The sequence below is a fragment of the Trichosurus vulpecula genome, chromosome 1, assembly GCF_011100635.1.
Source record: "Trichosurus vulpecula isolate mTriVul1 chromosome 1, mTriVul1.pri, whole genome shotgun sequence".
Taxonomy (NCBI): Eukaryota; Metazoa; Chordata; class Mammalia; order Diprotodontia; family Phalangeridae; genus Trichosurus; species Trichosurus vulpecula.
This window is the reverse complement of record NC_050573.1, coordinates 23,906,077-24,046,104: the sequence shown is the minus strand read 5'-3', so window position 1 is coordinate 24,046,104 and position 140,028 is coordinate 23,906,077. Positions and strand designations below refer to the sequence as shown.

At 45.7% G+C, this 140,028-nt stretch overlaps 3 protein-coding genes and 2 non-coding genes across 6 annotated transcripts; 1 reads left to right on the top strand and 4 right to left on the bottom strand.

Annotated features, from left to right (window-relative positions):
* Window positions 1-30,872: 30,872 nt before the first annotated feature.
* Window positions 30,873-31,013, bottom strand: LOC118835132. Its single transcript, XR_005009469.1, has one exon. It is a non-coding gene; the product is annotated as a U4 spliceosomal RNA (small nuclear RNA).
* Window positions 31,014-32,254: 1,241 nt separating this feature from the next.
* LOC118835133 lies at window positions 32,255-32,395 on the bottom strand. Its single transcript, XR_005009470.1, has one exon. It is a non-coding gene; the product is annotated as a U4 spliceosomal RNA (small nuclear RNA).
* Window positions 32,396-34,088: 1,693 nt separating this feature from the next.
* On the top strand, window positions 34,089-46,939 carry SIRT4 (sirtuin 4). Its single transcript, XM_036750115.1, has 5 exons — window positions 34,089-34,105; window positions 39,109-39,588; window positions 41,888-42,182; window positions 42,449-42,660; window positions 45,380-46,939. Exons 2-4 carry the CDS (start codon window positions 39,110-39,112, stop codon window positions 42,599-42,601), a joined length of 927 nt encoding a protein of 308 aa, XP_036606010.1. The 5' UTR covers window positions 34,089-34,105; window position 39,109; the 3' UTR covers window positions 42,602-42,660; window positions 45,380-46,939.
* Window positions 46,940-54,761: 7,822 nt separating this feature from the next.
* Window positions 54,762-61,107, bottom strand: PLA2G1B (phospholipase A2 group IB). Its single transcript, XM_036761388.1, has 4 exons — window positions 61,029-61,107; window positions 56,162-56,321; window positions 55,227-55,354; window positions 54,762-54,895 (listed from the first exon to the last, which is right to left on the bottom strand). The coding sequence occupies exons 1-4, from the start codon at window positions 61,105-61,107 to the stop codon at window positions 54,762-54,764; spliced, it is 501 nt and encodes a 166-aa protein (XP_036617283.1).
* Window positions 61,108-68,533: 7,426 nt separating this feature from the next.
* Window positions 68,534-99,171, bottom strand: MSI1 (musashi RNA binding protein 1). Of its 2 annotated transcripts, none has more exons than XM_036766092.1 (14): window positions 99,135-99,171; window positions 98,167-98,248; window positions 97,948-98,032; window positions 94,178-94,219; window positions 91,658-91,750; window positions 85,983-86,031; window positions 84,541-84,623; window positions 84,075-84,192; window positions 80,250-80,330; window positions 79,471-79,527; window positions 72,410-72,478; window positions 71,890-72,077; window positions 71,386-71,451; window positions 68,534-70,127 (listed from the first exon to the last, which is right to left on the bottom strand). In XM_036766092.1, the coding sequence occupies exons 1-13, from the start codon at window positions 99,169-99,171 to the stop codon at window positions 71,410-71,412; spliced, it is 1,026 nt and encodes a 341-aa protein (XP_036621987.1). In that variant the 3' UTR covers window positions 68,534-70,127; window positions 71,386-71,409. The 2 variants fall into 2 exon arrangements, with proteins under 2 accessions (XP_036621987.1, XP_036621995.1); XM_036766100.1 differs by having other exon boundaries at window positions 71,890-72,044.
* Window positions 99,172-140,028: the final 40,857 nt, after the last annotated feature.

Sequence of the window (140,028 nt, the reverse complement as noted above, 5' to 3'; positions counted from 1 at the left end):
ATCACGGGGTACCCCCACCCCACGGAGAGTGTCCCCCTGCTCCGCACACGCCTCGTTAGGTCTCTCTAGATGCCCTCCCCAGGTCACCACGCAAGCCTTGGGACCCCAGGCTTCCCCAAGCACACCCATCACATGGCCCCCCAGATATCTCCCCCAGGCACTTTTCCCCCACCTCCCAGTCATTCCACCTGGAGGCCCACCAAGACACCCCATGCGTGTTCCTACAGACCCCTGTGAGAGCCCAGCCCACTCACTGACAGGCATGGGGGAGGTCCCCTAGATATCTCACATGTTCCCCCACACAGCAACACCCTGCACGTGTCCCCATCCAAACCACAGGGGCCGCCCAGATACCGCAGGGGCATCCCTCCGTCTACACCACAGGGGAGCACCCCCGGCTTCCAGCACGCATACCCACACACACGGCCCGCCTCTATCCCACTCATACAATGCAGGAGCCACCCCAATGACCCCACCCGTGCACGTGCCCACACCCAGCCGTGGGGAAACCACTTCAGAAACACCACACGTCCCTTCCACGGACGTCCCATCCCCTTTCCACAATGTAGGCGCCCCTGGGTGACACCCCCTATGCCCATTGTATGGGAGCCCCAATCTCTGCCTCCAAAAGTGTAGACACCCTACCTGAGTCCTCTCACCCCCCTACATAGCATGGAGGAGTCCACATGGTCTGGGCTGGGGGAGCCTAGAAGGACGCCCACCTGGGTACCCCAAACCCTCAGCCTCAAGCAGAGATGCTTTGTCTCCGGGCCCAGAGTCTGTGCGTGTTTTCTCAAAGACTTTATCTTCCAACAGGTGAGACATATACGTGTCTATCTGTATCTATAGACAGCCAGGCAGATAACAGCTAGAGATAGATACAAGGCAACCTTGGGAGTAAGGGGCACCTCGGGGGTGAGGTGGATAGAGTGCAGGGCCTGGAGTTAGGAAGACGTGAGTTCAAATCCACCCTCAGACCCTCATTAGCTGTGTGACCCTGAGCAAGTCACTGAAACCTATTTTCTCCCAAAATGAAAAAGAAGAGCAAACATAATTCCAACACAGTTTACTCACTCCGTTTCCATCTCTCTATAGCATCCTTCTAACTGCCCTAATAATGGTAAGATTCTTAGGAGTTACATGTATCATCTTCCCAGACAGGAATGCATACAACAGTATAATTAGACCGTTGAGTATAAATAGAAAGTGTAAGAAGGCTGGAGGGGGCTAGGGTCTGAAGGGCTTTGAATGCCACACGAGGAATTTTGTATTTGATCCTGGAGGCCACAGGCAGCCACTGGAGTTTACTGAGTAGTGAAGTGATCTGGTGGGACCTGTGCGTTAGGAAAATCCCTTTGGTGACTGAATGGAGGATGGGCTGGAGTGGGGAGAGACTGAGGAGGCAGACTCCCACCCCCACCCCCAGCAGCCACTGCAGTAATCCTGGTGTAAGGGGGTGAGTTGGAGCAAGGCTCCTGGCTCCCAGAAGAACTTGCATCTGCCAAGGGACGGAAGACATGACTTTTAATTTTTAGACAAGCATATACGTGGTAATTTGAGGATCATAAATGGCAAGAGCTGTCAGAGGCCGTCTAATCAAGCCCCTCTATTTTGCAGACGTGCTGTGACTAGATGAACTCTAAAGTTGGTTCCGGTTCTGAATCCTGCATTTTATTTTTTTCAGTCATGTCCTACTCTTCGTGACCCCATTTAGGCTTTCCTTGGCAAAAATACCAGAGTGGTTTGCCATTTCCTTCTCCAACTCTTTTTACAGATGAGGAAACTGAGGCAAACAGGGTTAAGTGACTTACCCAGGGTCACACAGCTAGTAAACGTCTAAGGCCGAACTTGAACTCGGGTCTTCCTAACTCCAGGCCCTACATTCCATCCACGCTATCCAAATCTTGTATACAGCAAATTAATTCTCCTGAGAGCAATTCAGTGTAGTGGTTACAATATCATTATCTGCATTTTAAGTGTAGGGAGACCAGGGAGAAGCGTTGTACTGTCCAGAATGGCTGGGGCCTCTTGCTGGTCCATTTGTGTAATGAAGGCAGAAGTGTGGACCTGTCAACTTTCCCTGGCTTTATTTGCAGGTCATTCAAAGAGGCTCTTGGGAGAGTGGCTCGTCTCTGGACTGCCTTGAATCCCTACAATCCCTGTTATGTATTTTTTGGGTAGAATCCCCATAATGGCTTTGGGGAAGCAGGATCACAATTAAGGGCAGAAGATACAACTACAGGAAATAAAAGGCAGCCCCTGCCCTCAAGGAGCTAATGGTCTAACAGGAGGACAACAACACACAAAAGGAAGCTCACTTCTGGGACCCTCCTTCCTGCCTTACTCTCCAGCCTCCCCACCCCCCACCACCCCACCGCTTGACCTAGAAATCTGCACTGGTTTAATATAATCCAGGCAATTTCATGACTTTTTTACATGACTCTACAGACAGGGCTGGAGGCCAAAAAAGTGACCTCAGGGTCCCAGAAGTTAGGTACCGGCCTGAAGAAAAGCAGTCCTCACTCAGGGCCAAACTATGGTCAGACGTACAGAGACAACACCAGTCACCAGCCCCCCAAGCATAGGGGGAGGGGGGACAGGGAGACTCCCAAGGTCTCCTACTGAAAGCCCTTCCTTTAAAAATCACTAAAATAGGTCCTATTGATTGCTTTTCTTTTTACACCTCTTACATCTCCCTTTCCTCCTCCCAGAGAGCCATTATCCCTTATAATAAATATTCAAGAAGACTCCAGGTAGAATGGTGGGGAAATGAGCTGGCTTTGGAGTCAGAAGACTTGGGTTCAAATCCTGTGTCTGTACCGGCCTCATGCTAGGCACCTGACACTTATCAAGACTGATTCCTTCTTTTCTTTGTATTCCATGTGCCTAACACTGTGCCTTGAATATAGACACTTTTAATAAATGCTTGTTGAATTCAGTTGGATTTGATGATCTTAGAGGATATGGGGGTGGGGAGAAGGGATGAATGAAAGGGCAGTTTCAGCCTTAGCTGGGCATTGTGCCCATAGAACCAACTAGAATGGACCTTGTTTCCTCCAGGAGAGAGAGAGAGAGAGGAAAAGGGAGAGGGGGAGGGAAAGAAAGGAGAGGAGGGGAAAGGAGAGAGAGACAGAGGGAGGGAGGGAGAGAGGGAGAGATATGAGAAAGAGAGACAGAGAGGAAGAGAGACAGAAAGAGAGATGGGGGAGAGAGACAGGAAAGAGAGAGAGGAGAGGGAGACGGAGAGAGAGAGGGAGGGAGGGAGGGAGGGAGAGATATGAGAAAGAGAGACAGAGAGGAAGAGAGACAGAAAGAGAGATGGGGGAGAGAGACGGAGAGAGTGAGGGAGGGAGGGAGGGAGAGATATGAGAAAGAGAGACAGAGAGGAAGAGAGATAGGAAGAGAGAGAGAGATTGGGGAGAGAGATAGGAAAGAGAGGGAGGAGAGAGAGATGGAGGGAAAGAGAAGAAGAATACCTGTTGACTAGATAACCCAAGGATTAATTAAAACTGTGGACCTGAAAAGAACCAGGCTTATCTGTTAAATAATATTTAAAATTGTACACTTAATAATTGTGGAATAAAGGGCAGAATCTTACCCAGTCTCTGAAGCTTTAAAGAGAGACCCAATGAACAAAGAAAGAAAATGCTTTCATTCCAGGCCTACTGAAGACTCCCCATGTCTCTTCTCCACCTTTGCTGAGCTGGACTCTGGGACCATGCAGTTGGTCCTGAGGTTGTCCCCATTTTTGTGAAGTCGTTTCTGGTACCCTAAAACCAAGCCTGTGACCTTTTGGGTGGTTCACTGTGGAGCAGGGCCTAAAGAGAGGCCCTTGACTGGGGGGTGAGGGAAGAGAGAAGGGATTCTTAATAGCTAGGGCCATGCTGGATTCCTCTCACTTGGTATGTGTGTAACTCTTCTAGGCTTCGGTTGCCTAAGTTGTCAAATGAACGTTTTGGAGCAGACGGACTCAGGGATCCCTCAGAGCTTGAAAGCTCAGATCCAGCCCTCTCTGGTGACCCAGGCCTTTGAAGGATACAGAAGTATGGCACAAAGCCCTCGCGCTTTTCCTGTAAGACACAGACATGAAAAGCAAAATTCTACACAGGAGCAGACAAACTTCCCAAGACTGTGTATCAGAGTGGGTTGAGAGCTGGACTTGGGGGTCAAGCAGAGGAGTAAGAACCTGTGATTTCACTGATCTAGGGCACTTCCAGATGAGGAAACTCCCTCCACCAACGCAAGTCTTAGAGAGTTACCAAAAAACTGAGAAGTTAAGGCTTGCCTAGGGTCACAGAGCCAGAACCTGTCAGAGGAAGGGCTTGCTCTCTATCTACTCTATAACCCTCTTAAACCAAGAAAACCCGAGATTAAGTCCTACTTCTGGTGCATACTGACTGAGTGATTGTGGATAAATCATTTCCAAATATTCCTAAAAATTAGGAAGTTAGACTAGGTACCTTTTGAGTGTTCTTCCTGCTCTAAATCTGGCCTCAGTTTCCTTATCTGTAACATAGGAAGCATAATGAGAACAGATTTGTTACAAAGATCACCCAAGACAATGGCTGTAAAGCATTCTGCCAGCATTAAGGCCCCATGTAAATGTGAGTTATTGCCATCTGAACTAGGAATCCATGGGAAAGAGAGGTCACTATGCTGTCAGAGTAGCCAGGGAGGGCATATGACCAGTGGGACCATTAAAGTATAGGACTAGAAGGGACCTCAGAGGCCATCAAGTCCAACCCAGAGAAAACTGAGGCACAGAGGAGGGAAGAGATTTCCTCAAGATCTCCCAGGTAGTCAGTTATATCTGGGACAAGTATATCCATCTGTTGCCTATATGTGGAAGGCACTCCCTAGTCGCCTCTGCATCTTAGAATGCCATGTTTCCAAGCTCAGCTCAAGTACCACCTTCTGTGTGAAGCCTTTTCTGATCTGCCTCAGGAGTTAATGCTCTCCCCCAAAAGTTACTTTATATCTATTCTCAATATATCTATTACAGTATATATACTACACACTACAGAGGGAGGCCACTACTCTCAGATTCTAGGGTATCCTGTGGGTCTGCATGCCTAAAACTAGAGCCCAATAGCCCCTACTGGTGATCTCACCTTTAATAGTCAGCCACTAGATACAATCAGCTCAAAACAAGGGCACTTATGAAGATAGCATAGTGAGATCAAGAGTTGCAAAATATTACCCCCATGAATCTGGAGTGTGTTACCTACAAATACACACAGCACCCACAGGAAAAGTAACACAATTGTAGAGTACACCGGTTGTAGGGAACAAGGCAGCTCACGCCCCTGGTACTTCAGTGACCCAGTGTGTTTCTCACCTCCTGAACACAACTGAGGCTCAGCTGTGCTCCCAGGGAGAACTCAATAGCCGGGACTAATTTTCACTTGAGTCTATTATCAATGCTCTTCTTTGCTGCCAGAGATTCTGTTCTTTGAAGCTGCTTCCTTCCTTGAGTGATTTGACTCCCCTCTGTGTGTCTCTGTCTATATGAAGAGTGTGTCTCCCTGCTGGATGCTGCCCTGGCTGGTGGGGGAGATGGTGTGGAAGACAGGAGAAGATTCCCCACCATCCCCCATAGAGGTATCAGGGTTATCAAATTCCACAAAGCTGTTGCCTCCAGTTGGCAAGCTAGTCTTTAAAAAAAAAAAAAGCTTTCATTGATATATTTTTTTACATAAGAATAGTTTCCCCCAGTGTCTTTCTCCCACCCACTCCCCAGAGTATAACAAATATATAGTATTTTTAGAGACCAAAAAAAAAAGAGAGAAAAAATCAGCATAACTGATAAAAAAAAATTGAAAAAGTCTGAAAATATGTGCAATGTGGGGGCTGCAAAGGGGTGAGTGGGAGTGTCTTCTCATCTTTTCTTTCAAAACATTCTTGTTCTTTGTAATTCTACAACATTCGCTTTTGATTTTTTAGGATGACTCTTCCCATTGACATTGTAGTCGCTACATACATTGTTTCTTATTTCTCTCTGCATCTTTTCACATAGACCCTGCCATGTTTCTCTGTATCTCTCACATTCGTCACTTCTCATGGCACCTTCATCATTCCATTACATTCATGTACAGCAGTTTACTAAGCCATTCCCCAATTGATGGGCATCCATTTTGTTTCCATTCTTTGCTATCGCAAAAAGAGCTGCTATAAGTATTTTGGGGTGCATGGGGACTTGCCTCTTAACAGTGACCTCCTAGGGGTACAAGTCTAGTAACAGATTGGCAATCCAGCTTCTTCAGGGCAATGAGGGGCATGGGAAATCTTCAACCAGCCAGAGGTGGTTACCCCTTCAAATTCAATCAAGGCACTTTATCACACTTCCTAAGGGGAGGCATGGAATGTATAAGACTTCACACACTTAAACACCTCCTTATCTGCCTTTTACTTTCTGTGGGCTGGGGGTGGAGGGTTGGGATGGGAGTTGAGGGTGTTGCTCAGATACCATTTCTCTCTCTCTCTCTCTCTCTCTCTCTCTCTCTCTCTCTCTCTCCCTCCCTCCCTCCCTCTCCCTCTCCCTCTCCCTCCCCCCTTTCTTTTTCTGTCTCTGTCTCTTTCTCTGTGTCTGTGTGTGTATCTCTCTCTCTTTTCTCTCTCTCTCTTCTCTCTTTCATAGACACATACATACACATGTACATGTTGTCTAGATTGTAAATTCCATTACAACAAGGACCAATTTTCTTTCTTTCTTTGAGTCCTGGTGCCTGGCACGGTGCTGGGCACATAAAAGCTTATTCATTTAATGATACACAGGTCCTTGAGTTTCCATTTCCGGCCTCTTTCCATTAACAGCTTACAAAGCAACATGTAAGGGGCTGCAAATGAATGCAATCTGGACTCAAGACTAAAGAAATGAAAAGTCATCAGAGCAGGGAGTAGGGAATGTTTCTTGGAAAAGGTGAGCTTGGAACCAGCTTCTGGAAAGAAGGAGAGCTCCGCATCAGGGGAGAGGCTAGGAGTGAGACCGGCATTCCGGGAGGGAATGGTATGTGCAAAGGAATGCAGGCAAGAACAAACTTGTTGTGTGCCCCTTGAATTAAGGAAGGTGGAGGATAGAAATGGTTCCAGCTGCTTCCTACCCCAACAAGGAGCTAATTTGGGGAACCACAGAATCCTAGGACTTCAGAGGATCATCCATTGAGAGTTGGAAAGGACCATATAGGTTATCTAGAAGCAGAGGAAGATCAGGAAGAGGAAGGATCACTGACTTTGGAGTCAGAGGACCTGGGTTCAAATTCTGACTCTACCAATTACTAGCTTTGTGGCCTTGAGCAGATTATTTTGCCTTGTGCCTCATTTTCCTCACTTGTAAAATGAAAGAGTTGGACTAGATGACCTCTAAGTCTCCTTCCAAGTCTATGATCTTATGACCTTGGTCATATGACCTCTCTGGGCCTTCGTTTCCTTATCAGTAAAATGAAAGGTTCTTTTCCATCCAGGATCTGTCATCCTATTAAGAGTAGTAAATTGTCAGACCCAAGATATGAGCCAAAGTCCTCCACCCAGACTCCAAACACCCACTCTTGCCACGCCATGACGACTCATTTTATCCTACTCCTCATTTTTCAAAGGCTGAGAAGGGCTAGGTGAATCGCAAGGTTAACTGGCCAGTCAGTGTCAGACTCAGAGCTTGCACCCGAGTATCCTGATTCGAGGTTCTGCCTTCTCTCTTCCACATCCTACCAGGCCAGGGCCTCTCTAGCTCTGTGGATTCTAGAAGAATCCCAGGACTTCCACAGCCTAGGCCCCGGAGGCAAGGGCACCATTCAGTCCTTTTTGGTCATGGCTGACTCTCCGTGACCCCGTTTGGAGTCTTCTTGGCAGAGATCTTGGAGGGGTTGGCTATTTCCTTCTCTGGCTCATTTTACAGATGAGGAAACTGAGGCAAACAGTTAGATGACTTGCCCAGGGTCACCCAGCTAATAAGTGTCTGAGGCCAGATTTGAACTCAGGAAGATGAGCCTTCCTGATGCCAGGGCTGGCACTCTATCCACACAAATGAGGTTTAGTAAAAGAGGTGGGTTTGGAATGGGGGAACCTGGTTCCAAATCGGGGCTCTGCTTATTCTTAAAATAGTAGGCAAGTCACTCCCCTTTCTGGGCCTCAGTTTTCTCTTCTGTTAAGTGACTGGCTCAGACTAGTTGGTATCTAAAATTCCTTCCAACTCGATCTCCCTGGCCCCAGGATAGACCACTAGGAAACGACAGCTGTTAGCAAACATTTAGGTGGCTTAGTGAGTAATGGGCTGAGCCTGGAGTCAGGAAGACCCGAGTTCAAATCCCGCCTCAGATGTTGTGAAAGTCATTTAACTGCCCTTCGCCTCAGTTTCCCTAGCTGTAAAATGATAAGCACCTAGGTCCCAGACTTGTGAGGACCAAATGAGATAATACATGTGAAATGTCTCCAACATAATAAGCATTCTACTTAAATGGTAGCTGCTATTATTCATCGGTGCCTTTTCTCTTGACATTACAATAACCTCCCCCCCCCAAAAAAACTCTGAACCAGCTCCAATTATAAATAAAAGCAACTAAATTAAAACATTTGATCCAGATACTGTCTAACAATGGTTTCATCTCCTAACTCTCTGGTTTAAGGAAGAAAAATTTAAGAACTCCCCTTTTCTCTCCTTTGGCTAGACGGAGATCAAAGGCCTCAGTTACAGATAGTTATCTAACTAAGAATTAGCTACTCTCTGATGCTCCCGAGATCCTCTCTGGTTGTGAATGCAAATAAATTTGAGCCAGAATAAAAGCATGCTAGAGAGGAACATCCTAACCCCACCCTCCCAAACCCCCATGCTTGTCTTTTTTTTTTAAATGCATATCTGCCCCTGGCAAAATATGATTACTTTGCAATGGGGTGGGGAGAGGGCTCTTAGTGAATAAAAATAAATGAATGCAAAAAAGCATTTATTAAGAGCATATTTGCTTTGTAAGGAGGGGGAAAGGGAGGGAGGGAGGGAATTTTGAACTCAAGATTTTTAAAAAACTAATTAAAAATGTTTGTTTACATGTAATTGAGAAAAAATAAAAATTAAATTAACAAAAAACATTTAATGCGAGGTTGGGAGGGAGGGACTCTGAACTCAAAATGTAATAAAATTGAAAAACAAACTCAAAAAGAGACCATACTTAACATCTCCCAACAGTTTCATTATCTCTTCTCAGGAAGCTTCAATGGTTTTTCCATTAGTCAGAGTTCAACTTTCATAGACATTGTTACGGTCATTGTGTTCTCCCCATTCTGCTGGTTTCCTCTTTCCCCTCACTCCAGCCCTGGACTGGGAAGTGCTGTACTCTCTCCCCCTCCAGCCCCTCCCTCTGACTGGCTGCTTCCTCTCCGAAGCTCCATTTGAAGGCGCACATTCAGGCACTCAGACTCCTCTCCAGGCTCTGCTCCGGACTGTCCTCCAGGACTTTCTCAGTGAGGGCCGCTCACCAGATGCCTTCATCTTCACTCCGCCCCGCCCCTCCAAGTTTCCTTGTTTCTGTTGTCTTCTCCCATTAAACTTAAGCCCCTTGAGAACTATCAGGGATTGTCTTCGTATTCAGATCAGCTTTGCAAGGTGCCTGGCACACAGCAAACACTTAATAAATGCTTTGTCCTAATCTTCCCTTATGGAAACGCTAGCTTCTCCAAGGGGAGAAGAATGGATCATGGAGGCCAGTCCTTCTTCACAGGCTCCAGTCGAGAGCTGGAAAGGATCCTAGTGGACACTTAGTCCAACCCTCTTATTTTACACATGAAGAAACCAAGGCCCAGAAGTGGAAGTGACTTGCCCAAGTTTTGTTGCTGTTCAGTGGTGTCAGTCATATCTGACTCTTGGTGACCCCATTTGGGGCTTTCTTGGCAGAGATACTAGAGTGGTTTGCCATTTCCTTCTCCAGCTCATTTAACAGATGAGGAAACTGAGGCAAACAGATTGAAGTGACTTGCCCAGGGTCACACAGCTAGTAAGTATCTGAGGCTGGATTTGAATTCAGGTCTTTCTGACTCCAAGCCTGGTGATCTATCCACTTTACCACCCTAGCTCTTCATTCATTCAACACAAAGTCTTTCTGCCCCTGTTCAGGGTGCTGGGTCTACAAGGATATTTAAAGTGGCACAGGTCCTCCCTTCTAGGAGTGTACAATCTGGGCTGGGGAGAGAGCATAGCAGAAGTGTAGAGAAAGGGCTAATACAGGGTAAGGAGGGGCCAAAAGGCCTCTAGGAAAGAGGGAAGAACATTCTGGTTTTCCATCTAGAAAATGAGGGAGTTGGAGAAAGGTCTCTAGAGACTTTCCTGAAGTCCCTTCCATCCCTAGGAGTCAATGAGTTTATGAGTCTGTGATTCATCTTCCTCCCCAGGAGCTCAAACCACATTAAGTCTCATTTGAGCTTCATCAGGTACACACCCTAACGAGGTTAGGAGAGCGCCTGGATGCTGCCCGGCTGGCTGCTCAGACTAGGCTTCATGAGCATCTGTAACTTGGCCAGCAGTGCCGCCCATTCAACCCTTCTCTAAGGAAACCTGGATTTGGTTGTCAATATGAAGGTGTGAGGAATATAGAACAAAGGACCTAGGGAGCAGGTCTCTGCTCAGCCCACTTCCTTCAGTCCCCTCAACCCCCCAGGTTTATTCGCCAGCCCTCCATCACCCTTCCATCAGGCCCTACTTCCTCCATTCCACATGGTTGCCATTGTGCCAAGGGGAGCTCACGGAGTTAGCTGAAGGCCTGCAGATTGACAACCAGAGATATGACAGGAACTGAAAAGAATCTTCTACCCCCAAGCCGGTAGTCCACTGGGGTCAGGAAGTCTGAAGCTGGCAAGTTGCTGAAAAGGACAGATTTAAACTTGTTTTAGACTTTCTTGTGGTCAGTTTCTGAGGTATGGTTAACTGAGTTCTGCATCGTAAGAGGGTTAAAGATACCTTGAACCGACAGACCACGGAAAGTTTACAGTTTCTTTCTCCCCTTGTTGAGAAAGACACCATGGAGAGAACTACATGAGCTGAGAGTATCTTGTGTGGTGATCCTGCCACAAAACGTTAGTAGCATTGGTTTTCTTGGTCATATGTGTACTCTTTTTGCATATGTTCTCTGGTTACACATGTTCCTCATTGGTGGTGTGGTAACCTGTGGGAGGAGACCTCTGTGGAAGAGAAATCTTGGGATTTATTTTTGCCATGCTTTTTTATTATAAGCATCTTTTTGAGGTTGCTTTTTCTCTTTAGCCTATTAAAATAAACACATCAGTGGGGACTCACGAACTGTGGTTTTGCATGGATGTTGACACGGTTGAAGTATTGCAAACCTGGGAAGGTGGGAGGCCTAGGTGTGAGGAGCGGCCCTACTTTATTCTTTTTTTTTAAGTTTTTTAAAATTTATTTTTAGTTTTCAGTATTCACTTTTTTAAGATTTTGAGTTCAAAACTTTTTTCTCCCTCCCTTCCCCCTCCCCAACATGGTAAGCAATCTGATGTAGGTTATACATGTTACAATCATATTAAACATATTTCTATGTTAGTCATGTTGTACAAGAAGAATCAGAACAAAAGGGAAAAACCATAAGTAAGAAAAAAAAAAGAGGAAATAGACTGCTTCGATCTGCATTCAGACTCCAGAGTTCTTTCTCTGGATGTGGATAGTATTTTTCACTGTAAGTCTTTTGGAGTTGCGTTAGATCATTGCATTGCTGAGAAGAGCTAAGTCTATCAAAATTGGTCATCACGCAATGTTGCTGTTACTGTGTACAGCCTTCTCTTGGCTCTGCTCACTTCACTCAGCTGAAGTCTGTTCCTCATTTCTTACAGCGCAATAGTATTCCATTACATTCATATGCTACAACTCATTCAGTCATTCCCCAGTTGATGGGCATCCCCTCCATTTCCAATTCTTGGCTACCACTAAAAGAGTTTCTATACATATTTTTGTACCTGTGGGTCCTTTTCCCTTTGCCCACTTTAATCTTTAATTTGATATTGATTAGGTCTCGCTCTCTGCACTGATTTCCATCTCTGCATATTCATTGGCTGAACTATGGATATTCACTTCACATAGGGAAGCATCATAAAGGACAATGGATCTGGGTTTGAATACTTACTCTGCTGTATCTTAGCTGTAGGACCTTGGACAAATCACTTTGCTGGGTCTTATCATCCTCATTTCTAAAATGAAGAGTTGGACAAGACAATCTCTAAGTTTGATTTCCAGCTCCAAATTCTATGAACAGAATTTAGAGGCTGATTCTCACTAATCAGATTCACCAGAGACTGACTGGGAAGAGGAAGAAGTCTGTGATTTTATTAATTTTCACTGAGGAAATACAACTCAGGTTGGCTTCTCAGCACGTTTTTGTTCCCTGGAGGAAAGCCTACTTAAGAAAACAAAATAGCCTCATCATTGTAACTCATTCTCTGGTACCATAGACTGGGTTTTGTCTTGGGGGTGGTCCTCCAAATCATAACTTTTTACCTCTATCCAAACTTGACTTTCAGTAATCTCAGAATGCAACTAAAATATAACATGTTATATTTTACTCTACAGAAGTGGGTAAAAGGGTCCTGGGATCCTATACAAGCCCTCGTTGTAACAATGAACATATCTGGTATAGGACAGCTTATAGTCTACCCCACAGAAAATGCAGAAAACATATACAGACCTCAGAGTTAACCACCTGCCTTTGCCTCTGCTGCTGCCCCTGCCCCTGCCACTGGCTGAAATCTGCCTCCTTAACTCCAGGTTTACTGGCTAGATTTCTTTCTCAAAAACCAAGCCTTAAACCCAATTCACTCTGGAGTTCATAGATCGGACAATACATCCCTGCCCTCCAAGCACAGAGTGAATATTAATAGCAAATAGTAACTGTTTCTCTTTTGGCCAGGAACCCTGAGGATCTTCCCCTCCCAGTTTGATTTTTTTTTTTTGAGTTTTGATTAAAGGGGCCATCCCTTGATTAACTTCTTCACTGGATGGGTGTTACCTCACTCAAAGTGAGAACCTGAAAAGACCTTAGCCTGAAAGGGCCAGGGTCTTACAATGCATCCTGGGCCGTCTCCAGTCATCCTAGTGAATATCTGGCCACCGGACCCAGATGGCTCTGGAGGAGAAAGTGAGGCTGGTGACCTTGCACAGCCCTCCCTCACTCAAATCAAAGTCAACTGCAAATCATGTCATCATCTCCCTGCTGTCATGGTCCTCTTCCAGAGCAAAGGATAAACACGATCAATGAAATCATTATGAAATTATACTCATTTAGATACTCTCTGGTTTCTTGCAGCCCCAAAAGTCTGTGAGTTGGTAGCTTTGCTATTTGCTTAACTGCAACACTCTATGACTCAGTTTCCTCATTTGTAAAATGAAGAGACTGAACAAGATCCTCCTAGTACTGAAATCTATGGTCCTAAATTGCTTACTCTGTCTGGCCCTCCTCTGTAAAAACCAGATGGCCTCTGAATACTCACCTTAGCTTTAAAATTCAGATTCTGGAAAACCATATCTCATGCTAGATGACATCTGCAAATGGTTAATCGCTCTGTGGCTCAGTTCCCTCCCCTGTAAAATGGAGATCATAGGTGTTACTTTCCCTAGCTCAAAGGGTCTCTAGGCTGCCTTGAGAACCTTTCAGTCTCCACTTTTGACTGACTTTAATCAATATACAAATGGGAGCTGAGCCCTGAGTTGGGTGCCTCATCCATTTTATGTGGTTTCTTCTCAGTTTCTATTTCAGAGGAGGCATTTTTCTGATCAAATTTGGGTTGGGAAGGGGTGGAGCATCTGAATGGGAGCCTGCAGACCCCTAGACAGTTGCTGTATTCCTTGCATTCCCGGAGGGAGAAATGCAGGGCTGCAGTATCCATCCATCCCCTGCAAGCCGCGAACAGTGCAGCTGGGAATGAAATCCAGATGTCCCCCTGACCTCCCAGCCTGCCTCTGAAGCAGCGAGGTTAAGCCACCCTCACAGCCAGAGGTTGTGGTTGATGCCACAGAAATGCCCTTGTTTCCAGGGCAGAGTCTACAAGCTGCCTCTTACTCAGAGGCTGGTCTCCAGTGATCCTCAGCCAGCTTAGGGCAGAGTAGCTGGCTTCTGAGGAGGACCGAAGCTTCAGGTTTTGGTTGTTTTATTTGTTTAAGAGGGGAGCAAAGCTCCTGGACCCTTTGGTTCAGTGGTTCAGACATTTCACCTCCAGGCTGCATTTTGGAACTCCCAGCTCCCTTCCAGGCTCAGCTCTGTTGCCCTGGTCCTTCCAGGTGGTGGTGATTTCCTTCCACCTTTCTCCCCTCAAAGTTACTCTAGGTGACAGGCATCATAGCTAGTGGTCTGTCCTCAGTACCTGGAAGACTTGGGCCCCAGCCCAGTCTCTGGCCTATTACCCACTATGTGAGTCACATATGGTCATATAAGTCACATAAGGTATATATGCCTTATATTTACTTCCTGGTGGACTTAGGATCCTAGTTCCAGAGCTGGAAAGGACCTCAGAGGACTCTCATTTCATACAAGGAAACTGAGACCCAGAGAGGTTAAAATAACAGACTGAAAGTCACACAGATTACTATACCCCACTAGACCATGGTGTAAGAAATGGGAGGAGGAGTTTTGTTTCCACAGAAGTAAAGGTGTGCTTCCCTGCCCCCCCCACCCCAGCTTTAGCAGAGACCAGGCCTCAAGGTCGGTCAGGTGAGAGGTCAGAGGCTTGTACTCATGTGCATACTTTTTGAGAAGGCAGTCTGGGGGATTAGAGAGGCCAAACCCACTTGAACCTGTTCAAGCTTATCTAGGGTCTGGTCTTGGTCAAGAATCCAGGCCTACTGATTTGCATCATTTGCATATGTTAAAGAGGGAAAGTAGGGGAAGTAAAAGAATATAGTTTAATCCTAAACTAAGACAAGGAAAATCTAATTAACTTCACTTTTGCTTCTGTATCCTTATTATCCTATTTATATAAACTGTATAACCTAGGAAAACTACGTAAAAAAACAAAGATTGTAAACTAACCATGACTCTAGCAGGAGTGGAGGGAATGGTTACCCTTGCTCCTGGAGCTGTATCTGTGTGAGTGTTCCCTCAAGCACTATACCCGCTCTCCCAGGGAGTGTAATAAAATGCCTCCCTCTGCCCACTCTGGTCCTGAATTCTTTGGGTGTGAATGGGCAAATCACATGGATTTTCCTAAGGTCAAGTGAAGGGAAGCACCAGGCAGCAGAAGCTCACCAGACTTACTCCTGGATCTTGTCTTGGGGTGTCCTGTGATCCCCACTGCAGTGTTAAGAGGGCTACCACTCTGGATTCCCTTAGGGAACCCTGTGGTCTGCACGGCCTTCTTAAGGGGACATCACATGGGACTTCTGGCCCTGTCTCGGGAGATCTTACTGCCATCCTAAGGGGCTATCACTTGGGTCTTCCTTAGGGTCTGACTCCTAGGAGGCCCTGTGATCCCCACAGATTAAGGGATGGCTACCACTTGGTCTTCCTCTGGAGTCCTGTGGTCTGTACAGCCTTCCCTAGGGATTATCACAGGGTTCTTCTTCAGGACTTTGGCCCTGCCTAGGAAGTCCAGTGATCGCCAAAACCACGTTTCTCACAATGGCCACCTTTTCTGTTTCTCTCCCCACCCCAGTTGAATGTATTCTCCTGAAGGACAGTGAGTGTTTCCTTCTTGTCTTCATATCAGGAAGACTGGACTCCCTCTGAGCCTCCCTTCCAGCTCTATGATCCTCTGAGGCTTGGGTACGAATCCTGCCTTTGATACATCCTGGCTCTTGACCCTGTATAAATCACTCAACTTCTTACTGACTCAAACAACTCTCTGAGATATAAACTGGGTGTGGAGCAACATTAATAGGCAGAATGCTGGGCCAGGTGTAGGAAAGCCCTGACTTCAAATCTTCACTCAGACACTCTGGCTGTGTGACCCTGGGCAAGTCACTTAAAGTCAGTTTCCTTAACTCAGGATAATAATAGCCCCCTACCTCCCAAGGTGGTTGTTAACATCAAATGAGATAATTCTTTTTTTTTTTTTTGAGGAGGGAAGGCAGGGCAGTTGGGGATAGGTGACTTGCCCAAGGTCACACAGCTAGTAAGTGTGTCAAGTGTCTGATGCTACATTTGAACTCTGGTCCTCCGGACTCCAGGGCCAGTGCTGTACTCACTGCGCCACCTAGCTGCCCCAAGTGAGATAATTCTCACAATGTACCTGACACCAAGTAGGCCCTATATAAATGATTTATTATTACTGATAGGAGTCCCCTGCACTATAAAATCAGGCAAAGACCCCTCCCCATCCCCCCAAGTATCCCGAGTGCCTACCAGAGTACTCTCTGTATATTAAGCATTTAATGCTTGTTGGACTGAATTGACTTCACTCGACTCAAATCGAATTAAACTGAATTGAACTGACTTTCCACTGGCTTCCTCAAGTTTAATTCTCTTGGCCAGGGGAGAATTTCATCAAACTAAACTCTTGGGAAAAGTTACTGAGAGCGAAGACGCCCAGGCCCTTGGCAGCGCTGGATAACCCAGCTCGGTCCAGAGACAGACACCTACCTAGGCCCCCAGGCAAGGCATATTTTTAATCCAAAGAAAGCCTGCATTGACTCCAGATAATGAGCGGATTGTTATGTGGCCGGCCCCTCCTCCTCTCCCTCCCTGGGAAAGGTCACATCTAAAGGCAGATCTCACTTTCTCCAGGGCCACTGGGTTCACCCTGGCTCCCCGGATGGGGGTTCTAGGGGAGTTGGCTGATGCTTTCAAGTAAAGAGAGGGGGAGGATGGAGAATGGGGAGCGCGGCCCAGCCCTGGAGGCCCATGATCTAAGAGATGGATTATCTCACTCTGATCCCCTGACCCAGCCCAGAGCCAGCCCCCCACCCCCACCACCCTGCTGCCTCAGCCAGAAAACAAGGAGGGAAGAAGAGTCGGCCAGTTGTCTGGAAGAAATCATTTCCAAGACAAGAGGCTGAGGCCAGCTCAGCCCAGCATCTACAGAGAAAGACAGTGGAGGCAGCCGGGGTCTCCTGATCCCAACATTTCCATTAAATTACAAAAATTGACCTTTGAACTAGTCCTCTGAATATTAAACATTAAAGGATAGCGGGAGAGGGACTTATGCTGGGACCACATCTCTGTTGAACATTTTTAAAAAGCCGATTGGAATGCCAGCTCTTTGAACCACTTGAACCACTCATGTGACCTCTGCTGTGCCTCTGTTTCCTCATCTGTAAAATGAGTGAGTCCTTCCAGCTCTAAATCTAGGATACTGTGATCCCCAGTCATTTAATATTCCTAGGAGGGCCTCAGTTTCTCCATCTGTAAAATCAGGAGACTGGACTGGATGGCTTCTAAGAGGTCCCTCTCAGCTCTCCATCTGGGATCTTATGAATTCTCCTTCTCTACCATCTTCTAGAAGAAGAAAAAGTAAATGGGATAATAGACGGAAAGCATGTTTGCAAAATTCAGAGTTCTATATCAATTTTATTGTTCCATCATTTCAGTTGTGTCTGACTCTTCCTGACCCCATTTGGGGTCTTCTTGGCAGAGATACTGGAGCGGTTTGTTATTTCCTTCTCCAGCTCATTTTACAGATGAGGAAACTGAGGCAAACAAGGCAAAGTGACTTGCCCAGGGTCACACAGCTAGTAAGTGTCTGAGGCCAAATTTGAACTCAGGTCTTCCTAACTCCTGGCCCAGCACTCCGTCCTAGCTTCCTCTATACAAATGCTAATTATTGTTAATTATTATTATCATTATTATTACTAATTAACCACTGAAAAACTCTAAAACTCCTTGGGAGGCACCTAAGACTCAGACTACCCACAGCTGGGACATGTGCCAATGAAAACAAGCACTGACACTCCCACACACCAGACAAGAATGAACTGAAAATAATAATTACTGATTAATGTAGATTGTGCAAGGAATTGTTAGATATTGTGCAATACACGACTGCAGGCTTCAAAGGTGACTCAGTGGATAGAGCTGGGTCTGGGGTCAGGAAGACCTGAGTTCAAAACCTGTCTCACTTACTAGCTGTGTGACCCTGGGTGAGTCACTTACTCATCTGCCTCAGTTTCCTTATCTGTAAAATGGAGCCAGTAATTCACTTCCACCTCTCAGTATCAAATGAGAGAATATAATACCCTAACTCATAAGATATGACCTCCTAGCTAGAATTACACATCAGAAACTCATTTTCGTAAGATAAGAAAATACAAATCACCATCCCACAAATACAAATCAGATTATATTGGAGAACTCAAACAATAAACTCTACTGGAACTGGACCATTATCACAGACAGAACTATGCCTTTGACCACATAAACATAGATAACGTGACCTATGACAACTCTATTGTTGTTGATGGGCTGATAGGGGGTGCCATAGTGCATGGAGCACTGGGCTTGGTGTCAAGAAGACATCTGAGTTCAAATCTGGCCTCAGATACTTACTAGCTGGGTGACCCAGGGCAAGTTGCTTAACCCTGTTGGCCTCAGTTTCCTCATTTGTAAGATGAGCTGGAGAGGAAAATGGCAAACCGTTTCAGTATCTCTGCCAAGGAAACCCCAAATGGAGTCACGAAGAGTTGGACATAACTTAAAACGACTGAACAAATAAACAATTATAGAACCTTTTTAATAGATGTCATCATACTAAAATACTCAACCTTTAAGTGTCAAGGAAAATAATATTTTCAAAACAGAGATATCTAGCAGAAGAAACCCAAAGTCACATGGGAACAGGATTATGTCCATATCAATCCCGTCATCCTATCTGTAACTAGAGATATACAGTGATTTGACACCCAGCTCTGTCCAACTCTTCGTGAGGCAGCCACCAACCTAAGCCCCCAGATAGGGCATATTTTTAATCCAAGGAAAGCCTGATAATGACCAGATGCTTGTAGGGCTGGCTGTGTGGGACCTCTTTTGTTTGAATACCTGCTCTGCTTCTGTGTGACCTAAGGTAAGTCAGTTAGTTTCCTAGGGACTCAGTTTCCTCAACTGCAAAATGAGTGGGTTAGACCAGATGGCTTCTGAGGCTCCTTCCAGCATTGGTGTTATGATCCTATGAATTCACCCTCTCCTCCATGTGTGGAAACCTCTTGGGAAAAGAGAAAGAGCTATGGAAATGTGATTTATAAAAATTCTAATCCCCTCAGGAGGCACCTGGGATTCAGACTGCCCACAGCCAGGATACATGCCAGGGAATACTCCTACCACGCTCCCACACACCAGGCCCCTAATGCTTCCTGTTATCAGACTCTTGCTCCTTCAGACTGTGCCCTTTCCCTTCCATCAGCCTGCAGCACCAGCCAAATACCACAGGGCACCAGCTCTTCCTTCCGCAATTAATGGATACCCACCTACACACACACACACACACACACACACACACACACCCATAGATTTATTCCCCACCTGTGAACCAAGAGCTGGAACATTGTACTCCACCAAGCCCAGCAATTCACTGGCCACCTCTCCAAAATTTCCCTTTCTAGGTCTGAGTTTCCTCAACAATAAAAATAGAGATTAGATGGTCTCTAAGGTTGCTTCCATCTTTAAATCTGTGACATAATAATAAATAGTAATAATAATAATACATTTTATCGAACTATGCAGTAGCCTACAGAACATTAACACTGATACCAGCAGGGCAGCGGCGGGTCCTGAATGGTTTCTACTTGACCGCCATTGAATAAGAGAATCTAAGTCAAGTCAGTAAGCATTTATTAAGTAATCACTATGAGCCAGGCATTGTGCTGGGAATACAAATATAAGCAGAAGAAAAGATAGTCCTGTAAGCCCCGAGACGCTTACATTCTAACAGAAAAAGACAACGTATAAAAGGAAGTTGAGTGGAGAAAAGGAGCGGAGAACTGATGAAGGTGCCCTCCCCAGAGGCATGGCAGAGAAGGTCCCGTGGACGTGAATCAGGAGGAAGGAAGACATGGTGGCCTGGGCAGACTCCTCAGCATGGAGCTTCTGGGAAGAACCTGCCAAACAGAGGGAGAAGCCATAGGGCGGAGGATGCTTCCCAATGTGAGAAGTGGTCTAGGTATGGAGTGAGCTTCAAGGGGGAAGAGGTTTCTATGGCCTGATAGACAAAGATGCGGGTAGATGAGTCAACATTACAGCCTGGAGAAGAATGGAGACATGAAGTTATTATTAATTAATATTTAATTATCAATTATATAATAATTAATTAATGATGATGATGATGATGACTGACCTTTATGTTCTGTTTTGAGATTTGCAAAACAACTTACATTATCTCATTTGATCCTATGATCGATTCTAGCTCTGTGACCCCGAGCAATGAACTTAACTGTCTCCCTCTCATCTGTAACATGGGAATAATAATGGCACCTACCTCCCAGGATTGTCGTGAGGATCAAATGGGGTATTTATAAAATGCTTTGTAAACCTTGGAGTGCTACATAAATACTAATTATAAGCGTTTCCATAATCAATTTGCTAAGTGTCTGCTGTTCAGCATTTGCTCTAGATTTTGGGCAGGATAAATGAATGAATGAATGGGTAGTTGAATAAAGAATGAACAAAAAAGCATTTATTAATCACTTACTGTGTGTCAGGGGCTGAGTAGCTGAGTATACAAAGACAAGAACAGGACAGTCTCTGCCCTAAAAGATTTTACATTCTTGTGGGGTGAAGGAACATGTGGGCCTATGAAGGTTCTATGTGTCCAAATGGGTCTAGATGTGGTAGGAAAGGCGGCATGAATAGATCTCGCGAATATTTTCACTCACCTTCCTCCAAGGAAGACTTTTGAGTCCTGGCAGGAAGGGAGTGGAAGGTTGGGGCCATCGACTGGTCACTCAGGCCTCCTCAGAGAGAAGGGGTACTGGATTAGAGTTACAGTTATCTCTTCTACATTACGACTTTCCCCATCGTGATTTCCATATACCATGCGTATATGGTTGGCATAAGAAAATTAAAGGGGAATTTTTAGGCAGTTTTGCAGATGCCGCAGACATGCAAAGGCCAGCAGATGATACAGAGCCTATGACCATATGACTATTACTTAATAAATTTTACAATAAGGTACCATAAACAACCCATGAAAGAAAAAGAAAAAATTCAAACTTCTCTATACGAAGAGAGGCCCAGAAAATTTTATGCAGATTTTCCAGATCATAGGGTGCACCTTTAAACCCGGAGACATGGAAGGGATATTTGTACATCTCCTTGTACATCCCTTAAATATTGTTGATCTACGGGAAATAATTTTTAGGTTGAAGCTGAACTCCTGATTGCTATTCATTAATAGGGAAGCAGTGCCCCAAACTAGCGAAAAATCTGAACCTTGGCTCCCTTCTCACCAAAATCCAGTTTCACAATGAACACAGGCAGCACATAGCAAATAAAACCATTTATCCAAGCTGAAAGCAAAAGAAGTCAGAGAAAGTGTACAGATGAGAATATACCAGAAAATACACAGAGTGAATAAGCTTTCCCATTGGGAGGGAGATATCTCAGCTAAGCGGGTGGCAGTGGGGAGAGGGAGAGAGAGAGAGAGAGAGAGAGAGAGAGAGAGAGAGAGAGAGATGGAGAGAGAGGAGAGGGAGAGGAGAGGGAGAGAGAGGGAGAGATGGAGAGAGAGAGATGGAGAGAGAGAAGGAGAGGGAGAGAGAGGGAGAGAATCCTAGATCTCACTCAAGAGGAAATTCTCTGAAGTCTCTAGAGTAATAAGCTGGAGATAAATTCTGTAACTGGAGGCAGCCAGGGTGGTTCAGTGAACAGAATAACAGGTCAGGAGTCAGGATGACCTGAGCTCAAATCTAGCCTCAGTTACTTCCTAGCTTTGAGACCTTGGGCAAGTCACTTAACTTCTATTCATTTTAATCCACTGGAGAAGGAAATGGCAAACCACTCCAGTGTCTTTTCCAAGAAAACCACATAGCCATTATCGGTGTGAAGAGTCGGATACAACAGAATGAGGAAGCCAACTGAGGTGCCAGCTTCTCTACATATTGGCTTCTTCCCAGTCTTTCCTCTTGCTTCAGGGGCCTGAAGAAAGTCTATAACCTTTCAAATTATCTCTTGAAATTGGAAGCCAAAAGAGCAGGATCTCTCCACAACTCTGCTCTTCACATGTTGAGGGAGCACTGAATGATCAATCTTTCCCTATTAGGAAAATATCGTGCAAATATGCTTAGAGATTTACATAGACAGGTGGCCAGGAAGGGGTATCTTGGTTTGAAAAGCTCCTGGGAGGGTAAGTGGAGTCATAGGGAATAGATTGACACACTCTTTCCTTAGTAACAGATTTATTGAATTGATTTTGGTTGCAGAGCTGGCAGGGGTGGGGTAGACAAGGTATCCACCTGGCCACAGGCCAGCGGCAAGAAGATGGCCCCAGTGAAACTGAAAGCGTGGCTGGAACCAGATGGAGAAAGTGTGTCGTATGAGGCCCTCACAGAATCTCCCAAGTTGGAAGGGACCCCACGGACCACCTAGTCCAGCTCAGAGGCAGCCAAGAATTCCCTCCACAACATATCTAACAAATGTTGTCCATCTGAAGACCTCCAGAGAGGAGAAACCTGCTCCCTTTGGGAGATTATTCACTGTTAAACCACTTTCCATTGCATTCAGCCTAAATCTACCTCTTTGCAGCTTCCCCCCCATTGGTACAGGTTCTGCCTTCTGGGGCCAAGCTGAAATAATGAAAGACATTATATTATATTCATTATTCCATTAATCACATTATATTCATTATTCCAGTTCTGGAATCATCCTACTCCTTCTGAAAGACCTTCAGTTGCTCCCCTCATTTCCCCCACCTTTTCCACCATTCCCAAATACCTACTTTTCTCTAAACTAAACATCCCTACTTCCTTCAACCAGTCTCTCACATGGCATGATTGGAGGTCCTTAAGACAAGGCCCCTGCCTTTATGGGCCTTCTTTCTCAGGAATGACTAAAACACCAGAAACAGTCAGAGGACCATATAAGACAAGAGATATATGTGTTTGTTGTTGCTCAGTTGTTTCAGTCGCATCTGACTCTTTGTGACCTCATTTGGGGTTTTCTTGGCAGAGATACTAGAGTGGTTTTGCCACTTCCTTCTGCTGCTTATTTTAACAGGTGAGGAAAATGAGGCAAGCAGGGTCCAGGGTCACATAGCTAGTGTCTGAGGCCAGATTTCAACTTAGGAAGATGAGTCTTCTTGACTCCAGGCCCGGTGCTCTGTGCACTATGGCACCACCTAGCTGCCCCTATGTATGTATGTATGTACAGTCAGTGTGTACACACACACACACTGCTGCCTGTAGGCTTCCACCCTTGCTAACCACCCCTAAAGTACCTCTTAGGTATTGTCTTACCCTTTTAGAACATAAGTTTCTTGAGGGTAGGGACGGTCTTATTTTTTGTTGTTCATTCTTTGTTCTTTTTTTTTTTCATTTTATAGTATTTTATTTTTTTCCAATTACATGTAAAGAAAGTTTTCAACATACACTTTTAAAAAAATTTTTACCAAGGATTGGCCTCTTCAGCATTCACTTTTATAAGATTTTGAGTTCCCAACTTTTTTCTCCCTCCCCCCTCCCCAAGACAACAAGCAATCTGATATAGGTTATATACGTACAATCATATTAAATATATTTCCACATTAGTCAGGTGAGACACAGTTGTGGGGATCACAAGAACTCCATAGACAACACCGTTAGACCCTGAGGGACACCCAAGTGTTGATCCTTTAGTTGTGGTGATTACAGGGTACAGGGTTCCTTAATCAGGGTTAGACCCTGAGGAAGACCCAACTAATGACACCTTAATGCAGTTTCAGAGATCAGACCAAGTGGCCTCCTTAACACTATCATGGAGATCACAGGATTCCCCAAGAAAGAGTTAAAAAATAACCCCAAGATTCTATGGCTTACTGTTTTCTTGGTTATACAACCTTGGGAAACATCTAAATGAAATCCTTACTCTCACCCAAGATACCCAAAACCAAAACAAGAAAAAGTGTTTGTGGCAACCTTCATAAAATAACTAGCATAATTTAATAGAAACACTCAAAATGAAACCAATCCGGAAGTGAGAGTAACCAGTTCCTCCATGCTTGTTTGAGTTAGGGTTAGTTTACATTCTTTCCTTTTCTACATACTTTTCTTAACTTACACAGTTTACATAGGTAGGATAGTAAGGATACAAAGCCAAAATGAAGTTAATTAGTTCTGTCTTCCTCATCTGAGTTAGGATTAGTCTGCATTCTTTATTTCCCGACCTTCTCTCTTTAACATATGCAAATTATGCAGATTAGTAGACCTGGATGCTTGACCAGGACCTGACCCTCAAACAGACTAGATAAGCTTGAACTGGTTCAACTGGTTTAGGCTCTCTAGCCTCCCTGACACCAGGATGGCCATTGTCTTGGAAAGTAAACTTTAACTCAGCTATATGGATAGCTTCTGTGGGAGCAAAACCAGATACCATGCTATCTTTTCTTACAGTCATGCTGTAAAAGAAGAAACAGAACGAAAAGTGAAAATAGGTGAAACAAAAAAGGTGAAAATAGTCTGCTTCACCCTGCATTCAGATTTCAAAGTTCTTTCTCTGGATGTGGATCACGTTTTCCATCATGGGTCTTTTGGAATTGTCTTGGATCACTGTATTGCTGAGAAGAGCTAAGTCTATCAAAGTTGGTCATCACACAATGTTGCTGTTACTGTGTACAATGTTTTCCTCGTTCTGCTCACTTCACTCAGCATCAGTTCATATAAGTCTTTCCAGGTTTTTCTGAAGCCCACCTGCTAAACATTTCTTATAGCACAATAGTATTCCATTATATTCATATACCACGACTTGTTCAGCCATTCCCCAATTGATGGGCATCCCCTCAATTTCCAGTTCTTGGCCACCAAAAAGAGGTGCTCTAAATATTTTTTGTATATGTGGGTTCTTTTCCCTTTTCTTTGATCTCTTTGGGATACAACCCTAGAAGTGGTATTGCTGGGTCAAAGAGTATGCAGAGTTTTAGAGTTTTATAGCCCTTTGGGCACAAGAACGGTCTTTTTTTTTTTGTTTGTTTGCTGTCATTTGTATTTCCCAGTGTTTAGCACACAGTAGGCACTATATAAATAAGCTAGGTATTTATGGTCATAATTTTCCCTGTTCCCCTTGGAGACATTTTCTCTTTTTTTTGAACAAGATATTGGGATAGTAAAATAATAATAATCCTAATTAACAACGGCCGCGACAGTAACAGACATTCAAAAAGAGCTTTACACACTTCACTTCCTCTGAGTCTCAGCCCAGAAGGCAGATACCACAGTTATTATAATTTCCATCTTACAGATGAGGAACCTGAGTTCTTTGCTTCAAGTCAAGTTCAATTCAGCATCTATTATGAATCTACTCTCTGCTGAGTACTGTGGATACAGAGAGAAAAACAAAATTGACTCTGTCCTCAAGGAGCTTACCTCCTTCTAGGGAAGGGATGACTCATGACATATACATAAATAAATAAGCACAAGGTACATACAAAAGAGTACAGATTAATTTCTTTTTTTTAATTGAATTTTATTTTACCAGAACAAGATTACAAAATAAAGAAAAGAAACATAAACTTAGATATTGAAACTTAAATATAAAGTAAAGAAGAAAAAAAGCACATTATGTGTGTAGTAGAACATAGGAGAGGATTCAAAATATTTAACAATAAATTTTCATTTCAAGAAAGCCCGTATGATAAATAATACACCTTGTGTTGAGAATTGTCCATCTTTTCTTTGCTTCCTTCTGTTTTCTTTTGTTCTCTGCTGTGCACTTTTTAACTTTGTTCTTTTTTTTCCTCCCCCCTTGAAGACATTTTCTGCTTGGCCCCAGAGTGTAGAACCAGGGCCGTTCGTAAAAGTTACAGGGTAACCACAGAGAAACTTTTAAGTATACGGGACACAGTCAAGAAAGAACTTTTGGGGTTTTCTCTAGTTTCTTGATTGGAGACAATGGGGCCTAGTGGATAGGAGTCTAGATTTAGAGCTGGAAGGGAACTCTTTATTTTACAGAGGAGGAAACCAAGGTCCATTAAAGTTAAATGATGTGAGGCAAGATTTAAATCCAGGTCCTGTTACTCCAAATCCAGCTGTCTTTCCACTGTGACAACCGACCCTCCTAGTACAACCTGGAATCAAGAGGTAGATTCCAGCCCTACCTAAGGCAGGAGTATATCATCTATCTATCTGTCTGTCCGTCCGTCTGTTTATGTCTATCTATCCTTTTGCCCACATGGACAGATCTCCTGGTATGATAATAATCCACACTTTGCAAAGAGGTAAACTGAGGTTCAGAGTTTAAAGTGAGTTGCTCACGGTCACACAGATAGTGAGAATCACAGGGTGTCTGAGTTGGAAGGAACTCAGTGGCCACCCAGTCCAACCTGTACCTGAAAAGGCATCTCTCCTATGACGAATCTGACAAAGAACCATCTAGCCCTTGGCTTGAAGGCTCCCAAGGAAGGGGACCACCATGGTGGGCAGCACCCAAGCCAGGCATCCATGCCGCCATCTCTCCAGGCTCTGCTTCTGACTCTCCAGGCTTTCCCACCATGCCCGTGAGCTTGCTACCCACTCTGCCTCCACTGCGCTTTGGCTACTGTCTTCCCCCTTTAGGATAGAAGAGCTTTAGATGCCAAATAAAGGTGTTTCCATTGGATCCTGGGGTCAAGAGGGACCCACTGGAGTGACAGGGTTGAGGAAAGTCACTCGGGTGAGTTGAGGAGAGAACTGATTCGCAAAAGGGAGATTGGAGGAAGGTACACCAAGCAGGAGGCAAGTGCAGCGGTCTGGGTGAGAGGTGATAAAGGCCTGGACCAGAGTGGAGGCTGTGGCTGCTGAAAAGGGGACAGATGAGAGGTTGTAGCAGCAAAAAGAGCATGATTTGGTAACTGGGTATGCCAGGTGAGGGAGAGAAAAAAGGAGGCAAGTTTAGGGAGGCGACCAGGTGGCACAGTGGATAGAGCATTGGGCCTGGTGTTAGGAAGACCTGAGTTCAAATCCAGTCTCAGACACTTCCTAGCTGTGCAACCCTGGGCAAGTCACTTAACCTTTAACACTTAACCTTTGTCTGCTTCAGTTTCCTCAGCTGTAAAATGCCAGCATCTACCTTCCTGATTTTTTGTCCGGATTAAATGAAATGATGCTCATAAAGTGCTTTGCAAACATGGAAATGCTATATAAATGCTAGCTGTTATTATCTGGGTTCTGACTAACTGATTCCCTCCCTAACTGATATGGTCATAAATGAGTCTATGGAATGAATCTCTTTCCTAAATGTGAAAAAGTTGTTTTGATAGGATTGAAAGCACCAGTTGCCATTGGCTACATGCTAATTACAACTAGGTGGTCTCATAGTACATGGAGAGCCCTGGGCCTGGAGTCAGGAAGAGCTGAGTTTAAATCTGGCCACAGACACTAGCTGTGTGATGCTGGGCAAGCCACTTAACTCTGTTTGCCTCAGTTTCCTCATCTACAAGATGAACTGGAGAAGGAAATAGCAAACCACTGTAGTATCTTTGCCAAGAAACCTCGAATGGGGTCAGGAAGAGTTGGACACACACAACTGAAAAACTGGAACAACCAACCACAGGTGATAACTGATCACACCCCTGGTGGCCTCTTAAAAGGGTTGGTCGGTCAGTGGGAGGGAGCCAAGGCTCTGAGCAGATCTGCAGTGTGATCCTGACCCCCTGGAAGCAGAGAAGGCAGCTGCTCTGTGGGGCCCCAACCCACAGGGACCAGGGTGAGCTGGGTAGGAAGGGGGAGGATCTCAGGGGCTCTGTTAACAGGAAGGTGATTTTTTTTTGGAGTGAGGAAGGCAGGGCAATTGAGGTTAAGTGACTTGCCCAAGGTCACACAGCTCGTGCGTCAAGTGTCTGAGGCAGGATTTGAACTCAGGTCCTCCTGACTCCAGGGCCTGTGCTCCACCCACTGCACCACCTAGCTGCCCCAGGAAGGTGATTTCTAAGGTGATTCCAGCCTAAATCCAATCGCCTCCCTCTGGGGTTACTTTCCATCGATCCTGCCTCTGTCTTGCATGGACACAGCAGTATGTTTTCCCCTTAGAATGCGAGCTCTAGGAGGGCAAGGATCATCATTTGCCATTTTATACCCAGCGATTATTACAGTGCCTGGTACATGAAAAGTGCTTAGTAAATAATGTTGACCGACTGACCTTCCTTTGGGCTGAGGATGCAGGGTTCCCCAGCGTCCCCAGCCTCCAGGGAGGTCCTACTTACACTCCAGACTGTCTCCCTCTTTTCCCAGTCTGGGTTGTGCCAGTGAGGGCTGGCGACAAGGATGGGGAGAGGGGAAGGGAAGGGAGCTCCTGGGAAGCAGATCTCTCCAGTTAAAAGCCCCATTCTCCTATTTACTAACTTAAGCAATGATAATCTTCTTTCTAAGCCTCAGTTTCCTCATCGGTAAAACGTGGAGGCTACACAAGATGACTTCTAATTGTCCTTCCAGCAACGTCTTTCTCACTCCCTCCCCCTGCAATCTAATCACACCACGTCCATCTTGGTTTGATCTAGACAATTGCAACAGCCTCCTAAGTGGTCCAGGGGAATGGTGAGGGAGGCTGCAAACTCACCTAGCTCACTACCGGTATCTAACCACCAGGGTCATATCTCCACCAATTGTCCACCAGGAAAAATTTGGCCCTACCAGGCGTCTGACAGCCTGCCCTGTCCCCACTCACCATTCCCTTCCTTGCCCCCACCCCTTTCCCCTCTTCTTCTAGCGGCAATATTCAAATCAACATGCCACTTCCTAGTAGAAACTGCCCTGTGCCACCATTCTCAAGCCCTGCAGCTCTGCAGACCAAAATTCCTTTTAGGGACCACCACTACCTATATGTGCTGTTTCAACCTCTTAAAAATATAAGCCTTTTGAGGGCAGGGATGATCTCACTTTTGTATCTCCAGCACTTAGCACACAGTAGATGCTTAATACATGCTTTTCTTTTCTTTTTATAATTTAAAATTTTTTTTTACTTATTTCTGACTACATGTAAAAACAATTTTAGCACTTTTTCAAATTTTGAGTTCCAAATTCTCTTCCTCCTTCCCTTCCCCCATCATTGAGAAGGCAAGCAATTTGACATAGATTATACAAATACATGCTTTTAAAAATTCATTCATTCGTTTACTTATTCAGTTCTTCAATCTATCTTCTTCCAGACTGTCAGAATGATGGCCCTAAAGCACAGATATGACTTGTTCATGGTCACATGCTTCCAGAAGGTTTAGAGGTTGCCATGACCCTTAGATTAAAATACAAATGCTTTCACAATCTGACCCTCACCTTTCTTTCCAGGCTGACTGCTCACTATAGCCACTAACTCTAACATCCGGTCAAACCAGTCTGTTTGCTCTTCCCCATACTCGACATTCCTACCTTTCCTGTGCAAAGGCACAGGGTGGCCCCAATGCTTGGAATAGTCTCCTTTTTTTCTGCCTTTTGAAACTCCTGACTCCCTTTAATGCCCAGACAATCAAGATATTAGTGTCTTCCGTAAGACTCATCTTCCTGAGTTCAAATCCAGCCTCAGACACTTACTAGCTGCGTGACCTTGGGCAAGTTACTTCATCCTGTTTGCCTCAGTTTCCTCATCTGTCAAATGAGCTGGAAAAGGAAATGGCAAACTACTCCAGTATTCTCTGCCAAGAATGGGGTCACAAAGAGTCAGACACGACTGAAATAACTCAACAACAAAATCACTGCATTTTTTGGGAGGAGGGGAAAGGGGGAAGCTGTATTTACTTATCTGCCAACATGCCCTATCCCCCTTCCTTCAGTTCACCTCACAAGAAGGCAAAGACTGTCTCATAGCCCTGATACCTAGCACAGTGCCTGATATTCAAGAAATGCTTAATAAAAAAACTTTAAGAACTCTGTTCAGCAAAATAACCAACCATAAACCCAGAAGACCCATAATGAAGCATGTTACCCATCCTGAACAGAGAGGTGATGGACTCTGTGCTTAGAATGCGATTTATTTTTCTAGATATGGCCAACGTGGGAATTTCTTTTGCTCAGTTTTAGTTGCCTTTTCTCTCGTTTCAACAGAGAGGGAGAGAAAACATTTTTGTTCATCAAAAAAATCAAAACATAAATGCATGTGGATTGCTCGATCCCGACATCAACAGCCCCCGATCTGCGCTTGCGCAGTTCCAAAGCTACCTTGCGGATCGATGGTATTGATAAGAACCCGGGACAACTCCACACTCTGTCTTAGTGAACCAGCAGTCAGTGCCCCACCCCCACACCTGGAACGCACCCCCTCCTTATCGAACACTCCAACACTCACTTCTGCAGGAAGCCTTTCCTGTTTCCTCAGACCCTAGTTTTTCTCTCTTCCATTTTTTCTGTAGGTATTTCGTATACATCTGTACAAGTATAAATTGCTTCTCCAGATCGGATAAAATATTTGAGGTCAGGAATTAGTTCATTTATGTCTTTGTGACTGGAACTTAACAGGTGCTAAATAATTGAGGAAACAGGGACTTAATTTAGACAAAATCACATAGGTGATCACATAGCCTTTGAGGCTTCAAGACTTTCTGACTTCAATTCAGGTGTCTCCTTCTTCCCAAAGCCCTGAATCTTGTTCTTCCCAGGTCGCTTGACCACGGTTGCCAGAAGGTGGCGCCCAGAACCCACAAAAACATGAAAACAAGCCCAAACTGTGTCTTTTCTACTTGTAGCCCCAAAGAAGACTTTTGGAAACTTACTTTTCTGCACGTTTTCTTTTTTACATAAAAATAGAAATCCAAGAAAACCCTAAACCCGCATATCTTCGTAATTAAAAAGTTTGTAAATCTTTTTTTTTCAAACAAGAATAAATCAGTCTCCGTAGAGACTGTCAAAAATTGCCAATGCCGACTATATTTCAAGTCGTCATGGCGGGGTATTGGGAAAAGTTTTCAATTAGCAATAATCGCGCCTCGGATAAACCTCATTGGCTACGATACTGCCACTGCGCAAAGCTAGCGAAAACCGGCACGGGCTCCGGTCCCCCATGGCTGCTGACTATCTTTACAACGAGGGTAAGAAGCGGACTGATACTGACTAGCTCCTGCCGGCTCTTTTTTTTGGGTCCAGCCGAACTGTATCGCTACAGGTTCAGGGGCTTTCCGGTCACTCGCACGTGTACGTTTGAAAATAGAATTTTTGGGGAAAACGCGCAAACGGGCGCCGAGGATTCTGGGGATTCCTATGCAAATGAGGGTGACGCGATAGACCTGCCCGCGCAGCTTGAGTTTAGAAAGCTTAACTCGTGCTGAGAGATGAGCGTTGAGTTGGCTGTGGGGCAGGAAGTGAGTGAGCAGCAAAGGCGGAGGATGGTTTAGGAGTAGTTGTTTGTCCTTCTGGGAGGTGATGCCGTGACGTGCAAGTGTGAGGGAGAGCTGTGCAAACTCGCCAGCCTCACTTCCTCCTCCGGAGCCATCTGGGTCCGGTGGGGAGATATGAACCTGGACGTTTAGGAGTGATTGAAAGAGGGGGCACAATGAACTGCAATTATCTAGTAGGATTCGGGGAACAGAGAGGATGTGGGAAAGCCGGCCCATTGCAGACAGCGGAGTGGAGGTGGGGATAAGCAAACATCCTGGGTAAGAGCTCTCGTTCCTCGTCAGTTAGTCCAGCTTCCTTCCGCCCTCCACGGCGCTGAAAGAAATTCACTTCACCCAGCCCCAGCAATCGAAGCTTTTCCTCCATTCCACAAATAGCCTTAGCCCCACAAAACTCCTGAAAAAGAAGCAAAGCAGCTTTACCTTCCCACCCACTCCAAAAGTGCAGGGGTTTTGCAAGAAGCTCAGAACTTGTCCAAGTGTTTCAAAAAATGCATTCACAGAATCACAAGTTATGACTTTAGAAGGAAGTGAGCTTTGGTTTTTTATGCAAGCCACCCGCTAATTTTTTTTGCGTCTGGTTTTACCTTAGTATTCAGCATCATGATCGAAGAAAATAGTGAACGGAGCGTTTTCTCATTCAAGCGCTGGGACCCTTAAAAAAATCTCTGATTTCTAATCACATCAGTTTTCATACAAGTCAGCATACTCTTTGAAAGCTGTTTTCGACAACTTTTCTTTTTTGACAGCAAAAATTAAAGACGTTTCCATTTTTCTTTGTAGGAAAGAAGAACTGTACACTGAAGTCTGTTCAAGCGAACTGAAAAAAACTCTAAAAAAGTTAACACCGTATCTTTTCTTTTTAACCGCAAATATCTAGTCTCCGTAGAGACTGTCAAAAATTGCCAATGCCGACTATATTTCAAGTCGTCATGGCGGGGTATTGGGAAAAGTTTTCAATTAGCAATAATCGCGCCTCGGTTAAACCTCATTGGCTACGATACTGCCACTGCGCAAAGCTAACTATTTCGTGCTCGAACCCGAGCCCACTAAAAGGTCGATAGCTGTACAATGTAGGCTGATTTTATTCTTTGGAAAACACACCCCCAAATAAATTATTTTATCTCAAAATGCACCCATCTGCTATAGTTTTCACTGAAAGTTGGAAACTACAGTTGACATTTGCATTCTTTTAACTTCTTTTTAAACCTTGCGATAATGAAGCAAAGCCTTATGGGGGAGGTAGCATGCTAATCAAGTTCCCAGCGAGAAGGCACTCGGGGAAATGGGCCCATTGGAAGCTCAGAGGGAGGGGCTCGATGCTGCCAGAGTAGAGAAAGTAGAGGGAGGGAGCTTTTGGTCGGGCCCTGCAGTTAGTTCTTATTGAGTTTCTTCCCTTCTTATGGGTCCTGATTCGCAACCTGAAGGGGACCTTAGAGAGGTCACTGAGCTCAACCCCTCCTTCTACAGACGAGGAAACTGAGTCCCAGGCAGGTTTAGGGGACACAGTGAGAAGACATGAGAGCTGGGATTTCAACCCAGGTCTCTTGACTCCCAGTTTTTCCACTCTACCGCCGTCCCACATTCTTAGGGACAATCTGAGGTGGCCCCGAAGTGTTAGTATAAATTTGGGCTTTAAGAACTTAAAACTCTCCTAAAACTTTTGGCCCACTCGGTATAAGGCCGTTGCATAGTAAATTTTTAGTGAATTTTGGCATTAGAAGCTGTAGTATCACGTGGTGAACAGAAGAGTGGACCTGGAGTCAGGAAAGCCGGGGTCCCATCCTACGTCGTGTGACCGGGGCAGCGTTCCATAACGGCTTTCTCAGTTTCCTCATCGGTGACATTTGGACAGAGGGCTGTGAAAACCTCAGAGGACTGACCTTGCTGGGCTTCATCTCAGCGATCTGTACATAGGGATGATAATATTTACTTTATAAGGTTAGCACGAGGAAGGTGGTTTACAACCCTGAAAGGAGCGCTAGAGCAGTGTGAAATAGAGACACTGATACACTTCGCTCCGTCCTTCCCGAGGGTTTGAGGATGGAAACAACCCCTGATGATGAGGATCAAAAGAGCAACCCTGGGAGGCAGGCGCTGTGTTATTATCCTCGTTTGTACAGATAAGGAAACCAAAGCATGGAGAGGTCGCGTGATTCGCCCAGGGTCACACAGCTAATACATATGAGTTCACATTTGAACTCAGCTCTTCCGACTCTAGACCCAACGCTGTACCCGATGTTTCACATCTGGTTTGATCTGATTGCTAGACTCACCCTAAAGAACAGCAGTTCCATATAATATAATAGGATATGATATAATATGTAACGTAATATATGATATATACAAGTAACATCATACATCACATAACAATATAACATAATATGATATGCATGATGCTATGATATGAAATGATGTGGTATAATATAATTTAATATAATTAGATCCAACATAATTCAATATGATACAATATAACAGAATTCAATATATTGAACACCAGAAACACCCGGAGTGCATACACCACATCACAAACCTAAACCCAAACACTAGAAAAATTACGGTAGCAGAGAGGCGGGGTACTGAGCGTGAAGGCCCACTGGCTTCTGGGAATTGTAGTTTTCCTGCCCCCTCCCCTGTGCGCCTCGTGGTTGCGCGGTTGACTACAACTCCCAGTAGGAAGTGGTGAGCGACTGTACGGTCCCTGTTGCTGGTGATCCCGGCTCAGTAGAAGGTGAGTGTGATTGTTGCAGCGAGGCGTGGAAGCGCCATAGTTGCATTCTGAAAGGTGCTGATTTTCCCTAAGCAAGTGAGGCTCCGGGCGTTTGCCTGCGGGTGGGGGGCGACCTGCATCTCCTTCAGATACGGAGGGGTCACCAAGTTGGGGGCTCTGTCCCTGAAGTTGGAGCCGCCGGGACCTTGAGCTCGGCTCTAGCAATCAGAGCGCGTGGGGCTGAGCTCTGCCCGCTCCACGCCGCCCCCCTCCCCCCCACCCCCGGCTCCAGTCTGCCCAGTCTCTATCTTGCTTGGCCGTACATAGTGCTTGACATGTCCACCCCTTTAGATTAGAAGCTCCTGGAGGGCAGGGGCTGCCCTTTACCATCTTTTATCCCTACTACTCATCAGTGCCTGGTACACAGTAGGCGCTTAATAAGTGCTAGTTGAAGTTATCACGTAGGATTCATAGAATCATGCTTTTAGAGTCAGAAAGGTCATCTGGTCCAGCTCTTTCATTTTATGGATGATGAAATGGAGGCTTGGAAGGAAGGTCCAAGGTCAGATAACCGTAAGTGGAAAGAGCCAGGATTCAAATGACTACAAAGTCTGCGCGCCCCCCCCCTTTTTTTTCTTTTCGAAATATTTTTATTTTTTCTCAATTACATGTAAAAAATATTTTTAATAATTTTTTGAGTTCTAAATTCTCTCTCATTTTCTTCTCTTCCCCCCTCCCCCCATGAGAAGGCAGGAAGTTTGATATAGGTTATATACGTGCAGTCATGTAAAACATAATTCTATATTAGTTATGTTGTGAAAGAAATCACAGACCAAAACAACAAGAAAAATTTTTTAAAGTTTTAAAAAGTGTGCTTTGCTCTTCATTCACACTCCAGTTCTTTCCCTGGAAGTGGATAGTATTTTTCATCACGAGTCTTTGGAATTGCTGTGGATCATTGTATTGCTGAGAATAGCTGAGTCATTCACCCTTGATCAGCACACAACCTTGCTGTTACCCTATACAGTGTTCTCCTGGTTCTGCTCATTTCACTTTGCATCAGTTCATACAAGTCTTTCCAGGTTTTTCTGAGAGCATCCTGCTCCTCATTTCATATGGCACAATAGTATTCCATCAAAATCATATACTGCAACTTGCTCAGCCATTCCTCGATGCGCATCCCCTCAGTTTCCAATTCTTTGCCTCCACAAAAAGAACTGCTGTAAGTATTTTGTACATATAGCCTTTTTCTCTGTACTCTTTTCAGGAAAAAAAGTTCCACCTCCAAAATATACGGAGTAATACATGGAATGTAATCTTGAAGGCAGGGATGATTTCACAATTAACACCTAGCACAGATTTGCCCACATACTGGTCACTAGGGTTAATTGCTGTTGACCTATTTGATTATTGATAGGTTCAAAGGTTTAAGTCAGAGGCTCTTAACCTGGGTTTTTTGAACTTGAGTTTTTTTCGATATTTTGATAACTATATTTTAATATAACTGGTTTCCTTTGGAATTCTGTGTATCTTTTATGCATTTAAAACATTATGTTTGTATAGCTTATATCAGATTGCATGCCATCTTGGGGAAAGGGGAGGGGGGAGAAGGAGAAAAAAATTTGGAACTCAAAATCTTAGAGAAGTGAATGTTGAAAACTATATATGTAATTGGAAAAAATAAAATACTACTAAATGGGAAAAAATTATGCTTGAAATGTCCATAGATTTCACCAGTATTCCAGAGGGGTCCAGGACACGAAAACTTTTGAGAACCCCTGCCTAAATAGATACAAGGTGTCCCAAAAATCTTGGTTCGTTGTTGAGCTGTTAAAGCTTAAGACTGCACGAAGACTTTTGGGACACCTTCTATATCTGAATCTACACACATAACATTATAGTATAATTTTTATATATTATATAATTATCTATTACAGTGTAATTTTGTAAATATTATATGGGTATGTATGTGTGTTTTAGATCAAGTGGTCAGTTGATCAGCCAAGAAGCATTCATTAAGCCCCTATTGTGTGCCAGGGACACAAAGAAAGGCAAAAGGCAGGCCCTGTTCTCAAGGAGCTCACAGTCCAATTGTAGAGACATCATGCACACAGTTATGCATAAGAAGCTGTATACAGAATAAAATTGAGATACTCACTGGAGGGAAAGCTTTCTTTAATCTCAGCTCCAGTGACAGAATCCTTTCCTATTTGTCCTGCACTTTAAAAGGAACAGATAGCTATAAAGTAATGAAAACTTGACAAGATGGGCCAAACCCTTAAAAAAAAAAAAAGTCCAGAATGAGAGGAATTGTCCACCTTCCCTCCTGCCACTTTGAGGCCTAGAATATTATAGAAAGCTACACGTGTTAGGAGTACCCAACCTCTACCCTGCTGACCATGGATGTAAGCTAGGAGAAGAAAGCAGGTGGTTTTCTTTTTGTTTTTTGCCTTTCTTCTTGTCCCCAGTACTTAGCACAGGGCCTGGCACATAATAAATGCTTACTGATTGATTTCTTCAGAACATTTTAAGTGTGTAAAACTCTAGTAGGGGTGGGGAACCTGCGGTCTCGAGGTCACATGTAGCCTTCTATGTCCTTGGGTGTGGCCTTTTGACTGAGTCCAAGTTTTACAGAACAAATCTTTTTATTAAGGGGATTTGTTCTGTGAAGTTTGGATTCAAAGGGCCACACTTGAGAACCTAGAGGGTCACATGTGGCCTCGGGGCCACAGGCTCCCTACCCTGGCAGAGGGTTTCTCTAGGATGAATGAGCCCTTGGGCATTGAGGCCTGCCATAGCGAGACTCCAAGTGACTGAAATTCATGTCTGTTCTTTAGGATACCCTTCACAATAGTGAGAACACTGAGAAAGCCACCAATTCGTCTCCTCCCATTAATTATGCTAGGGCTTTTCTATCTGCTCTGCTGCTGAACTTTCTTTATGTACTCTCTCTCCCAATAAGACTGTTAGCTCCTTCAGGGCAGGGCTTTTTCTATTTGTTTCCCTACCTGTTAACACAGTGCTTGGGGCCCAGTAAGTACTTAATAAATGCTTTTTCATTCATCCAGACATTCATCATATGTCATTTTAGCCAAAATTTATAACTTGTGTCAAGTTCTGAGTCAATAGGTAAGTTTTTCCCATGGATCCCCTTTGCATTGCCTTGGTAGGCATCTGGATTCTGTTAGTAAACGGTCTCTCAGTCTCTGAGGAAGGTGGTTTCCTTCTGGGAAGTTTTCCCCTGGATGGATAGCAAAGAAGTCTCCTCCTAGTCGGGATGCCTCAGTCTCTTCCTTACCCCTACTCACTCTGGTGACCCAAACTTTTGGGTCCCCCTCGCTTCAGGCCTTGTTTACATTTATTTTTTGTTCTTAGGAGTGAAGAGTTAGAAGGGACCTTAATCCAACCCTCTCCACTTATAGAGGAAGTGGAGATCTCTAAGGCTCCATGACTGTTCCAGGGTCCCACAAGGAGCAAGTAACAGAGCTGGCATTTGAACCTGCCAACCAACAGTCATGACTCCAAAAGACACAAGTAGTGACTTGTTTTATTACAAGAGAAAGCAGAAAGGCGTGCATGCTGGGTCCTCTCTTGTGCAGGGTACAAAGGAGGCCAGTGATGCAGGCAAGGCCTTGGGTCTTAAGGGTTACATCGAGGAGGGTAATCCCCTCCCAAATGGGAATGTCAGGGAGGGGAAAGGGATCAGTAGGGGGAGGGGGCTATGGCAGATCCTGTCTCCAAATCCAATGGTTTTGCAATTATATCAGAAATTCCCAGTCTAGAGACACACATCCTCCAAGGGCAGGAGAAGCTTATCAAGGGAGTGTGGACAATTTATGAGCAGTTAATTAGTCCCTATTTTGTGATGTGTATGGACATGGTAAACAGGAATTTATTTCCTTTCATATTGGATTAGGATTAATAATAACTAACATTTATAATGCGCCTACTATGTGCCAGGTACTATGTGCAGTGTTTTATAGATATTATCTCATTTGATCCCTACTACACACCAGGAGGGAGGTACTATTATTATCCCCATTTTACAGTTGAGGAGACTGAGGCAAGGCGACTTGCCCAAGGTCACACAGCTAATAAATTTCTAAGACTAGATTTGAACTCAGGTCTTCCTGACTCCAGGCTCAGCCCTCTAACCACTGAACCACCTAGCTGCCTCAGGTTACAGGAAGGTTTACTGAAATCCAAGGGGCATGAGAACCAGAAGACATTGAGACCCCCTCCACTGCGCCATGCTGTCATTTTCTGTAGCAGGATTTTTGATGTCATGGTCCTCTTCGAGAATGAAGGACAAACAACAATTTCACTTTTGCCATGAGAGGGTTTTTTTAGCTGTCTACTGCTTTTCCATTGGGTTCAATTTCACCCATATTTTAAATGTAAAATACATCTTTACAAATGCTTTATGAATGAGAACACAGAAAGCAGTTTGATTTTCCTTTTTTTAAAAAAGTGTGTATATATTTGTCTTTATGTCACCTAATTTTCCAATATATCTCTCCCCCAATACATTGTGCCATTCCTTATAGTAAAGGATAAAAAAAAAAAAGGAAAAAAACAGTTCAGCCAAAACTAATCAGTACATGAACCAACAGAAGAGGCAGCGTTCCACACCTGTGTTCCCCCACCCTAGCAGAGAATGTTGGAGGCTGAATCCTCATCTCTCTTGTTCAGGGACAAATTTGGTCATTGTCATTACACAGCTTTTGGTTCCAATTTTTTCTTTTTTTTTCTTTCCAATGACGCTTTCAAAGTCTCTGTATATATTGTTTCATTTTTCTTCCAAGCAAATCATCCAACACATTTTACCTTCTCCCTATATTTCTCTCAATTCTTTCCTTCCTTTTCCCCTCCATTGTAAGCTCCTTGAGGGCAGGTATTGTCTTTTGCTTCTTTTTGTATCCTCAGTACCTGGCTATTCGTTGATTTCTTTGTTAAATTTATTATTTTTAACATTCATTTGTATTTCAACAACTGTGTCTCCTGTGTTCTTTCTCTTTCCCTAGAATGAGAATGAGCCCTCTGTGTATCTTCAGCCCTCGTGTCCTTCACCCCCGAGGCTCCCACACAGCAGCGGTCACCTTTGTACCACCTTGTCCTCCCCTGGACCAGGAGAAAGTCAAGGAGTTACAGCGATTCATCTCCCTTTCCAAGAGACTCCTGGTAATGACTGGAGCTGGAATCTCCACCGAGTCAGGCATCCCAGATTACAGATCAGAAAAGGTGGGGCTCTATGCCCGGACAGACCGCCGCCCCATCCAACATGTGGATTTTGTCCGAAGTGCTAAAATCCGCCAGCGCTACTGGGCAAGAAATTTTGTTGGGTGGCCTCAGTTCTCCTCTCACCAGCCTAACGCCGCACATTTGGCCTTGAGCAGCTGGGAGAGACTTGGAAAACTCTATTGGTTGGTGACGCAAAATGTGGATGCTTTGCATACCAAGGCAGGGAGTCTGCGTCTGACTGAACTCCATGGATGCATGCATAGGTGAGCACAGGATGGGCACAGGCCTGGGGATGATACTGTGGCTGTGAGAGTCCGCTTGTGACTACTCATCTGTGGACCCTTTTGGACAAATATAATCTAGTTATCCAGTCAAGCAAAAAGCACTTAAAATTTTGGTCCCTTGTTTGGGGCCCAGTCAATCAGTATCCCACCTTCCTCCACCCCCTGGCCCTGGAGTCAGGAGGACCTGAGTTCAAATATGGCCTCAAAGACTTGACACACTTACTAGCTTGGGCAAGTCACTTAAGCCTAATTGCCCTGCCTTCCCCCCTCCAAAAAAAAAAAGTGATTTAGGAGTGCACTTTGGGAAACAGCCTGTATTAATACTAGTGATGATGGTGATAGTGGTGGTGGTGGTGGTGGTGATGGATAATCGTTGTGGTGATGATGAAAATGAAATATTTTTTCTAAAAAGGGAAGGTGGATGGGATGGGTCAGGACAAAGGCCTTTTCATTAGGTGAAGGAATTATGAATGATCACTAGATATTTTAAAAGTACCAATTAATACAGATGAGAACATTTTTTCCCCCATGTATTTGAGGGGTGGGGTGGGGCAGAGAAAGAAGGATCCATCATGGGGCAATCTCTTTTCTGTCCCCTATTAAGTTTGGATTAAGGGTTCTAGATTTAGACCTGAGGGGAGGAACCCCATTGATCCGGGAGGAAGAGGATAGAAATATAATTCTTTAGTTATGGCTTTATGCTAAGTAACCCAGACTGTATTTTAAGATATCTTTTTCTTGTTCAAGTTTCCTATTAATATGGGGGGGTCCGGGCAGTCATCTCTTAAGTCTCTCTTAAGGAACTATGCCAGTTTGGCTTGCTTTCTCTCTCTCTCTCTCTGTCTCAGTTTCTCTTTCTTTCCCTGTGTCTCATTCTCTCTCCCTCTTTCTCTTAATCCCTCTCTGTCTCTCAATCTCTCTCTCTCTTTCTCTATCTCTCAATCTCTTTTGCTCTTTCTCTTGACCTCTTTGTCTCTCAATCTCTCTCCCCCTTTCTCTCAATTTCTCTCTCTGTCTCAATCTCTCTGCCTCTTTCTCTTAATCTCTCTTTCTCTGTCTCTCAATCTCTCTCCCCCTTTCTCTTAATTTCTCTTTCTCTGTATCTCAATCTCTCCCTCCATCTCTCAATCTCTCTTTCTCTGTCTCTCTCCCTCCCTCTCTCTTTCCTTCTCCTTCCTTCTCCCCCCCCCCCACTTCCCCCAAAGCTAGTTAGATTGATGTATTAAATAGAGCTGTTTCTGGCAGACTGGTGCCTAATTGTGGAGTGTGATATTAGTATTAATAGATTTTTCTTCCCCATCACCTACTCACAGTTCTGTCATGAGACTCAATTGAGATCATCTGCATAAAGCCCTATAGAAATTTCCACTATTAGAACAGGAGGCAGCCTGGGATAGCTGGGAAAATTGAGAGTCACTGGTTGAAAAAGTTTGAGAACCAGGTAGTTCAGAGTCAGGGAAGCCAGGGAAAGAAAAAGGTTTTAAGAAGGAAACCTCTACCCTTCAGATTCTGGATGGGGACAGGACCTATGCTTCTCTTGGCCACACACAAGCAACTCCCAGATGTCAGGACCTTCTCAGCCACATCTAATCACAGAGAGCTGCCTGGAGCCTTTGCTAGAGATTAAGTGACTTGAGAGGGTCAGAGAGCCAGACTGTCAGTGGGGGCACTTGAACTCAGGGCTTACTGGCTCTGGACACAAGCCCTGATTCCCTGGTCCCCTTATCCTACCGCTGCTCATCCCTTTCCAAACACCAGTCCCTCTGTCATCCCAACATCTATTTTCCCTGCTCCTAACCTGGATTAAGGAAGGGAGTGAGCGTCAATGAAATGGAACTGTGGGCAAAGATCACTCAGGACATTTGGCACTGAAAAGGAAAGATACGGGATGGGAGCTAGATGGGACGTATGGGAAAGTGACATTTTTTCCCCCTGAAAACAAGTTGGAAACTTGACTGGAAGAGAAAGCAATGATTGTGGAAGTGAATGAGTGAATGAGCTCCTTCCAGTGGCGACTTCTGAGGGCTGGAACCAGAGTAAGGTTGAAGAGCCTTTACTCCAGGGAACCAGCCTTGGGTGGGGAGAGGTTTGGGGTCCTCTCTCTACCCTCCACAGAGCTGAAAGCTGTCCCTTCTCTTAAAAGGCATAGTCACACTATTTCCTGGGTCCCTGGGGGGCCATTCTTCCAGAACCCGATTTGCCATAGGCACACTTCCATCTAATTAGTGACCTTCCCAAAGGTATATCTCCAAGTTTGTTTCTTCTGTCTTACATATAGGGTTCTCTGTTTGCATTGTGGAGAACAGACTCCCCGAGGGGTGCTTCAGGACCGATTTCAAGCCCTGAACCCCACCTGGGGAGCTGAGGCCCACGGCGTGGCCCCCGATGGTGACGTCTTTCTGACAGAGGACCAGGTCCAAAGCTTCCGAGTCGCATCCTGCGCCAAGTGTGGAGGCCCCCTGAAGCCGGATGTTGTTTTCTTTGGGGACACGGTGAACCACAATAAGGTGGACTTTGTGCACATGCGTGTGAAGAGAGCCGATGCCCTTCTGGTGGTAGGATCTTCCTTGCAGGTACCTTCTGTCTTCTCCTAGTTCAGTCAGAGGGGGGATCTGTCCATCCCCTTGATGGGAGATCTGTCCGTCCCTTGAATGGGAGATCTGTCTGTCCTCTGGATGGGAGATCTGTCTGACCTCTGGATGGACGATCTGTCTTTTTGGATGGGAAAGCTCAGTTGGGTTTGACTGAAAGGTAACTGACCTGGTTTGTCTTTTTTTCTGAATCTAGCTAGATGACACCACCATCAGCTGTCCCTTCTGCATCTTCTTCTCTCGTGCAGGTGTACTCTGGCTACAAGTTTATTCTTGCGGCCCATGAGAAGAAATTACCCATTGCGATACTGAACATTGGGCCCACGAGGTCAGACCAACTGGCCTGCCTGAAGTTGGATTTCCGATGCGCAGAGATCCTGCCTTTAATCGCCCCACACTGACCAGGGCTTAGTGCTCCTAACCCCCAAGGAGGACCTTTACTGGACCTGAGCTGCTAAAGGTAAAACCTTTTATAGGTCCTAAATCCAACTAGGCCTGGATTGGGGACTTTAGCCCCATGTGTTAAATGGCGACATAATGATAGAATGAGATCATGTGGTGTGGTGGATGGAGGTTGGACTTAGGTCCATGTAACCAAGACTCTGGCTTCTAGGTGGTGCAGCGGAAAGAGAACCAGACCTGGAGTCAGGAAGATCTGAGTTCAGATCCAGCGTCAGACACTTCCTAGCTGTGTGACTTTGGGCAAGTCACTTCACCCTGTTTGCCTCAGTTTCCTCATTTGTAAAATGAGCTGGAAAAGGAAATGGCAAACTGCTGCAGTATCTTTGCCAAGAAAACCCCAAATGGGGTCATGGAGAGCTGGATCCACTGAACAGTAACAGGCAAGATACTAAGCCTCTTAGGGTGTCTGGTCACTTGGGATCTAGGGTCAGTGAAAAGTAGTTTCTGATCTTAGCTCTGCCCCTTATTTATGGTCCATGTCAGGATTCTCCTCTCTGAGTTTTCTCATCATTTAGAAGGCTGCACTTTTTGACCTCTGAGGTCTCTTGTACATCTATGACCTATGATTGTATGATCCCATGACATTTATTTTTATTTTTTCTTGTTTTTCCCAATGTAGTTTTATTTCATTAAATATTTCTCAATTATGTGTAAAAAATTAACTTCATTTTTAAATTTTCAGTTTCAAATTCTCTCCCTTCCCTCCCCCCTCCTTGAGAAGGTAAGCACTTTGATATAGCTTATAAAGTCATGCAAAACATTTCCATATTAATCATGTTGCAAAAGAAAAAATGGACCCAAAAAGAAAACCCAAACCCTAGAAAAATAAAGTAAAAAAATACGCTTCAGTCTGCCTTCAGACTCCATCAGTTCTTTTTCTGGAAGCAGATAGCATTTTTCATCATTAGTCCTTTGGAATTGTCTTGGATCACTGTATTGTTCACGGTAGCTAAGTCATTCACAGTTGATCATCATTACAATGTTGCTGTTACGGTGTACACTGTTTCTGCTCGCTTCACGTTGCATCAGTTCATGTAAGTCTTAAGGTTTTTCTGAAATTATCCTGCTCATCATTTCTCATAGCACAATAATATTCCATCACAATCACATATCATAACTTGTTCAGCCATTCCCCGGTTGATGGGCATGCTTTCAATTTCCAATTCTTTGCTACCACAAAAAGAGCTGCTATAAATGTTTTTGTACAAGTAGGTCCTTTTCCCTTTTTATCCAGTCTCTTTGGGGTACAAACCTTGTAAGGATATTGCTGGGTCAGAGGGTAGGCACATTTTTATAACCCTTTGGGCATAGTTCCAAATTGCTCCCCAGAATGCTTGGATCAGTTCACAGCTCCACCAGCAGTGCATTAGTGTCTCAATTTTTCCATGTCCTCTCCAATATTTGTCCTTTTCCTTTTCTGTCAAATAAGCCAAACTGATAAGTATGAGGTGGTACGTCAGACTTGTTTTGCATTTCTCTAATCAGTAGTTATGATTTAAAAGCATTTTTCATATGACTATATACAACTTTGATTTCTTCTTCTGAAAACTGCCTGTTCATATCTTTTGAGTATCATTTGGGGAATGACTTGTATTCTTATAGATTTGACTCACTTCTCTGAGAAATGAGACCTTCCTCAGAGAAACTTGGTTTAAAATTTTTTTCCCAAGTTTCTGCTTTCCTTCTAAACTTGGCAGCATTGATTTTGTTGGGCAAAACCTTTTTAATTTAATATAATCAAAATTATCCATTTTGCAATGCTTTCTACCTCTTGTTTGGTTATAAATTCTTCCCTTATCCATAGATTTGATGGGTGAACTATTTCATGCTCCCCTAATTTGCTTACGGTATCACCCTTTATTTTTAAATCGTGTATCCATTTTAACCTCATCTTGGTATATACAGTGTGAGATGCTGGTCTGTATCAAGGGTGGGGAAACTGTGGCCTCAAGGCCGCATGTGGCCTTCTAGATCCTTGGGTGTGGCCTTTTGACTGAGTCCAAGGTTTACAGAACAAATCCTTTTATTAAGGGGATTTGTTCTGTGAAGTTTGGATTCAGTCAAAGGGACGCACTTGAGGACCTAGAGGGCCATGTGTGGCCTCAAGGCTTCAGTTTCTCCACCCCTGGTCTATACCTAATTTATGGCAAACTGCTTTCCACTTTTCCCAGCAATTTTTGTCAAAGGGTGATTTCTTTTTCCAAAAGCTTGGGTCTTTGGGTTTATCAAACACTAGATTGCTATGGTCATTTACTACTCTGTCTTGTGTACCTAATCTATTCCACTGATCCATAGCTCTGTTTCTTAGCCAGTACCAGACTACCAATTTGTGATACAGTGTGAGATGTGGTAGTGCTAGGCCCCATGGCATTCAGTAGTGGAGGGAGTTTCCCATCCTGGGAATTTCCAGGGATGAGGAAATGACAGAATCCATTGAATCCCACCTTAACAGGGGTTCTCAATTCTCCTCATCTTTTTAAACACATTTCACTACTTAAATCTAATAGGGTTTTTTTTTTCATATATATTGGATCAATAAAGACTACTTATTCCAAATAGTGGCACATCTATATTTCAGTGACTTAAACCACTCTGAGGTTAGAAATAACAGGGTAATATTTAGTGGCTTCCAAGGACCCTTCTAGATTTAAATATGTGACCCTATGATTCTCTCCATAGGTCCCAGCTCACCCTGGCATTGTTTCTTCTCTTTTCAGAAAATGTACTGAGGTGTCCTTCCCACCAAGCTCCTGCCTCCCAGACCTACGTCAAAATGGCAGGTGCTGTTTCTCAGCCAGTAGAGGGCAACGCATGACCACATTCATCCATCTCAGCATCCTGGATCAGACCCTGGGGGCCAATATCCAATTGTGCTGCTGTATTCCCTACCAGAGACTTGGAACCTCCATGTTGTTTGGAAATTGCCCACCAAAGGAACATCACTGTGCCCCAGGAGCAGCCCCATTTAAGGTGGACAACCCTGGTTGCAAACCGTACCTCCTTCTCAGAGCTGACCTTTTCATTCTGGGTTGGCGATAGCCCCAGTACAGAGGCCAGTGTGGTCTCCATGGGGAGTTGATAGCATTCTCACTGCCTTTTGAGGAAAAGGTAGGATAAAACACTAATTTAGTTTTATAACCTCAAGTAGTTAAAGCTATCTTTTAATTTTACTATTTCAATCAGTAAACATTTTTTAAAATATCTTTTAAGAGAGAGAATGAATGTATTTCCCATGGGCAAGGCATGTAGTGATTTAAATGAATTTTTATTTAACAGGGAAGAATGGGAGATTCCTTTTCTCCAACATACCAGGTGCAGAGTATATATGGGGTTGTATTCTATTTCAGTCATTAACAAGAGAAGGAGAGTTTGTGGTGGAAATCTCCAGAGATTTCTCTTTAGTCTCAGAGACCAGGGCCAACCACCTGCCTTCAAGGCCAAATTGGAGAAGGGGAAGGTGAAATTCCAATTGTGCACTAACTTTTATTATTTCTGCTCAGAAAGCAGTAGGCCTCGTTGGGTTACAGAGACTCAGCAGGTACAGATCAGACTTTCTAAACAATCTAATCAGCAAAGGAAAGAGAATGAAAGAATCACAGGCGTCTAAATGAAAGTCTTCTGTCTGAAATGAGGCCAGGCAATATGAACCTACTGGATGCATACCTGGGAAACAAACGTGCCTTTACTGAGATCACCAGATTTTCAGAAACATGCTGAACTTTTTCACCCGAACAGATGAGTATATTCTACAGGCATCAAATGAGTAACTCTTCTAGCACCCCATGTGAAGTGTGGTTGTTGGTAAACCCCAGTGCGGCTGGGCTGAAGCTGGGAAGGATTAAGGATACATTGGACCTGCAATGATCATGCAGTGAGCCCACAACAGCAAAATAAAATTAAGGACTCCTGAATCCCTCTACTGTTCTTGGTACAGAGAACTTTTCCTTCTAGTTCTTTATCTGCAGAATATTATTTAAAAAAAAAAAAGAATCCAGTTTCAATTTCTGATGCTTGGAAGAAAGAGCCAGGGACTCATCTTGGATTGGTCAAAAACTGAATTTAGTGTAGGGCTGCTCAGAAAACAGTTGCCAAGCAGGCTCAACATCTTGAGGACTGGCCTTTCGCATCACAAAATGCAGAGCCTGAGAACCTTAGGTATGTTGGTTCTGTTGGGTGTTTTATTGTAAAATGAAATTTTTTAAAAAAATCTATTTTTTTGAATCAACCAAAATCCACCTTCTTTCCACCTCTCCCCTTCTCCACTGAGAAGAAAAAAAAATTCCTGTTACAAACATTTATAGTCAACCAAAAAAAAAAATTCCCAAATCAGCCATGTTGTTGTTCAGTGGTTTCAGTGGTGTCTCACTCTTCATGACCCCATTTTAAAATTTTCTTGGCAAAGATACTGGAGTGGTTTGCCACTGCCTTCTCCAGCTCATTTTACATATGAGGAAACTGAGGCAAACAGGGATAAGTGACTTGCCCAGGCTCACACAGCTAGTCTGAGTCCATTTTTTTTTCTTGCTTTTTGACAGGGCAGTTGGGGTTAAGTGACTTGCCCAAGGTCACACAGCTAGCTAGTACATGTGTCAAGTGTCCGAGGCCGGATTTGAACTCAGGTCCTCCTGACTCCAGGGCCGGCACTCTACTGACTGCGCCACCTAGCTGCCCCCTCAGTCCATATTTGAACTCAGGAAGATGTCTTCCTGACTCCAGGCCCAGAACTCTATCCACTGTACCACCCCTCCCTAAAGTCTCAATCTGCACTCAGAATCTAATGGCCTCTCGGTCAGGGGCTGGGTAGCATGTTTCATCATGAGTGATGGAATTCTTTTGAAAGAGATGTGCCAATCACCTGTGGTGAGCTTTGGGCAACCAGAAACAAGGTATTGGATGAGGCTGATAAATCCTCTCTGGCCGACTTGATCAGGGGTATGTCTTACTATTAACAAGTGTGGCAGTCTGGATCCAAATGTAAATTTTCCCAAACAAAACCACTGTGTCGAGTGATCTTTCTAGGCATCTGTCAATGGAGCCCTATCTACAAACTCAAATTCCTTCTTATATGTTACTGGTCATTTTTCCACCTTCACAGAAAACTCCAGGAGAAAATATAAAAATATTGAAAATTTTCATGTTGTTTTAAAAAGGATTGTCATCTTATCCTATTTGCCAAAGAGGCTGGTGTCTCCAAGTCCTCCATTGTGATACAGGACAAGCCCTATAACAGTATGAGGATAGGCCTTGTGATTTCATTAGGGACCTCTCTGGTAAGGAAATTCATCCTAATTCGGGTCAGCTCTTTCTCAGCCACCTGTTACTATTAGAGATTACTTTAGACTACTGAGAAGTGAACTGAGTTGGCCAGAGGCGTGCAGCTAAACTTGCCTCCGAGTATCTTAGCTCCAAGGCAGGCTCTGTCTCCATTCCACCATGGCCATACCATAAACACCATTGCAGCCATGAAAATCTGCCCAGTGCTCCCCAAAACTGAAGCCCGGATTGCTGTACTTAACCACGTGTGTGTAACATTTCCCAAAGTAGGCATGCTGCCAAACTTAGGAAGAAGGAGGGTCTGAATCTGGGGAAGTTCCCTGGGAAGCAGGAAGTGAGTAAAGAGCTATCAGGTTAGTCGGCAGCTTTGAGGACACTTCTTCCCCCACACCGTCCTCCCTTGTTCCTTAGGTCCCTCATCGTTATCAGAGAAGTCTGGGTCTGGGGTGGCACAAACACTGGATTTGAGTCTAAGGCCTTGGACTGAGTCCTGTCTACCTGGGTAACAGCAGTCAACGTTTTTTTAACCTCCAGGGCCTCAGTCGTCTCATCTGTAAAAGGAGGCTGTTGTGAAGAGAACCGCTTTACGCTTTGGATATATTATTTTTCTTTCTCTTCCTCCTTCCCTCCCTCTCTCGTCCTTTCTCACTCCCTCTCTCCCCACTTCTCTCCCCCTCTGTCACCCCAACTTGTACCCACCTCTCTCTATACTACTATTAACTATTATAACCCTTTGAGGGTGGCTAGGTGGTAAAGTGGATAGAACCCGCGGGTCCAGTGTCAAGAAGACTCATCGGGAGTTCAAATCTGGCCCCAGGCACTAGCTGTGAGACTCTGGGAGTGTTACTCGATCTTTGTCTGCCTCAGTGTTCTCCTTTTTAAAATGGGGACAATAATAGCCCGTACCTCCCAGGGCTGTTGGAAGGCTCAAATGAGATGATATATGTAAAGTGCTTCACAAGCCATAAAACACTTTATAAATACTGTTGTTCAGTTGTGTCTGACTCTCCTTTATAAATATGTTGTCGTTCAGTTGTATCTGACTCTCCGTGACCCCATTTGGGGTCTTCTGGGCAAAGATACTGGAGCAATTTGCCATTTCCTTCTCCAGCTCATTTTACTGATGAGGAAACTGAGGCAAACAGGATGAAGTGACTCGTCCAGGGTCACACAGCTAGGAAGTGTCTGAGGCCAGATTTGAAATCAGGTCCCCCTGACTCCAGACCTAGAGCTCTGTGCCTGATCGTGCCACTTAGCTGCCCAAAGTCACTAAACTGTGCCTATTCTTTATCGTAGACATCCAAGAAAGAGGAAAAGGACCCGTATGTACAAAACCGTTTATACCAGTTCTTTTTGTAGTTGCAAAAAAATGGAAGCTAAGAGACTGTCCACTTATTGGGGCATATAGGAATATAGGAAATGATAAAATGGACAGACGTTTCAGAGAAAACTGGAAAGACCCGTATGAAGCGACACACAGTGAAGTGAGGGCAAAAGGGAGAACAATTTACTAACATTAATTTGTATTCAGGTTTTTAAAAATAGCATTCATATAAGCCGTTATCTTGTTTGATTTTCAGAGCACCCTGTGAGTCACTGTCACCTAGCTAATAAGTGTCTGATGCAGGATTTTGAACTCGGGTCTTCCCGACTCCAGGGCTGACACTTTTTCCCCTATGCCACTTAACTGCCAGGTTGACAACTATTTGTTTCCTCTCCCAACCACCTGATACCCCAACCCCCCAAAAAGAAAAACCAAACCTTGGTAAAGACTGTTCAATCAAGCAAATTCCCACAGTTGCCTCCGCTTCCAAAAATGTGACAACACCATAAACAAAAACAGCTTTAAAAACTTGAGAATTCTTACCAAGCAATGACAAGCCATGATTCCAGAGGACAAACAGGAAACCCAATGACGCCCACCTGACAGGTGACCACTGGACTCCAAATACAGAATCAAGACATACATTTTTCAGACGTGGCCAAGGTGAGAATTAGTTTTTCTGGGCTGGCCATACGTATTATGAGGTTCTGTTTTTGTTGGTGGTGGTGATGGTGGTTCAATAGGAAATGGGGAGAAGGGAAAATCAATGCTGGTCAACTAAGAAAAAAAGTAAGAAAATTAAATTTCTTAAAGCTCTTAGAGGACAGAGGCTTATTTTTGTCTTGGCATTCCCAGCCTGGTCCCTTGGAAAGTCAGCAATCATTTATTAAGCGCCTACTGCATGCGGGGTGCTGGGGATACAAAGAAAGCCTTAATCATCTAAGGCCCCTGACCTTAAGGAACCCACAGTCTAATGGTGAAGACTATAATAATTACTAGTTTTTATAAAGTGCTTTAAGGTTTGTTCAGTCGTGTCTGACCCTTTGTGACCCCTTTTGGGGTTTTCTTGGCAATATAATGGAGTGGTTTGCTATTTCCTCCATATTTTACAGATGAGGAAACTGAGTCAAACAGGGTTAAGTGACTTCCCAGGGTCACACAGCCAGTAAGTGTCTCTGAGGCCGGATTTGAGCTCAGGAACAAGTGTCAGGAATGACTCCAGGCCTGGCGCTCTGTGCACTATGGCGCGCCCTAGCGGCCCCTGCTTTAAGCTTTACAGAGCACTCATTTATCGTCTTTTATACAGATAAGAAATAGAAAATACACATAGTGGGCGCCTAATAAGTGTTTCCTGATTAATTGCTGAAACATTAGAGGTCATCTGGGCCACACCCCACATGCAAAGTGAGGCTTGGAGGGGTCACGTGTGCGGCTCAAGGTCTCACAGGTGCTACTCATTAGCATAGTCTGCAATAGCGTCCCTCGCTCCATAAGCCCCCCGGGGAACGCCCCCTTCGTCATGAACCCCACCCTCACGTCGGGCGCGCGCATCTTTTACCTGCGCCTGCGCACATCTCGTGTTTTACCCTTCGCCTCAGGCTGCCACCGCGGCCCGGGGTCACGTGGCCATCGTACCTGAGGAGTAAAAGCTGAGAGCCCGCGAGGCCTGAAGAGGAGTAGGGGGCGGGGGAAATGAGGCGCCAATAGGGAAAGGCGTCGGAGGGCACGTGAGGAAGAGCGAGCCAATCTCCTTTCCGGTGCCCCGCCCACTTGCCTAGGATCCGCGATTGCGCGCACGAGGCGGGATCACGTGGTGAAGGAAGGTAAATATCGCCACGTGGCGCCGACCTGCCCTTCTGCCTTATGCCTGCTCTGGTCAGGTCTTTTGAGCTGCTTACTCTCTTGGAGAGTAGTGCGTAGGGTGCCAGGTAAATAGTTACTGTGGTCCCAAGATTGACCCCCCCCCCAGTAATTAAAATTCATAAATCACTTTAAGGTTGGCAAACTATGATGATAGGATGCTCAAGCCCTTCAAAGTAGTTTCTCCTAATGATGTTGCATTTTTGGACGTGGCCGTTGAGGGGATTGTTTTGCTTGATTGAATAGTCCCTCCTAGGGCTTGGTGTTTCTTTTGGGGGTGGGATAGGTGGGAGGCAGAGAAATGTTTGGCAGTTGTGGGGGGGCATAAGGGAGCAAGTATTGGAGTCACTGCCCCGGTCAACCGCTCTTTGAATGAAATGGAAATTCTTCGATTTGGCCTTTCAAAGCCTTTTATCATCTAGCTTCAGCCTACCTCCTATAAAACTAGGCGTGGCCATTTCAATGCTAGCACCAAAGAGATAAAAGAAAAAGGAAACACAGACAGATAGATAGATAGATGACAAATATTATATGTAATATTTATAGTAACTCTTTTTGTGGTGGTGTTGAGGGGGAGAAAACCAGGGATTTGGGAATCCCAAAACAAAATTCCTAGGGCAAGGTTGCCTGGAATGAATTCGTGGACTCAAGCGTTCTTTAAGTCAAGGTGGCAAAGATTTATTAGGCTTTACAGCAGGCAAGAATTCTTAGGGAACCTGCAACCTTAGAGGGGTGCAGGGGAAGTTTTTATAAAAAGGTTTGGGGGGGGTAACATGTGAATTAGGTGTTTTGGCATGGGATTGGGAGTGGTTAAGGCATGGTTAAGGAGTGGTTAGTTCTTAAAGGAACATACACATTTAGTATCTACTGAGCAAGTGTATTACCCAGAGTTCACTGGGAAATAGCCCAAGGTGGGGCTACTAGGGGGTGTGTTTTTTACTGTGAAGCATCACTAAGTTAACTATTGGTCAGAGCTAAAGCGGAATCTCTGTATAGTTTCTAATCTAATGTCTTGTTAGACAAAATACTATGTCTAGGATACATATTAAAAAGGTCAGTAAATAGTAAATATGGTTATGACTCAGTGTACAGTCAATTATCGGCATCCGGAAATCAATCTATAGATAGGCATAGCTGCTTACTGAGGAAGGAGCAGAGATAAGCTGGGGCAAGCTGCCCTTGGCTAGAAAGAGAGACTGCCTGGGACAGAATATGTTTTGAGAGATGGATGTGTTTTGGAATTGGCATTCAGGCACAGGCACCCAAGCAGAGGCTGTTAGAATTAGGGTCCAAGCACAAGCACCCCATCAGTGGCAACAGATCAGAAACCGAATTCCCTCAACTGGGGAATGGCACGGTTGTGATGAAATGCTGTTGTGCTGTGGGAAATGATGAGGGAGGGTGGGTTCAGAAAAAACCTGAGAAGACTTGTGTGAACCGATGGAAAGTGAAGGGAGCAGAACCAGGAGAACATTATACACAGTAGTAGCAATATTGTGAAAGTCCTTTAGTAACTCTACAAATACAATAAACCATGACAATTCCAAAGGACTCATGATGAAAAATGCTATACACCTTGAAATAGAGACTAACGTTGAATGCAGATGAAGCATAATTTTCCCTTTATTTTTCATGTTTTTTCCCCCTTGTTCTGTAGTTTTAGTCATGTCCAACTCTTCTGGACCCATTTGGGGTTTTCTTTTTTTTCCTTTTTTAAAAAAAATTTATTTTTAGTTTTCAACATTCACTTCCATAAAATTTTGAGTTTTAAATTTTCTCCCCCCTCCCCAAGATGGCATGTGATCTGATATGGGCTCTACTTACACATTCATATTAAACATATTTTCACATTATTCATGATGTAAAGAAGAATTAGAACTAATGGGAGGAACCGCGAGAAAGAAAAAAACAAAACAACAAAAGAAAAGGAGAGCAAATAGCGTGTTTCCATTGGCATTCAGACTCCAGGTTCTTTCTCTGGATGTGGATAGCATATTCCATTGTGACTCTTTTGGAGCAGTTGGGGTTTTCTTGGCAAAGTTACTGAAGTGGTTTGCCATGTCTTTCTCTGGCTTATTTTTATAAATGAGGAAATTGAAGCAAACAGGGTTAATTGACTTGCCCAGGGTCATACACTAAGTGTCTGAGGCCAGATATGAACTCATAAAGATGAGTGAAAATATTTTCTATGACTCCATATGTATGATGAGTATATATTTCTTGCCTTCTCAATGGGCAGGAGAGGTAGTGAAAGGAGGGAGAAAGTTAAGAACTGAAAATTAGCCAAACTGGTTTCACTACCTTTCCTAACACATGAAATTCAGTTTCCCCTTTCCATGTCTGTCCCCTATGTCCTCTGTCCCCTATACCTGGTATACTTGTCACCATTTTCTTGGAATTTCTAGCTTCCTCCAAAACTCAGTTCGAGGGCTATTTCCTATATATGAAATCTTTCCTGATTGCCCCACAGCAGCTCAGGCCTCTCCACTTTGGCACATTGCAAATTACCTTGAGTGAACTTGGTATATGGTTTTGTATTTAGTTAAATGAGCCCGTGTTGTTCTCTAAAATACTCTTGAGAAAAGAAATGATTTCATTTTTGCCTTTGTAAGATCTTCACCTATTGCAGTGACTGGTACATAATAAAAGATTCAAGTGACAGAGCTGATCATTTGAGCATCTTCTCAGAGCTGGAAGGGACCTCTGAGGACATATAGCAGTAGTCCAGCTCCTTCCTTCTGAAGGATGCTAGATTCTGCAGATGCTACAGCTGGGAGGTCCAGAGGTCCAGAGCTGAGATTCACTTCAGGCCACCCAATAAATAGTTTGTCTCCTGCATCGGACTGTGTGTGCCTGGAGAGCAAGGACTGTGTTTTGCTTTTCTTTGTAACCCCAGCACTCAGCACCATGACTGACATGTAGTAGATGCTTAACAAATGCTGCTTGAGTAAAGTCCAGTTGGGTGGAAGCCTGGAGTTCATAAAGGGAAGCATGAAGTGAACCCGAAAAGATAAATAGGAGCCATTTTGCTAATGGTGCTGAATGCCAAGGTGATGGTTTTGGACAACAGAGCGACAGAGTCAGCAGAACTGAGATTCTAAGAGAGAAGCAGATTAGAGGCAAGGAGACTGGTCAGAAGGCTTTGACACTTGTGTAGTCTGGATTTGATCAGGGCCAGAAAGAGGGTGATGGAGCCTGATTTGAGAGATGTCATAAACCTAAAATTGACAACTAAATGGATGGGGGTGGGGCCAGTGACCGGGAGGAATCAGAGATGAAATGTTTTCTCATTCATTCATCCAACTCACTCTTCCAAGGTCATACTTTTTCCCAGGTGGAAAACCCAAGACTAGAGTGGCTCCCTCCTAGCTCCCAAGACCGGGGTTCACTTGTATCCCACTGGGTGATTTCAGTGTTAAGCATCTTCCCAACTCTGCCTCCCTCTAGATGTCAAGACTTACAGAAGACTCAGCGGTAACAAAACCTCTCTCAGCACAATTCCTGTGTATCTGAGTCCCCAGAGGAGGAAAGAAAAAGCTAGGTACAGGGAGCCTTTCAAGAAGATGCTTTAATGAAGGGGACCATGTGCAGGCCCAGAGGAAGGTGGCTGCTCTGGCAGGGCCGAGGGAGTGGGGAGCCCATTATTTCTTTTCAGCAGTACAGTATTTATTTTTGTTCAAGTTCTTGTGATCTGAGTTGTACGGTGCCTTGGAAAAGCAGATGGCAGCATTTCGGTCACAGTCACAGATGAAGGCCTCACACTCATCATTTTTGCCTGGAGAGGGGAAGATGGAAAGAGGTCTGAGCTACCTGTCAGATGTACCACCATGTGCTAAGAACATCCCTAACTTGTACAATTGACTTGTTATCATAGAATGTCAGGGCTGGGAGGGCCCTTAGAACAGAGAATGTCAGAGCTGGGGAGGGGTGCGGCCTCAGAGCAGGGGATGTCAGGGCTGGGAGGGCCCTTAGAATAGGGAATGACAGAACTGGGAGGGGCCTAAAAGGACACCAAATCCTGCCCTCTCAGTTTGGGAGATAGGGCTTTCCCACCCAGGGGAGGCCTACAGGCCCTCAGGGTAAGTCGAGGCCTAGGGTACACCTACTGCTGCAGGTGATCTCATTCCCAGAACAGCTGTAGGAATAAGTGTTGGTGTAGGGGTTGTCCAGGAGCCACTTGCAACTAGAAAGTTTCTGGGCCTCTGAATAGCACGAGTCATGCACCTGGCAGCACCTGAGGGGAAGGAGAACAATCAGTGCCAAGCCAGGAGCCGCAGGTATGAGCTGGAGGTGCCCAGGGGATGCCACAACACAGGTGGCCACTTTTCCCAGGCCCTTGCCCCAGCCTCCAAGGCCCCATCAGCCTGCAAGGGCAATTTCTCCAGACTTAGCTTCCCCCGACCCCACCCAGATTCTTTCTCTATTTCTTCTTCTGCTAAACGCTGAGACCTTTTGCCTTCCTCCCTTTGCCTGTCTACGGCTCTGGCTCTCCAGCAGGCCAACCAAGTAGGCATCATCCTCGTAGAATTTAGGACAGAGAAAAACAGATTGGGAAGATGGCAATTTTGGGGGGCTGGAGTGGGGAGGACCACAGATTTCAAGCTAGCGGGTGAGAGTTAACCCTCCCCTCATCTGGAAAAGAAACTTTTTGAGGGCTCATTGACTGAATTCAATTGACTGGCTTACTCTTCCCCTAGTGGCTAACCTGGTAATGAGCCTCTCAGAATTTAGCTGGATTGGTCCTACTATTTTCTTGATTTTACATATGGGGAAACTGAGTCTGATAGAGGCTTAAGTGCTTTGCCCAGGGTCACACAGCTAGTAAGTATCTGAGAAGGGATTTGAACATAGGTCTGCCTGACTTCAAGCCCACCACTCTGCCTGATCAGGCATTAAAAAAAAGTACAAAATCTTAGAGCTGGAAGGGACCCAAGGTCAGATTAGTTCAGCCTGTGACACTAACTGTTTACAGAACTAAATTGGCTCCAAGGGCTGAGACCTGAAGCCCATCCACCCTCCTTTTCTTCCCATGGTTACTCACTGGTCAAGCTCATCTACAGGGGTTCCACTCCCGCCAAGGCCACAGTAGCAACCATAATTGTTGTACTCCAGCAGGGGATAACTGTCTGGAATGACGCACTTGATCAGACTTCGAAACTGCCACACTGCTCGGATGCTGACACCATCAACAGCGGTGCCCACTGAAGAGAGGGAGACAGAAGCATAAGTCATCCTGTGGGTGGTGAGGGATTGAGACCAAGGTCATGGACTCAGTCTACAGAATCATGAGGTTTACAGCTGAAACGTCATCCCAGCAGCTAGTTATAAAGGGGCTTAGAACTCACTATCCATAAACTTGTTTGGGAAAAAAATTTTTAATCAGTATTTCAACAGAATGGGTTTCCTTTGAAATCCTGTGTATTTTATTTTGTGCATTAAAAAAAAAAAGATTCTGACAAAGGGACATTGGGCTTCACTAAATTGAGACTGGCCCATGGTCATACACCTGGAGGTGCTGTTTGGTGTACTGAAAAGCTTACTGGATCTGGAGTCAGGAGCATCCCAATTCTGACCACCAGGACTAACTACCGGATATCACTCACTTGACTATGACACTTCTGGACTAAAACAAAACTAATAAAAAAAAAAAACTTTCAGTGGCCACCTGTTGCCTCTAGGATAAAAGAAAAATCCTCAACTGGACATTTAAAGACCACCACAATATTGTTGTTCATTAGCATCTGATTCTTCATGACCCCATTTGAGGTTTTTTTGGCAGAGATATCAGAGTGGTTTGCCTTTGCCTACTCCAGCTCATTTTACAGTTGAGGAAACTGAGGCAAATGGTGAAGTGACTTGCCCAGGGTCACACAGCTAGGAAGTGTCTGAAGGTAGATTTGAAATCAGGAAAATGAGTCTTCCTGATTCCATGCCTGGCACTCTGTCTACTGTGCCACCTAGCTACTGTACTGCAGTATAGCTCCTATCTATTTTTCTGACATTATTTTAAAAATTCAATTTTATTTTCAATTCCGTATTCTCTCCTTCCCACATCTCCTTCTTCCTTTAGAGAAAGTAAGGGAAAAAAACTTTACAAATATTTGTAGTTGAGCAAAACAAATTCCCACATCAGCCATATCCATAAAATATATATATATATATATATATGCATGTATGTGTATATACATACACATACACACATGCCTCAGTCTATCAGCTCTCTATCTGGAAGTGGGTAGTCTGTTTCATCCTGAGTTCTTTGGGATTGTGACAAGAGTTTTTTGCACATATGTGTCCTTTTCCTCCTTCTTTGATATCTATAGGGTATACACCTAGTAGCTAGGTCAAAAGGGATGGACAGTTTGATAGTTTTTTAGGCAGTTCCAATTGTCCTCCAGAATGGCTAGACCCATTCACAATTCTACCAACAGTTCGTTAACAGTTTGTACCTGTTTTCCCACAGCCCTTCCAGCATTTGTAATTTTCCTTTTGTGTCAACTTTGCCAATCAGAGGGCTATGAGGTAGAACCTCGAGAGTCATTTTAATTTGTATTTTCCTAATTTTTAGTGAGAGCATTTTTTCATGTGGCTATTGATAGCCTGGATTTCTTCTTCAAGTTTCAATTAATTTAGTAAACTCTCTGGGGATTTCTAAATTAACCATCATATTTTCTGTAAAAAGAAATAATTTTGTTTTCTCATTCCTTCAATTTCTTTTTCTTATTGAAATAGCCAGCATTTCTAGAAATACTACAGATAATGCTGGCTCTTGGTTTTCCATAGATACAACTTATAGTTTTAAAGAAAGCTTTGTTTATTCCTATACTTTTTGGTGTTTTTAACAGGAGTAGGTGTTGTACCTTGTCAGAAGGCTTTTCTGCATTTATTGTCGTAATCATATGATTTTTGTTACCTTTCTTATCAGTATGGTCAACTACCTTTATAGTTTCCTAATACTGAATCAGCCCTGCATTCCTGGTATAAATCCAGCCTGGTCATAATGCATAATGTTTGTGATATGTTGCTCTAGTCTCCTTGTTAATTTTTTATTTAAAATTTCTACATCAATATTCATTAGGAATATAAATCTAGGTGTCAAGTGTGAGGACCAGAGTGAAGGCCAGTTTGGCTACATCAGAGAGTATGGGAGGGAAAGTGATGTCCAGCGAGGATAAATAGATATGTTAGGATCATGTGGTGAAGGGGTTTAGAATCCAAACAGATTTATTGCTTTATCCTAGAGGTAACAACACGTCAGCCACAGATTTGATTGAGTAGGAGTAGTATTATTAAATTATAATAATAACTAAAATTGAGATAATAATAATAATAAATTAACACAATACCTGGCACACAGCAAGTGCTATATAATTCCCCCCAAATCCTCCCCCGCCAATAGCTTCCTTATTACTGTTAAGGACACCACCATCCTGCCCACACCCCAGGCTCACAACCTAGGAGTCCTCTTGGATTCCTCATTATCTTTCACCCCCTCCCCCCACATCCAAGCCGTTGCTGAGGCTTTTGCAGTATCTCTCAAATATACCCCCCTTTCTTCTCTGACATTGCCACACCTCATCACCTCCCAACTGGAACATTTGAACAGTTTCTGGTGAGTCTTCCTGCCTCAAGTCTCTCCTCACTCCAATCCTGCCTCCATTCAGCCACCAAAGGGATTTTCCTGAAGTGCAGATCTAATCATATCGTGCCCCTACTTAATAAAGGCCAGTGACTCCCTATCACCTCCAGGATCAAATACAAAATGCTCTGTTTAGCATTCAAGGCCCTTCTGAACCCAGCCCCCTCCCCCCTTTCCAGGTCTTCTGACACCTCACTCCCCAGCACCAACTCTTCCCTCCAGTGACATTGGCCTCGTGGCTGTTCCACGAGCAAGACCCTCCATGTCCTGGCTCTGGGAGTTTTCACTGTCTGTTCTTCATCCCTGCAGCCTTCTTCTTCCTCATCTCCACCTGGCTTCCTTTAAATCCCAACTAAAATCCCCTTTCCTGGAAGCCTTTCCCAGCCCCTCTTAAATCCAGTGCCTTCCTGCTTTATTATTTTCACTAATCCTGTCAATACAGCCTTTTTATACCTATTTATTTGCTTGTTGTTTGACCCTGAGCTCCTTGAGGGCAGAGGGTTTTGCTTCTTATGTCTCCCCAGCCCTCAGCACAGGGCCTGTTTATTGACTGACCAGCTCAACAATTCCTGGTGTACCATGAGTTTAAGTGACTCACCCAGGGTTGCACAGCCTGGACGACTCACATCTAGGTTGTCTTGACTCTTAGACCAGCTAAATATCCACCATGCGTCACTGCCGCCTCCCAGTTATTTAATTACATCAAATCAATAGCTCCTTCTACTGCACCCTGAAGTTTGCAAAGATGTTATACTTTCTTCACAATAGCCCCAGGAGGCAGGTATTGCAACTGTGAGTATCCAGGTTTTCTATTACAGCAGAGGACAATGATGTACACGATAACCCATGATCAGCTGTGAATGACTCAGCTCTTCTCCAAAATACAGTGATCCAAGACAATGCCAAAGGACTCATGATGGAAAATGCATCCACCTCCAGAGAAAGAACTGATGGAGTCTGAATGCAGATCAAAGCAGACTTTTTTTTTAACTTTCTTTGTTTTGTTTTGTTTTTTTGGTCTATGTTTTCTTTCACAACATGACAATATGGAAATATGTCTTGCATGACTACACATGTATAACCTATATCAAATTGCTCCCCTTCTCAATGAAGGGGATGGGGAGAGAGGGAGAGAATTTGTAACTCCCATCACGAGTCCTTTGGAGTTGTCTTAGATCACTGGTGATTATTATACAATGTTAACTGTTGCTGTGTGCAATGTGGAACTCAAAATTTTGAAAAAGAATATTGAAAACTTTTTACATGTAATTGGGGAAAAAGAAATACTTTTTAACAAAGAATTAAATTGTTAAAAATTTAAATAATAAATAATTATAAATAAAAATTTAAAAATTAAATAATTAAATTTTTAAAAAAGAATTAAAGAAAAAAGAAAAAGGACAGAAGAGGACATTGAAGGTCTGAGAGGCTCTGGGACTTAAGTGTAATCACATAGTTCATAAGTGTGTGAGGTAGGGTTTGAACTCAGGTCGAAGGATGATGACGATTAATAATAATAATTAGTAATTATATAATGCTTAAGTTTTGTAAAGCACTTCATGAATATTAGGTGATCCTCAGAACAAGTCCATGACAGGTACCATTGCTGCCATTCCTGTTTGACAGATGAGAACACTGAGGCCGGCTGAGCTCACTTGCTCGGGGTTACGCAGCTAGGAAGCATCAGAGGCAGGATTCAAACTCAGCTCTTCTCATCTACTGTCCAGTACTGCAGCCACTGGGGCCTCCACACTGCCTGCCTCCAGTTTAGAACTAAGTCTAGTCCCTCTCCTCTGCTTTAAGAACTGGAAGGGACCCTAGAGGCCATTGGGTCTGTGACTTTACTGGGAAGGAATCAGAAGTCCCCAGAGGGAAGGGAGGTGATTTATCCAAGGTAAATGAGCCAGGTTGAGCCTAGATGTGCCAATGTGATAGCCCAGTTCATCTGGATCAGAGGACTGGGGTCACATACCAGAGCTGCCACTTACTACCTTCTAGTCCTCAGTCTCTTCGTCTGTCAAACATCTCTCTTCCAGCCCAGAGCCTGTGAAGGTGAAGAAACTGGGGCTAATTTGCCTCAAACCAGAGCCAGGAGTTCTCTTGGAAGCCCTCTCTCTCCAAATCTTGTGCCCTTCCCCTGAGAGTGGACTGCTCTGCCTGCCTGCCTGCCTGCCTGCCTGCCTGCCTGCCTGTCTGTCTGTCTTTCCCCTTAGCCACCCTGGCCTCAGACCGGCCTCCAGCACCCAGGGGAGCTCTCACAATGCCTTACCTGCCAAGAAGACGGCCAGGAGGAGGGGATGCATTCTGTTCTCAGGGAAGGTGAACAAAAGTGAAGAACAGGCTGCCATGGGGCCTGCCTTCTTATAGCTGTCCCACAGTGATAAGGCGGTAATGTTTGTTCTCCTCTCTGCCAGCTCCTTTCGCTGGCTTTGATTGGTCCTTCTGAGAAATACTTAAGTTGAGGTCCAGGCTAGGGTTTGTTAAAAAAAAACATTACACGTGCAATCAACATTGGTAGATCCTGATCCATACCTACCACATGTGCCTACCATATGTACACACTGTACCCATGAATACATCAACAGAGATAGGGACAGAACTAGACCTGGGGATTTCGATGCAGAGGGAACCCTGTTTGCTCCTCAAGGCAGGTGGCATCTCTGTCATGGAGAAGGGTCTGGGGCACCGAAGTTTATGTGACTTGTCCAGGGTCCCACAGCACTGACTCAGGTTTTCCTGACTCCAAGGACAAACATTATTCCCCAGGCCCCACTGCCTCTAATCCAGAATTAAATACAAAAATTAAATTAAATACAAAATATTAATGCAAAAAATAAAATGAAAGCAAACTGCACGTTGAAACCTGCGGTTTCATATACAATCCTCCTTTTCTGTTCTATTATGTATATGGAGGTGCCCATCTTATTTGGTGTTTTTGAAATTCAGAATAAAAGATTTTAAATTAAAAGCAAAGTAAATGCCAATAATTCTCGAGAGGGAAATTACATACATGAAATATACACATGAAATACTCACCATCCCCCTTCCCCCATCCTTTTCTGACTCTCAGCTCTTTTTCCATAAGGGGATTGTTTCAGGTGGGTCAGAGGCTCTGGGGCTTGGATCTCGGCCCCTTAAATCCCCATAAGCACAAGACCAGCTTTGAAGTTGTCCAAGCACCCACACATCCCATCCAGGGGACAAAAACTCAGGATCCCCAGGGAACTTTGGGGGAAGGCATTGCCCCGAGGCCACTTTCACCATACCCCTCTCCACCTGGAACAAAGAGAAGGGGCTGAGATGAGATCTTGAGAGACAGAATAGGAAATCCAGGCTCTACCACAAGCCCCCGATCTCAGCTTGGGTCAAAGAGGAAGGTCCCCCAGTTTACCTGAGTGTCACCTTGGGACTTGAGGGCTGGAAGCTGTGAACTGAACTGGAGAGTGAGCCCAGAGAGGAAGAAAGAACCAATGACTGTGGTTCTCTCTCTTTGAGACTCAGTTTCCTAATATGGGCTGGATGGCCTCCAAGTTCTTCCAGCTCTGGGTCTCATAATCTTACAGGTGCCAGGAGGAGGAAACGCTCAAGGGGCCAGGAACCCTTCAAAAACAACCAGGTCTTGTCTAGGCACCCCATTACCTTTAGAGAGCAGCCAGGCAAAATTCCTGCGATGCCTATACAGTCAGCCACATTTGTGGGGTCATCAGGACGCTGCTGTTCTCCTCCCTTGCACTGGAAAAATACATGGGCCTTAAATCCTACATTCACTGGTCCCAGGGACCCCAAATTCATAGGATTCGAGACTAGGGTGGACCTCAGCGGTCATCTAGTCCAGCTCCTTTAAGGTCCAGAAGAGTGACATGGCTTGACTAGTGTCATAGAGTGGGTAAGAGCCTGTTCCTTTGTTTTCTGACTCCAAATCTAGGGCCCTGTCTCTACCACACAGTTACTTGGAATCAGCTCTAGATACCTTAATGTTCATAAAGCCCTTTACAAATATCATCTTATTGAATCCTAACAATTTTGGGAAGTAGGGGTTGTTATTATCATCATTTTTAGAGAGGAGGAAGTTGAGACTGTCGGAAGTTAAGTGACTTGCCCAAGGTCACACAACTAACACGTGTTTGAGGCTGGAATTGAACTCAGGTCTTCCTGTGTCACCAGGCAGTCACAACATCACAAGTCTTATGTGAAAGTTAAGTTTATTACAAGAGAAATGAACATGCATGTGGAACCCAAAGAGTTCACATCTGACTCAATCAATAAACATTTATTAAGTGCCTACTATGTGCTAGGTACTGTGCTAAGCAATCTGGAGACACAAAAAGACAGTCCCTGCCCTCAAGGGCATTTGAACCCAGGACCTTTGGAGGTCTATGCCTTTTTGTTTCTCTAGAAATATTAAGAAATATTATTAGTGAATTACTAGTGGACTTCCTTAATATTCTCTAGCAACATTAAGAAAAACTTGCCCTTGGAAAGAACAGAGAAGAGGTAGGACAAAAGGCCTTTCTTAAGAAATTGGATTAAGATTAAAGATTTCAAATTGAGATTTGGAACCAAATGACCTGACAAAGAATGACTTGTGGCTTCTTTACATATTGCTTGCTAAGAGTTTGGTACATAGTAGGAACTTTCCTTCCCTCTGGGCCTTGCTATAGACCCACCTAAAGGCCTTCTCTGTGTTCGTCCCTTTAAGAGATAAGTCCAAAGACACTCACCCTTCTCCATTTAAAAAGGACTAAGATATCTGGGGAGAGATCTCTTTGTTCATTCCTGGAGAATATTTGAATGGAATGGTCCAGAAAGGGATGAGACAGTGTCCACAAAACTATTCTGTAATGTTGACCCCAAACTGTATTTTTCCATATTGTGATTTCCTTCTTTAAGATTCTGAAGAACAGCATGGGCCCTGGAGTCCAGAGTACCTGAGTTCAAATCCAGCCTCAGACACTTACTAGCCATACCACTCTGGGTAAATCACTTAATCCTGATAGCCTCAAAAAACAAAAACAAACAAACAAAAAAAGATTCCAAAAAACATTACCTCTAATTGTTTTGGGGTCCAGAGGCATCAGAGGGCATGGGTGAACTATGCTAAGCAAGACTTCTCTTTAAGCCAGAAATGTCTTGGATATGAGTGATGAATACAATGGTTTCTGGCAGACGAGCCGAAAATGGAAAGTATTCTTGTTTTTTCCTTCTATACTCTGATCTCCCTGGGTTTCAGTTTTCTCAAGTGTAAATTAAAGAGATTGGACTGGCTGGCCTCTGGGGTCCCTTCCCACTAAGCCCTTAGGACCTAGATCTAGTCCTAGGTCTAGGGCCCTATGATCTTATAAGCTAGGCAGATGAGGAAACTCAGGAGAGCAAATGGTCAAGTATCAGAGGCAGAATTTAAACCCAGGACCCATGGAAGTCAGGATCTCTCTGGTCAGTTGAATAATGGAACATACTGGGGGGGGGGGGAAATGGGGCGGGGGGGGGGGGGGGCGGGGATGCCTCTAGTTACTCTGTCCAGCCCCACCCTCAGATGTACTCCCAGGCAACCCCAGTTTGGCCCTGTCAAAACACAGGTGTGTGGTAATTAGTCTCTCCCAGCCTGGGAAGGACAAAATCTTCAATGGAAAGAACAGCCAAGGACATGCTTACTACCCTCACCAGATGGTGGATTACCCACGGCCCCCACAAGGTCACAGCTGCACGGAGTCAAGGTGATTACTACTAGCAACAATAAGAATTCTTTCTATATTACCTCTTTATAGGTAAGCTTTGATGGCCTTAGGGGTGCGTTCCATATCTGAGGTTTTGGGATGTTTTTGTCCCCCCAAACACATGTAAATCAGTACAGGATTATTAATTGTTGCTATTATCATTAATAATATCAGTGATTACTAGTTAATGGACTGGCAGTGTGCTGTAGTGTATTTGGAGTCAGAAGACCCGAGTTTGAATTTCAACTGAGTGAAGGGGAAGAAAATAAACATTTATATAATGCCTACTGTATACAGGCACTTTTTATAAACACTATCTCATTTGATCCTCAGAACCCTACAAGGTAGGAGCTATTATTATCTTCATTTTACAGCAGAGGAGACTGGAACAAACAGAGGTGACATAACTGTCTTATCCAAGGTCACAGAGTAAGTAGTAAGTATCTGAGCTCAAATTTGAACTCAGGACCTATTATCGCCAGGACCTGTTGCACTCTCAGCCACCAGCTGCTTCTGACTATTCTATTTACTACCATTGGGAACTTAGGGAGGTCAGATAACTTCTGATCCTCTCCTTCTTATTCTCTTTTTGAAATGAGGGGGTGAGATTATATGGCACCTTCTCAAATGTATTTATCAAGCCCTAACCTCAGTGCTGACCTCCAGTTTTACATCTCCAACTACCTAGTAGATATCTTTATTTTTTTAATTATTTTTTAAAAATTGTATTTATTTATTTATTTTTTTGGAGGGGGGGAAGGCGGGGCAATTGGGGTTAAGTGACTTGCTGAAGGTCACCCAGCTAGTGTGTCAAATGTCTGAGGTCAGATTTGAGCTCAGGTCTTCCTGACTCCAGGGCTGGAGCTCTACTCACCGCACCACCTAGCTGCCCCTACCTAGTAGATATCTTGACCTGGATGTCTCCTAGACCTCTTAAACTCAATACATCCCAAACTGAACTCATTGTAGGCCCCCCTTCTCCAAGCCCTCCTTTCTTCCAAAGTCTCTATTATTGTCTAGGGCACCACCATCCTCCCAGGTGCTCAGGCTTGAAAGCTAGGGGTCATCCTCAACTTCTTACTCTACCCCACTCCCCTATCCAATCAGACGCTTATTGATTGCACCGTTGAACATCTCTCAAATACTCCCCCTTCTCTCCTCGGACCCTGTCTCCACCCTGGAGCAGACAGACCCATTACCTCACTCCTGGACTCCTGTGATAGCTGCTGGTGGGTCCATATACATGAGGTCTCTTCCTAGTCCATCCTCCTTTCTAAGTTCAGGTCTGCCCCTATTACACTGCCCTGGCCTCCCCCAACACACAGTAGGCTCTGTGGCTTCCTACGACCTCTAAGATCAGATGTAAAATCCTGTTTGTTGTTCAAAGCCTTTCATAATCTGGGACGACCACCCCCACACACACTTTTCTATGCTCCTTCCTACCCACAACACGTACTCTTTATCTAGTATCTGGATCTCCTGTCTCCAACAAGACACTCACCTCTCAACTTTGGCCATTTTTCCTGCTTTTCTAGCATGCCTGGAATGCGCCCCCTCCTTGTCTCTGCCCCTTCCTACCTGGCTTCCTTCAAATTCCACCTTCTACAAGAAGCCTTTGCCATCCCTCTTAATTCTAGCCCCTTTCATCTGCTGTTTATTTCCAGTTTATCCTGTCTCTTACTTATTTGTACCTAGTTGTTTGCATATTTCTCCCATTAAGCTTTGGACTTCTTGAGGGTAGAGATTGTCTTTTGCCTTTCTTTGTATCTTTAGGCATAGCATGGTACTTGGTGCATAGTGGGCGCTTAATGTATTGACTGGTTGCATAGAGGCAGTGTGGCCCAATGGGTAAAAAGCCGGCCTCAGAGCCAAGTCTTGCCCCTGCGTGACCCTGGACAAATCACTTTGGGTGATTACAGAGAAGATACCAACTTTCTTTGATGGAGGGAATCTCCTCACCTGGGAGTTCCTAATACCTGTGAAATCACAGGCGTAGCACCTAACTCAGTTTATTTGCAGTTTAATCCACTCACCTTCCATTGTAAGCTCCTTCAGGGTCTGGACTGTTTTATTTTTTTTTTTAATTCAGTGGTTCCCCCTGTGCTCACCACAGAGCCAGGTGTGTGTTGTGTTGACTTTTAATGGATGACTGTTGAATCCTAACCTAAAGGGATGAAGACAGTGGACTTAGAACCTAAATGCCAAGCCTTATGATGGAGCCAGAGCTCAGGGCCTCAGGCATGTTTGCTCAGTCATCTGACCCACGCTCAGATTGCATGGTTAGGAGGGAGAGGGCATGGCCTCTGCTGAGGACCTAGGGGCCTCTTATCTGCTCTGACGTAGCAACCTTCTGGCTACTCCCTTTTCTAGCTGCCTCTGGCTGAGGAGGAGCCAGCAAGATTCCCAAGTGGAATGGTACCCAGCAGCCTTCTGATCAGGAAGGTCAGCAGCTTAGCAGCACCTGACCTAGTAGGTCCTTAACAAATGTTTATTGATTAATTGATTGATCTAGAAGACCTCTCTAGGCACTCTGACCCCTGCCACCAACCAAGACTGACAACTGTCTCTCCTCCCTCCCCACAAGAAAATCAACTTGACTCTATTTTGTAATTGATTCTATTCTGTATAACTGCCCAAGTCAAGTTTGTCTCTAAAAAAAGTTTGGTTTCCCTAGAAATCACTTTAATTAAAAGATCTCTATACCACTAGCTGCCCTTGTAAAACTGGAAGAAATCTATCATCCCTGAAGGATGGAGGTGGATGCTGGGGAGTGTGGTCTGTTATCTTTATGATACTGGTTGTCATTTGAGAAAGTCTGTTCTGTTATTGCTGGGTCCGTGCAGGTAGACACCACCAATAAGCCTTCCATAGCAACAACAAGATGGAAGGAGGTGTGGTTGCAAGCCCTGCATTCCAGATTGCTGACGAACCATGTTGTTCCCCACGCCTAAGATGCTTCTGACTTTGGAACCAGTTATGTTTTCCCGATCTCTGACGCTGCCTTCTAGTTTTGGGGTGCTTCTATTGTCCATAAAATAATCTGTCAGCCCTCATCCAGGGTCTTTTGGCTTGTCAAGGAGCTAAAGAACTGTCTTATTGATAACTACCAGCCTTACCAATAAATCGAACATGCTCAGAGCTTCGTGCCTCAGTTTACCTGAAATTTCAATCATGATACCCATCACACGAAAGTCAACAAATCTGAATCCCTTAATCGAGTTAACAAAGATTTATTGAGAGAAAGGACTGTTTTGTTTTCAGTTTGGTATAATAGGCAGGGCACCGAATTAGGAGTTAAGGTCTCAAACCCCACCTTGGACACTACTGGTGTGACCCTGCGCAAGTAACTTAAACTCTGCCTCAGTTTCTTCCCCTATAAAATGATGGAGTTGGACTTGGTGCCCTCTAAAGACCCCTCCATCCTGCTCTAAGTCCATAATCCTGTGCATCTCTGGGGTTTGATACAGTGAAAGGTACACAGCAGGTGCTTAATAAATGCTTATTAAATGAATGAATGGCTGAATGAATGCAGCTCTGCTAGCATCAGAGAGTGAGCCAAGAGTGCTTCTCAACCCCATGCCTTTTGGGTCCTCTCTGGATTCAAGGCAAGTCCCTTAAGGAGATAGAGTGAGGAAGAGCAGGTGGTCTTTGAGGAACCCATCTCTCAGTCCAAGTCACACAGAAGAATCATAGCCACAGACCAGTACCATTTTCAAATAATTTATTAGGAATTTAAAACTGAAAAATCTTGGAAAGAGGGTTACAGATGTGGAGCGAACAGATACCAGAGAGTGGTAAATTTACTGGTTTCAAAACACCACTTAACATCTTTAAAAAAAATCAGGAATGAGTCATAGACCAGAGTTCCGGCCCCAGCCCCAAGCCCTAAGGAGGAGAGGGGAACAAAGAGGATTGGGGTGGGGAAGGATGGGGAGGGGGGAGGTAGAACCACTCAGGGGCTCCCCTCAGACGTGTAGAAAATCAAAAATCAAAACCAATAAAATGTAGCTTCTCTTTTATTAGGAAATATTTTTCTTAAAAAAAAGACATACAGCCGCGCTTCTCAGTAACAAAGATTATTGCTTTGTGTTCTCAGCACTAACAGGTTAAGCACCTCACACTGATAATTAACTCTCCAAAGGTAGTTGGGATACGCTGGGGGGGTAGGGGTATGTGGGACACCCCTAAGCCTTGGACCTGTCCAACCTCCCTGGGGTGGGAGTTGGGGTGGAGGAGGGAGCAACCAGCAAGCTTCCATCCTCCCACCCCAGTCAGGTCTTTGGTTCACAGAAATCTAGACCCTAAATCCACCCTCTCTCCCTGATTGAGGTGCTGGAGCAGGCACCAGGGCAGAGAAGGAGTTGGGGGTGGGGGAGGCCCACAGGGCTGCCAAGGGGCTCCGACCATGACCTTGGGGAGAACGGCCACATGGCCTGTCCAGGTGGGAGGCTGCTGTGAAAGAATGTGGGGGATCCCTGAGAAGCCCTTTGCTTGCCCCTGGAGTCACCCACCTATACCCCTTCCAACACCTACCTCCCCACAGTAAGACCAGGGCAGGAAGCATGAGGGTCCAGCCTATTGAGGGGTTGGGGGTGGGAAAAGGCCTTTAGAGAGTTAATTCCTTTCAAATGTGGCAAGGTGGGTGGGAAGCCCCCCTCCCTTCCATCTGAAGTTGGGGCAGGGGTGGGGGGTGGGTAGCCCACAGGACTCCCCCTGAGCTCCAGGGTGAGAGAGAGGGTACCTTCCTTTCCCAGTCCAAGTGGAGGCCCTAACAAAAATCTTACAGTAACCATGTGGGGAGGGGGTTCACAGAGGGGTCCGCTGAGTGGGGTGAGGTGAGGCCCCTCCCCCACCCTGGCAAGGAATACAGATAGGGGTGGGGGCTTCACCTCATAGTATTTACAATATCATACAGGAGACAGACATCTCCAGGGCTTCACCTGACCCCACAGCCCAGCCCTGCTCGGCCAGAGCCTGGGCTGCCACAGACCAAAATATACACTTGTTCTCTCGGTGGTGTGGGCACCCCTGGTCCCCCACCCTGCAGCCCGGAGCTTCACATTCACAAACCAAGAAACAATTTAAAAATGTTTCCCTCTCTCTCTTTCTTTCTCTCTCTCTCTCTTTTTTTTTTTTTTGGTCAAAAAAAAAAGAAAAAGAAAAAAAGAAAGAGATCAGAATTAAAAAAACAAAACAATAAAACAAAAAGGCAGGAGGGAGGCAAGGGCCTCCGAAGTGGGCCCCGAACGTCTCCCTGCCATCATCCTAGCTAAACACAAGCACATGAGCCATTTCAGGAGACCTACAGGATGGGGCAAAGAGACAGAAAGGGAAGGGGCGCAAACCCAGTGGGAGAAAACCAGGAGGCTACCATCTACTCCAAAATAAATAGAAGCCGAGGGAAGGGCATGGGGGGGGTGGGGCGAAGGGAGGGGGGAGGTTAGTAAGGGCAGTGAGATGATGTCCTTGGGGTGGCCTGGGAGGCAGAGGGGGAGGGGCGGAGTGGAGTGGGGCAGGCGGGGAGCCCAGCAGCCTGCAGGCAGTGTGCAGCTTGTGGAGGGGATGGGGGTGATGGGACGAGCCTCCTTCCCCTTTCCCCTTTGGCTGGGCTGGTCCTGCAGCTCACTGTCCTCAGGCAGCTGCCAGTGAGGGCTCTGGGGGACGTACAACAAGAGAGTAGAGAAAGGAGAACCAGTTACACTCCAGCTCCTCAACGGTGTCTTTCCAACAATGGTCTTTTCCTACCCTCCTTTCCCCTGAATTCCAGGTCCTAGAATCCAGGACCCTGACTATCCAGGGCCATAAGTGGGGCTGGGCGATGGGCCTCTGTCCCAGAGTACTGAAATTTATTGGGTATAAAGCCTAGCCTTCACAATAGGAACATAATACGTCCTGCACAACTAAATTTACCTTAATTGCTTCTGGTATTTTCACAACATGAATTATAATGTTGAGTATTTCTCTCTGCCTCTGGTGTCAAAATGGCCATTTATGGCTCTGAGATTATCCACACCTTTCTCTTCCCCACCCCCCACCTCCACATTTTTATCCTCCAACTCTCCGATACTCTCCTACAGTTGGACTCCCTATTCTGCAAATCAATTCCATTTGATCCATACTTTTCCCCTTTTTAACTATAGAATAAAAGTGCCTGGGTTTGCCCCAGATAATAATAACTGACACTGGCCTAGTGATTTAAGCCTGCAAAGGGCTTCACCTATGTGATAATATCAACCGAGCCTCAATCCTAGGAGACAAGGTTTTATTGTCTCCACTTGACAGATGGTGAGACTGAGGCTCAGAGAGGTGACAGAATTTGAACCCTGGCTCTAAGACTAGCACTCTAGCCCCTATGGCACCCTCAGAGAGTTGAAAAGAGCGGAAGAGATTCTGATCCACCCCCCTCCTTTTACACAGAAGGAAACAAAAGCCCAGGCAGGGGAGGCCACTTGCTCATGGTTATACAGAGCTAGGTGGCTCAGTCAGTACGAAGCTGGGACTTGGGAGTCAGGAAAACCCAAGTTCAAATCCTGCCTCAGACATGTACTGGCCATGTGACTGAGCACTCTCTGCCTCATGCCCAGGGGACCTTGGGTTTCCTTCCAGCTCCCAATGGATGCTCTTGTGATTAGGCTGTGGTTCAAGGTCCGAAGGTCTTTCCATTACATCATCTTCCCCACTTTCAGCCCCTCCCCCCAAGCATCCTCTAAACGGGAATCAGTAACTTTAAGTTGGATGGAGAAAGATTAGAAGTAGATGCCCTGAAGCATGCATGACACTCTCTACATCTCGGGGGTCCCTGCTAATTCTGACATCCTCCAATTCCGGGCCTCCCCCTGCTCCTTTTCCAAGCCCTATTCCATTGCCCTGATGCCCCCTCCCCTGCTCCATGTCCCTTCACAGGCTTCTTACCTCCTGCCTCCTTGATGCCCTGACTCAGTGGTACCCATTGGTGAATGCTGTTGCAATCAAGGGACCCTAAAAGAGGATGAATCCAAAATCCCAAACTCAACAGACTGAGAAAGTTAGGTAAGAATATCTCGGGATGCCCTCTTTCCTGTGATACCACTTCATTAATAAGATTCATTTCTTTTCTCTTTTTTTTAGGGGGACGAAGGGGAAACGTTTCATTAGTCTCTTTTTTTGTACTCTATATCCCTTCCCAGAGACTCCCCTCCCTCCGTCCCTCCCAATAGAACCTGCCTTTATAATAAGAGTAAACAAAACAAATCGACACAACCAATAAGGTATCGAAGGTTTTGCCCCTAAAGAGCATGATCTAACCTTAGTGGATTTCCAGCCCTTTCTTTTCTTGACCATGAGGTTCTCCAATTTTCCTTCAATTCAAGTGGGGTCCCACTCCCCAGAGCCTCCCAAAACACCGTGGGAAACCAGAACCCAGGTCAGACTACTCACCCCAAGGCTGTGGCCGAAGCCAGTGCTGGGGGCAGGGCTGGCGGCGCTGATGTAACTGCTGACCCCAGAATCCTGGTTGGCCGCCCCATAGAGCTCGGCCATGGGGCCGGGGCTCGTGGTGCCCAGGAAGCCCCCTGTACGACTTGGTGTCGAACCTGGAGGGGGAGCCAGCGCCCAGGGGTGAGATCCTGGCAACCCAGAGAAAAGAGCCCAACAGGCTAGCCCCTTCCCCAATTCACCGTGCCTGCCCACCCACCGCCCACACCCCTCACTGCCCACCTCTCCCAGAGGAGAGGTGGGCCCCAGACCCAACCCAGAACAACGCAACAGGGTTAATGCTTCTGTTCCTCCCAAGAGTGGGAAGGAAAACACCTCCCCCCCTCCCCAAGAGAGGACTAGACCTCTCTTTTTTTTCTTCTTGTATCCCTAGCACTTAGCACAGTGCATTGCGTATAGTAAGCACTTAATATATGCTTCATTCATTCATCCATTCATCCCCTATACCCAAAGTTGGTCTCACCTGTCCCTCGGACGACAGCAGCTGCTGCGGCCGCTGCGGCCATTGGTCCGTAAGCAGTGAGTGGGATTGCTGAAAGAAAAGACACCAGTCCTTGAGACCACCCTTCTCCCACAGGACGTGCCATCACCCCTCCACAGACCCATGGAGCTTAGTCCCCATCCTGGCAGGGTCTTGGGCAGCTGCCCAGGCCTTCCCTGGGGAAGAGCAGAAGTGGAAGGAGCAGCCAGATGGTGAAGGGAAAGAGAGAATCCCCAGAGTCGGTACTTGAAGGGGGCATATGGAAGAGTGGGCCCGAGGCCACGTCTGCTCCCATCTCTCTGCCAGAGTCGGGGAGATGCATCAAACGCATCCCCTAGAGAGGGGCTGAAGGCGGGTGCACGATAAGACCAGTGTCTCTGCTGCATCTCTTACTGGTCCTACCCAAACTGGAACCAGCTGAAATCTCGCCATCTCCAAGAAGCCTGCCCAAGGCGACTTGTCACCTTTCTCTACGGAGGCTGAGTGGTGCAGCAGATAGAGTCGAGAGGAGCTGAGTTCAAATTCTGTCTCCGATACTTACTAGCTGTGTGACCCTGGCCTCAGTTTCTTCAACTGTAAAATGGGGATAATGATACTATCTCACACCACCTCCTAGCATTGTGAGGATCAAATGAGATGACGTTTGAAAAAATACTCAGTACACAGTAAGTGCTTAATAAATGCTTATCCCTTTCCGGTGCTCCCCTATAACTCCCACGGTGCTGGATGATTCCTATGCTGTGTATCTCGCATCCTGCCCTATGGTTTTCTGTGGGCTTACCTCATCTTCTTAACTAGACTGTAAGCTGCTTGAGGGCAGGCCTGTGTCTTAATTCCCAGAATCTCAGAGCTGGAAGGGAACTAGGAGGTCAGCAGCAGGGTCCAGTGGAAAAGGCCCTGGGTTTGGAGTGAGAGGGTGTGGGTTCCGATCCCACACTCTGTCACTTGCTCCCTGTGGGTACGTGGGTAAATCACCACCTACCTCCCTGGGACTCGGTTTCTTTATCCATAAAGTGAGGGGGTTTGTGTTAGGCCTTTTAATGGTCATCCTAGCCTGACCCCTGCCCACCTTTTCTGTATTCCCTAGAGCACCTGTTGCAGGGCTGCTTACACACACAGTAGGTACACTGTGCCTTACACATAGTAGGTGTTCTAGAAAGAGATTTTGGATAAATGGTTTGCACCTTGAATTTTAATTCCGTTGGAAGTAACACGGTACCAGGGGAAGGGAAATACGTATTTACATACCACCTACTCTGTCCAGGCACTTTTTACAAATGTTGTCTCATTTGATCCTGTACCATTTGGATCTGAGGCCACAGAAACTGGGTGCACTCTTCTACTTGCTACATGCGGGACCATGGGCAAGTCACTGAAGCTTTCTGGGCCTCAGTTTCTTCATCTGAAAAATGTGTGTGTATATGTGTGTGTGTGCGTGTGTGCGTGTGTATATGTGTGTGTGTGTGTGTGTGTGTGTGTGTGTGAGTGAGTGTATGTTAAACCTCCTTCCTAGCTGTGGACCAAGGATCCTATGAGAAAGTGGGGGCTGACCAGTGCTGACTGAGGCACGAATGCCCTCTACTGCTCAAGCCTGACCACTGCATCTTTTAACCACCCCACACTACATGAGATCTCATGGCAATGAGACGGGGTACATCCCCTGCAGGACTTAGCATAACATTGTGCCTCCTCCAGTCTCAGCTGCCACTTCTAATGACTGGCGCACATCTATAGATACTTGTACACCTACATCATTGGAGACTCACAGCAACACTGTGAGGTGGACATCGCAAGTACCTATGATGACCCCCACTTTACAGATAGTTACAAGGGACTTCCCCAGGGTCACATAGCTCGTGTCTGTGGCAAGATTTGAACTCAGGAATATTCCTGAGACATAGAGGTCCAGCACCCTATCCACTGCATCATTTAACCTGCCTCGATGGTCGCTAAAGTCCCTGGAAGGGTCAGAGGTGGGATTCGAACCCTGTCTCTTTCCTAGCATACTGACTTCTTCCCTGTTGTCTACAAACCTACCCACATCTCTGCATCCTCAGGTAAACCTCAACTCGATCAGAGCAACCCGACTAGAGCTATTATCATCTATCTCTCCTACCTTCTGTGCCTAAACTCTTGGAGAGAACCACCTAACCCAAAATTTGTGCCTCCACTAAATGTGTGTCTCCACTTCTGCTCTCATTCCTTTTTATGGGGGGGGGGGGGCAATCGGAGTTAAGTGACTTGCCCAAGGTCACACAGCTAGTAAGTGGCTAAGGCCACATTTGAACTTAGATCCTCCTGACTACATGGCTGGTGCTCTATCCACAGTGCCACCTGTCTTCCCTCTGTGGTTTGGCTACTTGCCTCATTGTTCAACTGCAACTGCCCTTTCCCAAGTTACTAGGGATCTCTTTATTGCCAAACAGAAAGACCCTTTCTCCATACTCCTCCTTCTCGACCTGTGCAGCCTTTGACAGCCTTGGTCACCTTCTTCTTTTTATTTTTATTGATCATCCTCTTCTCCGGGATACTCTCTCCTCTCTAGGTTTTGGTGACTCTCCTTTCTCCCATTTCTTTTCCCCTCAGTTGAACTGAGGCTCCTTCTCAGTCTCCTTTGCTGGTCACCCTCCAGGTCACCCCTTGGGATCCCCCAAGACTCTGTCCTAGGACTTCTTCTCTCTCTGTATTTTTCCGCTCGGTGGTCTGATCAGCTTCCATGGATTCAATTATCAATCAGCTCAGTGCAGATCATTCCCTGACCCTGAGTTCCAGACACGCTGTCCCTACCTCTCTTCTGAACATCTCAAGCAGGATGTCCTAGAGGCTTCTCCAACTCAACACGTCTACAACTAAATTAATTATTTTTCCAAAAAAACTCTCCCTTCTTCTGAAACTCTCCACTACTGTTGAAGGCAGCCCCTTCCTCTCAGTAACCTCAGTGCCAACCCTGATTTCTTAGTCTCATCCACCCCACGTATAATAATAATAAAATAAGTTAGCATTTATTAACTCTGCCTATATATTTGCAGATAGCACGCAGAGTACTTTAAAGCATTATCTGATTGGCTGGAAGGTCGGTGCCACCATTATCCCCATTTTATTGATCAGGAAACTGAGGCACATGGCAATTAAATGACTTTCCCAGGGCCACACAACCAGCAAGTGTCTCAGGCAGGATTTGAGCTCAGATCATCCTGACTCCTCAGTCCATTCCTCTGTGCCATCTACCGGCCAACATCCTGTCATATCTTATAATTTCTACTTGTATAACACATCCCCTATGTTTCATCGCTCCACTCACACAGCCACCACGTTGGTTTAGCACTCATTGCCTTTCTTGCCTCCACTCTCTCTCCATGTCAATCCCTTCTCCACTCAGCTGCCAAGGTGATTTTTTTCCAAGCGTAGTTTACTCCCTTCCTCAAGGATCACCACTGGCTCCCTAGTATCTCCAGCTGAAATGCAGCTCCTCTGATTGGCTCCTAAAACTCTTTATAACTTGGCCCGCCGTGGACCTTTCCAGGCTTTGTCTTCTTCTACATTCCTTTTCCCTACTCTCCCATCCACCTCCTCAGGCCCCTCTGGGTTCCTTGACTAGGACACTCCCATTTCTTCGTCTTTGCTCACTGGCTCTCTCCCATGCCTGGAATTCTCTCCCTCCTCATCTCAGCCTCTTAGCTTCCCTGGCTTTCAGCAAGCCTCAGCTCAAATCTCACCTCTTAGAGGCCTTTCCAGATCTTCCGGCTGCCTTCCCCTTCTATCTACTCTGTTACAGATCTTGTATGTGGTTGGTCATCTTCATATTGTCTCCCCCATTAGACTTCCAGTTCCTTGAGGAGAGGGACTATTTTTCTGCTTTTCTTTGTATCTCTAGGGTTTAGCATTCGTTTATTCTTTAAATAAACATTTATTAAGCACCTACTATATGCCTGGCACATAGTAAGTGCTTAACCAATGCTTGTTGACTCATTGACTGACCCCACTACACAGTACAGCCCAATACTGAGGCCACTGGCCTCTAGCTGCAGGCATACTCTTTGGCAGGGTTTTTTAAATCCAGCCGGTTCAGGCTCTGGGGATGGTAGTGCACACACAGATTCAAGGTCTGGTCCCCACCAGGGCATCAAACCTGGCTGGGGCTTGGTAGAGTTTGCTCCTCGGATTGGTGTGTGTTCATTCATTCCTTTGTGATTCAAGTCACTGTCTCTTTCCCGCCTTTTCATCTTAATCAGATGTTCTTTCTGGTCTTTCTACAAATCCTCCACGGTACATTTGCCCAATATGCCTAAGGTCTTCTTTTTGGTTCTTCCAACAGCTTGGAGGCTAATGGGATGATCCATTCTTGTCTTCTACTCCTGTCTTTGTAACTGCAGCACTTCCCCTAAGGTCTCGTACATAATGGACATTTAATAAGTGTCTGTGAATTGAATTAGACACCTACCTGGCCAACCTCCTTTTTCCAATAACACACATCTTCCTTGAAAGAGATTCTCTCTTTTACAGTACCTTCTTGTGAGCTAGTCTTCGTGGCTAACTCCCTGCTGCCTAATTATAGCCATCGTAGAACTTTGGGTGACCTGTAATTTTGACTCATGGATCAGATTTAGAGCCAGACAGTAGTTCAGCATCAGAATATGAGTGTTAAAGAGATAGGCTTTTGCAGCAGTGAGAAGCTAAGGATCAATGAAAATACCATGCAGTTTCCCCAGTGATTTAATTGAAACTTCGTCCTAATCACATCTGGGTTCTCAATTCACTGTCCCTCTCGAAGTGCCTGACCTTATATTGTTCAGGTTGATGGACTAAGATTTAAGGCACTGCCCATTCCTTTGCACATCTGGCCAAAAAAAAATGCTTTTTTTCCTTCTACTTTGTTTTTCCTACATGGATAGTTAGATCAATCTCCTTTCCAGTGCCACGACTTTCATCCATTTGTAGGGTTTGATGGCTTCATACGATTAGTACAGTGTCATCTGCAAATAGGAGCATTTAGAGTCTCTCTCTCTCTCTTTCTCTCTCTCTCTCTCTCTCTCTCTCTCTCTCTCTCTCTTTTGCTGCTCAGTAGTTTTTCAGCTGTGACCAACCCTTCATGACCCCATTTGGGGTTTTCTTGGCAGAGATACTGGAGTGATTTGCCATTTCCTTCTCTAGCTCTTTCTACAGATGAGGAAACTGAGGCAAACAGGGTTAAGTGATTTGCCCAGGGTCACATAGCTACTAAGGGTCTGAGGCTGGATGTGAACTCAGAAAGATGAGTCTTTCTGACTCCAAGGCCAGCACTTTGTGCATTTTGCCACCTAACTGCCCTTAGAGTCTTAGGGAATAAGGATTTCATCCGGCCTCTGTGCAGGACATCTTCCATGACACCGGTAAATGCTTTAGGTGGCCATATCTCTGTTTTACTCCTTGACTGACATTAACACCCGATGGATTAATGATCAAAGTTAGCTTCATAGTTGCATCTGTCCTAGAATCTTGGAAGATTTTAATATATTTTTGGGAGGATCCTTGCCTGAAGAGCACTTGGGAGGCTACATTTTGTTCTAGTGACTTAAAATTCTTATTTAAAAATCAATAACCAATAGAGAGTGAGAGCAGCAATGTGGCCATGTGGATTAAGAGTTTGCCTCAGAATCATGAAGACCTGGGTTCAGGTCCCACCTCTGACATGGACTGGCTGTGTGACTCTCGGTGAATTATTTAGCCTTAGAGGGTGCAATCTTGAAGATTATAAATTGTTCAGCAGTTGCTAATTTGCATGAGTCGAGGTTCCTACACTATTGAAATCCCGTCATAAAAATAAATGATACAGAGAGATCTTGCTTTCTACACCTTTTGGTCAATCATATCACTTTAAGAATGTGGTCTTTGGAAGAAAATCATCCATGAAAACTTGTCTGTCCCTGTGTCCCTGACTCATGTTTTCATCAAGGACGCCTCCTACGTGTGAGCATAGACCATAAAAATTTTCTAAAGATGAGAAGGTAGCCATTATGGGTCAATGGTTACTGATGTCTTCTCAAGGACCTTTTTTTTTTTTGGTTGGTGGTGGAAGGAATGGCAAAAAGCACCATCTGTAATTTCTTTGTAGAACACTGTCTGAAAAATGATTGGCATAGGAGACAGTCCCTTGAAATGACAATGACTTCTTTTGGTAAACTACCATTATGCCTTCCCTGTGATGGAAAAGCAGGGAATACAACCAAAGACCACAACCAGGCAACACTCAAACTCCACTTGGGGTGGTCCAATGCCAATCCAAACAGGGCTGAATTCTGGTTCTAGAAGGGGAAGATTCCATTCACTTGGTCCCCTCTGACTCCTTGTTCCTTGCCCTCATGCTTCTCTCTTTTCCCCTCACCATCCATTTTTTTTTAGATGCTACTTGCTCAAAGACACCCCGCCCACCCCAAAGCCTGGAGGAATCCAGCTGTGGAAGAAAGATCTCATCTCAAAGCAGCAGCCGCACGCACAAGCTTCACACAGGGCCGGGGTCTGGGGCACTAGAGTTTTGTGGGGTATGAGGGTGGGTAGGGACATAGATTGAACAGGGAAGTCACTTGAATTCTATCTAGCCCTGGACACACACATACACACACCCCTTCCTGGCTCTCCTTACATCCCAGATCTCTAGCCTAGGGATAAAGTCCCAAGGTTTTCTGCTTACAATGCTCTAGGTGGAGCAATGGGATTTCAAAGTCTATAGCTCCCATTACTTTCCCTCTCCAGTAGGGACTGACCCTATCCGTACAATATTAGGATCTGCATATAGCAAGTCTAAAGTTTTTCCTTGGAGAAAAGTTGGGTCACTGCCACAGGCTGTCACATTCTTGGAGACTGCCTATTCTCTGGGGTAATGCCTGTTATACTGGGGGTGGGAGGGGAGTGGGGGAAGGGAGTGCCCTTCCTCATTCAGATACTATTGGGTCAAGTAGATAAGGGCAGGGTTAAAGTGTCCAGTCTCACTGCCCCTGGAATGGTCCCTGGGTTCCTTTCTCTCTCCCCATCCAGCCTGTGAGGTGTAGGAAATCCAAGGGACTGACCTGTGAGCTCAGGGAGGACGGGGGCGCTCGGGAGAGGGGTCCGCTCTACACGGAATTCTAAAAGGAAATGTACAAAACAACTTAGGAAGGTGGAGCGGCCCTTGGGACAGGGCCCGGCAGAGACACACACAAGGACATTCACAACAGCAAGACCAGTCCATGCACAGTGTCCAGAAGCCTAGGCAGGGGAGGACTGCCCCCAGAGAGGCAAGGGAGAAGGAAAGAGACTGAGGGAACCAGAGATGAGCACAGAGTTGCCACCTGCCCCCAGGACATAGGATGGATTTCAGTGCCCTAAGCTGAGCATCTCACTGGCCTTCAGTGAGGGAAGAATCAACTGAATATATCTATAGCCAACAGCTCAGAAATGAATAGTTACTGTCCCCTCCATCTCGGGGAAAGGGAACCGAAGGAGGTGAATGGGGAAGTTGAGTTTACAAATTTGTTCTTAGAAATATATTCCAGCTCTGGGTCCAACGTCCTGCTTTGGGGAAGGTGACAACCCTGAATACATCAGACCAGGAGGCAAGGGCACCATGCAGGGTCACTACCACCCCTAGCATCCCAACCCAAGGGACCTTCTTCCCCAGATGGGAGACAGGGGTGTCCTTCCTCAAATACATTCTTCCTTTCAAGTCCCCAACAAGTAGGTCCCCAAACCATGCACCCCTTATAATCCATCCAAGCCACCCTACCCTGAGGGATGGAGGGGGAATTGACCTGAGCAAGGAAGCTGGGACATGCTGGTGGAGGGCAGGGGGTTGCCAAGTGGGACTTACCAGGGAACTGGTAGGTATAGCCAGGTGCGATGCCTGTGTAACTCCGGCTGGCATAGGTTGCAGCTTGGAAACCTGGATAACCTGCGGGTAAATCAGGCTGGATCAGCTTGTGCATAGCCAGGCAAGGTCTGCTCATTGCTGGATCCAAGCTACTCAGGCCTGGTCCAAGGAGCAGAAAACAGCATCACAGAATCTCTGAGTAGGATGAGATCTCAGATCTCATGTAGTCTGAGCCACATACCCAACTCTCTAGTAGTCTGATCTTGAGAGAAGGGGAATCTACTACTGCCTAAGACCTTGAGGGAGGGACCACACCCTCATTCCATTTAGGGCTATCTCCAACCATACAGAAGTTTTCCTTTTATCGAACCAAAATTGCCCGTTGTTTCTGCCCTCTGGGGCCAAACTGGACAAGGCTAATCCATCTTCTTAGGACCTCCACCTCCAAATGTCCCCTTCCCCAGACTAAATATTCTTGGTTCCTCCAACCCAGCCTCATATAGAGCAAACCATGCTGGCTGCCTCCCTCTGTGGACACTCAGCTTAATGACTTCTTTTGGAAACATGAGAATATTGAGATCTGAACCCAAGGCTCTCAATGTGGTCTGACCAGGTCAGCCTGTATGGAGAAGGGATGCTTCTCAGCCCTTGGAGTTGGGATTCCACCCACACCTGGGCTCTCAGCCAGGGGATGACTTGCCCTGGGTCACAGGGCTAGTCCGTGTCTGAGGCCAGATTTGAACCCAGGAAGATGAGTCTTCATGACCCTAAGCCCAGCACTCTGTGTACTATGGAGCCACCTAGCCAACCATCAATAACAGCAATGTGGTCATAGATAAGGTTATCTATGATTATGTGGTTAAGGCATAGTTCTGTCTGTGATGATGGTCCTATTTGTGGGATGGTTATTCGTATTTTATTATCTTATGAAAGATGGTGACTTTCTGACATAAAATTCTATTACCTAGGGTATTATATTCTCTCATTTGATACTTGGAGGTAGAGGATATTATGAGCTCCATTTTATAGATGAGGAAACTGAGGCAAAGGGCAAGTGACCAGCCCAGGGTCACACAGGTAGTAAATGTCTGAGACAGGCTTCGAACTCAGGTCTTCCTGACTCCAGACCCCACTCTCTATCCACTGAGTCACCTTTGAAGCCTGAAGTAATGTGTTGCACAATTTCTACGAATTCCTTGCATAATCTACATTAAGGAGTTGTAGAATTTTTCAGTGGTTAATTAATAATAATGATGATAATAATGATAATTAGCAATAACTAACATAGAGGAAGTTAAATGACACAGTAAATAGAGCGCTGGGCCAGGAGTCTGGAAGACTCATCTTCTTAAGTTCAAATATGGACTCAAACACACTTCCTAGCTGCATGGCCTTGGACAATTCACTTTGCCCTGTTTGCCTCAGTTTCCTTATCTGTAAAATGAGCTGGAGAAGGAAATGGCAAGCCGCTCCAGTACCTCTGCCAAGGAAACCTCAAATGGGTCAGGAAGAGTCAGACACAACTGAAATGACTGAATAATATAATTTATATAGAACTGAGGTTTGTAAACATGCTTTCCGTCTATTATCCCATTTACTTTTTCTTCTTCTAGAAGATGGCAGAGAAGGAGAATTCATAAGATCCCAGATGGAGAGCTGAGAGGGACCTCTTAGAAGCCATCCAGTCCAGTCTCCTGATTTTACAGATGAAGAAACTGAGGCCCTCCTAGGAATATTAAATGACTGGGGATCACAGTATCCTAGATTTAGAGCTGGAAGGACCTAATCATTTTACAGATGAGGAAACGGAGGCACAGGGAGGTTAAGTGACTTAGTGGAGGTCACGTGGGTGGTTCAAGGAGCTGGCATTCCAATCAGCTTTTTAAAAATATTCAACAGAGAATTGGTCCCAGGATAAGTCCCTCTCCCCCTATTCTTTAATGTTTAATATTCAGAGGACTAGTTCAAGGGTCAATTTTTGTAATTTAATGGAAATGTTGGGATCAGGAGACCCCAGCTGCCTCCACTCCCTTTTTCTGCAGATCCTGGGCTGAGCTGGCCTCAGCCTCTAGCTTTAGAAATGGCCAACTCTTCTTCCCTCCTTGTTTTCTGGCTAAGGCAGTGGAGTGGGGGCAGGGGTTTGTGGGGGCAGGGGGAGTGTCTTCAGTCACTCCCTGAGCCTTACTCTGTTTTCCTCATCTATAAAATGAGAGGGTTTGTCTAGACCCCTGTGAAGACCCTTCCAGCTCTAATTCAATGATTCCATGACTTACTGAGCCCCCAGAACCTTGTCTATAACATAAAGCTGCTGGCCTTGGAGATTCCTAAGGTCTCTGCCTTTACTTCGTTTTGTGATTCCATGACTCAGGTCCGATAACATCCCAGGGATAATAAGCATTTACGTTTTTCTGACACTTTAAGGCTTTGAGGATGCTTTTCCTGAAAATAACCCTATGAGGTGGGCAGCATGAGTATTATGAGCTCCATTTTATAGATAAGAAAACCAAGGGCCATAGGCAGGAAGTACAAGGGCCAGGATCCAAACTCAAATCCAAATTTCTCCTAACTCAAGTCCATCATTTTCTTTCCATTAAAGTACACTCTATTACAGGTAAGCTCTTTTGTGACTAGGAAGGAAGGTACTTGTATCTTCAGCCCCAATCCAGCACTTTGCACCTAGTAGGTGCTTAATAAACGCTAGTGGATTGGGGTTTTGTATCCTCAGAGCCTAGCCCAGTCCCTCGCACCTAGTAGGTGCTTAATAAATGCTAGTGGATTGGGGTTTTTGTATCCTCAGAGCCTAGCCCAGTCCCTTGCACATAGTAGGTACTTAATAAATGCTAGTAGATTGGGGTTTTGTATCCTCAGAGCCTAGCCCAGTCCCTCGCACCTAGTAGGTGCTTAATAAATGCTAGTGGATTGGGGTTTTTGTATCCTCAGAGCCTAGCCCAGTCCCTTGCACATAGTAGGTACTTAATAAATGCTAGTAGATTGGGGTTTTGTATCCTCAGAGCCTAGCCCAGTCCCTCGCACATAGTAGGTGCTTAATAAATGCTAGTGGATTGGGGTTTTTGTATCCTCAGAGTCTAGCACAGTGCCTGGCACATAGTAGGTATTTTAGTCAATACATATTGATTATCTTTGCATCCCCAGACCCTAGCACACAGTAAATGCTTGCTGACTGACTGATCAATTGCTTCTCCAGGGTCTTGATGGGACCAAAGCAGAAACCAAACCCAGGAATCCTGGGCTCTTGAGTCAAGCAATTGGGTTGCACTCTCTCCAAGGAAAGGAAAGCCATAGACAGGGCTCTGCCCGTTCCCCAAACCTGGCGCCCCACCAGAGAAGCTGCGATTCTCTTCCTGATGGAGGAGGGAACAGGTGGATTGGACTGCAGCTCTTAAGATGACCAGCAGAGGGCAGCACCGGCCCTACCTTCTACAAGACCATTTGGCTGCTCCGAGGTGGATTACTGGCTGCTGGCTGCTCTTAAATGATAGAAAAGGGGAGGCCAGCAAACACAGGCGATTGAGCTCCAGGTCAGACCCTGGTGGCTTCTGGGGAAAGGAAGTGAGGTGCAGAGGAAAGAACCTTGGATCTGCCGTCATCACACCTGGGTTCAAACTCCCACTGTCACTTTTCTGTGTGACCTTAGACAAGTCACATGCCTTCTCTGGGGCTCAGTATACTCCCTGTGTCGATCAAATGAGGTGCCTGACCTGATGGTCTTGGAGGTGCCTCTCCAGCCCCAAATCCTCTGATCTTATGAAATCCCCCCAAGCTTCTTCCCACCTGGAATTCAGGGAAGAGTACCTCCACACTTACCCAACATGCCAATGCCTAGCATAAAAGCATCCATCCCATAGGGCATGACTCGGGACCTCCCCCTTGCAGAGCCTGTGGGCGACATCACCTCCTTTGGCTGGGCTTTCTTACATTCTACCTGTAATGAGAAACTCAGGGTCAGTCCTCTGGCCAGCACTTGGAACCCCCATCTCTGGGTGGCCCCTACCTCCCACCAATGACCTCAAGGGGCTACCTCTTACTTTGGAATCATCCTCCCTATCCCATAATATCACCACCCCTACAACTCCTCAAACCATGCTCCTTAATAGGAAGGTCAAGACTTGGATCTGAGACCTATAAAGGCTTTCTACATTTCTAAAAGTTTTGGCTGGGGGCCAGGCCTCTGCTCCAAGTATGGCCCAGGCCCTTGTCCCTATTCTAACCCTATGGTCCTGGTGTCTCCCACCCTTGGGGGGCACCCCTCATACTCCCAGGGTCAACTTACCATTTTGTTGTTGATCTCATGGAAGTGAATCTCACATACTTTCTCCACAATGTCCTCACTCTCAAATGTGACAAACCCAAACCCTAGAAGGAGGAGGGGGTGAGAATGAGGTCAGACCTAACATCCCCGGGAAGTGGGTATAGATCATTTTAGCCAGGACATTAGCAGAGTAACAGCCTGATGGGGGCACTTTTAAATCTCAATAGGAAAAAGAATGAATGAATGAATGAATGAATGGACAAATGAAAAAGCATTTACTAAATACTATGTGCCAAGTACTGTGTTAAGGGCTGGGAATATAAATAAAAAAGCAAGGCAGTACTTTCTGATATAGCACTTTGCTTCTCCAGCATCTTGACAGGACCAAAGTGGGAACCAAACCCAGGAATCCTGGGCTTTGGCAGGGACATTTGGGGAAGACAATATAGAGAGAGAAGTGTTGGCCAAAGACGGGAGGTGTGTTTTGGGTTGGGAAGTGACAGGGCTGGAGAAGTAAAAAAAAAACCAAACACATCTTGTGGTTTTTACTCTCATGATATCCCAGAGTTAGAAAGGGCCTTAGAAGCCATCTAAACCCAACACTGTAGGGAGGGATCCCCTCAAGAACATTCCCAACAAACAGTCATCCACCCTTGGATTAAAGATCCCTACTTCTTTGAGAAGCTTTTTCCAAATAATAAAGTTAGTGTCTTCCTTCTGAAATTACCTCTGGAATGTTGTCTCCCCCATTAGAATTTAAGCTTCTGGAGGGCAGGGGATCAGTTCTGTCTTTCTTTGCATCCCTAGTGCTTAGCACAGTGCCTGGCACATATAAGTTGATTAATAAATGTTTGTTGACTGACCGAAGACCTGAAGGGATGGGGAACTCACTACTCCTCAAAGCAGCCCATTTCTATTTTTGGTTGAGCAGAGAAAGAACCCACCCTGCTGTGTTTACTGTCCCTAATTCTTCCCTCCCAGGGGTCTGGCTGGATACAGCCAGCTTGGGCACTTTTCTCAAGAGACCTTCTCAAAGCATCTCTGATGGTATTCCTGAGAGGTGGTAAGAGTGAATCCAGACTGCTAAGTCACTGGAGGGGAGGAAGGAGTGGCTTCACTGGGCTGTGGAGTCAGTCTGTCCCTGGGTCTGCCTGTCCCTGGGCTCAGATTACCAGGGACACGGTAAAGCCCACAGAGCCTCCACAGGCTGGAGCCACGTTGGGACCAAGGGCAGGGCCTGCTCCTCTCGGGTGTCTGAAAGCGCTCGAAAGTTTCTAGCACAGGAAACCGGCTGGACAAAAGCCCTCTGTGCTGGCAGGCACCAGGAGAGGATGCAGATCCTGAGGGGTAGGATGTCAGGAGGAGAGATGAAAAGGCAGCTGTGACCTGGAGGCCCCTGCTGATGACCATGGGGCCCCCTGACCCCAGGCCTAGAGAGGGCGGGGGAAGGGGTCAGGCCTTACCTCGGTGTCGATTGGTGGTTTTGTCAAACATTAGCATGGCATCGTCCACCTGGAAGACACAGGAGCCCTTGAATCCAGCCCCCAGCCCCTTCCACAGTCACGACTACTCCCCTCCTTTCATTATTGAGGATTTCAGATGGGTGTTTGCTACCTGGGCCTGGGGGACTGGCTACAAGGCAGGACACATACACATACACACACACACACACACACACACACACACACACACACACACACTCACACCCACTCTCATTTCCCTACTTCACCAAGGGGACCCATTCAACCCACAGCTCAGGGGCTCAAGGACATTGAAAGAGCTAGCCAGAGAGGGGCCCCTGGGAGCAGAGAGGAGAAGGGGGGTGGGGAAGAGAGGGCCTCATCCTTTGTAACGAAGGCTGGCGGCCCACTCCAGCTAGACTCTCTGTTAGCAGGATACTTTCTTCTAATTGAGGTTTCCTCTTTGCTAGAGGCAGTAATTAGGGCAACTCCAGTGCAGAGATGAGGCTTCTGCCTCCCACTGAATAGGGTGGGGGGGGGAGGGAGGGAAAGGAGGGGGGAGGGGAAGAGTCTATACTATCCATCCCAGCCCTGGGCTTGCCTCAATAGCACCCTCCTTCCCAAGTCACCCCAAGGCAAGGCTTCTTAACCTACGATCTGTGGAAAAAAATATTTGGGTAACTATTTCAATAGAATTGGTTTCCCTTGTAATCCTGTGTATTTTATTTTATGCATTTAAAACCATTATTCTGAGAAGGGGACCCTAGGCTCCACCAGACTGAAAAAAAAGGAGGCACACGGCATTCATAAAATGTTAACAATCCCTGCATCTTTTTCTATAATAGGGGGGTTATTTGCTCTGGCAGCCAACTTCAGATTTCCTCCTTTCTGGACCCCCATCCTCGGCCCCCCTAATTTAGCATTTCTTTTGCTTCCTTGCCAACATCAAACACCATCCAGGTATGAAGCTAAGCTCTGAGTCACCCCAGGAAAGCCTGACCCCTCCCCATTCCCTGGGGGCAGGGGGGTCCCCATCTTCCCCTCCTTCACCAAGGACTCACTTCTTTTTCTCAAGGGTCCTGTAGCCCTGTCACAGAGTTATTCCCCCCTCCCCTCTCACACACAGGAGAGATTCCATGAACACTACCCAGCCTTGGTCACAGACAGTTAATTAATCAATCCATCCACCCATCCATCAATGCACATTTATGAAGCCATTCCCATCTGGCACCCAGTGCTTCCCTTCCTTCTATAGGAAAGACCCGGTACTATCCCCAAATTTGCCAGACATACCCACACAGGGGCTCCCCTCATCCCCCCCTTAGGCAACAGCCTAAGCTGCAGGTACCCATACAGACACACTGGGTCAGCTCTGCTCTTGCCCAAGGATCCATCTTGGGGTCTGATCCCAAACCATCCAGGGAGTCAGGCCTGAGGTCTGAACAAGAATCAATTTAGAGAGCTGAGAGTGACCTTGCCCAATCCCCTCGGTTTTATGGAGGAAGTAACTGTAGGCCCAGAAACAGGTGGTGACTTGCTTAAGGTTATCCATCCAGTTAGTGGCAGAGACTAATCGCTCCCCCCACCCCCACCAAAAGAAGAGGGCTTAGTAGTCAGTAGAATCCTCCTCTGATTGAAAATTTGAATCACAGAATTTCAAAACTAGAAAAGACCTAGATCATATAGTCCAACCCTGTCCATTTTTACAGATGAGGAAACTGAGGCACATGGCTAGCAGGTGGTAGAACCAGGATTCAAATCCTGAACTACCTGCTAGGCTCCCTGGGACCAAAGGGAGCTCCTCATTAGGCCTTGGTTGGATTAGATGACTTCTGAAGTTATTTCCAAATAGGGAGGATTGATGATTTTGTTTCTCCAAATGGTCAATGCTGCTGTTCTCTCTCTGTCTCCCTTTCTATTTCTTCTTCATTTTCTTGTCTGTCTCTCTCTCTCTGTCTCTGCCTCTCTGTCTCTTGTATATGTGTGTGAGTTTGGGAGATAACAATAGGTCCTACCCAGGCTCTGATCTCAAGGAGACTATCGCTAATTTGGGGAAGGCCAAGTACAGAAATAGATGATTAGAGGAAGAAGAACCCTCTCATTTTAATTTCATTCAGTTTAACAAACATTTAAGAGCACAGGAAGTCAGGTACTAGGGGCTGGGGATGGGAAGACAAATGAAACAGTCCCTGGCCACAAGAAGCTTCCATTTTGTTGGTGAGGAGTTTGGGACTCTTGGGAGTAGAAGGGACTTGCCCAGTGCACCCCGCCCCAGGAGTGGATCTATGATTGGAACTCAGGTCTTCTGTCTCCAAACCTAGTGGTCTTTGTAATCCACTTTTCCTTTGTAAATCCCCAAAGGCCAAGGGGTCTTTGGGGTCTTCCACTAAATCAGCACTTGGCCTGAGCAACCTTAACCCGCACCCCTCCCTGCCCAGTAATGACCGAATTTTGGAGGGATAAAGAGCCTGGGTTCTAAGCGGGCCTCTGCTACCACCTGTACAATCTGGGCCAAGGGGCTTCCCTTCCCCCTCCTGCCCTGGAAATCCTACTTGATCTGAGGTTGGAGCCCCTGGGTTTAGGATGTTTACTTCTGTTATGCCGGGCAGGTCACCACTCTGGGCCTTCTCTATAAGAGGAGTTTGGACCAGATGGCCTCTGAGGGCCCTTCCAGGTCTAAATCTCTCATCTATAAGCTCTGTCTTGCCTCAGTTTCTTCCGCTGTCAGAAGAGAGATTTGGAATAGATGACCTCTAAACGACCTCCCCCTTCCCGCCTCCATTTCTTCTTCTGTCAGAAGGAAGAGCTCCCTTTCAGCATTTAGGGGATGATCATCTGTTCTTTCTCCCAAGAGTGGCAGGGGCAGGCCGGGACCCCAACCAGCACCAGCCCTTGGGAGGAGGGAGGGATGAAGGGAGGTGGGGGGGCGGGGTTCAGGGGAAGTAGCCAGGTCAGTCGGGTGGCCTGGGGCCCAGGTCGAATTCCAAAGCCTCCCTGGCCCCTGCTCCCCCCCTTCCCTCCCCAGTCCCCTCCCTCCCTCCCAGCAGGCCAGGCGAGGGGAGGCCAGCGGGGGCTTCCAATGGGCTTCCAAGGCAGTGTCCTTAATAGGCTTTGGTCACCATGGGAACCAGGGGGCAGGAGGGGGAGGGGAGGGGAGGCTGGTGTGCGCGGCTGACCAGTGAGAGCCGCCAAGTTCGGCGGGCCCGGGGGCCACTAAGCAAGATTGGCAGGCGTCGCCCGCTGACCATTGTTCCCCCTGCGGCGGCCGCGGGCCCCTCGCTCCCGGCCGGTCCCCCTCCCTCCCCACCCCCTCCGAGGGGCCCTTGGCATTCCGGGCTGTCCCCCTGCTCCCCGGCAGCCTATTCTCCCCGGCTCCCCCGGCCTCCCCGGGCCGGTTTCACATGCCAACGCCGATTTAGGTCCGAACAAAAGAGCCTGCCGCTGACGGCTTCTCCTGGGGCCCGGTTGTCATGGTAACCCCGGCCCCGGGGGCAGGCGGCCTCCAATCACAGCTGCTGGATCAGATTAGCGTGAGCTCTAATGCTCAGCGCACAGACACAAAGACACCCCGCTGCAGGCGGCCCGAGGAGGAGCCCCGAGCCTGGCCAGCCAGCCCGGGGAGGCCCGGGAGGCCCCGCCCCTCGCCCCCCATCCCCCCTCCCCGGACCCGGGAAGTGGGGCCACCCCCAGGGCTGGGCTCCCCGGGGAGACCAAGCCCGCGCCACCCAAGGTTACCCACGTGAAGCCCGGCCGTCTGTCTGTCCTTCCTACCTACCTGCCCACCTACCTGTCTGCTTGCCTGCCTCACTCACCCACCCGGGCCCCGGTCTATAGGAACCAGGCTGGCTCACGAGCTCCTGCAACGTTAGGGCTGCAAGGAAGCTCCCGCCGTAGAACGTTGGCAGAAAGAACGTTCGAATTTAGAACGTCGAGACATGCCCTGGTAGCGCCGAGGCGAGGGCTTTTAGAATGCTCAGACACACAATGGGAGCGCGAGGAAGGGGCCCTTAGAATGTTAGGACACAAAGGCGGCGCTAGAAAGGACCCGAGGATTAGAATGAGGGGCTATAGAAGATTGGCACCAGAAAAGCCCAAGAATACAGAATGTCGGGGCACAGACTAACGGAGGCTGTAGAATGGCGATCCTTTTCAGAAAAGGCCACGAACATCAGGGCCAGAAAAGACCTTAGTCCATAGAAAGTTAGGACCTAGAAGACCTCCGCTAAAACTAGCTTTAGGCCAGAGACGGCAGCAAACGAGAATGTAGGCCATAAGGAGGGACCTTGGAGCATTGAACGTAGGAGTCTCACCAATCAGCTTAACAAAATAAATATTTCTTGAATGCTTATCATATGTTGGGTATCTCCACTATCAGAGTATCAGAGCTGGAAGGGACCTTGAAAATCCGGTCCAGTCACATCACTTGACACATCGGGAAACTGAGGCCCAGAGAAGGAAACTGACTTTTCCAAGCTCCCCACTCCTAAACTTTTGCCCTAATAGGTCTTCTTTCTGCTACCTTTTCCCTGAAAAATCTCCTTTGGGGGCATTTAGGAGGTTGAAAAACTGCAACAAAGTGAGTCCAAGTGCTAATCTAGATTTTTCCTTCTTGCCCTATTTAGATACATACCAAAAAGGATTCAGGTGCAAGCTTGAACTATCAATCAGCTCTATTCACATCCTGTGCATGCAGGTAATGGACATCCCATATCCTTTTCTCCCAGCATTCTGTACTGAATGCTCCCCTTTCTCATGCCCATGGCCTAGGGTTGGTATATGCCAGAGTTTTAAGAGTTAGGAAACCTTAAGAATCTGATCTTGACGTAGCCTCTGCCCCCTCTTGCTATCCTATAAACACAAACACATATGAATGCACTCACACTCACTCATATACACATATTAAAATTTAAGGTGAATTAAATTTAAATTCAACAGGGAAGAATTTCCCAGCATCCTTTGAGATAACTAGGGATGCTACATGGGGTTGGGGAATGGGTGTTTTGGTCCAGATTAGGAATCAAAGGTGCTCTTTGGTTTCGATAGCCAGGTCAGGGGGACAGTTCCCTACCCTTCCTGACTAAGTGGGTGGAAGAAGGCAGAGTACTGAGTACAGTTATCATCACTAGGAAAGGAGTATGTGTGTGTATGTGTGTGTGTGTGTTTTGGGGGGGTGGTGAAAGGCACAACTAGCTGCCTGCAGCCCTGGACAGGTGCATACTCCCAGGAGGGAGAGGAATGATCACACCGAACCAGCCACAAGGCAAAAGCATAAAACCCAGGAGAAGGTAAACGAAAAAAAAACATCGAGGAAGGTCCAGGAATGGGGACAGCTATTGTGTGACATCTTCTCCCCTGGGAGATGTCCAGAGTCAAAGGCACAAAGAAACTGGCCTAGATCCCAAAGGGGCCCCTGCCCCTGGGAGGGGAATGACAAGGATGACCCTGATGGGGGACTTTTCCATCCCTTTTTCTAACAGAAATAGAATTAACAAGGTAGGGGTCTCACCAATCAGCTTAACAAATAGATTTTTCTTGAGTGCTTATCATATGTTGGGTATCTCAGCTTAGGAGGCTCCATTCCCCTGGATGGCTAAGGACTTCCTTTAGCTCTGAACCCCTCCTCTACCCCCAAGGACAAACCCTTTCAAAGTCCCTCACCCCCAAGCATTCAGACCCACCTTCCCAAACTGCTCAAAATATTGCTTCACATCTTCCACTGTGGTGTTCACCGACAGCCCCCCTACAAAGATCTTCTTGGTCCGAGTCACCATCTGTTAGGGGGAGGGGACAGGGAAGTGGGCATCTGAGTACTCCAGCCCAGAACCAGCAGCAGGGGTCGGCTCCCCTACAGGGACAGCAGCTGACATTCAATACATGGTCCCAGGCTACAGCAGGCACCCTTGAGGTGCCTCCCCCCCAAAAAAAACCAACCCACTCCAGGGCAGCTGCGTATTCTAGTAGACCTGCAGAACTCAATTTTCTTCTTTTCCTATACCTGCCTAACAAACCACCTCAAATGCTTTGCTCTCACTGGCTTCCGGAATCCTCTCTTCTTCCCTTCTCTGCGCTCCTATAGAAGCCCAGCTCTGGAGGCTGCACCCTGAAGGTGGAGCCCACAGAGACCTGACCCAGAGGATGGGGTCTGTGCCCATGTCTGCTGGGAAATTCTGAAATAGGAATATCCCCACACCCCCACTGCCACTTCAGGGGAGGCCAAGGCCCACAGCATCCCCTCTCAACCAAACTCTCCCACATTTCTCTCAGCCACCAACCTCTGGCAGCCCCTCGGCCCCAGCCCTGCTTTGGGAAGAACACATGGTCCTAATTACTCCAGGCGCGCATGGCTAATCCAAGACGGTTCCCAGCCAGTCCTAACTCTAAAGCACCTTCTGTCACTGAACTGCTTAATGGAATTAACCCAATTCTGACCGTGTGCTTGCTTCCTGGTGTGGCTAACTTGAGATACCTGCTCAGTAATTGTTTTCAGTTCCTGGGCCTGCTCCCCTCCCAGACCAGTCCCCTGCCTGCTTCTATATACTTTTTCCCTTTCCCCCTCTCTGTTTTCAGGGTGGAGCCACCCATCTGGGGGAACTGCTTTCTAATGCAGACCCCAATATAAAAAAAGAAGAAACTGATGTTTTCAGAGAGAGTGTGACTTGCTCCTAGGTCACACAAAGAGTTGCTAGTGAAAATATATATATATATATATATATATATATATATATGTATACATATATGTATACACACACATATATGTACATGTATATATATATGTACATGTATATATATATATATATAAAATTGGCCTCAAATTCAAGGGTCTTAGCTCAATTACTATAATGAGGCCTGTGGTCTCTAAACCCACCAGTGGCACTAAGACTCTAGAAGTCTCAGATGGGCTTGGGGGTCCTAGGAAAGGGAGGGAAGATAGCAAGCTATGGATGAATGGGTGTGTGTGTGTGTGGGGGTGCTGTTTCTTAATTCGAAAAAAGTTTTCAAAATAATTTCCCACAAAACATTAACCATCCATACAGTCAATTAAAAGTTTGCTTCCAAATTATTTACATTTCAATAAATGGGGGAAAAATCAACCCATAAGATGTCTTTTGAATCCCTCCCTTTTAAATTCTCTATGAGGATTCTTTGTGTATTCACGCTCATTCGATTTTTCCTCTTCTATGGGTGGAGATTTTGAGGTTCTGTACTTGACTCAGAGTCCAGAATTCCACATTTCCATTCCCAACCTTATCCAAGACAGAAGCTTATAGTTTCACTGACTCAGAAATCAGGTTTTTTTCCCCTGAACCCATCCCCTAATTCAGAACAATTCCCTAGAGGCACAGTGGAATGAGGACACCTGGGAACCAGGCCAGATCCACCTGAGTTGAAAGACAACAGGTGACAAGGTGTCTGGGATCCAGAGAGGGTGGGATTCATTACTGGGCTTCAGGCCACTCCTCTGCCCCATTCCTTTCTCTCTCCTCTCTCAAGCCCTAACCAGAAAGATCAGTGGCAGTGAGCAGGGCCTCTCCTATGCCCTATGGCTAAGAAAGCTCAGACCTGGGGTTCAATTCAGTCATACTTTTGTCTGCTAGTAACACCGAACAGAAAACCCTCCAACCCCCAAAGTTACCTTGTATCTGTTCCCCTTCTTACAACTTAAGTTCTTGAAGGCAGGGAAGGTTTTGATATTTTTTTTTTTGGATTCCTAGCGCCAAGCACAGTGCCTGGCACCTAGTAGGTGCTTAATACATGATTATTCATTCATCAATCCTGTACCTCAGTTCCCCACAAAGTACGGGTTTCTTCTACCAATAAAGCAAAGGTGGTATTTAGCACAGCGCTAGGCTTTAGAGACACAAAACCAAAAGTGAGTCCCTCCTCTAACCCCCAAGGATCTTATTATAACTTCCTGCCACAAAATTCACCTACAGCACCCCACCCATGACAGAGAAAGAAAAGAGTTCATCCCATTCATGTTCTCCTGGCTGCTACATGGCCCATTCTGCTCCAGGGACCTAAGCTCAGAGTCATTAGTGAGAATTCCAGGGAAGGCACATTTTGAAGCTATAGGAAGTATTCACCCCTAAGGTAAAGGACCATGGCCCCCTATGCCAAGAACAAAAAAAAATCCTTATATATGGGGGGGAGGGATTGATGGGGGGAAGTGTTCAGAGTCATGGGCACGCACAACTTACCTTGGGCTGTGCTCGACGAGGGAATGCGACCTTGGGGTCAATCTGAAACAGAATGGGAATATGAAGCATGCCTGAATTATGGGCTTCAAAGCAGACATACAGTAGATATAGACAGCCATATATCCCCAATTCCACAAGCAATTATTAAGCACCTACATGCATGGCACTGTCCCAGGTGCTAGCAACACAATGACAAAGAGGTGTTTATATTCTACTGCGGGGAGGAGGAAGAGAATACAACACATAGAATATAAGCTTCTTGAGGGCAGAGACGGTCTCCATTTAGGTTTTTTGTCTCTCTACTGACAATGGTAGGCATTGAAAAAATATTTGTCAATGAATGAACTATAAAACCCTCTAGGAGGCAGCTGGTGGTTCAGTGGGTAGAGTGCTAGGCTTGAAATCAAGAAGACCTAAGTCACTTAACTGCTGTTTGCCTCAGTTTCCTCAACTGTAAAGCAGGGATAATTAATAGCTCCTACCTCCCAGGGTGGCTGTGAGGCACAGATGAGATGATATTTGCACAGTGCCTCGCACACAGTAGGTAGGCTATGTAAATGATCATTCCCTTCCCCTTGAATGTCCCTCAGCTCCTGGCTCTTTTCTCTTGCTATGAAGTAAGAACTAGCTGATAATTGAATTATCTCACTAGAGCTAGAAGGGATGTGAGCGGCCATCTATTCATGTTTACAGATGAAGAAGTTCAAGACCAGGGAAGTTTAGGTGACTTGCCCAAGGTCATTCAGTTAGTAAGTGACAAGTAGAATTTAAGCTCATGTCCTCTGAAGGTAAACCAGCATTCATTTCTATCCCAAGACAAAAGCTATGATGGACATCCTTCCATCAGGCTTCCAAGGACCATTATAAAGCCAAAGCCTGTCCCCAGGATTAACCAATTTCACCCACAAACTTTCTTGGGGGGAATAGGCAGGACACACCTACTTACTGCCCTGAGAAGCCAGCTAATACCCAAAATGTACTGCCACAAATTTGATTTGGGTGCCCCAGAAAAAGCTTATTGGAGATTTCTAGACATAGACATCAGAGCTGCCAGTGAGCCCAGATTTCCTTCAGCTTGAGCTTAGTCCTTATTCTTGAAACCTCCCACCATGTTGAACCACTGACCACGACTTTAACAAAATCAGAATTGCCTCTCAGGTTTGCTCCTGGATGGGTGCTGCCAACTCTGGGGTAATACCCAATTCTAAACAGGGCAAGGAACAATCAGGCAGTAGAGGGGAAGGAAGGGATTCACTTTATATTGTTCTCTTTGGAATGCACTTTTGAGCACTATCTCTGGCCCTAGCACCATCCTTCAAGGCTGCTGATGGACATTAAAGCCAATGGGTACAATACAGAATGAGTCAGTAGAGATAATGTAGCAAAGAAGCCCTTTGCAAAGGGCTCTGTCTTTATTCTCTAACATAAAGAAGGGGGAGGGGTAGGTAGACAGACCTTTGACATTTTAAAATTCATAACTCATCCTCCCTGCATTATCCAGCCACAGGAAAGACTTCTTGGTCAAACAATCTAGCCTTAGAAAACTCATTCCTCTGCAGCTAGAAACTTACAGGCCCTGCATAGGAAACCTGCCCACAGACCACAGACTCTAGAGGCAGAACAGACCTTAGGGATCACCTGGTCCAATTTCCTCATTTTACAGATGAGGAAACTGAGGCTCATGGCAGGGAAAGTGACAACGCAGGAATTAACAGCTAAAATTCAAACCCAGATCCTCTGACTCCAAATCTGATTCTTTCTACCATGCCTCTCAAAACAGGAGCCATCCATTCTCTTCCCACCCCCCACCCCCAGAAAAGCAGATGCTTGGATGACCCATCTGGCACCATTCCCACTAGCCCACTGGCCCAACTGGTCCCCAGGAAAAATGACAGCTGCCCACTTGCCCTCACTAGTATTGTGATTCCCAGGCTGGCTTTTCTCTGCTTCTCCTGCTCCCCCCAACCTCTCTCTCATCCATTCACTTGTCAGAAAGAACCAAAGGTTTACTGCCTAGCTATCTGGTGTGTGTGTGTGTGTGTGTGTGTGTGTGTGAGCGCGCGCACGAGCACACACACACACACACACACAGCCCATGGGAGAGTCACACACAGGCACAATACACAAGTCCATGGAGACACAAGCAGTCACAGATTCACAGACCTACTGAATACACACTCAAACACAACCCCACCCCCTACTCTGACTCAGAACCCAGCAAACTAAATAAATTCAACAAGTAAATAAAAAGTGAAAGTCAGAACCCAAAATAAACTCCAGAGTAAACCTCTTCTCCCATCCCTTCCCCACAGCCTGAGGTCTCTAAACCAAGAGCAGCTTGCCCTTCCTGTATCTCCCAGGGATATCCATCTCATCCCCTTCCTACCTCCTTCCTCCTCTTTTGTGCCCACTCAGCTCCCCAGGCCCACGCCCACCCCCAAATCTCTGGCTTCCTGAATCGTGCCTAAAGCTTCAGTGCATTCTGAGGACAGGGGACCGTAGGAGAGCAAGAGGCCCATGGAAGATAATAAGCAAAAACAATGACCCACTGTCTGTCCACTCCCAGCCCATGTCATTCAGCCGCTGCCAAGAAGATGCCTTCGGAGCCCGCAAAGTTGTGGCCTGGCCTCATTTTCTCATTACTCTGAGAGGGAGCCACTGGGCAGAGATAACAGGAGTGCTGGGGCTGGAGGGGACAGATGGTAATTTAACAAATTCTTCTGCACAACTAGTCATTGTTATAGGTAAACAGGAGCCAGTGGCTGACCCGAGCAGGGAGGCCCAGGGCTGGGGAAGTGCCGAGAGAGTGTGGGGGAGTAGGGGGAGAAAGCTCCAGAAGAGAGCACACTGTCCTGTCTCATCGACAGACAGCTTCCACATTCCCCTCAACTCCCCCCAGCCACTGTCACCCCTCTGGGGGCAACCCCATGGCCAGGTTACCATCATCAACGTGCCCCTACCACAGCCCCAGCAAACGCCCTCTTCAGGCCCAGGGCCAAGGGGTTAACTAGACACTGGCAAAATGTTCCAGAAGTTTGGCTTTTCAACAAGTAAGACTGGAGGACCGGGAGGCCTTCTCCCACGGGGGCACTGGGCGGTTTCTAGTTCCACATGCCCCATCACCTTGGGCTTAGAGTGGCTTTCCATAAATTCACCCACCCACCAAAAAGTCTGAAGTCTCCAGACAAAGGGAGGAGGCCCATTGACCCAAAGCAGGGGAGAAGGGAAGGGCATAGGACACAGCCTCATCACCCTGGGAGAAGAGGACTCCTACTTTAGGGAGGAGAAGTGAGCAGAGCAGGGCAGGTCTTATCTGAGGCAAATACTGGTTAGTAGGAGCCAGAGAGATGCCACAGGGTAGGTCATTACCATCCTGACTCACCCAGGTTGGGCTGGGGGGAGGGTCCAGCTAGGCTGACCCTAACCCCACCCTAACTGCCTCCCCCCAACTACTCCACCCTCAGCTTTTCTTTGGTATTAATACCCAGTCTCTGGAAAGCCAGCTTCCTCATCGGTCTCTCCAGCAGTTCCTTGGGGTGGGGGGGTGGGGCCTGACCCTGACTGGGCCTTGGAGTCTCTGGTCACTTAGAGGCCAGAGAAAGGAGCTAGGAAGGGGGCAGGTGAGCACACCAAAACTCCCTCCCAACCCAGTGGCCAAAGACCTGCTGTGGATGGCTCATCCAAGATTGGAGAACAACTATTGAAACCTATCTAGGCTTCTCTCTTCTCCACCACCGCCCCCCACCCCCCACCCCAGCATCCTTACTCACCGTTTTGGAGTCCAGCTCGTGCCTGGATTGGGCCAATACCTTATCCACCCCTGCCTGGTCCACGAAAGTGACGAAGCCAAACCCCCTGGTCCAAGTGGGGCAGAGACGGAGAAAAAAAGGAAAGAAAAGAGCGCCATGGTTAGGGCAAAGGCCAGGGCCTGAGGGAAGGAGTGGACAGAGGGCCAAGGTGGGTAGGTGGGTTTGCGGAGGGGGGCTCACCTGGATCTCTTGGTCAGTGGGTCCCGCATCACCAGACACTCTTTCACTTCTCCGAACTGGCCGAAGTACTCCCGTAGGCCCTCTGCAACCACACACCCGGCTTCGGACCAGCCCAGGGCCCCGGTGCCCCCCTCCCTGCCCTTATTGGGTCCCTGGCAGCCGAGAGTCCTCGAGGCTCTCTGACCACCTTTGGAGCCCGCTTTGGCCACGGTCTAGTCACGGCCCCCTTTCCTCCCACGGGCCGGGAGCCCTGCCATCAGCAACTGGGGAGACCCGGCAGGCGACCAGGCAGGCAGGCAGGCAGCCCGGTGTGGCTCCGGAAATCTGGCGGCAGGGACCCAGGGCTGCAGGTCCGTCGGGCTCCCAGCTCCTCCCGGGGTTCCAACCTGGCTCCCGCCACCACCGGGTTACAAAAGTTTGAGCCGCAGGTGCGAGAGCCGGCGCCCGGGCGGAGTTTGCGCGGCTCCCGCCCGCGCGTTGGAGGCTGAGCTCCCTCCCGGCTGGTCCCGGGGGCCCAGGCTGCCCAGCGCAGAGCTCCCCACCCCAGCCCCGGCCCTGGGCCCTCTCTCCCCCGACCTGGCCGTTCTGGGCTCTCCCGTTCGCTCCCTTGTGGTCTCAGAGCGGCTCAGGTCCGCGGTGGGTGAAGTTGAGGGGGGGTGGGGGGGCAACCCAAGACTCGGACCCCCGCAGGGTCGGGGAAGGGGCGCAGGCTCCTTGGGGGGGGTCCTCGATCACCCAGCATGGGGAGCCGGGGGGCGGAGTGCCCCCGATGGCCGGGCTGGAGCCCCGAGCGTCCGGGAGGGGAGGTCCCGGTGCCGGTGCCAGGCTGGCCAGGAGCGCGCCGGGAGCGAGCTGGGCTGGGGGCGGTGGGGTGTCCGGTTCCGGGGCCGCCCGCGCCCCGTGCCCGTCCGTCCCGTCCAGGCAGGGGTCCCTCCCGCTCCCCCGGGCCGGGCCCCGGCCCCGCTCACCCTGCGTGGTCTGCCAGCTAAGTCCCCCGATGAACATCTTGCTGCGGGAGGAGGGGGAGAGACACAAAGAGCCCGAGTGAGCGGGGGCCGGCCGCGGGGCCGGGGGAGCGCGGGGCTTGGGGCGCGGGCGGCGGAGCGGCGCCGGCTCCGGGCCGGGTGGGAGGCCCGGCCGGCCCCGGCATCGGCCATGTTGGTGGCTCCGGGCGGCGGGAGCAGCCGCCGGGGGAGGCCCGGGGCCCCGGGCGGGCCGGGCCGGGCCGGGCCGTACCAGGGGTCGTGCGGCGAGTCCGGGGAGGCGAGGCCGGGCTGAGGCGCGTCTGTCTCCATCGGGACCCGCGGCGGGCGGCAGGGCGAGTGGAGCGGCGGCGGCGGCGCTCGGCGCGGGGCAGAGGAGGAGAGCGGCGGCGGCGGAGGGGGCCGGACGGACAGGCCATGCTGCCCCCTCCCCCGACCCCGCTCGGGCGGGCGGGCGGGGACGGGAGGGGAGGGCCCGGCCGGGGCCAACCTGCGGGCTCCTCCCCCCGGCGCCCCGCGCGCATAAAGCCCCGCGCCGGCCTCCCTCCCGGGCTGGCAGAGGCGGCCGCGGCCGCGGCGGCTGCGGGGGTGGTAGGGTGCAGCTGGGGACCAGGATGGAGGGGCCCCTAGCTAGCCTCCCCCCTCTCTCTGAGTAGCTCCCGAGAGTAGCGGAGCCCCGAGGCTCCCCACCCTCACTTGCCCGATGGGAAGATCCTTTTCTGCCCCCCCCACCCCCACCCCCGTGCCAGGTGTCCTCAGGTTTAAGGCGATATCCCCCACCGTACAGTGGCCCCTGTGAAGAGCACCCCTTAACTCACCCCCCAAAGCTGTGCCTAGTGGTAAGAGTACCCAGTTCTGGTTGAAAGCTCTCCCCTTTTCGGCACCCTCACAGACCCTGGCACATGTACACACTCTACCCAGACCAGGGTGAGACACACACACACACACACACACACACACAGACACACACACACACTTCAAGAGGAGAGTGGCAATACCAAGTGAGTTCTGGATTATTGGAACCCCCTCACTGAGACCTAACTGGGGGTTCTCTCCAGGAGTTCCCTCCTGTTTGGGAACTCAGACCCCTAAGGTAGTCTTGTCTCTTTCAGGGAGTCCTCTCTACTGTGTTCAAGGACCATGGCACGCCTTCCTCTAACACTGCCTTGCCTCACCCCACCCCATTTTTGAGGCCGGGGCCAGCAGGGAAGGGGTTAAAAACCAGCCAGTTTAGGTAGGTGGGAAGGGTCTTGGTTGCCTAGCCCTGAAGCTGCCACCACCTGGTGAGAAGGATGCCCAGCCCAGAAGTCCTTCCTGCCAAACTCTCTTCGGGCTGACATTGTCCTCCATCCTCTCCTGACACCAAAAGTGGACCAAGACTTATTATAAACCAAGTTAACTGCTGCCAGGAAGAAAGAAACTGTTCATGGAGAGAAGCCAGAAGCCTGGAACCTATTCTCAACCCAGCCACTACCTTGGACAAGTCCATGTTCCCTGAGCCTCATGCCCTTATCTATAAAATGAAGTGGTTAGACTGGATGGTCCTACACCATCAGTTCAGTTTAAGGAGCAGATTGGAATTAACAGAGGTTTGGGCTAGGCACTGGAGGTTCAAAGACAAATGCAAAAGGCCCTGCCTTCAAGAAGCTTACATTCATCTAGCTTCAATATGCTGGCAAATCTCTCCCTGCTGGTCTCTCTATCTAGTGGAACAAGGAGGTGACCCATTTCATGCCCAAGATGCCTTCCTTTCTCTCCCCCTCCTAGCCTTCTCATTATCAACCATCCTGAAAAACATACTCACCAGCTGGGACTCAGTGACAGTCCCTTGGTGCTAGGTTGCTTTATTAACCCTTTTCTTGCTGTCAACCTGGAGTGTTCCCCCTCTCCTCTCTATCCCTAGCTCCATTTAAACTCTTAGTTCAAGAGCCAGTCACCTCAACGTGAGGGCTCCCCCAGCCCCAACTACTTTGCATATATTTCGAACTCATTTATCTAATTACAGGTTGGTTTTCCTCAGTAGAATATAAACTCCTTGAAGACAGAAATTGTATTCATTTGTATATTCCCAGTGCCTGGCACAAAGTAGATGCATAATTGTATTTGAGCACCTAACACAATGCTTGGCACAAAGATATGGCTTAACAAATGCTTCTTGGATAGAATTGAACCTGGGAATCTCCAGCCTCCTCTCACATCATTCCCCTTGGCACACTCGACATTCCAGTCAAATTGGATTGCTGCCAATGGTTACCATTCCCTCTCATAGTCAAGCCTTTGCTCTGACCACAACTCCCTACCCCCACCCCCTGGGTTTAAAGGTTTCAAAGCAATTTACAAGGACTATCTCCTTTAAGGCTTGCAAGGAGCTTGTGAGGTAGGTACATACTGCAGACATTATTATACCCAAGCTTTTAGAAAAATTAAGTGATTTTTTCTCCAGGGTCACTCAGGTAGTGAATGTCACAGGCAGGATTTGAACCCAGGTCTTCAGATTCCAACCATAGCATCCTGCCAGGCACAAACTCATAAGAGAGCTATTTCTGGAAAGAAGCTTGGAAGTCAACTTATGAAGTCCAGCTCTTGTAAATCAGGCCACTGCTGACCTTTCCTACCTTGCCAACCCACTTGCTACCTCTTCTCCATATCTTTTCAGCGACACTGCTTGGAACACATTGCTTTATTCCATTTCCTGCCTTCCTTCATGGTACTAACTGTGCTCCTATACCTGATGGCACTCCTTCCTCTGGCTTCCTTTAAGACTCACAAAGCCTTTTCTGTTCCCTCCTGACACCCCAGCTGCAAAGGGTCAGGGGAGGTGCTATCCCTTAATCTACCTTGTATTTATTCTGTGTATAACCTGCATACTCATATGTGCTCATGCTGTCTCCTCCATTAGAATACAATCTCCTTGAAGGCAAAGACTGTTTAATTTTTGTCTCTCCTTGTGCCCCCTCCCCAGGCCAGGCACTCTATCCACTGAGCCATCTACCTGCCTCACACATAGCAAGCACTTACTTAATAAATATTGGTTGAATAATTGGCCAAGGGGAGGGAAGGGACTTGCCTAAGGTCATATACCTAGTAAGCCAGGATTCCTTTGCAAGTGTTCTGATTCTAAGTTTTGTGGTCTTCCCCTTGAACCGCTGAACCACACTACCCCAACCCAGCTATCCCTTATTCTTATACACCTAGATAACTAGGATCTGTTTACATGTTGAAACACGCCCCCCACCACAAGAAAAGGTAACCTCCTTGAAGGGGGGGATTGTTTTGTTGTTGTTGTGCTAGCTTTGTATCCCCAACTGCCTAGCATATGGTGGCACTTAATAAAATGCTTTTGGGGATTGAATGGGACTTGCATACCTTCTGGGAGCTCTCAGCAGGGTTATCCTGTCACCCTGGGTGATTGAAAAATAACTTGCCCTTTCTGGCTCTTTCATTCCTGACTCACCCACACCCACCCCTTCCACTTCCCAGCCTACCTTGGTCTGCAGCATGGGATTTAGAAATAGCCAGAAAGAGAGGGGGAGGGTAGAAAATGGTTATCTCTCCCAAACCCTGAACAAACACAAACATAGGACATTGGGGGGATCTATCCTGGCAGAGAGATGAGTGACAGCCAAAGGACATCAGCACATTGACTAAATAACCAGGGATTCCTCCTGGGTCAGAGGCCTTCTGCTGTCTGAGACTGGGCATTTTGCTGTGCCTCAGTTTACCCATATGTAAAATGGATTGATGATGTCTCTCACACTAGGGGTCAGTGAGGAAAATTCTTTAAGAATAACTGGAATGGAAAGACATAGGGACAAGCTGTAGCTATAGCAGTCATGCCCGACATCTCTCTTCCTGGATCTTAGTGTCCTCATCCGTAAACTGAGCTCATCCAGTCCAACCCTTTTATTTTACAGATGGGGAAACTGAGACCAAGAGAGTTCCCAATTCTATCAGGGAATGTATGACTTTAGACAAGTCACTTAATCTCCCTGAGTCTTAGAGTCCTCATCTACGAAATAAGAAGATTGAACTAAATGGCCTCTGAGGTCCTTTCCAGGTCTAGATTTGTGATTCTATAAAATGGTGAGGAATAGAGCTGGGATTGGAACCTAGATCTTCTGATTGTTTAGTGCTCTTTCTTTCTTTCTTCTCCTTTCTTTCTTTCTTTCTTTCTCTCTTTCTTTCTTTCTTTCTTTCTTTCTTTCTTCTCCTTTCTTTCTTTCTTTCTTTCTTTCTTTCTTTCTTTCTTTCTTTCTTTCTTTCTTTCTTTCTTCCTTCCTTCCTTTCTTTCTTTCTTTCTCTTTCTTTCTTTCTTTCTTTCCTTCTTTCCTTCTTTCCTTCTTTCCTTCTTTCTTTCTTCCTTTCTTTCTCTTTCTTTCTTCCTTCCTTCCTTCCTTTCTTTCTCCTATCTTCCTGCTCCCTTACTAGAAAAAAAGAAAAGAAAAGAAAGCCCTTGTAACAAATATACATGGTCAAGAAAAACAAGTCCCCACATTGCTTGTGTCTTACTTGGCATCCTGAGCCCATGATCTCTCTGTCAAGAGGTGGATAGTATGCTTCAGCATCAGTCTTATAGACTTGTAGTTGGCCATTGCATTAAATAGAGTTTTTGAGTATTTCAAATTTGTTTTTTTTATAATATTACTATATACATTATTTTCCTGGTTCAGGTCATTCACTTTACATCAGTTTGTATAAAGGTCTTCCCAAGTTTCTCTGAAACTGTACATTTCCTCATTCTTAACAGCATGATAATATTCTCTTACAATCATAAACATAAACTTGTTTAGCCATTCCCCAGTGGATGGGCACCCCTTTAGTTTCCTGCTCTTTGATAGTACAAAAAGAGCCGCTATCAATAATTGTGTACATCTGGGTTCCTTGATCCCCTTGGAGGACAGACCTTGTGGTTGTATTGCTGGGTCAACGGATATATACATAGTTTAGTGACTTTTGGGGCACTATTCCAATTGCAATGAATGGACCAGTTCATGGAGCATATTATATTTTACTGGGATGAAAAAACACGCACAGAGATAGGTACAAAAATATATACAAAGTAATTTGAGGTCAAGTCAGGGAGGGAGAGAGCTAACAATGGCAGAGATCACAAAAGGTCTCTTGTAGGGGTTGGCACTTGAGCTGAACCTTGAATTGAAGTATGGGTTCTCAGAGGTGGAGGCAAGGAAAGGTGGAGGTGAGGAAAATGAGCATCATAGGAGAAAGCTTGTCCCTTCCCTGAGTCTTCTTTAGGGTAAACATGCCAAGTTTCTTCAACTAATTTTGATATGGCATGAAGTCAAGGTCCTTCACCATTCTGGTTGCTTTTCTCTAGACAATGCCCTTCTTAAGCTGTGCTGACAGAACTGAATACAATAATCCAGATTTGGTGAGAGCCAGAAAACCTGTTAGAATGTAAGTTCCTTGAGGTCAGTGCAATTTCATACCTTGCCTTTGTATCCTCAGCACCAGTACAGTGTCTAGCATTAGGAGGTATTTAATAACTATTTCGTGAATGAAATGAATGTATTAATTTCTAAGGGCCCTTGTAGACCTGATATTCTATGAATATTGATTCATGGTACCAAGATGTAACTACATTTAAACTACCTGTTATTAGCACTCTAATTACTGCTCCTTCTATTCAACTTTGGGACAATGAAGGTCGATAACTGTGGACTTGAAAGTACAAGATCTTTCTGAATTGGGAAACAAAGGAAAGTGGGAGAAAAGGAAGGAAGGAAAGAAGAAAGCAAGGAAGAAAGGAGAAAAAGTAAAGAGAAAGAAAAATAAAAGGAAGGAAGGAAGGAGGGAGAAAAGGACAGAAGGAAGAAAAAGAAAGGAAGAAATGAGGGATAAAGAAGAAGGAAAAAGGAAGGAAGGGAAGGAAAGAAGAAAAAGGAAGGAGGGAGAAAAAAGGAAAAAGAAAAAAAGGAAGGAAAGAAGGAAGAAACAAGGGGAGGAAGGGAAGAAGAACAAGAAAGAAAGAAAGAAAGAAAGAAAGAAAGAAAGAAAGGAATGAAGAAGGAAAGATGAGAAAGCTAGGAAGGAGGGAGGGAGAAAAAGGAAAGAAGAAAAAGGAGGAAAGGAGGGAGAAAGGAAGGAAGGAAAGGAGGAAGGAAAAGGTTATGACTGGTAAAGTTTGGTGTTTATCGTATTGCATTTTAATTCTTTGGAAATTGATAATTCATTGGGAATATTCTAGAAGTTACTCTGATGCCTTTTGTAGCATGAAGGTGAACCTGAGTTCTTGAGGACTGTGAAAGTTCTGGGCTGGAAAGACCCAGAGCACAAGGGACTGATGTGAAGATCTGTGCTCCTTAGACCAGCCTAACCAAGTTAGATACAGGCTTGACACAATTTTGGGTGCTGGAAAATGGATATTTTTGGCCATGGCAGCTCTCACAGACTCTCTAGCAAAGCACTGAGGTATTGTTATTTGTATCCATTATATGTGTATATGTACATGTACATGTATATATATATATGTGTGTGTGTGTATATACATATATGTGTTTATAGTCACTCTCTCTCTCTCTCCCCACTAAACATCCCTTAAAACATAAGCTCTTTGAGGACAGGGAAACAGTACTTAGCCCATTACCTGAAAAATAGTAAAGGCTTCATAAATGCTTGTTGATTAATTATCCTTGAAGTAAACAGAAATGGTAACTATTAACCAGAATATTGACTTAGCCAGCTCTTGCTGGGTTACAGAGAATGTACTGTAAGATAGCTTGATTTATAGCAAACATTGTCTCTTCTCAACAGCAACAGTCTAGCCATCCTCCTCCCTTTCTTTTAAAGTCTTGATTTATTTTTTTACTGTCTCCTTGGCATAGGGATCCCTTCTCCAAAGCAGTTCCTAGACTCAGATCTCATTTAATTACTGCTTCTGACTTCTGCCCTGCATCAGGAGTGATGGGCACTATGGAATTAAATAGACTGACACAGGAACACAACTTTGCAGTCAGTCCATCCTCCTCCGCCCCCAACCTGCTGACTCCCTGACTTTCTCAAAGTTTAACGATAGCCACGTTAGCTTTATAAGGCAGCACAAAAGCAGTACTTAGGGAAGTGGATATTGGAAATATCTGAAGTTTCCTCTATGTGTAATTAACCATTTTCCTAGATTTGGTCAACTAATAGACCCACAAATGTCGGACTAAAGACAAGAGGAGGTAAAAGCGTGTCTCTTTCTCTTTCTTTTCCTTTCCTTTTTCTTTTTTTTCAGTGTTTATTTTGGGAAACTGAAAATGCAGACCTGGAGAATGCAAACCACAGGTCTGTAGGCAGCCCAGGGGTAATGTCAGTCAGTTGGTGGTGGCTTCCGGTTACACTTGTGCAGGTCCTGGAGGAAAGGTGTTTGTACCAGCAGTGGATGCTGTGGACTTCCTGCTGGCCCCTGGGGAGCCTGTGGAGGGAGGATGGGGTGGGGGTGGGGGTGGGGGGGGCAAGGAGCCTCTCTTGGCTGCTGCTTCCCTGTCCTCTGGGTTCCTCCTTCCTCCCAGGGTAGCTCTGCATGGCCTAGCCTAGGGTCAGAGCTTTCGGGATCTACAAAGAAAACATCAGGGATCAGAAGGAGGGAGAAGGAGGGAATTCCCCATCGGTGGGAGGTGTGGGCTTGGAAGGCTGAGCTTCGGTTCAGCTCAGGGAGAGGATTCTCAAAGTAACTTTCTGCCTTTCAGCAGTTGTTACACTGATGAAAGAGTTGGTCAAGTTAGGATGAGGTGCTGGCAAGGTCAGGGTTGTTGGCTCCATCCCTGTGCAGGTCATGGAGTTCTGTTCTGTTCCATGGATACAGATAGTTCCCTTAACCCTCAGTTCACCTAATGCGTGCCACTGGTTGCAGGGAAGAATGGGGAAGACCGAAGATGGGGTGACTGAAAAAAATAATAGGAAGGGATTGAGCCAGCCAAATTTTGGAAAAGTAATTTGGAGAGCAAAGACTAATGATAGAGAGTCTTAGAACTGTAGAATGATAGAGTTAGCTCACCATTTAGACTCAGATTGTCAGAGCTGGGAGGGACCTTAGAATAGAGGGTGTCAGAGGTAGGGTGAGGCAGGATTAGAACAAAGGATATCAGAACTGCAAAGGACCTTAGAACAGGGAATGTCAGAGCTGAGTATTAGAATATTAGAGTATATCAGAGTATTAAAGTACATGTGAGTATTAGAATTAGGTAGAACCATAGAAACCATCCAGTCTAATCCCCCATTTAACAGATACGAAAACAGAGGAATGGCTTATACAACATCATACACATAGTAGGTGGTAGAGTCCAGACCAGGACTCAAGTCTCCTGACTCCCATCATACAAGGAAGGCTCCCCAGCTTCTAAGGCACTATGTTCCAGGATGTTACTGGTAGCTGATGTCTAGGATCCTCTAACCCAGAGAATAAATAACCTCCAGGACTGCCACACATGGCTCCTATTGACCCAGTGTATTGGGTTCTGGGGTTTTTTTAGTAAAATTTTATGGATAACTTTTGTTTGTATTTCACCTAGATGTTCTCCTCTCCCCATCTCTTATAACAAAGAATTTAAATTAAAAAAAAGAGGAAGAAAAGAGCTTGGCAAAAATCAATGAATACATTGAAAAGAAATCTGATATTGTATGCAACGATTCATAGCTATAGACTCTCCCCTGGCCCCAACATCTGCAAAGGAATTGAGGGGAGGTGTCTTCTCATGTCTATATTCTGGAGCCAATTATTTGTTTTGTTTTAAAGAAATTTTTATTGATTTTTTTCCTTTTGCATCACCTAAATTTCCCATGTATTTCTCTTTCCTTTTCCTAGAGTTATTTTATTATTAAAAATGAAAAAAAGGAAGAGAAACAAATTAAGCAAAATTGATCAATACATGGAAAACTATCTGATGTTATATGTGAATTTTCACATTCATGCTCTGCGCCACCCCCCCACTTCTGCAAAGGATTAGAAGGAAGCATTGTCTCCTATCTCTAATTTGGGGCCATACTTGTTCAAAATGTTTGTTTTCAATTATTTTGTGGTTGTTCTTTTCATTATTATAGTCATTTTGTATATTTTTTCCTGACTGCTTACCTTGCTTTGTATCAGTTCATGAAAGGTTTTCCCATATTTCTCTGTATTCATCACATTCATCATTTCTTATGGTCCAGTAACATTCCATTATATTCACGTATCCATTCTCAGATCAATGAGTATCTACTTTGTTTTAAATTCTTTGCTACCCAATGCCACTTTTAGGTCTGTATCCCAAAGAGATCATAAAAAAAGGGAAAAGGACCTACGTGTACAAAAATATACATAGCAGCTCTCTTTGTGGTAGCAAAGAACTGGAAACTGAGGGGAATGCCCATCAATTAAGGAAATATATATGTATATATGTATGTATGCATGTGTGTATATACCACAGTTGTGGTATATGAATATAATAGAATACTATTGTGCTATAAGAAATGACAAGCAGGTGGATTTCAGAAAAACCTGGAAAGACTTACATGAACTGATGCTGAGTGAAGTGAGCAGAACCAGGAGAACATTGTACACAGTAACAGCAACATTGTACAATGACCAACTTTGATTGACTTAGCTCTTCTCAACAATGTAAGGATCTAAGACAATTCCAAAAAACTCATGATGGATAATGCTATCCACCTCCAGAGAAAGACCTGATGGAGTCTGAATGCAGAATGAAACAGACTATTTTCACTTTCTTTGTTTTTTTAATGTTCTTTCCCTTTTGTCTAAAGGGGACTAAAGGGGAAATATATTTTACATGATGGCAAATGTATAACCTATGTTGGATTGCTTGCCATCTTAGGGGGTGGGGAGAGGGAGGAAAATTTGGAACTGAAAATCTTATAAAAATGAATGTTGAAATTTGTCTTTGTATGTCATTGGAAAAAATAAAATACCACCACCAAAAGGGTTGCTATAAATATTTTGATGCATACAGTGCCTTTCTTTATGTTAATGACCTTTTTTGATTATGTGCCTAACAGTGGAATTTCTGGGTCAAAGGGTATGACCATTTTAGCAGCTTTATTTGCATAATTCCACATTGCTTTCTGGAATGGTTGTACTAATTCACAGCTCCACCAACAATGCATCCCCAGTGGATAAATGGTCAAAGGGTAGGAATTAATACTTCTCAAAAAATGAATTGCAAACTATTAAGAACCACATGAAAGAATGCTCTAAATTGCTAATAATAAGAGAATTGTAAATCAAAATAACTCTGAGGTTTCACCTCCCGTCCAGCAAATTGACAAAGATGACAAATGATGAAATTGATCAATGTTGCAGGGATTGTAGAGGAACGGGCACATCTTTTTATAGTGGCAAATATTTGGAAGCTAGGGGCTGTCCAATTGGGGAATAGCTGAATACATCATGAATATGAATGCAATGGAATTTTGTAAGGTTATTTTGAGGCTCATATGAGCTATTTGTTAATAAAAAAAACCTTACACAATACCTGATAGACAGTAGTTGCTATACAGATCTTTATTCCTTTTCCAGACTTATTACATACGAGGCGTCCTAAAGTCTTAGTGCACTAAGGCTTTTGGGACGTGCTACATTATTCCCCTCTACCCTACAGTCTAATGTTAAGTATTTCCCTTCTTGATCTCCATGCAGGATGCTTCATTTCTCGTCTCTACGTCTTTGTATTGACTGTTCCCCAAACATCAGATGCATTTCTCCTCACCTATTCTGCTTGGAATTTCTGGATTCCTTCAAGATTCAACTATTACCATTCTCATTTTACAGTTGAGGAAACTGAGGGTATGTGACACGGCCAATCATCGTCTGAGGCCAGATTTGAAATCAGGACTTCCTGACACTGGGCCCAGCACTCTATCCATTCTGCCACCAAGCTGCCTGTAGGTTGGATCAAAGTTGTAGAGAGCTTTAAATTCAGAACAGAGGAGTTTGTATTTGATCATAGCATCTGGATTTAATTGAGTAGGAACAGGAGGCAGCTAGGTGGCTCAGTGGGTAGAGTGTTGGGCAAAAAGTCAGGAAGACCTGAGTTCAACTGTACTCTCAAACTCTTTTAGCTGTGTGACCCTGGGCAAGTCACTTAACCCTGTTTGCTTCAGTTTCTTCCTCTGTACAATGAGCTGGAGAAGGAAATGGCAAACCCCTCTAGTATCTTTGCCAAGAAAACCTCATGGACAGTATGGTCCACAGTCACAGAAGAGTCTGCAGCAACAACAACGAAGTGTAACTTAGTCATGCTTGTGCTTTAGGAAAATCACTCTGGCAGCTTTTAAGGGGGACAGGAGATGGAGGCAGGGAGACCAATGAAGAGCCTATCACAACAGTTTTGCTAAACTGCCTTTGGGGTTTTTTTTTCCTAAATCTTTGATACAAGAGAAGGCTGGAGGGAAAGGTACATTAGAAATGAGTGCTTGAAGGTTAGCAATGCAATACAGCAGAAAAAGCAGCAGCTCTTGAGGCAGAATTCCTAGGTTCAAATCCCAGCTCTGACCTCAGTAAAACGGGGTGACATTGGCCCAATCACTTCACCTTGCTGGGTCTCAGTTTCCCCATCTATAAAACGGGAATGAAGTTACTTCTTTTTCTGCCTCAAATTGTAAGAAAGGTACTCTACGAAACCTGAAAGCACCATATAAAAGGGAGCTATCATTGTCTCTTTCCCTGACTCTCCTTCCTTCTCTGCCCAGGTCCCAGACCTGCCAAAGGCACTAATGGGCATCCCTAGGCCTTGCTTAACCCCAGTGATGACCCTCAGTCCTCACTAGCTTGTTGACTCCAGCCTCAAGGATCAATAATACCTTTTTAGACCCTTAGGACAAATGGAAGCCAGGAACTGGTACCTAGTACCTGCCTCTTGGTTTGGGGCCATGAAGGCCCCGGGGAAATCATACTTCTTCTGGTCTGAATCAGAGTTTTCCTAGTCCACTGACATCCCTGAGGGATCTGGTATCTTTTCCTGATGTGTCGTGTCACAATTCTAGTTTTTAAAAGGATTTGGTTACTCTGGCATGTGATTATAACAGAATGTCCTTGAACAATTAAGAAATGACAAATATGAGAAATTCAGAGAAACGTGCGAAGATTAGTATGAACTGATGCAGACTAAAGTAAGCAGATCCAAGAGAACAACAAACATAACAACCACAATGACGTAAATCACTAGGAAGGAGGTAAATACTGTCAATATCAACCACTATTTATATATAGCTCCTTAGGGATTCCAAAGCACTTTATATAGCACTAAGACTTTTGGGATACTCTGTACTGTCTCATTTTATTTTGATCCTCCCAACAACCCTTTAAGGTAGAAGCTATTATTATCTTCATTTTACAGATGAGGAAACTGAGTCTAACAGAGGTTAAGTGACTTGCCCAGGGTCACATAGCAAGGAAGTGATGGAGGAAAGATTGCAACTGAGATCTTCCTGACTCCAAGTCTAGCACTCCTTAACTTTATTGGAAAATGTTAACAAAAACAGAAATTACAAATACAGAGTATTGCATATGTTGTTGATATGAGCCATGAGTTGGGACATTTTTATTTATTTTTCTTTGTCCACAGGAAGGGAGATTTATATCTATCCTGGGGGAGGGTGGAAAATGAATGAATGAAAAAGCATGGAACTGCCTCTATGCAAAGAGGAGGGGTTTCTAAAACAGAAGACAGTTCCTGCTCTCAAGAAACTTCTATTCTTTTAAATAATATTTTCCTCTTTCCCCAGTTACATGTAAAGACAATTTTTAATATTCATTTAAAAAAAATTTTGAGTTCCAAATTTTCTCTCTTCCTCCCTGACCTCTCCCCTACCTGAGACAGTAAGCAATTTGATATTGGTTATACATGTTCAGTCATGCAAAACGCATTACCGTATTAGTCACATTGTGAAAGAAGATATAGACCCAAAGGTGGGGAGGGGAACATGAAAAAAATACGGAAAGTGAAAAAGCATCTGCTTCAATCTACAGTCAGACTCCATCAGTTCTTTCTCTGGAGGTGAGTCCTTTGGACTTGAGTCCTTTGGAATTGTCTTGCGTCATTGTACTGCTAAGTCATTCCCACTTGATCATCTTATGTCATTGCTGTTACTGTCTACAGTGTCCTCCTGGTTCTGCTCACTTTGCTTATCATCAGTTCATATAAGTCTTTCCAGATTTTCCTGAAATCATCCTGCTTGTCATTTCTTACAATAAAATTTCATCATAATCATATACTACAACTTGTTCAGCCATTCCTCAATTGATGGGCATTCCCTCAACTTACAATTCATTGCCACTACAAAAAGAGCTATTATAAATATTTTTGTACAAATAGGTCCTCCCCCCACTTCTTTTTTTTTAGTCTCTTTGGGATACAGACCTAGTAGTGGTATTGCTGGATCAAAGGTTATACACCATTTTATAGGCCTTTGGGCAGAAGGAATTTAAATTCTAATAGAGGGAGAGAAAACAGGAAAGGGAATGGTGGCCTTGGAAGTGGTGTTTGGTTCAAGAGGTCCCAGAATGGTGAATACAACCACTGGATAGGAGATGGACATTCCTTTTTACTCTTTTATCCCCTTTTCCCTCAGAGGTGGTATTGATTTGACTGTGGTTCCAGAACTGGGAAAGAGTTCAGGAGGAGCTGGGGAGAAGATAGTGGGAGAGTATAGCTCATTCGGTTTGCTTGAAATAGCATGGAAGCATTCAATTAGGACCCTGGAAATGCCTTATATAAAGACAAAAGTATTGATAAAACTTATTTGGTGGAGTGGAGTAGGGAGGAGGATACATATGGAGTCATACATAGGTTCACATCTCACTTTCTACCTAATTAACTTCTTTCACTTCATTGAGCCCCAGTAAAATGAAAGAGATTAGATTAGATGACTGCTAAAATTCCTTCTAGCTCTAAATCTTTGATCCCAAATATAGATTTTAAATCTAAATATAATTAAATATGACGCCTAAATATAAGGTGGGCAACTAGATGGCGCAGTGGATAGAGCTTGAAATCAGGAAAATTCATCTTTATGAGTTCAAATCCTCCCACTTACTAGCCATGTGACCTTGGGCAAGTCACTTAACCCCATTTGCCTCAGTTTCCTCATCTGTAAAATGAGTTGGAGAAGGACATGGCAAACTGCTCCAGTATCTCTGCCAAGAAAACCCCAAATGGCGTCACAAAGAGTTGGAAACGACTAAAAAATGACTCAACAAAGACAACAAGGCATTCATCGAGATAATAGAGGTAGCCGTAAATCTAAATCAACCAACCAGGATTATTAAGCAGGCACTTTGCTAATAATAGCTAATACCAGCTAACATTTACATAGCACTTGCTACGTACCAGGCACTGTCCTAGGTGCTTTACAATTATCATCTCATTTTATCCTAGCAACAACCCTAGGATGTAGATACTATTATCATCCCCATCTTATAGATGAAGAAGCTGAGGCAGACAGAGCTTAAGTGACTTGCCCAGGGTCACACAGCTAGTACGTGTCCGAGGGTGGATTTGAACTCATGAAGATGAGCCTTCCTGTTGGAAGTGGGATTTTAACTGGCCTTCCTTAATTCAGGCTTGGCATTTTAACCATTATACCACCTAGAAGTTTCATTTTGTCCATTAAGATACAAAGTGAAATGGTCCCTCCCTCAAGGAGCTTACAATCTAGCTAGGGAAACAAATGTAAGCTATTATTTTTTTTTCCTATTCCCATTTCCAGAATCCTTCAAGGTCCAGATCAAATACCATCTACCCTCAGCCTCTCTTCCCATGCCTGGACATAGATATTTGTGTATACGTCTTATCTCCCCACTTAAAATGGGTAATAGGGACCCTGTCCATGGTGCCTAGTACTGGACACAGGATGTACGTAACAGATATCTGTTGAATTGAAAAAATACGCCATTTTTTTATCTTTGCATCTCTAGCACCTAGTACAATCCTTTGCACATAGTAGGTATTTAATAAACATTACTTGAGTTGAATGGACTTGAGTAATGAACTGGGCGCCAGGAGACCTGAGTTCTAGCAATGTGATCTGGGATAGGTCATTAATATGTCTGGGCCCAAATTGCTTTCACCATAAAAGGAAGAAGCTGAAATGGACAAAGTCTAAGGTGCTTTCTAGCTTTAAAATTTTATGATTCTGATTTTAAACTCGTTCAGGGCAGACGCTGTCTTTTTTTGTATTTTTTTTTAACTTTTTTTTTGTATCCCCTGTACTTGGCACAGTGCCTGGCACGTAGTAGGCACTTAATATTGAACTGAATTGAAACAGCTCTAAGATTTCCCTCTTCCCCCATGCCAGCCCCTCCCTCTCTCACTTTCTCCATCCCCTCAAGCTGTGGTGGGTTGACAGAGGTTCAAATAAATAAATTATCCAGATTCAGGATGAAATACAAACTCCTCTGTTTTGCTTTAGCCAAACTGACCTTCCCGCTAGTCTTTCCATTCTGTCTTTCCCACCTCTGTGTCTTTGTACAGGCTGAGCCCTACCTGCAATGCACTCCCAGATTCATTGAATTATAGAGTTGCAGGAATACCACCTAGTCCAGCCCTTTCTCTAAGGAAATCCCCTCTATAACATGCCTGAAGAGTAGTATGTCGTGAACACCCCTTAGAATCCTGTTTCCTTCAAAGCTCAGCTCAAACGCCACTTCCTCCATGAAAGGAACTGCAAGTATCTCCTTTATCTTGCATATGTATGTATATATACATATGTATGTATGTGTGTATATAGTGTATAATGTGTGTGTATGTGTGTACATACATACATACATATGTATGTACACACACACACACATATAGTGCTTGTCCTTCATTCTCGAAGACGACCATGACATCAGGGAGAGGATGACATGATTTGCAGTTGACTTTGATTTGAATGAGGGAGGGCTGAGCAAGGTCACCAGCCTCACTTTCTCCTCCAGAACCATCTGGGTCCGGTGGCCTGATATTCATCAGGACAACTGGAGATGGCCCAGGATGCAATGGGAGACCCTGGTCCTATATATGTGTGTGTGTGTGTGTGTGTGTGTGTGTATAAACATGCATATATATGCACACACATGTGTGTCTCGCATTAATTATATATATATATCTTGCATTAATTTTATGTATATTTATACATGTATATGTTGTTACTTGAGGACAAGGTATGTTTCATTTTCTGTCTTTGCATCCCCAGTGCCTAGCACAGTGCCTCAAACATAGTAGGCACTTCACAAATGTTTGATTAATTTGAAGCCTTTCACAGTCTGGCTCTAGACTTTCTTTACAGGATCAATGCTCTTCTTCACTCAATCTGCATACATTCCAGCCAATCTGGCCTATTTGCTGTTCCTGGAACATCACACTTCATCTCCAACCACCCTGACTTTGCGCCTTCGGTCCTGCATGCCTGGAATGCACTTGCTCTCTCCATCTTTTACAATTCCAAGCTTTGTTCAAAGCTCAGCGGAAGTGCCTTCTCCCATGGGAAGCCTATTCTGAAATCCTTGCTTTTTAGTGCCTACTCCTGCCTCAGAATTACTTTGTATATATTTGAATTTACTTTTCCGTGTCTGTATTTTTCCCTCCTATATACGTTAGAATATGCATTCTCATCCCTTAGTACAGTGCCTGGCACGTAGTAGACCTTTAAAAAAATCCTCGTTGAATGAATGAATGTGAATGAGGTTAGACAAAAAAATCCTGCTGGTTAGGACTCCGCTTAGATTTAAGGATTCCTGCTCCCTATGGAGGACACCTTCAGTGATGGATTCTGGGTGCCCATGATTTGGATAAAGGATGGCTTTCCTTTCATCCCCAAATGATTCTACAACACAATAGGCTGGTCTCTCAGTAGGGACTGAGGCCAAGCCAAGAACAAGAGAAGCAAGACCAGGCCCCATTGCTTATCTGCCGCCTTCCAGGCTTGGCTATGCGTGGAGGGAATGAACCTTTGGCCCATCAGCCCCTATTCATGGTCTCTGGCTCCCCACCTGCTTCCTGATTCACCTGGGTGACTCTCTTGGCCCAAGGACTCGCTCCTGCAGCTGAGGCTGCTGTCCTTTGGTTCTTCCCCAGCTGTCGGGACTGAGCTCCCTTCCATCCCTCCTAAGGATCTATTGACTCCACTGAATTAAAAGCTATCAGGGAAAGTGATAATATAGAAAGCTGCGATTTCTCACACTTGGATGGCACTTTGCAATTTGCAAAGTGCTTAGAGATCAGGATTGTAGGATCCTAGAGTGGGAAGGGTCTCAGTTGGAAGCCTGCAGCCTCCTCCCCACCCCTGAACTAGTGTAACCTTCTCATTTGACAGATGGGAAACTGAGTCCCAGGAAGATGAAGTGAGATTTTCAAGGTCACAAAAGTCGAAAGTGTCCAAGGCGGCATTTGAATCCAGATCTTCTGACTCCAAAGCCAGTTTTCCTACTGCCATCCCTCAGATCTTTACAACAACCTTCTGAAGTAGGGAGTGTTAAATATTACTAGTCCCTTTTTGCAGACGAGGAAGGTAAGGCTGAGATGGTTAATGACTGTAGAGGGAAGTGAAGTGTAGAGGGTTAAGTAGAGCAGAGGGTTACTGTAACGAGATCAAACAATCGAGGAACAAATATTAAGCACCTACTATGTGCCAGGCACCTAAAACAGTCCCTGAAAGTGCACTGGTCCTGGAGTCAGAAGACTTGGGTTCAAACCTAGCCTTTGACCTTTGCTACTTGTGTGACTTTGGGCAAATCGTTTTAACATCACTGGACCTAAGTTTCTTCCCGGTCTCTGAGGACCTTCCACCCCCAGATCTTTGTTGCTGTTGTTCAACAGAGTCATATGCAACTCTTGGTGACCCCATTGGGGGTTTTCGTGGCAGAGATACTGTAGTCCTTTGCCATTTCCTTCTCCAGCTCATTTTACAGATGAGGAAGCTGAGGCAAACAGGACTAAGTGACTTGACCAGGGTCACACAGCTAGTAAGTGTGTCTGAGGTCAGATTAGAACTCAGGTCTTCCTGACTCCAAGCCTGGCACTCTATCTACTGAACCACCTAGCTGTCCACCTCTAGATCTAGGGCCTTATGATTTCTCCAAGGTCACACTGGCAGTAAATAAGGGGGACTGAATAGAACCCAGGTTCTTGGGCTCCAAATCTCACAGCCTTTCCACCCCAGCAATCAACCCTTCCTAGTCCCCCTCTAAACACCCAGATTCAAAGGCCTGAATTCACTCGGCTCTTCCAGAAAGCAAACCAAGGCTTTTTTTTCTTACCCCTCCCTTCTTCCCCTCACTGTCTATTTGGGGTGCAGGGGCTTAAGCAAGCCTCCCTCCTTCCCTCCCAGCTCCATTCTCATCCCAGGGAGCTGGGAGGGGACCTTGCCACCGGATCACCCAAGAGGCTCCTCATGTCTGCAGGCAGAGATGGAGGCAGATCCCCGGATCTGGAACCACCTGCCCCCCCCACGATGGTCACCTCCTAGGGAGTCCTGGGGGGGGGCACACGCCAGGCAGGAAGGTGGGGCCCAGGGCTGGGTCACCCTGGGAACTCCTGCAGGAACAAGGAACGAGAAGCTGGAGTGGAAGCGATTAGAAAGAGAACAAACTGGCGGGTGAATAGAACCTTTTATTTCTGAAGGGGAGCCTTTGTTCCCCCGACACATGTGACACACAAAAGCCTAGACTTGAATTCAGGAGTCCTAATTGGTTCTCAGGTGGGGGAGGAGAGGGGTGTCGGGATTTAGGGATTCCTTAAAGGGACAATTCACCCAGGATGTGGGGCTCAGTCTCCTTCCATTGTCTTCCCTAAAATGAGGGGGGTGGGAGGGAAATGGGAGAGATAAGAGCAGTGGGGGGAGGGCAGGGCAGCTGGGGAATGAAGAGGGAAAGGAGATCAGAGGGTCCCCAAGGCTAGACAAGGGGGGAGGATGAAGGGGGGAAAGATCAATTTCCCCTGAGAGAGGGATGGACAGCACGATCGGGAAAGGTCTGGGAAGGGGGCTCCTCAGGGCCTCCTGACCCAATCCAGAGGTCCTATTATCTGAGGCCCTGTGAGCTCACCTTGGCTTTGTGTGACTTCACTTTTCTGCTCCTCAGTCTCTACCTCTTTAAAGCAAGGGGATTGGACCCAAGGGTGCCTCTTCTAACCTGTGGGTCACTCCCTTTCTCCGGGCCTCAGTTTCCCTCTTTGTCAGAAGGGATTGGACTAGATGGCCCAATGCCTCTTCCCTCAGTAATGCAGAGCTAGGATCCTATAAGTTATCTCCCCTCCCTGGTCATCACTTTTCTTCTATGTAAAAATGAGAGGGTTCGGTTAAATGATCTCTAAGGTCCCTTTGAGATTTTTGGTCTCCAGGCTTTACCAAACACTGTCCATCTCCCTCTCAAGCTGTTTCCTATTCCCCAGGATTTTCCTTTAAGGCCAGGTCATTGACAGGCCGGGTATTCCTAACAGGGTACCTGCCTCGGGCTTATGGAGAGGTGCTGAGAGGAAGGAAGAACCCAAGGGCTGTAGATCCCCAAACAATCAGGCTGAAGGAGCCCTCAAGAGGTGAAAATGGAGGATATCAACAGTCTCCCACCTTCTCTCCCCAGGACAAGAGGAAAGGCTGGTCCAAGAAGGGCTTGGGTCAGCCAAGGTGACTGGAGCGGTTCATTGGGAGCTAAGAGCACCACCCCCACCTCTCCAAGCCCGGCTCAGGTAAACCCTGTGGCTCTATCACCTTGGAGATCCCAAGCCCAGAATCTCTCTCTCTCTGTCTCAATCTCTGTCTCTCTGTCTCTGCCTCTGTTTCTGTCTCCTCTCTCACCTCTCTCTCTCTCTCTCTCTTTCTCTCTCTCTCTCTCTCTCTCTCTCTCTCTCTCTCTCTCTCTCTGTGTGTCTCTGTCTCGGTCTCTGTCTCTCTCTCTGTTTCTATCTCCTCTCTGTCTATCTCTGTTTCTCTCTCCTCTCTCCTCTCTCTCTCTCTCTCTCTCTCTCTGTCTTTCTCTCTGTTTCAGTCTCTGTCTCTCTGTCTGTCTCTGTTTCTCTCTTCTCTCTCTCTCTTTCTCTCTGTTTCAGTCTCTGTCTCCTCTCTCTTCTCGCTCTTTTTCTCTCTCTGTTTCGGTCTCCTCTCTGTCTGTGTGTGATTCTGTCTGTCTGTGTGTGTTTCTCTCTCCTCTCTCTCCTTTCTCTCTCTCTCTCTCCCCCTCCCCTTCCTCCCTTCCTCTGTCTGTCTTTCCTCCCTCCCTCTCTCCCTCCTTCCCTTATCTTTCTTCCCCTATTCTTCTCTCTCCATCCCTCAGAAACCCCCCAACTCCAACCCTGGGTTGCCACCATTCAGGACACAAACACACACACACACACACACACACACACACACACACACACACACACACTGATCCACGACCCTCCATTTGCCAGTTTTCCATCTATTTCTCAGCTCCTGGCTGGGACCTGGTTGTGGGAAAGGGCAGTATCTCTTTAAGAAGGTCATTTCCCCACCTCCCTTCCCGGGCTGTAATTAGGCTACAAAGAAAGAGCCCAGGCTGAAAATGGGATTGTCCGAGCCCCAGCTTTAGCCCTGGGATGAAGCCGGATCTGGGGGGATTGTTATGCTAATCACCTGAGCTCAGCACTCCAGTGCCCTTCGCCCCGGCAGGTAGTTGGCCCTGGCTCGCCAGCCGGCCACTCCCAAGCCTCCTTCCCTTGCTTCTCCTCCTCCACTTGTGGCTTCCTGTTTCCTGGCTGGCTCCCAGTCTTCCCCGTCTTCCCAAAGGGTTCCTGGCCTTAGGGAACCCGCCCTTCCCACCGGCAGGAAACCTCCTGCTCCTGTGCAATATCTCAGGATCCAAGAGCTGGAAGTGACCTTGGAAGATTTGTTTTTACAGATGAGGAAACTGAGTCCCAGCCCCAAGGAGGGCAGTGACTTATCCAAGGTCCCAAATCTAGTGTGAAACAGAATAACATGGAAGTTCTGTGCAGGCAGGGACGTGTTTCATATGGTCTTTGGATCGCTGGGACCTTTTCGCACTGTGTCTGGGACATAGTAGGGGCTTAATAAATGCTTACTGATTAATTGAAAGAAATTCGCATTTCTAGTAAGGTTGTAAGGCACAAATGAGAAAATGTATGTAAAATCTTTGCAAACTTTAAAGCATGCCGTAAATAATTAGTTATTATTAGGATACAGACTGAACTTGTGATTTCATTGGTACAAGGAACTCCCTTTTCTACTGCCAGTAGGCACCTCATGGTCTTAAGAGCATTGCCTAAAACAGATGTCAAACAGTGGCTCATGGTAGTGGTGGGGGGGTGGGGGAGTGACTTGGACAATTAATCACAATTTAAATCTAACTGGGAAATATTCACTAAAATAAATAAAAATACAAATGAACCTAGATAATGTAAATATGTGGTTTTTCTCAATCAGGATCTGTTTCTATTTGAGCTCGACGACGCTGGCCTAAAGCAGTGACTTGCCCAAGGTCACATAATCAGGACTAGAATCTAGGTCTTCCGCTGCCAAAGCAATCTTCTAGTTCTAAAAGAATTTGGAGATGAATTAATAACTAGAGAAAAAAAAGACTCGAAGCCTGTGCTTCATGACTTGAAATTTGGCTCTCTAACTACGATTACACTGTTGCCTAATATAAAGAATTATTAATAAATAATGATCAATCTAGATGGCTATTGTTTTTCATAAACAGCTGTAGTGGAAAGCATTACATTGGATTAACAGTCCAAGGACCCAGGTATATATTCTGAGTTTCCAGCAACCTGCGTGACTTTGGACAAATTACTCCATTTCCCTGTGCCTCAGTTTATAAAACAAGATTTATTTAGATCATTTAAGATCCAAAGGTCCTAACTCCCTCTTTGTGGAAGAGCGGAGGTCAGGTAGGAATTGGGAATAGATATCGAAGGCAATGATTTTAACACACCATTTAAATCTCCCTGAGCCCGTTTCCTCATCTGTAAAAATGAGGGGGCTGGACACGAGGGTCTCGAAAATCTTCTCCAGCTCTAAATCTAGGATTTTGCTATTGTCTCTGCTTTACCCCCCCCCCCAGCCTCCTTAGCCCCTTTCCATCCCCAGGCCCTTCCTCCTCCTCCCTCCTCCAGATCAGACAATCGAGTGGGGACGTGCCTCTCACCCTCCCTTGCCTGGTTCCAGCCAAGTTGGGAGTCAGGAGACAGTTGGAACTGAGCAGGTTCCCCCCCACCCCCACCCCATGCCCTCAGCCATGAAAAGGCTGCCCTCAGCCCACTGCCCTGCTGCTCTGCCTGGCCTTCCCCATGGGCCGCCTGCCCTCTGTTTTTTCACACGCAGGGCAGGAGCCCCCCAAAGCTGGCTGCAAGGGGGAGGGGGCTCCGTGGGCTCTGCAGCTTGGAGGGCCCTGGTCTCGCAGAGGCCTGGCTTAGGGAAGTGATTCAAGCCAAGTGCCTCTTGGCAACAGGGCCCACACAAAGGGAGTGAAGCAGGGGGAATCTTTCCACATGCCTGATCAATGGGAACAAGGGAGACGTCGGGCAAACAGGGGCTGAGAAAGAGACCCAAGAAGAGGATTGCTTTTCTCTCCTCAGTTCCTTTCATTTATCACGGCCCTTTTGTGCAGCCCGTGACAACAGGGGCCCCGGGGAGGCGACTTTCGGGGAGTTTGCTGTTTCTCATTAGGGATGGGGAAGGAGGATCCCGACTCTCCCCCTGCCTCCCCCTCCGAGCCCTGGGATCACCCCACCCCCACCTCCTTGGGGAGATGGATGGGGCCGGGGGACGGGGCCCATGGGACGTCCAAGACTTCCAGGGGTGCAGCTGAACTCCTGTCCGATGCCCCTCTGTGCTGACAGAACTGTGGACCTCTGGATCCCAAGAGAAGAGCCTCCTCCTCTCCCCCCACCCCATTCCTTGGCCGTCCTCCAGAGAGGGGGCTGGGCATGGGACCCCACGGTGCCAGCCAGAACCTGCCGCCACAACTGCCCTAAAAGCCCAGGGGATGAATCATTAGGGGGAAACTATTCTTTCCTCGACCTGGGGCGAGCTTAGACAAGAAAGAGCAGCTTTAAAAATAATAATAGTAACAAACAATAACGTTTCCCTTTTTCTAGCGCTCTAAGAACAAGAAAGGATTACCACTCTTCCCATTTTTCAGATGGGGAATCTGAGACCAAGGACAACTCGCCAAAAGTCCCAGGGAGTTGGTTAGGTCTGGGATTCACACCTCAAGTCTTTACCCTGACTCCATCCAAGCCCCGAGGTGCTTTCCACATTGATGGAATGAAAATATGGCTCCAGAGAAAGGACGGGACTCCAGGGGACAGTCAGGCCTTACAGCCAGGGGCAGGCGGTGAATAGGTTCGAGTGCCACAGTATCATGGAAAAAGCTTTGCCTTTGGATTCAGGAGACCTAGGTTGGAAACTGGCCTCTACCACTCGAGGCTTTGTGGTTTGATCTCAGGTTCAGTTTGCTCACCTGTAAAAAAAAAGGGGGGGGGGCTGGACTAGATAATCACTAAAGCTCTGATGGTCTAGAGATCTTTGCCAAGTGGCACAGGCTTCAAAGAGTCTCACAGAACCTCAGAGCTGGAAGGGGCCTCATTGGCTGTCAAGTCACTGTTGGCCTTCTGCTTGAAGGCATAATGAGGAGGAACCCCAGGACCTTCTAAGGCAACCCATTTCACTTCTTGACAGCTCTAATCCAGCCTCAGATACTTATGACCTTGGGTAAGTCACTTAACCCTGTTCCCCTCTGTTTCCTCATCTGTGAAATGGGTTGGAAGAGGAAATGGCAAACCACTCCAGTATCTTTGCCAAGAAAACCCCAAATGGGGTCTCGGAGAGTTAGACACAACTCAACAACAACAACAAATTTGAAGTATTTTCTGATGGGAGGCAGATAGTCATAGAGGAAAAACGATCTGGATTTGGACTCAGAGGACCTGGGTTGGAATTTTAGCTGTGCAACTTACTACTTGTGTGACCTTGGACAGGTCACTTCCAATTGGGTATCTCTGGGACCCAGTTCCTTCATCTGTAAAATGAGGGGTTTGGACCAGACATCCAAGGGGTCTGCAGTTACATTTCAAGGGGCCCATGAGCTCAGATAGGAAAAAAAATTACATCTTTATTTTCACTAACCTATAACTAAATATCTGGCATTTCCTTCCATCACAAAACAGGATTGGAAGCTCAGGGGTCCATAAGCCTGTCCATGACGTCAAAGAGGTTCAGACCCCCTGGCCTTGATGGGCTCTAAAATCTCTTCCAACTCTGACCTTCCATGAGCTCATGATCCTAACTCTGTCCTTTTATAACTGCCCCTCAAAACTCCCTTTTCAGCTCTGAGGAAACAAGGCTTGATGCCTTCTTGGGGCAGCCCATCAAATACTGCAATTAAAATGGTATTAAGAGCTAGTATTGTGAGACTTGCAGGCTACTGGTACACAATCCTCACCACAGCCCTGAGGCAGGTGCTAATATTACCCCCACTTCGCAGATTCAGACACTGAGGCTGAGTGGTTAGGGAGCTATGGCACCGCCCCACTCCCTCCTTCTCCAGGCTTTCTCCTTCTGCTTATCCTCATATGACACAGAGCAAGGCCCTTCCCTATCCTGGTTTCCCTCCTCTGGATGCCATCCAGCTTATCACTGTTCTTCCTTAAATGTGGCGCCCAGAAGGGAACATGATACCCCAGATCTGACTGCTTCAGGGAGCCTCCTCCCTGCCTCCAGACACTGTCTCCAGCCTACAGAGAGGCCTCTGCTCTGTGATGGCCTGAAAATCCAGGCCTCTTGGGAGGCCCAGAACAGTGGCCACAGCTGAACCCAGGATCCCCTGCTCTCTATGGACACTAACCAGGCCTGGAGACTTATGGGTAATGTTCGGTTTCCCCTAGGGGTCAAGTTTATACTGGCAATGGCAGAACACAAATGATAAAAATCTTTGGGGAAGGGGCTCTGGGGCTCAGCTGTGGAAGCTGCTATCCAGGCCCAGAGGGGGCCTTGTCCAGGGCCGCCAGTCTGAACCCAATGGAAGGTATTCCAATGAGAGGATATTTGTGAAAACGCTTACCACATGTTTATTCCCTTCCCCATTCCCCTATCCAAGATCAATGCATAAATCAATTAACAAGCATTTATTTCTTTGTTTCAGGCACTGGAGATACAAGGACAAACATGAAACAGGGTCCTTAACGTTTTCATCTGAAAGTTCCATCACTGTGCAAAGAGCCCTGGGCCTCAGCTCCCTCATCTATAAAATAATTGGGCTAGGACTAGTTGGCCTCTGAGGTCCCTTCCACCTCGATGACCCTGCGAGCAGCGTGGCAGAAGGATCTTTCCTCTTGATAGCATCACTGGATGGTGGGAGGCCAAAGACCTGAGTTCAAATCCTGACTCTGACTAGGTGGTACAGTAGATGGAACATCGGGCCTGGAGTCAGGAACACTTGAGTTCAAATCCAACCTCAGACGTTTACTAGCTGTGTGACCCTGGGAAGGTCACTTAACCCTTTGCTGACTCAGTTTCCTCAACTATAAAGTGGAGACGGTAACAGCATTTACTTCACATGGTCGTTGGGAGATTTAAATGAGAGAATCTTTGTAAAGCCCTTAGCACTGTGCCTGGCACACAGTAGGCACTACATAAGTGCTGTTGTCCCTGGGGACCTGGGGCCTGTAAAATGAAGAGATTGGAAGCTCTATTCTAGCTTCAGAACTCTGGTCCCAGGCTTGCCCTTGACTTTTTAATCTTTTCAAGTAAAGAATCTTTTTCCATTCTCTTTGTTTACTTCACTCATCCTATTCTCAGGGGATCCTGGCCTGGCCTGAGGAGGGGATACACCACCTCCAGGGAAGGTGAAGTCATTTTAAGAGGCTCCTATTTATGGACATAAGGCGTGTGCTAAGAGGAGGACCATGTCATCTCGACCAAGCCTTGACACTCCACCCACTTTGGTCAAGTCTCCCAAAGACCACAGGCACAGACTCAAAGATCTTTAGGAGCAGAGGGGACATGGGTGGCCATGGTAGTTTATCCCATAACTTTAGAAGATTCTACTCAAGTCTGTTTGAAGGCCCACATGGAGATGACCCTGTATCATTCCAGGCAGTCCACTCGACTTCTGTATAGCTTGTACATGGTCAGGCAGTGCTTCCTGAAGTCAAGCCAAAATCTATCCCCTTTTACAACTTAACCCCTGCTCCTTGCTTGGCTCCCTAGAGCCAAGCAGAACAAAACTATCCACTCTTTCTCATGATGGCCCTTCAGAAACTCCAACACAACTGTCTTGTCCCTCTTGATTTCCCTTCTTCAGGTTAAACTTGCCCAGTTCCTTCAAGGTCTTTCACCTTCCTGGTTGACCTTCTCTGAACACTTTCTAGTTTATGAACGTCTTTCTTAAAATGTGTTACCCAGAAGTGAGTGCAATACTTCCAGTGTGGAGAGAATATCATTATTATTATGTCCTTATTCCCAGGACAACATGTATCATTATCCTGTTTGGTCATCATATCACAATCCTGGGAGACCGGTCTCTCCTCTCCTCTCCTCATTCCTCTCCTTTCTGTTCTATTCTATTCTATTCATTGAAAGCAACACAGCATAGAGGATAGGCCATTGGACTTGGAAACAGGAAAGCCTGGGTTCAAATCCCATCTTACAGTTGTACTTGCTGTGTGATCCTGGGTAAGTCATTTAACCTTTGAGTTTCCATTTCCTTTTCTGTAAAATGAGGATAATAATGTCTACCTCACAGGGTCCTTGTGAAGGATAAATGAGATAATATGTAAAGAGCTTTGCACATATATGAAAATATTTGTGTATATTATATATTGTATATTTGTGCATCATGCTATATATTATATAAAATGCATACATATGTCTATATAAATGATTAAATGAGATAATATATAAAGTGCTTTGTTTATATAAAAATACTTATGTATTTATATATGAATGCATATATATGTCTATATAAATGATTAAATAAGATATGTAAAGTGCTTTGAATATATAAAAATATTTTTGTATTATATATAAATGCATACATATGTCTATATAAATGACTAAATGAGATATTATGTAAATTGCTTTGCACATATATAAATATTTATGTATTATACATAAATGTGCATATATATCTATATAAATAAAAAAGTACTATATAAATTCAAGATATTCATTGGGGTCTGGTGACATGGGCTTATTTTAGGGCAGCTAGGTTGCCCCAGCTCTGCCATCTCTTTACTTATCGTGAGTTTCTGCTCCTCCTGACCAATTCTGTTCTATCCTGCCCCTTCTGAAGATCATTTTCCTTGGTGGAGAAAGAAGCCAGGTGAGACTGGAAGGGTTCTAAAGCCTTGTCCTCATCGATGCCATTCACCATCGATGATCATTGCTCAGCCCGCCTGAAGGAACAGCCCCAATGTCCTTGAGTCTTCCCCACTTAAGCCCAGCAGGGCTTTTGGTGACCTTCCCATTCAGCATCTGGCTCAGTGCCTTCTGGTCTTTAGCACTTTTGGCACTATTCTTAGAAGACCCTTCCACATTTTGGTATTCATCTTCCTTACGTTGTTTCCATTAAAAAAAAATCTAACTTGGCTGATGAGCTCCATGTGTGTCCACATGAATTTCTGTACAACTCCCCTTTTTACTCCTCATCAGAATAATGTTTGTTTTCATGTGTAACCTATATCAAATCATTTGCCTTTTCAATGGGGGTAGGGGGAGGGTGGGAAATAATTTGGAACTCAAAAAATTTTTTAAATGTAAAAATTGTTTTTACATGTAATTGTGGAAAAAATGAGAAAGGAATAACATGTTTGTAGATAGATAGATAGATGGATAGATCGATGGATAGATAGATAGATGGATAGACGGATGGATTAGGTAGGTAGGTAGCTAGAAAAATGAGCAGCTAGATGGCACAGTGGATAGAGTGCTGGGCCTGGAGTCAGGAGGACCCATCTTCCTGAGTTAAAATCTGGCTTCAGAATCAGGCTTCACACTAGCTGTGTGACCCTGGGCAAGTCACTTAAACTTCCATTTCTTTTTCTGTAAAATGAGGAGGTTAGAAGAGATGAGCTTTAAGAGGCTTTCCAGCACTGATGTTCTTTTTCTTTTTTGGTGGGGGAGGGGGGAAGGCAGGGAAATTGGGGTTAAGTGACTTGCCCAAGGTCACACAGCTAGTAAGTGTGTCAAGTGTCTGAGGCTGGATTTGAACTCAGGTCCTCCTGATTCCAGGGCCGGTGCTCTACTCACTGCATCACCTAGATGCCCAAGCACTGATGTTCTGTGCCCACTTATATTGTCTCTGCCCTTGACCCTAAAGATAGCTGATCATTTTCCTCCTGAGTCAATCACCAGAAAGTTTTTGTGGCTAAATATGCCTTATACAGAGTAGGTATTCAACAGGAATTTGTTGGATTGAATTGAGGCACTTCTATTTCCCCATCCTATCAGATAGATATGATACTCCCTTATCTTCATTCGGATCAATTAAATTCCATTCAGTAAGCTATTAAGTATCTAACCTGTGCTAAACTCTCAGAGTAGGACAAGTATAGGGATTGGGCTTATGATTTCACTGGCAAAGGAAATCCCTGTTGTGAAAACTCCCTCAACCTCAACCCTGTCTGCAAACAATAGTGTCAGAAAATTGCCTGGAGAAGGCAGTCCTCAAACTTTTTTGTCTCAAGGACCTTTTTACCCTCTTAAAAATGGACCCCGAAGACCTTATGTTTATGTGGGTTATACCTATCGCTACTTACCACATTCGAAATTAAAACCGATAAAAATTTTTAAATAGCTGTTCATTTAAAAATGACAATAATAACCCCATTTCATGTTAACCATAAAAAACATTTTCACAAAAAAATAAAAATATTTTCCCTAGCAAAAAAGATTTATCCAGTAAGGTGAAATTATTTTGCATATTTTTACAAATTATCTTTAGCGTCTGAATTAAGAGAAAATAGCTGGATTCTCTTATCTGCTTCTTCATTCAGTCTGTCACAATAATGTTGTTTTGGTTGAAATATCTGAAGAAAATCTGCCTTAACACAGATAGGTATTTGGAAAAGGAGTATTTCGATAGGCAAATAACATCCTGGTATTACTATGAAAATTGTTTTCACCTTACAGACCCTCCTCAGACTACACTTTGAAAATTGAACACAACTACAGTGTATAACCTATATCAAATTATTTGCCTTTTCACTGAAGGGGATGAGGATGGAGGGACAGAATTTGGACCTCAATTTTAAAAATGAGTGTTGAAAATTGTTTTTACATGTAATTGGGAAAAAGTTAAATACTAAACTAAATTTAAAAGAAAAAGAAAACTGAACACAAGAACAATGAGTACCTTAACCAGGGTCACAAAATCAGAATTTGTTAGAAGCTGGACTTGAACCCAGGTCTTCCTGATTCTGACAGTAGGGAACCATTGGAAATGCTTGAGCAGGGGAGTTACAAGTTTGGAATTTTGCTTTAAAAATTTCAGTTAGGCAGGTATGAGGAGGATGAGAGGAGAGAGGCTGAACTTAGAAAGACTCATTGGGGGCTACAGCAGTAGTTGAGATGGAAGGTGACAAGGGACTATGCCAGGATGATGGCAGAGTGAGAAGAGAATAAAATAATGCAACAGAGACAGGATTGAAAAGATTCGGAAACTGATTGGATATGTGGGGTGAGTGACAGTGTAAAGAAAAGGGAGAAAGAAAGAAAGAAGAGAATGAAGGAGGAAAAGAATAAAGGAAGAAAAAAGATTAAAAGGAAGGAAAAGGAGGGAGAGAGAGAAAGAAAGAAGAGAAGGAAGAAAAGAAAGAAAGAAAGATAGAAAAGAAGAAATAAAAGATGGAAGGAAAAAAGGAAAGGAAAGAAGGAAGGAAAAAGGAAGGAAAAAAAGAAAATACTCTTCAGTCTGCACCCTGAGTCCATCAGTTCTCTATCTGGCCATGGATAGTGGGTTTCATCTTGAGTCCTTTGGAATTGTGGCTGATCATTGTGTTCATCTTACTTTCTAAGTCTTTCAGATTTGATTATTTTTACAATATTTCTGTTACTGTGTGAATTGTTCTTGGGATTCTGCTTACTTTACTTCGCATCAATTCATATGATTCTTCCTAGATTTTTCTGAAACCATCCCTCTCATCATTTTTTATAGCACAATAGTATCCTATCATGTTAATATACCATAAATTGGTTAACCATTCTCCAATTGATGGGCACCCCCTCAGTATCAAATTCTTTAGCCCCACAAAAAGAACTGATAGGACTATTTTTTTTACATATAGGTGCTTTTCCCCTTCCTTTGACCTCTTTGGAGTATTGACGGTTTGATAACTTTTGGGGCATAGTTCTGAATTACTTTCAAGAATGGCTATACTAGTTCACAGTTCCACCAACAGGGCATTAAGTATACATGCTTTCACATAGTCCCTCCAGCAGTTATCATTTTCCCTTTTTGTCAACTTTGCCAGTCTGATGGATGTGATGTGGTACCTCAGAATTGCTTTAATTTGCATATCTCTAATTATTAGTGATTTAGAACATTTTTTCATATGGCTACTGTTTGCTTGGATTTCTTCCTCTGGAAACTGCCTGTCCATATCCTTTTACCATTGGCAAATGGTTCTTATTTTTATAAATATGAATAATTTCCCTACATATCTTAGAAATGAGGCTTTTAGCAGAGAAATTTACTGCAAAGATTTTCCCCTAATTTCCTGCTTTTCTTGTAATTCTGCCTACATTGGTTTTGTTTGTACAAAAATCTCTCAATTGTATGTAATTAAAATTGTCCATTTGGCCACCTGTGGACCTCTCTATCTCTTATTTGGTCATGAACTCTTCACCTATTTATGTATCTGACAGGTAATTCCTTCCATCCTTTATGACATTTCTATAGCACTTACAAGGCTTACTAAGCACTTTCTCCTCAACATCTCTCAGAGGCTTTCTAATCCAATTCCATCATTTTACAGATGAGGAAACAGAGAACTGTGGAAATGAAGTGACAAGTGCCCAGAGTCACACAGATTTGATTCTAGGTGTCTCCTGACTCCAAGTTCGTTATTCTTCCTATGCAAGACTGGCAGATTAGATAGATAGATAGATAGATAGATAGATAGATAGATAGATAGATAGAAAGATAGGATAGACAGACAGGACAGATAGATAGATAGACGGACAGACAGACAGGATAGATAGATAGATAGGATAGACAGACAGGACAGATAGATAGATAGATAGACAGACAGACAGGATAGATGGATAGATAGATAGATAGGATAGACAGACAGGACAGATAGATAGATAGACAGACAGGATAGACAGACAGGATAGATAGATGGATAGACAGATAGGCAGGACAGATAGATAGAGGCAGGATAGATAGATAAATAGATAGATAGACAGACAGACAGATAGAATAGATAGACTAGATAGATAGATAGGATCTCCCATTCTCATTTTCCTCATCTGTACAATGGGAGGATTGGATTAGCTGGTCCCTGAGGACCCTCCCAGACCTGGATCCCAGGATCCTGTGAACACTGGGTCTGGAGTCTGAGGGCCTGGGTTTCAATACGGACAGTCACTTCTTGCCTGGGTGACCTTGGACAAGTCACTTGTTGTTCCTTCTCTGGGCTTCGGTTTCTTCATCTGTAAAATGACGGCATTGGCTTAGCCAATATCATAGGGCCCTTTAAGCCCTAGATTCTGTGACTTTTGTTGTCCAGCCATTCAGTTGTGTCTGACCCTTCATGACACCATCATTTGACAGAGATACTGCCATTTCCTTCTCCAGCTGATTTTACAGATGTGGAAACTGAGGCAAACAGGAATAAGTGACCTGCTCAGGGTCACACAGCTGGTAAGTGTCTGTAGCCAGATTTGAACTCAGGTCTCCTTAACTCCAGACCCAGTGCTCCATCCACTGCACCACCTTGCTGCCCAGATTCTGTGACTTACTGTCCCATTTTATATGTGAAGAAACCAAAGCTGACAGAGGTCGGTGGGCTCAGCCCTCTGTCCCAGGACTAGCTCACTCCCCCTCTGTAGGCATCTTTCCCTCCCCAGTGTTAGGACGTCCCCAAGGCCTTTCTCTCCACTGCCTTCAGAGTGGTCTCTTTCCTCCTTTGGTTGTTCCCTAGGATCTGGAATCACAATTGTACCACTTGTCTCAGGGGTGAGTTTCACATTTAAAGAGGGTTAGACCTGAAACACTCTTCTGCCATCCCCCCCCATAAATATCCTCTGTGTTCTGTGCCCCAGAGCCCCTGGGAGCCTGGCTTGGGTGACCTGTAATTAGAACCTTTCTCTCAGCTGCAGGGCCTGGAGGCCCGAGGAAGCAGAAAACTGGGTTTCCAGGCCCAACCATTTTGCTCTCCATGAATTTTTCAGGAGGTAGAAAACTGAGCAGCTCTCCACTCCATCTGCTAGCCCACCAATCTCAGCTGCCCTTCCCTATGCCATCTTCCCAATTCCCTCCTATCCAATCCCGAATGGGGCTACCTTCCAACTGGACAGGGCAAAGCATGTTTGGAGAAGGGACACAGATTAGATGCGGGTCTTCAAAAAAGAGAGAAAGGTGGTCTTTATTTCTTCTCCATGGACCCCTCAGTGAGGAAGGATAGACAATCCCCAGCCTCTGAATCATTTTCCTATAAGAAAGTGTTGATTTTATTAAACTATTTTTTCAATTAACTGATTTTCCCTTCCTTAAACTACCCCTCTCTTTAAAAAAAAGAAAAACAAAATGTGTAACAAGTAAGCATCAGTCAAGAAAAATAGACTCCCATATTGACCGTGTCCAAAAATGTGGGTGTCATTCTACATCCTGAGTCCGTCACCTCTGTTCTGATTTTCTCCTGGTTCTTCTCCCTTCTCTTTGCATCAGTTCATACAAGTCTTCTCACATCTCTTAGAGATCACCTTATCCAACTCCAGTTCAACCCAACCCAGTTTCTCAAGAGTGGTGGAGAATAGGGGGGAAAGTGTTGGATTTGGGGTTGGAAGATCTGAGTTTCAATTCCAGCTCTGCCCTTGATAACCTGTGTGGAACTTTGGGAAATTGCTTCACTGGAACTGTTTGCACTTTAGTAATAAGAATGGGGGGTGGGGGTGGGGTGATTAGATGGTCCCTTTCAGTTCTAAATCTATGCCATGTACCAGTCTGGAGATAGAAAGACTAATGACTGCAAAATTATTTATTAAGTGATTACATAATTTGGGAAGGGAGAAAGTACTAATAATTAAAGGAATCAGGAAGGGCTTTCTAAAGGAGAGGGCACCTGAGCTAAGCCTAGAACAAAGGGGGAGGCAGAGGTCAGAAGAGAGAGCATGGGGTGGAGGGGTAACAGCTTATGCAAAAGCATGGAGGCCAGAGATGAGGTGCTGAGTTTAGGTAACGCTACACCGGCCAACTTTCTTGAACGTGGAAAGACAGGCTGGACCCAGATCATCAAGGCCTTCAAATGACCACTACGCTGAAGCTGCTGGAAGGGAGAATGACCAGTAAATCTGTGGCCTGAAGGCCACAAGATCAAAGGATTCAGAAGTGGAAAAACAAAACCAACTTAGAGATTATTTAGTCTGAATCTGTAATTTTCCAGAGAAGAAAACTTCTTGGATGGATTTGCCAAGGGTCCCATAGCCAGTAGGAACAGGGGGCTGGATTCGCATCCAGGTCTCCCGACTCCCAGTCCAGTGATCTTTCCAGGACGCCAAGATGCCTCCTCTCCGGGGGCTCCAGGCAACTGAATTTCTCCATCACAAATGATGACCCACATTCATACAGGCTTTCTGAGTTTCTGGGTTACAAAGCCCCTCTTACCCAACCTGGCTGGATCCTTACAACAATCCTGTGAAAGCTGCTGGACGGGTATTAGCAGTTCCATTTTGCAGATGAGGAAACTGAGAAGAAACTGAAAGAAGATCCTATAGCTAATAAAAGGCAGAAGTGGGATTCTGGGTCTGAGTTTCTGCTATATCCAGGGAATCTTTTCATTATGTAGGAATACAAAGCAACTTGGAGCTTGGGGGTCTAGAGATTTTTTTCCTGGACTCACTCCTGGTTTCAAGAAAATGGTTTAGGGTAGTAGAAATACCTGGTGGTACAGTGGTTAGAGCACTGAGCCTAGAATCAGGAAGACCTGAGTTCAAATCTAGCCTTAGAGGCTTACTAGCTGCGTGACCTTGAGTAAGTCACTTAACCTTAATGTCTTTAAGAGTGAAACAGGAATAACATTGTTGTGAGGATCAAATGAGTTTTATTTATAAAAAGTGCTTAGCACATAGTAGACGCTATGTAAATGCTTATTCCCTTTAAAGAACCATGACCTACTTTTCCAAATACCTTATTGATATTTGCTACCATTTAACTAGCTTGGTTTTGCTCAATTGGATCCATAGGTACTAACTTGCAATTCTGGTGCTACCACTTGTTGAATGAATCACGGTCACTGCAAATAGGATTCTTTTCCTTTTTTGCCTTTATGTACCCAGCCTAGGGGGCACAGTGAATAGAGTGCTGGTCCTGGAGGCAGGAAGACAAGGGTTCATATCTGGCCTCAGACACTTACTAGCTGTGTGACCCTGGGCAAGTCACTTCACCCTGTTTGCCTCAGTTTTCTCATCTGTCAAATGAGCTGGTGGAAATGGCAAACATTCCAGTATCTTTGCCAAGAAAGCTCCAAATGGGGTCACGAAGAGTCGAACATGACTGAAACAATTGAACAGTAAGAACCACCCTAGCCTAGCACCTAACCAGCAGAGATAGGATCGTAGGACCATAAATTTAGAACTCAGTGGGGGACAACTGAGCCAAATCAGGTAGCTCACAGAATCATATAATTTTTAGAAGCAAATCTTTGAGATAATTTTAGTATATAGTCAGTCATGCCTTTTGGTGAAGAAAATAACTGTTTTAAAATTTATTTTTATTTATTTCATTCAATTTTTCCCAATTATATGTAAAAAATTTTACCATTCATTTCTAAAAATTTTTTTTTTCATTTCTAAAAATTTTGAGTTCAAAATTCTCTTCCTTCCTCTCACCCCTTGAGAAGGCAAGCAACATAATATTGATTGTGCATGTGAAGTCATGAAAAACATATTTCCAAAATATTACTTTATCACAAGAATATAAAGCATGAATAAATGTTGAATGACTATTTTTGCTTTTATAAAATTGTTCAGATTTACTATGGAGCAAGATTTAAAGAAAGTGTACATGTATGATGACATGTAGCACCTTATTTAAACTATCATAGTCATAAGATCTTAGGGTCAGCACTGTTATATAATAATCCTTTAATACTTGAAGGATTTCTAGTTTCATCAACACAGATATCCCTTCCATTGGTATGGATGGCAGCTATTCCCTACCTTAGTAGATAGTCGCCAAGACTCTGGGGTAATTAGGTGGCACAGTGGATAGAGCATCAGCCCTGAAGTCAGGGGCACCCGAGTTCAAATCTGGCTTCAGACACCTACTCGCTGTGTGACCCTAGGCAAGTCACTTAGCCCCGATTGCCTCCAAAAAAGAAAATAAAAAAGAACTCAATTACCCTGTGGTCAACCTCAAGTTTCAAAGTCAAGCCTCTTTGAACTGAGCTAGACCAGTCTTTGCAGAGACTGTGACTGGGCTGGTTCTCAAAGCCATCCCAGTTTAGTTGAACCTGCTAGGGCTCAGACTCTCCAAGTATAGAATTCAGATATCCAGGGTTACCTTCACACCACTTTGCCTGCTTGTAGCTTTGTGGTAGAAACCCATTGCTAGGATGGTGTTAAATTCTGTAACTTCTACAGTTATTAGCTGGTTTTTCTCTCTCTTTCACACACACACACACACACCATTTAGATGTGTGCACCCAGATATTACTCCATCAGTGTCCCCTTTTCTTCTCACTGTGTTTTCTTCTCTCCCCCCCCTCCCCGCCCCAGCCCTTTCCATCTTCCCATCAGTCATCTAGCACAGAGGAAGCAGCTTTGCTTGGAGAATCAACACACCTGGGCTGAATCCTACTTCTCACATTCATGATCTGTGTGAGCGTGGGCAAATCCCTTTCCCTCTCTGGAACCTAGTTTCCTCATCGGTAAAATGTCGGGGGGGGGGGGAGGGGAGGGTTTGGATAGATGATGACAATGACTGGCATTTGTATAGTAGTTCAAAGTTGGCAGAATACTTTCTAGACATGATTTTATTTGATCCCCATAACAACCCTGTGAAGCAGGTGCTGTTATGTCATTATCCCAGCTTCACTGGTAAAGAAACTGAGGCAGACAAGATTTAGTGATTTGCCCAGGGTTGCAGAACTAGTAAGTGTCTGAGGTGGGATTCAAACCTTCTTAACTCCCGAGTGCAGCGGTCTGACTGCTCCATGATGATGCCTCTGTTTAGGGTAACTGAAAGGGCCTTCCCAGCTTTAAAATCCCATGAGTCCCTCCTCCCCTTCTCTTTCTTCCTCCCCTTTCTCCCCCTCTCCCCTCCTCTTTCTGAACCATGGAATCCTCTGGCAGCTTTTGGCTGTTGCTGAACAGGCATGGAGGCTTCCTCTGTGCCAGACACACTCCCTGCCCAGGCATGTGGGTGCTTAATAAGTACATTTTCTTTATGACAGATAGACAGGACGCAGCCCTCAGGGATAGGCAGGAGGTCAGGAAAGGGAAGCAGAGGTGAGGGGCAGAGATTCTAGGACCCTGGTCAAGTCCCTGAGGTCTGTGAAAGGCAAGACTATTATCCAAGAGAAGGAGGCATTGGGACCCTCTTCTTACTAGCTCATTCTCTTTCCCTGTTCCCACCATTTCTTCTTGCCTAAAGGATGGGGCTGACTCAGTGACATCACAGCCTGTTGCCATGGGAACACCTGTTGCTCCCATCCCCCCACCCCCAACCACCTCCCGCCTGGGAGATGAAGGGAGAGAGGGAATTTGTATTTAAGCTAGCTTACTGGGGAGCCTCCAGCTTCAGTGGGATTACTTTCAGACCTCTTTCTCTTGGGAGAAAGGAGGGATGGGAAGGAAGAGGGGAAGCAGTGAAGAGAACTTCCTGAACTCTGAGATCCCCTGGGAGCTCCTCAGAGGGTCCCAGGAACCTAAATGGAAATTCCCCAGAATCGGGAGTCAGCAGAAGCAGGATGGTACAGTCGGCAGAGCCCTGGTTCTGGCAGCAGAGGACATGGGTCCAATCCTGCTTCTTGTGCTTACTGCCTCTAAGACCTTCCCAGACCTTAATTTCTGTGTCTGTAAAATGAAGGGGTTGAACTAGGTGGCCCTTGAAGTCTCTTCAGATCGTCTATGATCCCATAAGACCTGATGGTCCAGTACCGGCTTGAGCACCAACTGACTCACTGGGTGACTACTGGACAAGTCATTCTCCTTTCCCGGGCCTCAGTTTCCTACCCTGTAAAACAGGGAAGTTGGACTAGAATTGACCCCGCCAGAGATGAATTGGTGACCTCAAAGTGCAATTCCAGCTCTGATGTTCTATGAGTCAGTGACCGAGGGGCACAAGGAGAGGGAGGGGAGAAGGAGGGAAGTGACAAAGCCTGCCGGGGTTTCCAGAAACCAAGCAGACTTATAAAAAGAGGGACATATGTTTAATGCTCACCCCTCCCATGAAAAGCCTTGCAAAGCCACAACCTTCACCCTAGAGCCCATGGCCTCCCCAGGAAGACGGTGGCCCTTTTGTGGTTCCCACTCGCCCAGATGCAGGGACTGATGGATGGCAGGAGGGCGGCATAAATACTTGGCTCCTCTTTTTACATCCTTCCCAAGCACCTGCCCCTTTTCTGGAGAAGGAGGGTCCGGGGATAAAGACACAGGAGCCCAAAGGGATGCTGGTCCCACCCCTTGATCTTTTCTCCCAGGCAGGTAGTGGACAGGTCTTGAAATCAGGAGCACTCTCGTTCAAATTCCACACCTCACATGGCTGGGCTCTTCACTTTCCTCAGCTTCAGTTTCTTTCACTGCAAAATGAGAATATTAATACCCCATAGTACCTACCTCATAGGGTTGTCCTAAGGCTCAAATGAGTGTGTGTGTATAGAGACATAATATGAATCATGTATATAAAAATACATGTAACATAAATGTGTGCATGGATAAATTTTAACATATTAAATTAAACATTTTATCCCTATTTTTGTCTGTCTGCTTGGTTTCTGGAATGAAACCTGACACTTACACAAGGCTTTAAAGTTTGTGAAGTATATCTATATGTACATATGTATTATACACGCACACATGTGCGCACACATGTTTATAGACAGGTGTATATGTACATATACAGAGGTGCGTATACACATGTATGTGTATATAGACATGTGTGTGTACATATATGTGTGGGGGCATACATGTGTATATATGCACACACTTTACTTTTTAACAGACAAGGAAACCGAATCTCAGCAAAATTTGGTGATTTGCCCAAGGACTCCCACGTGATAAGTAGGAGCAGACATTTAGAGTTGAGACTTTTGAAGTCATCTATTCTCACCTCCTTTTACAGACAGGAAACTGAGGTAGCGACCTGCCAAGGACAAAGCCAGAGTAAGCAGGATCGTAGATATAGAGACTGCGGGGACTTTCGTGCCCATCTACTTCAATTTCCTTCTTTAACAGACGAGGAAACAGAGAAAGAGAAAGGTTCGGCACTGAAAGGGGAGCTCAGAAGCATCGGATCCAACTTCATTTTATATATAAGTGAACAGGTCTAGAAAGGAGAAATGACTTGAATAAGGTCATCCTGATAAGTGGAAAAGCCTGGATTGGAATCCACATGCCGTGCCTCCAAATCTAGCTCTTTTTCTGGACTCAGGTCCCCTAACTCGTGACCATGCTACTTCCTAGGGTTCCCCAGGCTCCCCCTTCTAGGTTGCGGAGAGGGGTACCCTGCTCCTATTTTCCTTGCCCCATCCCCTGCCCCAACACAGCGCTGCTCTGACTAAGCAGCCTCCCTCCAGCCTACTCCCCTCCTACAGGGAGCCTCTCAGCCAGGGCGAGCTGAGCAGGGGGCTCCCAGCCTGCTTTCTCTTGGAGTAATTAAAAGTGAAATCCTCCCCTCCGTGACCCCCGTGCTCCTGGCTCATGGTGATTTACACATGAAAGGAACACGCAGGGCAGAGACTTTCTCCCTTTCACATTCACAATGAAGCAGGCCCTATAAATAAAAGCTCTCTGAGAAACAAGAGGTTTGAAAAATGTCTTTGTGTGTGAGAGACAGAGAGAAAGAGAGAGAGAGAGGGAGAGGGAGAATGTGTGTGCGGACATGGGAGACTATGGGGATGGGAGGAAGGGTGTGGAGGGGACAGGAGGGAGCGGGGAGGGTGGAGGGGTGGCTACTGTGTGAAGTCAGTCGCCATGAGGATGTTGCCTGGCTCAGTTCTTGGACAAGAACACGAATAATAATTAGCTCGTTTTATATGGTGCCTTAAGGTTACAGAACACCTTCCGCTTACATTATCTCTATATTTCACCAAGTCTCATTTTTGTGTTTGCCTCCTCAGCCCCAGCACAGGGCCTGGCTCATAAAAGGTGCTCGATAAACACTTGGAAAGCAACCAAACGAATGCAAATCTTACTATTATCCCCATTTTACAAAGGGGCCGCTGAGATCCAGAAAAAGTCCAGTGCTGTATACAATCATAGGAATAGATAGTGAAGAGAAACTGGAAGCTCTTGAATCCAACCCCAGATAAGGAAACCAGGGGGCAGAAAAGTCATACAACCAGGACTCCTACTTGACTTGGGTCATCTGGCTCCCTTTTACCTCAGCCTTCAGCTGGCCTGTAGATTATAAGGACAGAGATTTAATTCGTCAGTCAAGAAGCATTTATTAAGCATCTATCTAGTGTTTCCTTCCTTCCTTCCTTTCTTTCTTTTTTCTTTCTTTCTCTTTCTCTTTTTCTTTCTGCAGACCTGGTTAAAATTTTATTTTATTTTTGGAACCTTCATGTTTTCATACAGCACAATAATATTCCATCACACTCATATACCATAACTTGTTCAATCTTTCCCCAATTAATGGACACCCCCTCAGTTTCTAATTCTTTGCCACTACAAAAATAGCTGCTATAAAGATTTTTGTACTCGAGTGCCCCTTTCTTCTTTCTTTGATCTCTTTGGTCACCTCCCACTCTCATTTTGAAAATGAGGAAAATGGGCCCAGGGATATTAAGTGACTTGTCGTAACTTGTTAAGATGCTTGCTCCTCACACATGTAGCAAGCATCAGAGACAGGATCTGAACCCAGGTCCCAATTCCAGAGGCAGCATGCTTCTCACTATACCAGAAGGGCTTAGTATAAAAGAAAATGAGATATGGGTTTGTAGGTTCAGGAAATGGAGTGAAGGAAAGGGGAAAAAAGTATGAGAATGAAAGTGGGGAGGGGGGAGAATGAGGAGTAGGGCTAATGTCAGCAGATGCTTTGCGCTCCCTGGAATTTTGAGCTTAGTTGAAGTCTGGCTTTTAAGATAGTGCATGGGAAAGAGAATGATGATGTGTGAGTGTGTGTGTGTGTGTGTGTGTGTGTGTGTGTGTGTGTGCGTGCGTGTGTGTGCTCTCAATAAGTGAATGATGAGGACCATCAAAAGAAAGAAAGGCTCTCTCCTGAGAAAGCGGAGGCTGGGGCCCCAGAGGGAGGGGAGGGAGTGCAAATGGCTTAACCAGCCAGCCCTTAGGAGGAGAATGTTCTGTTAGAGAGAGAGAGAGAGATGTTTTCAAGCCCCATGCACCCTTCCCCACCTCCCCCCAATGCACCCCAAGGGAATAAGCCCCCAGTTACCTTTTCAGGGGCTTGGGGGGTAGGGGTGGAGAAGAACAGCCATCTCTGGAGACCAGGAAACATATAGTCAGGTAGGTAGTGTAACGGGAGCATTGCAGCAGCCCCTGGAGTTGGTATGTGCCTCTTAGAGAACACACTCTGGGAGATGGAAAA

What these genes read in the sequence shown, in the direction of transcription:
- PLA2G1B (XM_036761388.1), bottom strand. Translation starts at nt 61,107, where the DNA reads ATGGCAGCCTGTTCTTCACTTTTGTTCACCTTCCCTGAGAACAGAATG. An exon ending in CCTGGCCGTCTTCTTGGCAG is followed by an intron (nt 56,322 to 61,028) that starts GTAAGGCATTGT and finishes CCCTCTCTTCAG; the next exon opens with TGGGCACCGCTGTTGATGGT. An exon ending in CCTGTAGATGAGCTTGACCA is followed by an intron (nt 55,355 to 56,161) that starts GTGAGTAACCAT and finishes CCTTCCCCTCAG; the next exon opens with GTGCTGCCAGGTGCATGACT.
- SIRT4 (XM_036750115.1), top strand. Translation starts at nt 39,110, where the DNA reads ATGAGAATGAGCCCTCTGTGTATCTTCAGCCCTCGTGTCCTTCACCCC. An exon ending in CTCCATGGATGCATGCATAG is followed by an intron (nt 39,589 to 41,887) that starts GTGAGCACAGGA and finishes TCTTACATATAG; the next exon opens with GGTTCTCTGTTTGCATTGTG. An exon ending in TGGTAGGATCTTCCTTGCAG is followed by an intron (nt 42,183 to 42,448) that starts GTACCTTCTGTC and finishes TCTCTCGTGCAG; the next exon opens with GTGTACTCTGGCTACAAGTT.
- MSI1 (XM_036766092.1), bottom strand. Translation starts at nt 99,171, where the DNA reads ATGTTCATCGGGGGACTTAGCTGGCAGACCACGCAGG. An exon ending in AACCACCAATCGACACCGAG is followed by an intron (nt 84,624 to 85,982) that starts GTAAGGCCTGAC and finishes TCCTCCTTCTAG; the next exon opens with GGTTTGGGTTTGTCACATTT. An exon ending in GCTAGGCATTGGCATGTTGG is followed by an intron (nt 80,331 to 84,074) that starts GTAAGTGTGGAG and finishes ATTTACCCGCAG; the next exon opens with GTTATCCAGGTTTCCAAGCT.